This window comes from Carassius carassius, chromosome 16 (assembly GCF_963082965.1).
Source record: "Carassius carassius chromosome 16, fCarCar2.1, whole genome shotgun sequence".
NCBI classification, from domain to species: Eukaryota; Metazoa; Chordata; class Actinopteri; order Cypriniformes; family Cyprinidae; genus Carassius; species Carassius carassius.
Window position 1 is genome coordinate 3189997 of NC_081770.1, and position 144179 is coordinate 3334175.

The 144179-nt window shown below is 39.4% G+C and overlaps 5 protein-coding genes, 1 long non-coding RNA gene and 1 pseudogene across 8 annotated transcripts; 5 read left to right on the forward strand and 2 right to left on the reverse strand.

The window, feature by feature from the left end:
• Positions 1 to 40613: 40613 nt before the first annotated feature.
• LOC132159036 (uncharacterized) lies at positions 40614 to 56284 on the forward strand. The gene is made up of 4 exons (XM_059568656.1): positions 40614 to 40723; positions 41056 to 41388; positions 55327 to 55659; positions 56017 to 56284. The coding sequence occupies exons 1-4, from the start codon at positions 40663 to 40665 to the stop codon at positions 56151 to 56153; spliced, it is 864 nt and encodes a 287-aa protein (XP_059424639.1). The 5' UTR covers positions 40614 to 40662; the 3' UTR covers positions 56154 to 56284.
• Positions 56285 to 63384: 7100 nt separating this feature from the next.
• On the forward strand, positions 63385 to 66570 carry LOC132159442 (gastrula zinc finger protein XlCGF8.2DB-like). Of its 3 annotated transcripts, none has more exons than XM_059568931.1 (2): positions 63385 to 63488; positions 65349 to 66570. In XM_059568931.1, the coding sequence occupies exons 1-2, from the start codon at positions 63392 to 63394 to the stop codon at positions 66338 to 66340; spliced, it is 1089 nt and encodes a 362-aa protein (XP_059424914.1). In that variant the 5' UTR covers positions 63385 to 63391; the 3' UTR covers positions 66341 to 66570. The 3 variants fall into 3 exon arrangements, with proteins under 3 accessions (XP_059424914.1, XP_059424916.1, XP_059424915.1); XM_059568933.1 differs by having other exon boundaries at positions 63437 to 63689; XM_059568932.1 differs by lacking the exon at positions 63385 to 63488 and adding an exon at positions 64443 to 64740.
• Positions 66571 to 68250: 1680 nt separating this feature from the next.
• On the forward strand, positions 68251 to 69692 carry LOC132159300 (gastrula zinc finger protein XlCGF8.2DB-like; annotated as a pseudogene).
• Positions 69693 to 73457: 3765 nt separating this feature from the next.
• LOC132159447 (gastrula zinc finger protein xLCGF3.1-like) lies at positions 73458 to 74555 on the forward strand. The gene has a single exon (XM_059568942.1). The coding sequence runs from the start codon at positions 73497 to 73499 to the stop codon at positions 74361 to 74363; it is 867 nt and encodes a 288-aa protein (XP_059424925.1). The 5' UTR covers positions 73458 to 73496; the 3' UTR covers positions 74364 to 74555.
• A 15873-nt stretch (positions 74556 to 90428) lies between these two features.
• On the forward strand, positions 90429 to 105741 carry LOC132159301 (gastrula zinc finger protein XlCGF7.1-like). Its single transcript, XM_059568823.1, has 2 exons — positions 90429 to 90688; positions 105173 to 105741. Exons 1-2 carry the CDS (start codon positions 90640 to 90642, stop codon positions 105739 to 105741), a joined length of 618 nt encoding a protein of 205 aa, XP_059424806.1. The 5' UTR covers positions 90429 to 90639.
• On the reverse strand, positions 91103 to 92715 carry LOC132159439 (uncharacterized). The gene has a single exon (XM_059568929.1). The coding sequence runs from the start codon at positions 92680 to 92682 to the stop codon at positions 91402 to 91404; it is 1281 nt and encodes a 426-aa protein (XP_059424912.1). The 5' UTR covers positions 92683 to 92715; the 3' UTR covers positions 91103 to 91401.
• Positions 94267 to 104256, reverse strand: LOC132159449 (uncharacterized). Its single transcript, XR_009437850.1, has 2 exons — positions 104211 to 104256; positions 94267 to 94381 (listed from the first exon to the last, which is right to left on the reverse strand). It is a non-coding gene; the product is annotated as an uncharacterized LOC132159449 (long non-coding RNA).
• Positions 105742 to 144179: the final 38438 nt, after the last annotated feature.

Here is a 144179-nt window from a genome sequence, read left to right on the forward strand (position 1 = left end):
TTTTATGGAAAAGTTGCACATCAATCTCTTCATTGGACCCTGGTGCATCATCCTATAAATTGCAACCAAGTGGCAAGCCTTTTTGTTTCGATTTTTTCCCCCTCCAAACCAAGATGGCCAAGGGTCAGTCAGACATGCCAAGTTGCTCCAGAATATCCACCCATTCCTTCTATCCTAGGAGACTCTTGTAGGTAAAAAATTATTGCAGCATAAAGCAATATCTAATGAGTCATATCACAGTAAAATTTTCCAAGTTTTGATTTTAGATTGAGAGAAAACTCTGATTTATCACATGTCCATGTAGTGGACGTCATGCATGCAATGGCTATATTTCAGCTACAATTCATCTTATAATGTGAATATTGTTTTTGAAATTTAAAACTTAAAAACTTAATATGCATTGACTTTTTCCTACTGTAAAAACATGTATTTGTATTATTAGAATGTAATTTTCATTGACATCAACAAAAGTCATGTGATTACATAATGTATGACACTTGTAATGCATTACTTTACTTGTTAGATCAAAAGGTAATCTGATTTTATAATGCATGTTATTGTAATGCGTTTTTTTACTAATAACATCAAAAAGTAATCTGATTACGTAATGCATGTTACTTGTAATGCGTTTCCTTTCTCATAACATCAAAAAGTAATCTGATTATGTAATGTGCGTTATTGTAATGCGTTTTTTTACTCATAACATCAAAAAGTAATCTGATTACGTAATGCATGTTACTTGTAATGCGTTTCTTTACTTGTTACATCAAAAAGTAATCTGACTAGGTAATGCATGTTACTTGTAACACATTACTTTACTTGTAACATCAAAAAAGTAATCTGAATGGGTTATGCATGTTACTTGTAATGCGTTACCCCCAATGCTGATCATTTCAGATGAGATTGAAAAAACGTATCGCTAGGTTTTCTCAGAGGAGGTCTATGATAGAAATGTGCATGTCCATCTTGAACATAATCATAATTATCAGCTAATAAGGGTAAATCTCCATACTCTGGTGCACTGGAGGGAGCATCTGAGTGGTTTCCACAGTTGTACCTTGACAGGCTGTAGAAAATTCTGATGGAATCACGTCCTCATGTTCTGATATCATAGATACGCGAAGTGCAACTTGTATGACGTTGTATGAAGCCATTGCAATATTTTGCATTTATATTTTTTGCATATATTTTATGGTTTTCACATTATTTGTCTTATATTTAATACAGTATATCTTCAGTTTAAACCAACCGCATGCTGTCCACTCAAGTGGACATCTGAAAATCTCTTTGAAAAATTTGTAAAAAGAAATAAAATAAAATAAAAATCAATTCTTGTTTTTCATGCCCTAAGAGCAATAAAAACACATAGGAAAAAAATCCTGACTGAGGTTACCATAATTCATGCATGAAAGGGTTAACCTTTGTTACTGTAGTGAACTGAGACAATTGTTGTATAAATCCACCATAATGTTACTTGAATTTCAGGTATCATTGATGTAGACCTCTACAATTCTCTTTCCAGGAGAAAAAGACTAAAGTAACCTCACATGTGCTTCAAATAGAGTTTCAAATGAGTTATTTTGCTCAGATTTGAAGGACCTCTTGAGGTCTAATCAGTTCACTGCTGTGTCCAGTGGTTAATGTGGGTCAGGTGTCTCTCTCCTGGTATAAAGGAAACAGTTTATTGTCCAGCATCAGTGTGTCTGATCTCAGCATCAGTCTCTCTCTACCTCTGGAGGTGGAATATCAGGATAAAAACAGCTACAGCTGTGTGATCAACAATCCCATCAGCAACCAGACTCAACATCTGGACATCAGTGAATTTACATTTACATTTATTCATTTAGCAGACACTTTTATCCAAAGCGACTTACAGATGAAGACAGTGGAAGCAATCAAAAACAACAAAAAGAGCAATGATATATAAGTGCTATAACAAGTCTCAGTTAGGTTAACACAGTACACGTAGCATGGGATTTTAAATAATATAATAAATAAAAAGAAAACAGAATAAAAAAATAAAAATAAAAAAGAATAGAGCAAGCTAGTTAGAGGTCTTTGCACACACACACACACACACATACATATAAAATTGCATAATGAATGAAAAGAAAATAGAATATAAAAAGATTAGAAAGGTAGTTAGATTTTTTTAAGAACAGAATTAGAATAGTGAGTGTTAAAGTTTACATTTAACTTAAAAGTCCGTAAAAGTGACTTTGTGCTTCTTTGGGATGGCACAATCAAGCGACGTTCACTTGCAGAACGCAAGCTTCTAGAGGGCACATAAGTCTGAAGTAACAAATTTAGGTAAATAGGTGCAGAGCCAGTGGTAGTTTTGTAGGCAAACATCAATGCCTTGAATTTTATGCGAGCAGCTATTGGAAGCCAGTGCAAATTGATAAACAGAGGTGTGACGTGTATTATTTTTGGCTCATTAAAAATTAATCTTGCTGCCGCATTCTGGTTTAATTGTAAAGGTTTGATAGAACTGGCTGGAAGACCTGTCAAGAGGGCATTGCAATAGTCCAGCCTGGACAGAACAAGAGCTTGAACAAGGAGTTGTGCAGCATGATCCGAAAGAAAGGGCTTGATCTTCTTGATGTTGAATATAGCAAATCTGCAGGATCGGACAGTTTTAGCAATGTGGTCTGAGAAAGTCAGCTGATCATCAATCATAACTCCAAGGCTTCTAGCTGTTTTTGAAGGAGTTATGGTTTATGTGCCTAACTTGATGGTGAAATTGTGATGGAACGATGGGTTTGCTGGAACCACAAGCAGTTCTGTCTTGGCAAGGTTGAGTTGAAGGTGATGGTCCATCATCCAGCAAGAAATGTCTGTTAGACAAGCTGAGATGCGAATAGCTACCGTCGGATCATCAGGATGGAATGAGAGGTAGAGTTGAGTGTCATTAACATAGCAGTGGTATGAAAAGCCATGTTTCTGAATGACAGAACCTAATGATGCCATGTAGACAGAGAAGAGAAGTGGTCCAAGAACTGAGCTCTGAGGCACCCCAGTAGTTAGATGTTGTGACTTGGACACCTCACCTCTCCAAGATACTTTGAAGGACCTATCTGATAGGTAAGACTCAAACCATTGAAGTGTGGTTCCTAAGATGCCATTTGCCAGTAGGGTTGATAGGAGGATCTGGTGGTTAACCATGTCAAAAGTAGCAGACAGATCAAGCAGGATAAGTACTGAAGATTTGGATTCTGCTCTTGCCAGTCTTAGTGCTTCAACAACTGAGAGCAAGGCCGTCTCAGTTGAATGTCCACTTCTGAAGCCAGATTGGTTGCTGTCAAGGAGATTGTTGTGTGTGAGAAATGTAGAGACTTGTTTGAACACAGCTCGTTCAAGTGTTTTTGCAATAAAAGGAAGAAGGGAAACTGGTCTGTAGTTCTCTAAAAGAGATGAGATAAAAGGGTTGAGTTTGGGTTTCTTAAGTAGTGGAGTTATACGTGCCTGTCTATATGATGAGGGAAAAACACCAATGTGGAGGGATGTGTTGATGATGTGAGTGAGTGCAGGTACAACTGCAGGAGAAATGGCTTGAAGGAGATGAGATGGAATAGGATCAAGCGGGCAAGTTGTAGGGTGATTAGAAAGTTGAATGTGTGAATTATGTCACACATGTTCAGGTTCATCAGCTGATATTAGAGCTGATATTAGTGTTTACTGACTGAGCTGACCTCAGTTTGATCTTTTTATTCCTCAGGCTCTGTCCACTGCTGTGGTTCTACTGAAGCTGTGATCCGATTGGTCCTCTCTGCTCTGGTGGGCGTGGCTACTGTCATTTTTCTGGTTTATGACATCAGATCCAGAAGAGCTGAACAGGCTCGAGCACAGATTCTCTCATCAGGTACACAATTTATGTAATTTCTTACAACCCCTTTCTGCATGTATAAATATTTGTGAGATTTGTTAATTAATGGCTTTATTAATATGTTCATCTTTTTCAGAAACAACTGAAATCTAAAGCAGAATCCAGAACTTTAAAGGTTCTTCAAAAGTCAGCTTTGTTCTTTTAATGTTTTTGTCATAATAAATATTGATGATTGCTTGAGCTTGTGCCTATATATATATATATATATATATATATATATATATATATATATATATATATATATATATATATATATAAATATATATATTAAAAGGTCTTATTTTTATATTTTCCTCACATAGGACACGAAGATCTCACTTTACTATTACAGCTATCTACATGCCTAATGTATCTGCCAGCAATTATCAATAAAGATTTCTCTAAGGTTCAAGAGTCTCACTATGATTTATTACATTAATGTCACGCGCCCCCTGGAGGAATACAAATAAAGTAGGCCTATATTTTAAAAAGTTCAGCAGAGCACCAAATATGAAGCTTTACTTTATTTGAACGTTATTTGTAAATCAAGCTAATTCTTTCTATGCTAAAACTGTTATTTATTATTATTATTATTATTATTATTATTAAATTGTTATTTCTGTATGTCTGCAAGCTAAAAATATGTTAATGAATATGCTGAATAATGTGAATTAATGTAATGAAAGCGGAAGTCGTTACAGTTAAATGAATGGGATCAAGAGTGCAGCAAATATGATTAACTATAAAAGAAACAAAAAGTTACTAAGAGAGTGATTGCCGTAACTAAAATTTTAGGGTGGAAAAAAATAGTCCTTTACACTTCTTCAGAAGAAAAGACAGGTAACCTCATGTTTGCTTCAAAGTTATTTTGAGTTATTTTGCTAAGATTCACCAAAAATCTCTAAGTCTGGTTAGAGAAGCAACACTACTAAATGCAATACACGCCATTTACTAAATGTAGTGTGATGAAAGCAGAACATGTTGTGTTCTGCTATTTATATCTAATGTGGTTTGATCCCGTTTTCAACATCAGCATGTTTCTCTCCAGTTTAAATAAATTAAACATTCTGACTTCCACTCAGTACAAAACATCATATGAAGATATAAGAGAACACTTTTTTTTACATAATTATAACAGGTTCCTGTTTAAAAAACCATCAGAGAAACTGTAAAATAAGTGGAGAAACAATTGAGACATATGAAAAATAACAAACAAGCTGAAAAAAGTTACAGGAGAAACCAGAGCCAAACACTATCAGGATCTCAGGATCAAACACTGCTTTAAGACACATTTATCATGTTATGGTCAGTTTATTTCCGTTGAAAATGACACCATTGATCTCCAGGAAGCTGTGGTCTACTCTAGCTCAAAAGAGCTGGACGGTCACGCACGACAACCCTAAATAAATAGAGGGTTATTTAGCTGACGGTGGAGTTTCACATCACTTTACTACAGACCAGCCTCACATCAGCTCATCTGTCCTTTCATTACTAAACCAGTTTGTCTCTTTATATTGTGGACTGAAACCATTGGAGATGTTTGACAGAATTTGGTTCTGTTTGTGTTTGTGGCATATGGTTGGTGAGTTTGAAATGTTTGAAATAATGTTTTTCTAATTCAATTCAATTCAATTCAAGTTTATTTGTATAGCGCTTTTTACAATACAAATAGTTACAAAGCAACTTTACAGAAAATTATGTTTTTACAATATTTAGTAATAGCTTGTAAGTGGTGACTGTCAGTTTGTGCACGTATGACAGGATTTGTAGAACAATTAAGACGTAGTCAGCCAGATGATGAACATTATTAATATTATTAATAATTAATAATTATTATATGATGCAGTCACACTTGTAGCAATATTTGTTAGTTCTGTTGTTGATTCAGGGTTAGCATCATCTGGGGTCCTCTGAGGGTCAGCATCATCTCTTCTCAGGTGTTCTGGATGCAGACTGGAGCTTGTGTAAATCCTAGTTAGCAAAACATTGAAACAAATAAAGACATCATTAGCATAGCTTGCTGATCCAACAATGTAAAATTAATTCGTTTAACCCAAGCTAAAGAATAAGAATGCACTTTTGATCAGATACAACTATACTCAATATTTAAGATACATTATTCAAATGCTTGGCGAAAGAGATGTGTTTTTAATCTAGATTTAAACAGAGAGAGTGTGTCTGAACCCCGAACATTATCAGGAAGGCTATTCCAGAGTTTGGGAGCCAAATGTGAAAAAGCTCTACCTCCTTTAGTGGACTTTGCTATCCTAGGAACTACCAAAAGTCCAGCGTTTTGTGACCTTAGGGAGCGTGATGGGTTGTAGCGTGGTAGAAGGCTAGTTAGGTACGCAGGAGCTAAACCATTTAGGGCCTTATAGGTAAGTAATGATAATTTGTAACTGATACAGAACTTAAAGGCAGGGTAGGTAAAAAAAATTATAAAAAACTTTTTTTCCAAATTTGTTTAAACTTTATTTATATATCAATACATAATTAAAATGTAAGTACTCTGAAAAAGAAAGTATAAAAATCGAGTGTCTGTAGACCTCTCACGACTGTTTTAAAGACAGCTCATTATTTCCATTCACTCCACCCCCTCCCTTCTGGGCTCCTTCCAAAGCCTCTACTACGGCTCGCTAAGTAATGTTATGTTAGCTATATTACGCAGCTACGTGTGCTAATGACACATGCTACATGAAAAAAATATGTATGATCAAAATACAAAAAGAAAGATTTACCTGTCCAGCAGAAATAAAGCCATCAAGGAGTCACTTTTCAGCCCCTTGAGCTCCCTCAGTTCTCACCATCGCTGGAAAGCCACGCCGATATTAACTCGTGTTTTATTTCTTTGTTTATCCAAAGACTTTTTGTTCATTGCCTTTTCTTGTACTGTTACTGTCTTCCTTTTTTTTGCCTGGTTTGCCTTCACTAACTGCATAGGCCGGTACTGTGAATTTTGCTTGCTGTTTCTCTGCCATTGTTTTTGTATTCCTAGGATCCGTGCCTCTTGAATTTCACAAATCAAACGTGCTCGCGCAAGTGGGCAGGTCATGAGTGGCAAAAGGGTGGTTGCCATGGTTGCGAGAGAGTGACAGTCGCCTAAGCCAATCCTATGTTTGTCCCGAAATGGAAATAATGAGCTGTGTTTAATACAGATTAAACGGTCTAGAGACACTCGATTTTTATACTCTTTTTATCAGAGTACTTACATTTTAATTATGCATTGATATATATAGAAAGTTTAAACAAATTTTGAAGAAAGTTGTTTATACATTTATTACCTACCCTACCTTTAATAGGTAGCCAGTGCAGAGACTGTAAAATTGGGGTAATATGATCATATTTTCTTGACCAGGTAAGGACTCTAGCTGCTGCATTTTGGACTACCTGTAGCTTGTTTATTGAAGAAGCAGGACAACCACCTAGAAGTGCATTACAATAGTCCAGTCTAGAGGTCATGAATCCATCAACTAGCTTTTCTGCATCAGAAACAGATAACATGTTTCGTAGCTTGGCAATGTTTCTAAGATGGAAGAATGCAGTTTTTGTAACATGGGAAATATGATTTTCAAAAAATAAATTTGCTGTCTAATATAACACCCAGATTTTTGACTGTATAAGAAGTAACAGTACATCCGTCTAGTTGCAGATTGTAATCTACCAGATTCTGTGTAGTGTTTTTTGGTCCAATAATTAATATCTCTGTCTTATCCGAATTTAATTGTAGAAAATGATTGGTCGTCCAATCTTTTACATTTTTAGCACACTCTGTTAGCTTAGATAATTTAGAGGTTTCATCTGGTCTCGTGAGATATATAGCTGAGTATCAGCAGCATAACAGTGGAAGCTAATTCCGTTAGCTCTTCCTGTCCTATATTTGTAAAGCACTGCAGTTTATCTTTTGGTGCGATGGATGAAACTGAAGTGTTGGACGCTGTAGAATCTACATTCTCTATTGTATTTCTAATGTTATCTATTTTATCAGTGAAAAAATTCATAAAGTCATAACTATTTAACGTTGGTGGAATATTTGAATCAGGTGGCGTCTGGTAATTTGTTAATTTAGCCACTGTGCTAAATAAAAACCTTGGATTGTTTTGGTTATTTTCAATGAGTTTGTGGATATGCTCTGCCCTAGCAGTTTTTAGAGCCTGTCTATACCTGGACATACTGTTTTTCCATGCAATTCTAAAAACTTCCAAATTATTTTTTCTCCATTTGCGTTCAAGACTATGAGTTACTTTCTTGAGAGAGTGAGTATTACTGTTATACCATGGCACAGTACGTTTTTCTCTAACCTTTTTCAATTTGATGGGGGCAACAGCTTCTAATGTATTAGAGAAAATAGTGCCCATGTTGTCAGTCATTTCGTCTAATTCATGTGTATTTTTGGGTACAAATAGCAGTTGAGATAGATCAGGCAGGTTATTTGCGAATCTTTCTTTGGTGGCTGGAATAATAGTTCTGCCCAGACGGTAACGCTGAGACATATAGTTAATATCAGTTATACGCAGCATGCACGATACAAGGAAATGGTCTGTAACATCATCACTTTGAGGTATAATATCTATAGCAGTAAGATCGATTCCATGCAATATAATTAAATCTAGTGTATGATTAAAACGATGAGTGGGCCTGGTGACATTTTGCTATCCCATGATTAGCACCTTATCAACTGTAACCAGAATGTCTGAGAGGAAATCTGCAAATTCTTTTAGAAATTCTGTATATGGCCCTGGTGGTCTATACACAGTAGCCAGAGCAAGAGATACATTAGATTTCTTTTGCATGTCTGACAGTGTAACATTAAGCAGAAGTATTTCAAATGAGTTAAACCTGTATCCTGTTTTCTGGGTAACATTGAGAATATCACTATATATTGTTGCAACACCTCCGCCACGACCAGTCTGACAGGGCTCATGCTTATAACAGTAGTTTGGTGGAGTAGACTCATTTAGACCAAAATAATCATTCGGTTTTAGCCAGGTTTCAGTCAAGCAGAGTACATCAAAACTATTTTCTGTGATCATTTCATTTACAATAACTGCTTTGGGTGTGAGTGATCTAATATTTATGAGCCCAAACTTTAAAGATTGTTTTTGTTCATTTACTTTACATGTTTCTGGTTTAATCACGATAAGATTTTTTTCTAGATCCTACATTAAATTTATATTTTGACCTCACTATTTGGGGAACAGACACAGTCTTAATAGATTTTCCAGCGCAAGTACTTTTATCATTTAAGCGGGTAGAACAAAACTCATCATAATAGTTATTAGAGAATTGTCTAACTAGTCACATGGAGCGAAGTGTCCTGGAGATGTTGTCAGAAAGCAGCTCCGCTCCGATTTTGCTGGGGTGTAATCCATCAGCGCGAAACAGCCTAGGATGCTCCCAGAAAAGATTCCAGTTATTAACAAATAGCAGTTGCTGTTCTTTACACCATGACAACAACCATTCATTTAAAGCAACAAGTCTACTGAACTTTTTGTGTCCTCGTCGATATGTGGGCAGTGGTCCTGACACGATGATCATCGCTGCGGGCGTCGTGCTGCGAACCTCTCGATCAGGCTGCTGAAGTCCCTCTTCAGCATCTCCGTCTGCCGCAGCGTAGTGTCGTTAACCCCGGCGTGAAGCACAACCGCTCTGGGGCTCTCGTCGGCCTTCAGGATCACGGGTATCTGCGCAGAAACATCGAGAACACGAGAAACGTAGCACGTCGTGTCCCGTCTCGCGGAGGGGAGGGAAGCGGTTCCGGGTGGAGATCTTGAAGACAGGAGGGGGAGAAGTCGTCGCCCGGGGCCTGGCTCGCATCCTTCGTTGTGGATGCATCCAGGGTCCGTGGTGTCCCGGGGCTGGAGTGAAGGACATCTGGGAAGATCACGTCCTGGGTGCACCGGGCCTGTGCAGAGAAACGGAGTAGACGTGGTGGGACTGTTAACAGCACGCTGTATACTTACCCCAGACTTGTGAGCAGTATTAGCAATGTAATCGCAGTTAGCAGCAACCACGCCACTGATGCTAACGGGCTATAAGCTAATAGCGGACCTAGGAGATCAAATAAAACTAGTGATAACGAGGCGCTCTGATTGTTTTTGTTGAAGAATACAATAGAGTATATATTCACACGTTATATAAACGGAAACGACGGTGTATAAAATGTATTTTTAAGATAAAAATAGTCGATAAAAAGAATATAGTGATGGAGCTCAAATGCAATACAGGCGCCAACAACAAACAGGATACAGTATGTTTGTTTGATTTTCTACATAAATGTATTTTATATAAAAACACTGAAGCTCAAACAGCAGCAGCTTTAGTTTCATCTGAAGTGTTGTCTGTGCATGATGTTGTGGAGCTTAAGTCAACTTTAGTTCCTGCATCAGCAAATAATAGTTTTTTTTTTTTTTTTTTTAGAAAACCATAATAAAGTTATTTAAAGTCTTAATCTGCAACAAACTCTGTTTGTGCTTGTTTTTCAGGTGTGTTTGCTGATTTAGTTGCAGTGAAGTCAGTGTCTGTGATGGAGGGAGATTCAGTCTCTCTACAGACTAACACTGAACTACAGACAAATGATGAGATAATGTGGACATTTGGACATCCAGAGACTCTTATAGCTGAAATCATTAAACTTTTTGAAAGATTCTCCACATATGATGTTCTTGATGGAAAATTCAGAGACAGACTGAAGCTGGATTATCAGACTGGATCTCTGACCATCACAAACACCAGAAACACAGACTCTGGACTTTATGGAGTGAAGATCATCAGGAACAGGACAGTGATATCATACAGATTCAATGTTACTCTCTCTGGTGAGTCACATTTGAAGTGTCATTTATGCTGCCAGTTTTCATTAAAAAAAACAGAAAAAATATTTTCATGAACCAAAATATTTTATTATATGAAATCAAAACAGCAGAAAAGCCTGCACACAATGTACTTTGTTGAGAATCTTTAAAAACATTTATTCAGAGACCATGAAAATGTCAAAAGTGCTCAGTGCAGAAGCAAAATTATTTTGATACTTCATTTGAGTCTGTATGAAAGCCCAATGGCTTTGGCAGCTTGACACCCTAACCTACATTTACAAAACAGAGAATCGCCGAAGACCCGAACCTCTCTGAAGCGCACTGCACTGACATAGACAAACTAGAGAAGGCTGGCTTCAAGGCAGAAATCTCCCCTTTAGGAAACTGAGAAGTCAGCTGAATCCTGGTACATTCCACACCATATGGTGAGACACAATGGCAAAACAGGATTGTGTTTAACTGTTCTTTCCAATTTCAACTTCAGTCTTTAAATGAGCAACTCATTCCTGGTCCCATACTTGGTCCATCTTTGCTTGGAGTTTTGCTTCAGTTCAGGCAGCACACCATGGCCATGAATGCAGATGTGAAAGGTATGTTTCACCAAGTTCACCTATTGCCAGATGACAAGGCGATCAAACGCTTCCTGTGGAGAAGTATGCAAAGAACTGTGCATCCAAATATCTATGAGGGCCCTTTGGCACAATGTGCAGTCCTTGTTGTGCTATATAATCACTGTAATGTGTTGCCCATGACAATTGTGAAACTGATCCCACTCTAGCCCAATCAGACATCCAATCATTCTATGTAGATAACTGTCTTTAAAATATAAAATTAACCATAAAAGGCCAGAGCTCTTGTAGATTGGCCATGGCAATTGTTGCTTACTGGAGGATTCAATATTTGCCAATGGGCCAACAAACCTGAAGCAATTGAACACCTTCTGGCAAGGTCACAAAGCAGTGAGCTATGGTTATCCCAAAAGAGCCCCGATCTTTTGGACAGCACAGCTGGATTGCGATTGAACTGTCTCTGTGAATCCCTAGGATACAGACCGTGCCAAGTGGAATGTCTCAAGCCAACTTTGAGAAATATCTACAAGGTATTAGCATCACAGTATGACCCTCTCAGGTACTTAATTCCATTCACCATCCAGGCTAAGATACTCATTCAGGACCTGCGGAAAGTTCACCTGGGATGGGATGGCCTCATAGAGTCTGACAGCCTACAAAACAGATGGCAAACTTCGGTACAGGTACTGCCCAATTTGGAACTGCTAGAGATTCCCAGATGCTACAATCAATTCCAAGTTCATGAGGAAACATTCACCAGAGACCTGCACATCGTCTGTAATGTTTCTGAAAGAACATATGGCTCAGTATCATATCTACACACAGAAGACAAGAATGGCCATATACACATTTAATTTGTGTTGGCTTATTCACGTGTGAACCTGAACTAAGTGCAGCACTTACTGGAGCTTACAGTTGACCAAAGTCCTCCAAAAGGAGCTCACAGTCACCATCAGGTAAGTCATTCTCTGGTCAGATTCTACTGTCTCCTGTATATAGTCTGACTCCTGCAGGTATAAGAAACTCGAGTTACTGAAATTTAGTCCCCCACATGTCAATTCCTGGAGGTATGTGGATTCAGTAAAGAATGGAAAAGCAAGAAAAGGAAAATCAGATGACATAACCCGTGGAAAACCCTTAAAGGAGTTGACACAGTCATGTTGTGGGCTAATGGACCAGACTTCTGGCATTAATCAGAAGCCTCCTGGCCAACCATGCCAGCTGCTGACCCTGAACCGGATACTGAATTACAGAAATCTGCACTCTGCCTGCACCTATGTACTAATCCAACCCCCAGATGCATGTCAGTATAACACATGAAAGGACTTGGTAAAGGCCACAGTGGCATGCCTACACAGGGCGGCTCAGCCTTCCACCCAGACAGATGAAGCCAAGCATTATTCTGAAGCTCCAAGCTGCTCCTCCTTCAACAAGCTCAAAGGGATTGATTTCCGGAGGAGGACAAGGCTCTCTCATTTAGTGTCAGTTAGTGTCCCTGTCTCCTGAATATGATGAAGTTGCTGGGATAATTAGGGTTGGAGGGAGACTATGTCATGCTGAACACATACCTTAATCCTCTACATTGATAGTTTTCAATCCCCATCAACAAATAACCAAACTCTTTTAAATCTTATTAACCACTTCAGCTGTTATTTTGATTTTTTGAGAATTAGGCATATGCAATATTGGACCCACCGGTGGGTCCCCAGAGTTGATGTGGTTAAGGAATGATGCCAATCTCATTCATCCTGGGCAAGAACGAGTCCTTCCAGAGCTATTCTGTCACTATTGGATCTGGACACGATGCCTTCTTGATGTCTTTACGGAGATTTATCTCTAGAAAAAAGCAAGCCCTTTGAGCTCTTCTCGGATAATGGCACCAACTTTACTGAAGGGAACAGAGAGATTAAAGAGGCATATAAAGCTATGTCACCCCAACTCAAAGAGCAATTTGCTCAACAGGAAATCTCCTTCAGATTTATTCCTCCCAGCTCTCTACATTTTGGTGGTATTTGGTAGAGGGAAGTCAAATCAGTTAAACAAGCTATGTAAGTCATACTAAAGGAACAGACAGTCACTGAAACTGTCCTCTGAACTGACCTCATTGATTTACAGAACATCATGAATGCCAAGCCTTTAGGCCATCTGCAAGAATGCGGACTACTGCATGTTTGTTTCTTCTGTGAGTGATTGATTGAAAAAGTTATCCGTTTTACATTCTATGCTGGTCAAACTGAAATATTATTATTATTATTATTATTATTATGTTTATTCTGTCATTTATCAATCCAACATGGAAACGAGCGGAGATCCGCCTGCACAAATCGACTTATGACAGAGTTCACGTGTGATTCATGAAACAATTGTATGCCCCCAATCTCATCGTACGAATGATCGCATGTTGATAAATCAACTGAGAAAACAATCGTCAGTTGAATAACAGGCCCCTAAAAACCCCCTGGTTTAGAAGCCTCACCGCTAGAGTTTATGGCACAGATAAATGAGACCCAACCCCCCCAAAAAACAAAGTAATCTCATGAAAGCGAAATTTATCTTTCTCCAAAAACACCCATTAACCTTGATATTTCAAACAATTAGGCTACATTAATTTATGTAATCTACATGTACTGTTTATTAAAATACTGGTAAATATAAACAGCCAATTTAGTTCCCCTCACTCATGGTTTTATACTTCACTCATGTTCTAATATCCGTGTAAAATTCATCACATGCCCAAAAATGCCTGAAATGTCAGGCAGTGGTAGAACTAATCTGATTTGTGTGTGCGTGAGGCACCTGTGGATTAAATCAAATAGCCTAAAGATATAAAGATATTTTGGCTTTTGTTAATCTGTTAATTAATCTGTTAATTATTCAACCTATTATATATTTTGTGCAATCCTATTTATGTTATACCTTTTATAGACTTAATTTATGTTTTCCTTCTTGTACAGAAGTGCTGCAGGTGCATAATGTGATGATTGAATCCTCATTGTCTTGTTTACGCTGCTATTTGGGCATTTATAAAGCTAAAGCCCTGTATATATAAACCTTTCTATTCTTTAACCATTGACTAATGAGCTTATTAAAAATAAAATAAAATGCTAAATAAAAATGAACAAAATGCTTTCATTCTACCATTCTCCACCGTATTTACTATTCTGTGTGCAAGTTCAGGTAACTCAAAAACATCTCGGTTACATACGTAACCCTCGTTCCCTGATGGAGGGAATGGAGGCATTATGTCGAGTGACCTATGGAGACCTCACTTGGGAGGCCAATCATCTCTGAGTTCAAGAGGAACCGGCAATGAAAATTGGATAGTGGATTTAACATACCAGAGCCACTCGCTGTGCCTACGGGTATAAATAGGCTACAGGTGCATCCACTCATTCAGGTTTGACGCTGAGGAGCCAATAACGAGTCCTGGCAACAGCGAATGGTTCAAGTTTGTGGCATGGGGACTTAGTGTCTCCATTCCCTCCATCGGGGGATGGGTAAGAGATCCTTAGGAAAAGGTCACTACGGAGACCACATCCTACCCGTAGTGTTACGTGCAGCCTGTGCCGGGCTAAGCAACAGAGAGGGAAGACCATGCGGATATTTGCTTTAAAGAAAATATATTTATTAATTATAAAGAATGAGCAACATAAAATAAATAAAGTCAGTATAAGTGTTAGACTAGAGAACTGAAAACATATGCAATCAGGGTATATGAAGAGTCATGTAAAAGGAAACAAAATCAGCAAAACGGTGCGGGAGAGAAGTAGAAGCGGTGGCCCTCCTTCAACCAGGTCTGGAGAGCTTTTAAACATCCAGGATACTAGAAGCAATCCCACAGTCCCGGAAGCAATTATAGGCAACACGCCACATCTGTGCTCTGCTCACCTTGTAGGGGAGATGCAAAGGCAAAACGAGGAGGAGGAACCGGCAGGTCCGTAACAGTAGGGAGGTGACATGTGGAGATAGTGATATGGACCGACCCAGGGGGCAGTACTACATATGGAATGGGTCTCTGAGGCAGGTCCCAACTTATAGTAGGGATGGAATAGCTGCCAGAAGAGACTGACAGAGCGGGTCTGTCAAGGGAAGACACGGGTTTACCAATAGGGGAAACCTTACCGTGGAATAACACAGCTATGGGATTACCCATAGGGAATCAAGCCATATGGACACCTAGCCAAGTACAGGGACTGACCGGGACTCTGGGCATGCTAACACCAGGACTGGGCCTGGCAACAAACTGCTCTGCCAAGTCTGACCGCCGAGGGTGCTGGAGGATGCTCGACCAGGGTACGCCAACCAGGAAAATGGGAGAAGAAAGGCGCTCGAATCAAGTGTGACACAGAGTCAGCCCTTCCCGCCAATTACCTGTTACCCAACACACAGGAAGAAACTGGTTCTACACAAAGGTTGTAAAACCTTGCTAAGGTATTAGGTGTCACCCAGGCCACAGCTCAACAGATGTCTGCCTGAGAGGCAGGGGGCACAACTCGCCTTGGGATTGGTACACCAAGGCGATGGCATCCACTATCCAGTGGGTCAACGCAGCAATGCCAAGGCTGGATCTGCCTCCTCCAGGGGCAGTGCTTGCAGGTTCACCACCTGGTATCGGAAGGGAGTGGTGGGAACCTTGGGCACGTATCCAGGCCGGGGTCTCAGGACAATGTGAGAATAGGCTGCCCCGAACACAAGGCACTCTTCACTTACCGAAAATGCTTGGAGGTCCCCGACCCTCTTGATGGAAGTGAGCATGACAAAGAGCACTATCTTGAGATACAGGAACTTAAGCTCGACTGAATCAAGCGACTCAAAGGGACCCCTCTGAAGTCCAGCCAGAACAATAGAGAGGTCCCAGAAGGGAATCAGTGATGTGACATTCAGCCAAGTTTTGTGACCCATACTTAGAATGCTTGGAGGTCCCCGACCCTCTTGATGGAAGTGAGCACGATCTGGAGCACTGAGGATTGATGTATGAAACAGCCGCAGTGTTGCCTGTTCAGACCAACACATGCTTTTCTTGCAACAGCGGCCAGAATGCCATAAAGCTAGACAGTTCCAGCAACTCCAGACAGTTGATGTGCCATAGCAGTCAAGGTCCTGTCCAGGACTCTGAAGCTGCCTGCCTGTTGCATGTCTCTCCCCAGCCTATGTTGGAGGCATCTGTCATGACAACAACATGTCGGGACATTTGCTCTAAGGGCACGGCGGCTCATAGAAATAGGTGGCGACACATCGGTGTGATGGTGACACTATGTGTACCATGGCATCGCTGGGTGGGGTTTGGCGCAGTGGATAAAGCGCATGCCTTTGGTGTAGAGACCCGGGTTCGAATCCACTGTGAGACACCAATGTGTCCCTGAGCAAGACACTTAACCCCTAGTTGCTCCAGAGGCGTGCGACCTCTGACATATATAGCAATTGTAAGTTGCTTTGGATAAAAGCGTCAGCTAAATGAATAAATGTAAATGTAAATAAATGAGTGCAACCAGTGCTGAAGTGGCCTCATATGAAGCAATCCGAGCTGTGTAAATGGTAAATGGACTGCATTTATATAGCTCTTTCAACAGACCCATGGCCATCCAAAGCGCTTTACAAGTTGCCCCACTTTCACCCATTCTCTCACTCATTCATACACAGACGGTATTGGTGTCAGCCATGCAACGTCATCCAGCTTGTTGGGAGCAGCTGGGGTTAGCTGTCTTGCTCAAGGACACCTCGACACTTGGTCAGTATGTACTTGGTCACTGTATGTCCCTGTGGAGTTTGGGAGTGTGGCCTGCGCTGCCCAACCCGTCACGCTGGCTCATTCAGACGGTCCAACTCGGTTACTTGATTCAAGTAATCCGGCGATTTTGTGGGAGATTGCACTCCTGGACCACGAACCTGGACATCATCTTCCGGCGGGACCACGGCGTGACTTTCGTTGCCCATAAGGCGAAGTCAGTCGCCGTGCGCAGCTCCTGCATTAGCCTCGGGTCGCTACCACCCTTGTGCATTGGTTTTAGTGCCTTGGACTGATGTACCTGCAGGATAGCCATGGCATGCAGGGCAGAGGCAGCTTGGCCCACAGCACTGTAAGCCATGGCAGCAAGAGCTGCCGACATCTTAAAGGCCTTGGACAGGAGACGTGGATGATTACTCCAAGTGGTGGTGTTTTTCGGGCACAGGTGCACCGCAACTGCTCTCTCCACCTGGGAAATGTCCACGTACCCCCTGGCTACCCCACCATCGAGGGTGGTGAGGATGGAAGAAGGAGACGAGTGGCTTCTGGCCGTAAAAGGGGCCTGTCCACTGTTGTGACTTTGTCACCTCTTCATGCACCTCCGGGAAGAAAGGAACCAGAGAAACCAATCATACAGGGATGGGGGCTCAGGGTTGGGCTGTGTAGTCACCTCCAGCCCAATGCTCACGGCTTCCCGGGCAAGCATGGCTGAAAACTCCAAGTCTGATTCGGCAGCAGCAACAACACCCGAGGTGGGCAGCCCCGCCAAATCCTCATCCTCAGAGGTCGATAGCCCATCCCCTGATGCAGCAATCAACATCTGATCCTCGGGCCGAACAGCAAAAGACACGCTGGGGCCGCCTTGAGACGGCTCAGCAGAATCTGTCAGCAGCTGCACAGAACATGCGCTGCGGGAAGAGTGAGAGGTCCGTGGGGCGTGGCCCGGCAGAGAAGCTCTCACTGTCACCCTGGTGGCGACAGAGGGGTCTGCTACACTCCCCTTGAGGAGTGAGAGACGCAAATTTCAGCATTGTCATGCTCATACACCCACAATAGACGCATGAATCATCCACGAGCGCTGCCTCAGCATGTTGGAGACAACTGCAGACAACTCTCGTGACCGTCAACTGAGGACACGAAACGACCGCATCCAGAAGGACACAGACGAAACGGCATCTTGAAAAAGACACGAATCATCTGTGATATGCTCTTTAAGAAACTGCTCTTTTAGCCGAAGCGCCCAGGGGAATCACTGCAGCAGGGACACCACTATACTGAGCCGTCACGGTGACCAGGAACAGCTCACCAGAAACACAAAGATGAATGGCTCTGTAGTGACTATATATCATCAACTACTCGGCTCTGAAGCAAAAATCTGAATGAGTGGATGCGCCTATTTATACCCGTAGGCACAGGGAGTGGTTCAGGTATTTTATCACTAGAAATGCCAGAATTCCAAAAGTACTAGAACAGTCGTGTGCGGTCATTTTGACCGCTATGTTATAAACTCTATAATCTCTAAATAAATTGCCCAACTTAGAGATTAATGTATTAATTGTGTTAGGATATCTTTTTAAAAAAACAAATAATACCAACATGTACATTTTTTATTTAGTTAAAAATGATCATTATAAATTCAGAAATATTCACATCATTATTGCATATTCAGCATCGCATTATTGCATATTCAGTATTTCTCTGTATTTATTTTACATAACTCAGAACAACAAAATAACATTTAAAATGATCTATTTGATTATGAATTTTTTTTTACAACATTTATGATACTTTATAAGACAGAACATAAGCTGGAAACAAGCAGCTCTAAAGTTAAAAAGAGTCACGAACGAAGTTTGGAAAACAATTACGCTACAAATTGTATATTAAATAAATATGTCTATAACATGCTCGACTATTTAAGTTTCACAGTCAACACAAGTTAACCAACTTCTGTTCTTCTCGCACAATTTCCACACATGGTTTGTGGCATTTGCGGCAGGTGTCATGCATTTTATTTTGTTTGCAGATTCTCCGCACCTGGCACTGTCTCCGTTTTGGTGTCAGTTGGTGTCGTGCCATATGTCGTTCGACATAACTCGTAGTGACCGACAGATAGGTAACTTGCATTCACCAGCTGAGACCAAACGTGAGATTTGATCGTAGCCACCACTAACGTCCATATTGATACATGCAACAAGTTTCGAGTTGAGGCGACAGTACGCTCAATTATCTGTCATATTTTCATTTCGTAAATGAGGCCCATAGTCACCTGTAAAATTTACCAGTTCCAATAAGGACTTGAATAGAGTGTATAAATCGCATGAGTTGCATGCTGAGTAAGTCTATGCTGTCAAATGTTGACACTCGTTTAATACTGTTTAACTGCGCATGTTCAACTGCATAATTAAGATATATAAGCTAAAATTTTACACCTATTTACGTTACATATTTTAATGAAAAACACTACAAAATTTAGAAAAACACTTTGCCAAAAATTTACTGTCCCTGCTGCTGAGTATAATGATAATTTCCTTATGCTAGCCATATTATTGTTTATATTACTAATTTTATATTGTATTCAGTTCCTCTTCAGGAACTCGAGCTGCGTCGAGAACGTTTGGGGAACGCATCCAGCGTGACGTCTCTGAATAATGTGTATAATCAGTCCAAAGGAAGGGCGAGACGTCATTGGCGGGTGACGTCAGAGACCAGGAAGCATAAAGCATGAGCGGCAAAGCCGGAAATCAGCCTTGTGTCTTCAGCAAGCGCTCTGTGTGTGTGTGTCAGTCACTATCTGTTTGTGAGTCTTATATAGTGTCGTTTGTCCACTGATAAACTCCATTGTCAAAGCTTCAATCAAGAGAGCTTTTGGGCGAGAGCAGGCAGCGTTCAGGCTGTGTGTTTTCCCTGCCAAAAAAAAAAAAGGTTGGGACACACACAGCTCGTGTGTTGTCTGCTTGAGAGTGAAGCGCGCAGTGTCAGCTCTCGAGGGAGTTGACGGCTGCGATGCGAGCTGCGATGCGAGCCTTTGCTTCACTCTCAGAAGGCTCTCTTTGAGGAGAGAGCTTTCACTGGCATTTCTCACGGTGCCAGCCCTGCTTTTGTCAAGGAAAAAACGGAGCGGTGGTTGTGCTCGCGAGATTTGCTTTCGGATCTGCTGGAAGGAATGTAAGACAGGTCTTTTCAAGTCCCTATCTTCTTTCTTAGCCACCAGATCTGGCGCCCGCTCTCGGGGGTTTGGAAGCCCGCGTTTGCGGTTCTTTCTCCCCGATGAGAGGGCGCGACACACTGCCTGTCTTTCTCAGAGGAGATTCATATGGAAAGGCGTCGATTAGCTCGCCAGTTGTTCAAGCACCAGTCACACAAGCACCAGTTACACATGCATATTATGCCTAATATTATAATAAGCAGCATTAATGAGGAGTGGAGCTCGCGCAGTCGGCTCTCGGGGGGCTGATTGTGCTTTTCTCACTGTTAAGCGCTCCGCTCTCGCCGGGCACGCTCCAAGGAGTGTGTCCGTGCATGCGATCTTGTAGTTGCGGTCACGCTGGGGCTGATGCACGGCGGCGACCGCGATGGCGGGAATCGCACATGATCTGGTGAACGTGTTGGAGACGGCTCGTCCTATCTCCACCTGTGTTTACTAGATCTAGAGCTGGTTCTCGAGGCTTGGAAACCAGCGAAGCTTGGAAACCAGCGCTGCGGTTTTTTCGCCCTCTGAGACAGCTCGCTGCTGCTGCTGCATGCTCTCTCGTCGGGCACGCTATGAGGAGTGTATCCGTGCATGCGATCTTGTGGTTGCGGTCGCGCTGGGGCTGATGCACGGCGGGAATCGCACATGATCTAACGAACGGGTTGGAGACGGCTTCGTCTTTCTCTGAGGAGATTGATGCTGTCTGTGTGACTGAGTAGAATATAAATATATATATATATAAAAAATAAAAAAAATAGAACATGCACGCTGCCAAGGCAACACGTGTATTAAATTGTTTCATCTTTATGTGAGTTTTTTTTTTTTCTACACCAGACAGTGTTGACTCGTCTGGTTTTTGACTACTATATATTAATAAGGCCTAGGACGTTTTGAGGGCCAGCTCCCTCTGGGGAAGAGTGGTGTACACCGCATTACACGGTGCCCGTCTCTCCTCAGTGCCCTCAGGAGATCGATCTGCCAACCCTGCCAGTGTTCCAGGGCGCAGCGGTCTCCAGCGAGCGCTTCTCTCAGTTACCGCCCGGAAACGTAGCGGGACCTCTACGGAGGTCTCTAGAGCAGCTAGTATGGTCGTCCCCTGCTGTTCCGCCACTTCAGGACACCGAGCTAGTGACTCCAGGCACACCAGAGGCCAGTCTCGCGAGACTGGTTCCCTTAGGAGGTCACATGGCAGTGTGGGAGCCCCTGCCAAGTGTTCTTCACGGGGTCCTGCCCCGAGCAGGCTCTGGTCTAGTCTTCTTAGCAGACGACGTGGGTCTGAGGCATGTCGTTTTTAGGAAACTTCAGCTACGAGAGTCCTGAGGCTGCGGCTCAGGACCTTGGAGGGCAGGCCCCTCTGGGGAAGAGCGGTATAAACCGCATTACCGGTGCCCGTCTCTCCTCAGTGCCCTCAGGATATCGATCTGCCAACCCTGACGGTGTTCCAGGGCGCAGCGGTCTCCAGCGAGTGCTTCTCTCAGTTACCGCCCGGAAACGTAGCGGTGCTAAGAGGCTCGTGACCTCCTGGGAGGTTTCCAGAGCATCTAGTTTGGCTGTCTCAGTGGGTCCTGCACACTGTAGTGAGAGGCCACAGAATCCAGTTCTGGTGGGCCCCAAGCAGGCTCTGGTAATGGAACAGAAGTAGACTCTCTCTGAGGACGGAGACCATCGATGTGGTCCCTCCTTGGGTTGCAGAGTCCGGTCCTACAGCCGGTACTTCACTGTTCCAAGGAAGGATGAGGTGTTGTGTCCTTTTCTAGATCTGTGCTTTTTGAACCTCTCAGTCAGGGGACTGAAGTTTAGCACGTCTGCACAGGCCAAGTCCAAGGACTGGTGTGCCACGATCTATCAAAAGATGCACTTATCTCCATCCTTCTTCATCGGAAGTTCCTGAGGTTTGCTTTTGGGGGCAAAAGCCTACCAATATGGATCTTCATCTGGCCTTGCACTCTCACCCCACACTTTCATGACTCAACCACATTGACGATTGGTTGATATCAGCTCAATCTGAGCAGATGACGGTTCTCCACCGAGATGTCGTTCTCGCTCACATGAAAGAGCTGGGGTTAAGACTTAACGCCAAGAAAAGTGTGCTTTCTCCAGTTCAGAGAACCACTTATCTCGGCATGGTGTGGGATTCGACCACGATGCAGGCACCTATGTCACCTGCTCGGATCGAGTCGATCCTCACTGCAGTCGCGAGAGTGGGAGAAGGCCGGTCACTCACTGTCAAGCAGTCACGGAGATTGCTGGGTCTGATGGCAACTGCGTCCAACGTGAATACTATTGGCCTGCTGGACATGAGACCCCTACAGTGGTGGCTCAAGACCAAGGGGTTCTCCCTGGAGGGAAACCCACTTCGCATGCTAAAGGTCACGCGGCGCTGCCTACGTGCCTTGGATATGCGGAGGAAGCCTTGGTTCTTGTCTCAGGGCCCGGTGCTGGGAGCTCTTTGTCACCACGGGATGCTAGCGACAGTTCCTTCGAGGAACCAGGGTTACATACGTAACCTTAGCTGTTTTCTCTGTTCATTGTAGACCACACATGCACCCCTATGGGCAAGTGTCTGTAACACTTCAAACACGCAAGGATAATTCAAATACAATCTTTTAACAGAGACCTGCTCTCTTGCTCCTGTTTCTTTAACCAGAAACTCCCACCACCATTTCTACTAGAGCCTTTCATTTCCTTGTTACTTCCCCTACCGAAACCTAGACACTTAGAGGAAAATAACAACTTACATGAAGTATTTCCAGTATTTGGCCCAAGTGTTAGAGCAGGCTTGAGGACTATTAGAGTATGAAAAACTTTTTTATTAACCAATGGGACACACTTACAATATAGTGTTTTACAGAGCATTATCTTTAGGTTTTAGTGCATTTAGTACTTCACTTTAAAATAAGTTTATACATTTCTTTATCTGTGTGACAATTTAATTGTGGTGTTTCTAATTAAGTGATAATTAAGTTTCTAATTAAGTGGTTCAATCCCCGGCTCCACCTGACCAAGTGTCGAGGTGTCCTTGAGCAAGACACCTAACCCCAGCTGCTCCCGACGAGCTGGATGGCGCCTTGAATGGCAGATACCGCAGTCGGTGTGTGAATGTGTGTGTGAATGGGTGAATGTGAGGCAAATTGTAAAGCGCTTTGGATGGCCATGTGGTCTGTTGAAAGCGCTATATAAATGCAGTCCATTTACCATTTACCATAAAAAGCAGATGCAAATGTTTTAAAATGTGCATGCTCATCTCTGTACCATTAAAATGTGCAACACAAATTATATATGATACAATTAAAGTAACTTACACTGCAGCAGTTTTCTTTGCACATGGGTTTCCTGAACATGATGCTTTACCACAAATGCATAAAATTAAATCATTACTTGATGTGACACATTTATAGTGTATTTTATTTTATTTATATTTATTTTTTATATTTTAAACTCGACTTCTAAATGTCTGTTCAGTATTACCTGTAACATGACCCAATTACATTTTTGGAGCAGTTGAAAAGCAGTTACAAAGTTACAAAACCAATAAAATGATTGAATAGCACTCATTTGGCACTAGAGGGCAAAATGTTACATGATGTAGCTTCAATAATCTTTAACTCGTTAAACAACACATTTTAATCACAGAAATTAACATACTCACCCCCCCCAATCCATATAAACACAACTGTGACGTGATTCTCATCTGAACTAAAAGTGTTTCTGTGCATGACTTCAGTTCAGTTCTAAAACCATCAGAATTTTTATTTGATACTGTTTGTGAAAGATATTTGAATATATAACTATTTACTGAAATAAAAAGGATTTTTTTATGTTTGTTTTTCAGGTGTGTTTGCTGATTCAGATGCAGTGAAGTCAGTGTCTGTGAAGAAGGGAGATTCAGTCTCTCTATACACTAACACTAAACTACAGGCAGATGATGTGATAATGTGGACATTTGAGCTTCCACAGACTCTTATAGCTGACATCGATACAAAGCATATAACTTTCTCCACATTTGATGTTCTTGATGGGAAATTCAGAGACAGACTGGATCTCTGATCATCACAAACACCAGAACCACAGACTCTGGACTTTATGGAGTAACCATCCGGAGCAGGACAGATATCACATACAGATTCAATCTTATTGTCTCTGGTGAGTCACAGTTACAGTTTCATTCATGATTAGTGCTGCTGGTCTGGTAAATTCAAAGATTTATTTAATTGCTGTCAAATGATTAATCGCATCCAAAATAAAAGTTGTGGTTTACATAATATAATAATATATGTGTTTGTACTGTTTATATCTATTATGTATATATAAATACATACAATGTATATTTAGAAAATATTTAAATGTATTTAATATGATTTAAAATGTACATAATAGATATACACAGCACACACACATATAATATATAAACAAAAAAAAAATTATTTTGGATGTGACTAATCATGATTAATTGCTTGACACCACTAATATACATGTATTTGTGTGTGTGTGTGTGTGTGTGTGTGTGTGTATATATATCCTCAAGATGTGATTCAAACTCAGGTCCACAAGTCTAATGGCACTGACCATTCATACCAATTTTACAATATACATAAAATAATCCACTTAGTCATTTAAGATCACATACACATAATTGCATGTACTTTTTTCTCACCTTTTTACTTAATCTACTTTAAACCAATTACATATAAATCAGCTATTACGTTATTGACTGAGCTGATCTCCTGTTTGATGTTTTTCTTTCTCAGACTCTGTTCGATGTTGTGATTCTGCTGAAGCTGTGATCCGATTGGTCGTCTCTGCTCTGGTGGGAGTGGCTGCAGCTGCTGCTATTGCTGTTCTAGTTTATGATATCAGATCAAGGAGAGCTGAACAAGTTGTTTGATTAGTTTTTTTTTTTTTTTTAATCTTTCTGTATTCCTCTTGATTTAAATACTGAAATCTGAACTTTGATTGTTAGTTTGAATCTTAGTTTGAATCTCTGTATAAAAGGGATAGTAATAAAACAAAAAACAAAAAACAATGACTTTATTCAACAATCACCTCCTCCGTGTCACCCTGTAGTACCATTTTGGAGAGTATCATGACGCATGCATGTGCATTCAGAGCAAAGCACGTGCATGTGCCCTGAGAAGATGGATTTTGATGCTACTGAATTTCTTTGATTAATAACAGTCAAGTCAAGTCAAGTCACCTTTATTTATATAGCGCTTTAAACAAAATACATTGCGTCAAAGCAACTGAACAACATTCATTAGGAAAACAGTGTGTCAATAATGCAAAATGATAGTTAAAGGCAGTTCATCATTGAATTCAGTGATGTCATATCTGTTCAGTTAAATAGTGTCTGTGCATTTATTTGCAATCAAGTCAACGATATCGCTGTAGATGAAGTGACCCCAACTAAGCAAGCCAGAGGCGACAGCGGCAAAGAACAGAAACTCCATCGGTGACAGAATGGAGAAAAAAAACTTGGGAGAAACCAGGCTCAGTTGGGGGGCCAGTTCTCCTCTGACCAGACGAAACCAGTAGTTCAATTCCAGGCTGCAGCAAAGTCAGATTGTGCAGAAGAATCATCTGTTTCCTGTGGTCTTGTCCTGGTGCACCTCTGAGACAAGGTCTTTACAGGGGATCTGTATCTGGGGCTCTAGTTGTCCTGGTCTCCGCTGTCTTTCAGGGCACTAGAGGTCCTTTCTAGGTGCTGATCCACCATCTGGTCTGGATACGTACTGGATCCGGGTGACTGCAGTGACCCTCTGATCTGGATACAGACTGGATCTGGTAGCTACGGTGACCTTTGAATAAGAGAGAAACAGACAAATATTAGCATAGATGCCATTCTTCTAATGATGTAGCAAGTACATTAGGTGTTATGGGAAGTGTTCCCGATTCCGGTTTACCTAATTAATGCAGCCTAAAAATCCTTTAACGGATTTGGATATTAAAAGCATATTAGTATGTTATGTGTAAGCCAGGTTAAAGAGATGGGTCTTTAATCTAGATTTAAACTGCAAGGGTGTGTCTGCCTCCCGAACAATGTTAGGTAGGTTATACCAGAGTTTAGGCGCCAAATAAGAAAAGGATCTGCCGCCCGCAGTTGATTTTGATATTCTAGGTATTATCAAATAGTTTTGAGAACGTAGCGGACGTAGAGGATTATAATGTAAAAGGAGCTCATTCAAATACTGAGGTGCTAAACCATTCAGGGCTTTATAAGTAATAAGCAATATTTTAAAAATCTATACGATGTTTGATAGGGAGCCAGTGCAGTGTTGACAGGACCGGGCTAATATGGTCATACTTCCTGGTTCTAGTAAGAACTCTTGCTGCTGCGTTTTGGACTAGCTGTAGTTTGTTAACTAAGCGTGAAAACAACCACCCAATAAAGCATTACAATAATCTAACCTTGAGGTCATAAATGCATGGATTAACATTTCTGCATTTGACATTGAGAGCATAGGCCGTAATTTAGATATATTTTTGAGATGGAAAAATGCAGTTTTACAAATGCTAGAAACGTGGCTTTCTAAGGAAAGATTGCGATCAAATAGCACACATAGGTTCCTAACTGATGACGAAGAATTGACAGAGCAACCATCAAGTCTTAGACAGTGTTCTAGGTTATTACAAGCAGAGTTTTTAGGTCCTATAATTAACACCTCTGTTTTTTTCAGAATTTAGCAGTAAGAAATTACTCGTCATCCAGTTTTTTATATCGACTATGCATTCCATTAGTTTTTCAAATTGGTGTGTTTCACCAGGCCTCGAAGAAATATAGAGCTGAGTATCATCAGCATAACAGTGAAAGCTAACACCATGTTTCCTGATGAGATCTCCCAAGGGTAACATATAAAGCGTGAAGAGTAGCGGCCCTAGTACTGAGCCTTGAGGTACTCCATACTGCACTTCTGATCGATATGATACATCTTCATTCACTGCTACGAACTGATGGCGGTCATATAAGTACGTTTTAAACCATGCTAATGCACTTCCATTAATGCCAACAAAGTGTTCAAGTCTATGCAAAAGAATGTTGTGGTCAATTGTGTCAAACGCAGCACTAAGATCCAATAAAACTAATAGAGAGATACACCCACGATCAGATGATAAGAGCAGATTATTTGTAACTCTGAGGAGAGCAGTCTCAGTACTATGATACGGTCTAAATCCTGACTAGAAATCCTCACATATACCATTTTTCTCTAAGAAGGAATATAATTGTGAGGATACCACCTTTTCTAGTATCTTGGACAGAAAAGGGAGATTCGAGATTGGTCTATAATTAACTAGTTCTTTGGGGTCAAGTTGTGGTTTTTTGATGAGAGGCTTAATAACAGCCAGTTTGAAGGTTTTGGGGACATATCCTAATGACAATGAGGAATTTATACTAGTCAGAAGAGGATCTATGACTTCTGGAAGCACCTCTTTTAGAAGCTTAGATGGTATAGGGTCTAACATATATGTTGTTGGTTTAGATTATTTAACAAGTTTATACAATTCTTCCTCTCCTATAGTAGAGAATGAGTGGAACTGTTCCTCAGGGGGTCTATAGTGCACGGTCTGATGCGATATTGTAGCTGACGGCTGAATGGTTGCAATTTTATCTCTAATAGTATCGATTTTAGAAGTAAAGTAGTTCATAAAGTCATTACTGCTGTGGTGTTGGGAAATGTCAACACTTGTTGAGGCTTTATTTTTCGTTAATTTAGCCACTGTATTGAATAAATACCTGGGGTTATGTTTGTTTTCTTCTAAAAGAGAAGAAAAGTAATCGGATCTAGCAGTTTTTAATGCTTTTTTGTAGGATAGGTTACTTTCCCACCAAGTAATACGAAATACCTCTAGTTTTGTTTTCCTCCATCTGCGCTCCATTTTTTGGGCTGCTCTCTTTAGGGTGCAAGTTCGCTCATTATACCATGGTGTCAAACTGTTTTCCTTAACTTTCCTTAAGCGTAAAGGAGCAACTTTATTTAAAGTGCTAGAAAAGAGAGAGTCCATAGTTTTTGTTACATCATCAAGTTGTTCTGAGGTTTTGGATATGCTAAGGAATTTGGATACATCAGGAAGATAACTTAAATAGCAGTCTTTTGTGGTAGAAGTGATGGTTCTACCATACTTGTAACAAGAAGTAGAATTTACAATTTTGGCTATATGAAGTTTGCACAAAACTAAATAAAATCTGAGATATCATCACTTGGCTGCATAATTTCAACACTATCAACATCAATTCCATGTGACAGTATTAAATCTAGAGTATGATTTCGACAATGAGTAGGTCCTGAAATGTGTTGTCTAAACCCAATAGAGTTCAGAATGTCTATAAATGCTGATCCCAGTGCATTTTTTTCATTATCAACATGGATATTAAAATCACTAACTATTAAAACTTTATCTGCAGCCAGAACTAACTCGGATGTAAAATCACCAAACCCTTTAATAAAGTCTGTATGGTGCCCTGGTGGCCTGTATACAGTAGCCAGTACAAACATAACAGGGGATTTATCATTAACATTTGTTTCTCTGGATAATATTATATGAAGCACCATTACTTCATACGAGTTATACTTGAAGCCTGCCCTCTGAGAAATCCTGTCTCTATATTTACGTTCCGTACAATAGAATCACCAATAACTAGAGCACTTTCATCAGGTTTCTCAGTGGGTGCATCATTGAGTGGGGAGAACCGGTTTAATGTTTTGATCGGAACAGAAGAGCGGTGTTTTGACCCACGACTATGCTGCCTCACTGTCACCCAGTTGCCCTGCTGCAGGGGCTCTGTTGCCGGAACCAGATAATGTACAGGAATCCCTGAGCTAGACGAATCCAAAGCCGTATCTAGAGCCCTAACATTCTTACTGTCCGCAATTAAAGTTTGGATGCGTGTTTCAAATTCTCTCAAATTTCTGCTATTAGTTTTTGCAGAGAGCCAGAATTCATTTGAGAATATAAGGGCAGCAAAATCTTGTTCATTTTCATGACTTCCTCTGAAAAATCACACTATGATGCAGGTCAATATCAACATCAATATCTTGAACCGATGAAGAAAATGTTCCTCATATTAGTATTGTTCTGTTTGTAAAATATGTAAATAATGCAATTGCATATAACAGATTATGTAATATAGACAGAAAAAGAAAACAAATGGGACAAATACACAATACTATTTAGTGAAAGTGTTGATGAATCAAATATTTTATTTAAATTCACTAACAGAGGAAAGAGGAACCTAGGCACACAAAGAAGTTCTGAACTAGAAGACCGGAGTGAGCGAGAAGGAATATAAAAGAGTAAGTCTGAAAGATAGGAAGTAGCAAGACCTTTGAGTGTCTTAATTGCACACAAACTGATAGTGTAAAGTGAAGATTAAATCAATCAATGAGAAAAACAATGAGAAACATTGATATAAATATGAATATGAAATATGAAAACTAAGTTTATTCAAGTGTGCTATTAGTGTACTTCTTTTAAACAAAAAAAAATAGGAATGTATGCTTTTAGTTTAATTTTTATGTACTTCTCAGAAATGAGCTTTATGTACTCCTCATACATATACTTAAAATGACATTTAAGTATGCTTGACTTATACTTACAAAAAAAGTCTAAATAAATTTGAGCTATACTCCTAGAATCTGTGTTTTCATTATTATACTGTAGAGGGCACTAGTACACATCTTCTGTACAGAATCTCCAAAAAACACAAGTGAAGAAGAAAAAATAAACACCAGATACTAACACATGTAATCTAACACACGATCATCTGATATGAAACAGCATCAAAACTGTAAATTATGGAATAAAATGACAGATGAAGAGGTAATAATTACAGTCAAGCTTTAAGGTGTTGATCGACTCCATCTACGTTTTGATTATCATTCTGAATCCAGTTCATAGTCTTTTTTATTTTTTGTTTATTTTTCATTTAAAGTGTTTAAATAATGCATGAAGCTAGAATAAAAAAATTTAGTTTACAAGCAGATACCCCATTATTTCTTTGGATGTTTTGTATGTTCAGATATATTTATACAACAAAATATATACACATTAAAACCTAAATAGGGACATAGTAATCAGTGTTGGGGAGTAACTAGTTACATGTAACGGCGTTACGTAATTTAATTACAAAATAAATGTAACAGTAATTCGTTACAGTTACTGAGAAAAAATGTGTAATTAAATTACAGTTACTTATGAAAATTTTAAAGATTACAAAAAGGGTTACATCTGAATGTTTTCTTTAAAAGCCTAGGATATGTTGAAGAATATTAATTTGTGGCTAGAATTTGTTAACGCGGCTATTCTGATGCTTTTGATTGGTTCTCTGGTTTGAATTTGTGACGCACCACGTCTACCAATTACGTTAATCCATATCGCCCCTAAAAGCTTTACAAACTGTCTGAGAGTTGCCACCATGGCGAGTGAGAAGAATGCATTTCATTGCTGGAAATGTAAAAATAATTTCATCCTGAAGTCCGATAAGTGCGCAAATATGACAGTTCAGTGCAAAATTTGTTTGCCAGCTGTTAAAATGCTTTCGACATCAAAGGCTTCAATGTCAAACCTGAGGAAGCATCTGCAGGTATGTAACAGCCTTTCTTTATTTTATAAAATAATGTAGTTTTTTATCATTACTGTGAGTGTACAGAAATAAGAACAGAGCCTTTACTTTTACTCGTTTATTACTCGTATTATTACTCGTTTCTGTATAATTAAAAGTGATGGAGTAGTCAGATGATTTACTGTAGCTGCAACGTGGAAAAAAAAAAACCTGCTCGCGCCCATATTCACAGTGGTTTCCGAAAAAAATGTGCACGTTCGAAGTGTAGTGTGACCACCCCTTAAGTCATTATAATCAGTAATTATGTCCCCACTGGATGCAACAAATGCATAATTTTTAATGGGTTTTATTGGTTTTTAGTGATGTCCGTACCGCGAACGAATCTTTCTATTTAGCCGGATCTTTTTTTTTCCACTTTGCAGCTATGGCTGACTACTCGGTCACTTTTTTAATTAGTGTATAGTGTATTCAAGACCTGTATTCAAAACATTTATAACAAATTAGTTAGTTTGCTAGCTATACCTTTACCAGACACTAATAAACCCTTTGACAGAAAATATATATCTCACATTTTTTTCCCCTTGACAATGTGTTGGTAATGTCAAATCTAATATAACTGACTCACAAAGTCATCGAGTTCTGAAATTCAGGACACCAACAGACTCGACTGGTCAAAGATATTTTACCACTAAGTTAACCTATTTTAATTTTGAGTGTAGTTTGTTAAATCAGTACTTAGACTACTGCGTGATTTTCACCTGAAAAGTGACTCATTTGAATGATGACAACTAGCTGCTGTTTCATTTAGAAAAATATAACCTATTTTTCTCGAGGGTTTGAAACTTTTTTTCTTAGAATGTAAACCTAACGTGCCACCTAGTGGAAAAATCTCTCAATCCGTTTGTTCCATTTTGTCTTTCAAAATAGAGCTATTATCTAGTAAAACAACCCAATTGGTCATTGAGTCTAAACAATGTATAAGATGGAATGTAACATAAAAAAATGCCATGGATTTTATGACAGCTACACTGGGGAAGTCTGTTTGGATTTTGCAGTATGAAACTAGAATCTACCCTTGCTTCTGTTAGTGAGAAATAAATATTAGGCCTTATGTGTGTAATGTTTTCCCTTCACACACAAATAGTGGTAAAAAATTGTGTGCAGATTTTAACATTTTTTTATTATATAAAAAAAACATGTTTTACTACAGTGTAATGATCTAGAATTGTGTTTTCTCTTACATATAACTACGATTAACCATCTCGTCAGTCTGATGTGATGGAATCCGCAAACCGCAATGCATCCACAAACTCCTCTACCCCTGTGGCTTCACAACCCCCTTTGAAGCAAGCAAGGATAGAATCAGGGCTTAGCGTGTCACAGCAACGTGTGAACCAGCTGGTGTTCAACTTTCTGGTTGATGATGTACAGTGCTTTTCATTGGTGGAGCAGCCATCCTTCAAAAAAATGATTAAGGGGATCAGTGGTGGGAAGAAGGTAATGTGCAGAAAAACTCTGATGCAGCGCATTGACAGAGAGTTTGCTGTAATGAAGGAATCTGTCATCTCCAAACTAATTAATGTGGACACTGTCTGCACAACAGCCGACATTTGGTCAGCACAAAACCGCAGTTTCTTCGGGGTCACATGCCACTGGATTGACAAAGACACGCTGGAGAGACATTCTGCAGCATTGGCGTGTACACGTCTCAAAGGTCGGCACACCTATGATGCAGTTGCAGCAAAACTAAACGAAATCCATGCTGAATACAGGATTCAAAACAAAGTCAAATCCACTTTGACTGACAATGGAAGTAATTTTGTAAAGGCATTCCGTGAGTTTGGTGTAAGAGAAGATGAGTCAGATGAGTCAGATGATTGCAGTGATGAAGTGAGATTTTTGGATGTGAGTTGTCTTCTTCAGGAAGATGGAGATGGAGAGCAGTTTTTTCTTCCACAGCATCAGCGCTGTGCTGCTCATACATTAAATCTAATTGCTACCAATGAGATACACAAAGCAGCATCAAACGGGCCATCACGTAAGATATACAGAAGTGCCATGGCTAAATGCTCATCTATCTGGAATAAAGCACATAGATCTTCATTGGCCTTGTGATTGACCATCACAAACATCACAATGAAACACACTGGAGATTTTACAGTAACAACCAGCCGACCAGTGATGATAAGATTCACAAGTCTCACTGTCATCGGTGAGTTTCATTTATTTCACCTGCTTACATTTTAGAGTGAAATTTATCTCAAGCTATTACTTTTGTAAACAAAGTTATTTAAAAGTTTCAATCTGTGACAAACCCTGTTTCAGAGTATGTTTGTGATGCAGAAGAAATATCAGTAACAGAGGGAGATTCAGTTACTCTAAACACTGGTCTTACTGAAATAAGTGAAAATGACAGACTGTCTTGGGATTATCACATTGACATTGCTGCAAAACCTATATTTGAAAGAGATTTAAGTGGAATTATCCGCTATACGTTTGGGTTTGAGTTATTTGACGACGGAATGAAACTGGACAATCAAACTGGATCTCTGACCATCATAAACATTACAACTAAACGTGCTGGTATTTATACATTCAATTACCAGATAAGTGGAGGAAATTGGTCATCAAAAGCATTCAGAGTTTCTGTCTATGGTGAGTAGAGGTCATGTGTCTTGTCCTTCAAATAAAATCATTTTACAGTTTGAGATTACAGACTGTTGAACACATTGAACTGAAAATAAGACTGTTGATTAGATTTGGTCATACTGTATTTCTCATGTTTTCAGCGCGTGAAACTGTTTTTTTAATGTGTATATAATCAATTAATCTTCATTTAGCCTATTTCTAATGGATTTAAATATTCATATGTTGGTGTTTGTTTGTTTTACAGTTGGCTCATTTCCTCCACAGAAGATCATTTGAGAACAAACCATGACAAATTCTCACATAAATGCTCAAAATGCAAGTGTTTGTCATGAAAAATGCTTAAAATAACCAAATATTGCTTTGCTAATGCTAGATTATGAAACATATCATGCTAATAATAATCTAATCTTCTCATTCAATTTAAAAAGGCTTTTTTTAAGGATTTATATTTTCTTCAGATAAGAAAAACCGATCACACTCTACTGCTGATTATTTACCGTATGTATTTGCATTAATTAATAAAGTTTTCTCACTCTCAAGTTCAAGAGTCTCTCCATGTTTTACTATATTTATCATGCTGGGATGGTGTTCGTCGTTTACTAGGTTTCCTCACCTATCTGTCAAAATTCCTGCCAAACCTCAGCGAAGTCGACGCACCTCTAAGACAGCTCCTGAAAGCGGATGTTGAAATTGCATGGCAACCAGCACAACAGCAAGCGTTTGTCAAACTCAAAGACTTATGCACAAATTCACATTCATTTATGATCCATCCAAGCCTGTTGAGATCTTCTGTGATGCCAGCAGCAATGGCCTTGGTGCTGTCTTACTACAGGACAGTCATCCAGTGGCTTTCTCATCCAGGTCTCTGACAGATACAGAAACGTGCTACATGCAAATTGAGAAGGAGATGCTCTCAATAGTTCATGCATGTCTCAAGTTTCACAATTACATATTTGGAAACTGTTAGATTATTTCATGATCTCTGTCAAATATTACTGTGAGGTTGCAATCCCTCCTCCCTTCTTACTCGCTCCTCTTCCACAGATGTTTCCTGTTTTTGCTATATATACGTGTTTTTGTCTTCTCTTTATCTCCTGCCCTGCCTTTCCTTTTCCTATGTTTTTCTCCCTCCTCCCATCTGAATCTGCCTGTCCTGGTTAGGTTCACACCTTAAAGATATCCGGTTGGGGATAAAGAGGTATTTTTAGAAACTGATGTGAACAGTGTAATGAAAAGCATTTAATTTTTTTTTTACAGTTTAACATATTAAGTTTTGATAGAGAATTAGGTGAAGGAAAGTAGAACTTGTAAGAATAATACTAAAATCATCAGGCCATGGCTGCTAAACTGGTAATATGCCTGGTTGTGTTGAATACCTTGTCACCTGTACATATTTCTGTCACGCTGTCTAGTCTCTGTTTCCCTGGGTGTCCACTAGTGGGCTCACTTCCCCTTAGGCACTTCACCGTAGGCACTAGAATTCCTCTAGTTTGGTCCTGTCTTCACAGTAATTGCACTCCTGTTAATTGCACCAGGTGCAGTCACTTTATTGTCATTAGCCTCCTTATAAATACCTGTCTTTCCCTGTTGTTTGTATGGAGTCCTTTCCGTTCGTATGTTCAGCCTTCTCGTCTTCCGAGATTCCTTCTTGTCTTCTCGTCCTCCGAGTTCCCGTTCCTTTCCCTTTCCAGTTCCCTCTTTTGTTTATTTGTTCATTTGTTTTTGGACTGATATTTGGTTTGACCTTTGGATTGTTGTTTGACCACGATTTGGATTTTCCCTTTAATAAAATACCTGCTATTGGATCTCTCGCTCTCCCTGTGTCTCTCTGGGCAACGAACGTCACAGAAGGACTCCATCAAAACAGAGATCCAGCGGTATGTCTATTCATATTTCCTCCCCAGTCACCGAGCGGGTGAGGAATGGGTTTGAGGGTACTCGCCTGGTCGTGTTTCGTGGGACCAGGGGAGGTCGCTCAGGAGTGATTGGTCGAGAGGAGGTCCGGCATCACTCTCCAATATGGCCCCCCGTTGACCCTGAGTTCCGAGGGAAGCCGCCGTCTCTCCATTGTGGACGGAGAGGGGAAAGGAGGCGCAAGACTGCCGAGCCAGCGCCGCTGCACAAGATGGCCGCCAGCCCAGCACCGCTGCGCTGAATGACCGCCGACCCAGCACCATTACACAGGATGGCCGCCAAACCCAGCACCACGAGGCAAGATGGAAGCCAGCCCAACACCACAGCACAAGATGGCCGCCAGCTCAGCGCCACGAGGCAAGATGGACGCCAGCCCAGCGCCACAGCACAAGATTACCGCCAGCCCAGAGCCGCTGCGCAGAATGGCCGCCGGCCCAGCACCACTGCCCATGATGGCCGCAGGTCCAGCGACACTGCACGAGATGGCCGTCAGATTCCTGTTGACCCTCCTAAGTCGAGTCAGGTGCCCGTTGACTTTCCAGAGTTGAGTCAGGTTCTGGTTGACCCTCCAGAATCGAGTCAGGTGCTCGTGGACCCTCCTGAGTCAGGGTTAATCACGTCGACCTTCCAGAGTCAGGGTTAGTCACCGTTGACCTTCCAGAGTCAGGGCTAGTTCCTATTGACCTTCCAGAGTCGAGTCAGGTGCCCGTTGAATTTCCAGAGTTGAGTCAGGTTCCGGTTGACCCTCCTAAGTCGAGTCAGATGCTCGTGGACCTTCCAGAGTCGAGTCAGGTGCTTGTGGACCCTCCAGAGTCAGGGTTAGTCACCGTCCACCTTCCAGAGTCAGGGCTAGTCACCATCGACTTTCCAGAGTCAGGGTCAGTCACCGTTGACCTTTCAGAGTCAGGGTTAGTTCCTGTTGACCTTCCAGACTTGAGTCAGGTGCTCGGGGACCCTCCAGAGTCAGGGTTAGTCAACGTTGACCTTCCAGAGTCAGGGTTAGGGTTAGTCACCTTTGACCTTCCAGAGTCAGGGCTAGTTACCGTGGACTTTCCAGAGTCAAGGCTAGTCACCGTTGACCTTCCAGAGTTAAGTCAAGTCACTGGTGATCTTCAAGGAAAGAGCCAAGTCACTGGTGATCCTCAAGGACAGAGTCAAGTCACTGGTGATCTTCAAGGACAGAGTCAAGTCACCAGGGTTCATCATGGGAGAATTCAAGTCACCAGTGATCTTCATGAACAAAGGCAAGTCACCATTGATCTTCATGAACAAAGGCAAGTCACCATTGATCTTCATGAACAAATACAAGTCACCAATGATATTCATGAACAAATGCAAGTCACCAATAATCTTCATGAGCAGAGTCAAGTCAGCATTGATCTTCTGGAATCCAGTATAAACACCATGGGATTACCAGAGTCTCGTCACTTCTCTGTGGAACTGCCAGAGCCTCCCACGTCTCTGCTGAACTGCCGGAGCCGTTCCACGTTTCTGCTGAACTTTCAGAGCCTCTCCATGTCTCTGATGAACTACCAGAACCGTACCACGTCTCTGCTGAACTACCAGAGTCTCTCCTCGCCTCTGCGGAACTTCCAGAGTCTCGTCACGTCTCAGTTGAACTCTCTGAGCACCCGACTGATCCTGTTGTGGCCACGGAGGCTACCCATAACATGTTCATGTTCTATGTTTCAGACTTGTCCAACCAGACTTGTCCTCCTGTTGGTCCGGCCGCACGGATGTGGTGGTCTTCTGCTCCGCCCTGGGGGCCTTCTGCCTTGACCACACAGACGTGGTGGTCTTCTGCTCCACTCTGGGGGGCTTCCGCCAAGACCACACGGTTGTGGTGGTCTTCTGCTCCGCCCTGGGGGGCGTCCGTCCCGACCACACGGTTGTGGTGGTCTTCTGCTCCGCCCTGGGGTCCTTCTGCCTCGACCACAAGGATGTGGTGTTCTTCTGCTCCGCCCTGGGGGGCGTCCGTCCCGACCACACGGTTGTGGTGTTCTTCAGCTCCGCCCTGGGGGCTTTCTGCCTCGACCACAAGGATGTGGTGGTCTTCTGCTCCGCCCTGGTGGGCGTCACGTGATGTCCCTCTTGGACTTCTGTTTTTGTGTTTATTTTTTTTTTGTTCTTCTGTCTGTGTCTTTCTTTCTGTTTCCTCCTATGGACCTGGCCCTCCGTCCCTCCCCCTGATCCTCCGCCGGTCCACCACCCTCCTGGACTCCTTGTTTTGTGTTGCACTTCTCTTGTCTCTGTTTTCCCATTTTACCTGGTCGTCTTGTCTCTGTTTCCCCATTCTACCTGGTCCTCTTGTCTCTGTTTTCCCCATTTTACCTGGCCCTCCTTCCCTCCCCCTAGTCATCCACCACTCCACCTCCCTCCTGGTCTCTTTGTGTTTTTGGTTTTCCCTTGGGTCCGGGTGGAGCATCTGGCAGCTGCTCCGTGGAGGAGGGGGTAATGTCACGCTGTATAGTCTCTGTTTCCCTTGGTGTCCACTAGTGGGCTCCCTTCCCCTTAGGCACTTCTCCGTAGGCACTAGAATTCCTCTAGTCTGGTCCTGTCTTCACAGTAATTGCACTCCTGTTAATTGCACCAGGTGCAGTCACTTTATTGTCATTAGCCCCCTTATAAATACCTGTCTTTCCCTGTTGTTTGTATGGAGTCCTTTCCGTTCGTATGTTCAGCCTTCTCATCTTCCGAGATTCCTTCTTGTCTTCTCGTCCTCCGAGTTCCCGTTCCTTTCCCTTTCCAGTACCCTCTTTTGTTTATTTGTTCATTTGTTTTTGGACTGATATTTGGTTTGACCTTTGGATTGTTGTTTGACCACGATTTGGATTTTCCTTTTAATAAAATACCTGCTATTGGATCTCTCGCTCTCCCTGTGTCTCTCTGGGCAACGAACGTCACAATTTCCTTATAAATATGGGTGAGGAAAACTGGTAATGTAGATACACCATAAATTTGGTATGAACATGTGGTAGTAACTAGCCAACCATATTGTTAATACTGAGGCCAAGGAAAAGGTACAAGGCTTACAGTTATCTGCACTGCAAAATTAACAGATTATGTTTAAAGGGAAAATATGTTGTAGTGGGAATTTCATGTTGCACAGATAACCCTCATAATGAGGTGGATGGTAAATGATTGATAAAGGTTTACTGAATATGTCTAGGAATGCTTAGGAATTATAAGGCAAGGGAAGTAGGGAATACTCAGAATGATTTTTGCCTTGGTTTGCAAGTTAGTAAAGGATGCTCGTAAGTGCCTTGATGAATAGATTTGTTGAATGTGCTGATCTTAAATGGAATGGGAAAAATGCTGAGTTAATGTTAAGAGAAGGGGAATTGGGCAGATAGATCCTTTATGTTGTTATTATATAAACAAATGGGGGAACTGTTAGATTATTTCATGCTCTCTGTCAGATACTACTGTGAGGTTGCAATCCCTCCTCCCTTCTTACTCGCTCCTCTTCCACAGATGTTTCCTGTTTTTGTCTTCTCTTTATCTCCTGCCCTCCCTTTCCTTGTCCTGTGTTTTTCTCCCTCCTCCCATCTGTGTTTTCTCTCTCTATGCTTTAGTTTTAGGTCTCTTTACCCAAATGTATATGCTCATACCAGCAGTGTACGCCCCCTTCAAAGTTAAACGGCAACTAGACAAAAGCAAAAGTGTACAGAAGTTTTACTACGACCGCAAGAGGGCAAGCAGCCCTTGTGCTGTGCTGAAGCCAGGAGATGAAGTAAGGATGCAACCACATCCTGGCAGTCACAAATGGTCTCCTGGAGTTGTTGTGAGATCACACTGTGCCCCAAGATCTTCTGTTGTTGACTGTGGAAGTAGAGAGTATCGTCGCAACATTCACCTTTTTGAAAGAGCACAGCAGCTGCTAACGAGTCCTGTCATGGGCTTAACGATGATCAATGGACAGAGACATCAGAGCCAGTGAGTGTCAAGGAGCCAAAGTCTGTGGATCATCCTAGATCATCCCAAGCATCACCTCCAGAACTCAGGACTGCTAAGCAGACATTGTCAGCTGGGCAGTATACTACCAGACGAGGCAGAGTGGTGAAGCTCTGACAGGCTCTGCTTGTAGCCAGGGAAAGGCGTGGTAAAGACACCTTGTGCAAGTGATGTGCTAGCAACCTCTCCTTCCTAGTTACACCTGTTTATGTTCAACAGTTCATTGTTTGATATATTGTGTTTTTGACTGTGTTGCATACATGATGTGTTAACATATCTTTGATATGTGAACATGCAAGTTTTATGCAAATTACAGAGTTAAAGTATAAACATCAATGTTTAATACTTGTAATGACTTTATGTATACAAAGTGTTTATTTTAGTATGGTTTCTGTTTCATGCTTAGGAGGGGAGATGTAATTTATTGTCATTTTGACAATGTTTCTTTAAGTGGCACTCCAGCCACCATAATTGATGCTATGTTAAAGAGGGGCCTGCTATTCTCTCCCTCCTATTTGAGGGGATAATACCCCTCTGCTAGCCAGTAGGCTGTATTAAGAATATCTCAATAACATTGTCTTTACTCTTTTGCAGGAATGGATCCAGGTTGGTTTTGGGGGTTCTTCTTCAGGCAGTAATACCTCTCATAATGTTTGGGGGGTTAATGTTTAAGCTCTTGTATGTTTAATTAATTTGGGAGCAAGAACCCCCATAAGGAACCATACTGCCAAAGATAAATTGTGTTCAAGAAACTCAAGCAACTTGCCAAAGTGGTTCCTGTCTGAACTGAATGTAGTGTGATCAAAGCTGAACATGTTGTGTTCTGCTATTTATATCTAATGCGGTTTGATCCCTTTTCTTGAGAAACATCTTCAACATCAGCATGTTTATTATTAGATGAATGTGGTCAGTGTATCTGACAGTAGTTTGTAGGCCTAGTTTTCTCTCCTGTTTAAATGGATTAAACATTCTGACTTCCACTCAATACAAAACATCATATGAATATTTACATAAGAGAACACTTTTTTTACACAGTTATAACAGTATAACAGTATAGTTATAACAGGTTCCTGTTTTAAAAAGCCATCAGAGAGTGGAGAAACAATTGAGACATATGAAAAATAACAAACAAGCTGAAGACAGTTACAGGAGAGAGCAGAGCCAAACACTCTCAGGATCAAATGCTGCTTTAAGATACTTTTAACATGTGATGTGTCAGTTTATTTCCATTGAAAATGACACCATTGATCTCCAGGAAGCTGTGGTCTACTCTAGCTCAAAAGAGCTGGACGGTCACACACAACAACACTGAATAAATAGATGTCTATTTAGCTGACAGGAGAGTTTCACTTCACTTTACTACGGAGCAGCCTCACATCAGCTCATCTGTCCTTTCTAAACCAGTGTGTCTCTTCATATTTGTGGAATGAAACATTTGAATATTTTTGACAGAATTTGGTTCTGTTTGTGTATGTTGGATCTGATTGGTGAGTTTGAAATGTTTATTTGTTTTTTTTAAATGTTTGTTTTTCTAGGTAAATGTCTTTTATATAAAAACACTGAAGCTCAAACAGCAGCAGCTTTAGTTTCAGTCATGACATTGTTCTCATCTGAAGTGTTTTCTGTGTATGATGCTGTGGAGATTTAATCAACTTTTGTTTCTGCCTCTATAAGAGTTTTATTCAAAATCACCACAGAAATGCAGATATAATCAGTTTTGTTGTTTGGATATTATTGGTTTCTGTTTATTTTAGAAAACCATCATAAAGTTATGTAAAGTCTTCAACCAGAACAAACTCTGTTTGTGCTTGTTTTTCAGGTGTGTTTGCTGATTCAGTTGCAGTGAAGTCAGTGTCTGTGAAGGAAGGAGATTCAGTCTCTCTACAGACTAACACTGAACTACAGACAAATGATGAGATAATGTGGACATTTGGCCATGCAGAGACTCGTATAGCTGAAATCATAAAAAGTTTCGGAAGATTCTCTGCATATGATGTTCTTGATGGGAGATTCAGAGACAGACTGAATCTGGATCATCAGACTGGATCTCTGACCATCACAAACACCAGAAACACAGACTCTGGACTTTATGGAGTGGAGATCATCAGGAACAGGACATTGATATCATACAGATTCAATGTTAGTGTCTATGGTGAGTCACAATTGCAGTGTCATTTGTGCTGCTAGATTTCATAAAAAAATATTTAAAATATTTTCATTAACCAAAATATTTCATTTTATAAAATCACAAATCAGAAAAGCCTGCACACAATGCACTTTGTTTAGAACATCTTTAAAAACGTTTATTCAGAGACCATGAAAATGTCAAAAGTGCTCAATGAAAATTTGATACACTTTTGAAGTATCAAATGATTTTGATACTTCATCCCAACGGTGCAACCCAGAGGTATCTTTATGTCTATAACTTTTTTAAATCTTGGACAAGGCTGAACAAATCAAGACATGCTAGGACAAGTATCAAGAGCCAGTCTATATGTATGTGGAGAGACTGACTTGTTTATTGTGCAAAAAAATGGACTACTGCATATTAGTTTCTTCTGTGAGTGATAGATTAAAAAGCATCTGTTATCCGTTTTACATTCTATGCTGGTCAAACTTAAATATATATAAATTTTTTGATTCTGTTATCATCACCTGTAAACTTGACTAGTTCAAATAATGACTTGAATGGAGTGTATAATTCGCACGCTGACTACTGTAAGTCTATGCTAAGTCAAATGTTGACACTTGTTCAATACTGCTTAACTGTGCATGGCCCTGTTGGGTACAGCCTAACTACCCCTTATGACCAAAAATGTCTGAACATCACTGTAGACGGACGGAATGCTTAGCTACTCAAGTACGTTGAGCGTCTTTGGCAGCTTGACACCCTACCCTACATTAACAAAACAGAGAATTGCCAAAGACCCAAACCTGTCAGAAGCATACTGTGCTGAGATGGAAAAACTAGAGAAAAATTGAGTATTGCGTTAGTTCAGTCAGGCCAAGTTAGTCATGCTTGCATCAGCCGACAGTCATCTGTTCCTGACATGTACCAATCCAAGTCTTGACACCTATCACATGCGCTGATCAAACGCTTCAGAACGCGCAAACGGGGAAAGAGAGCGGGAGTGCTCGTCAGACTCAGGAAGTGCGGATTTCGAACGCCGTTTGCTTAGCATCCATTTGACAAATCTCTGCTTTCTACCCAACAAAACGGACAAACTCTGTCTGCTCTCTCGGACAAATAAGGATTTCTCACACTCTGCTGCTCTGTGTTTCACGGAAACCTGGCTGAATGATGCCATACCGGACAGCGCGCTCCATCTGCCGGACTTTCAGATGCTCAGAGTGTGGATGGCGACGCAGAATCAACAGGGAAATTGCTCGGCGGTGGGACATGCTTTTACATCAATGAACGCTGGTGTACAGATGTAACTGTGTTAAAGAAGTTGTGCTGTCCTGATCTAGAAATGCTGTTTGTCAACTGCAAGCCGTTCTACATGTCCCACCAGAGACAGTAATATATTGGATCACTGTTACACCACAGTAAAGGATGCATATCACTCTGTTCCACGAGCAGCTTTAGGACGTTCTGATCACCTTCTGGTTCATCTTATACCGACCTACAAGCAGAAACTAAAATCAGCTAAACCTGTATTAAGGACTGTAAAAAGATGGACTAATGAAGCAGAGCAGGATTTACAATCTTGTTTTGACCTCACTGATTGGAGTGTTTTTGAAGCTGCTGCCACCGATCTGGATGAACTCACAGAGAATGTAACATCATATATCAGTTTCTGTGAGGAAATTTTATTCTTACCAGGACTCATCTAACTTACAACAATGACATACCATGGTTCACTGCAAAACTCAGACAGCTACGTCAGGCCAAAGAAGATGCTTACAGGAAGGGGGACAATGTCTTGTATAAACAGGCTAAATACACACTGGAAAAGGAGATCAGAGTGGCAAAGAGGACTTATTCTGAAAAAATAAGGACTCCGTTCACTTCGAACGACTCAGCATCAGTGTGGAAAAGATCAGTGTGGAAAAGTCTAAAGAAGATCACCAATTACTAGACACCACCCCCCCAGCACTGTGGAGCATCAACGACTGGCAGACGATCTGAACGAGTTTTACTGCAGGTTTGAAAGAACACCGATCACCTGCCCTGAACCCCTCTCCACATAACCATTCACACCACTAACAACTCCTGCAACCCATCCTGAACACCTCTCCAATCAATGGCTCTCCCCATTCATACCTCCTGCATCCCCCCTGTCCCCCAAACCTGCAATTCAGATAAGTGAGGATGCAGTGCGCCAGGTCTTCCGGAAGCAGAAAAGGAAAAAAGCACCAGGCCCAGATTGTGTTACACCAGCCTGTCTGAAATCCTGCGCTGACCAGCTGGCCCCCATCTTCACACAGATCTTCAACAGATCACTGGAGCTGTGTGAAGTCTCTGCATGCTTCAGTTGCTCCACCATCATCCCCATCCCAAAGAAATCTAAAATTACAGGACTATATGAAGTCTGTAGTCATGAAGTAATTTGAAAAACTGGTGCTGGCCCACCTGAAGGACATTACTGGACCCTTACTGGATCCTCTTCAGTTTGCCTACAGAGTGAACAGGTCTGTGGACGATGCAGTAAACATTGGAATACATTATGTTCTGCAACACCTAGACAGACCAGGGACTTATGTGAGGATCCTGTTTGTGGACTTCAGCTCTGCCTTTAACACTATCATCCCAAACCTCCTCCTGCCCAAACTAACGCAGCTCTCCGTGCCCACCTCCATCGGTCAGTGGATCAACAGCTTCCTGACAGACAGGCAGCAGCTAGTTAGGCTGGGAAAATACACATCCAGCACCCGTACAATCAGCACCGCAACACTGCATTTTCTCCCCACTGCTCTTCTCCCTGTACACTAACGATTGCACGTCTAAGGACCCATCTGTCAAGCTCCTGAAGTTTGCAGACGACACCACACTCATCGGCCTAATTCAGGATGGTGACGAGTCTGCGTACAGACAGGAGGTTAAAGAGCTGGCTGTCTGGTGCACTCTCAACCTGGAGCTTAACACGCTCAAAACAGTGGAGATGATAGTGGACTTCAGGAGAAACCCCCCTGCTCTCCTCCCCTCACCATCATGAACAGCACTGTGACTGCAGTGGAGTCATTCAGGTTCCTGGGCACCACTATCTCTCAGAACCTGAAGTGGGACATTCACATTGACTCCATTGTGAAAAAGGCCGAGCAGAGGTTGTACTTCCTTCGCCAGCTGAGGAAGTTTAACCTGCCACAGGAGCTGCTGAAACAGTTCTACCCCACAATCATTGAATTCATCCTCTGCACTTCAGTAACTCTCTGGTTCAGCTCAGCTTCTAAATCTGACCTCAGAAGACTACAGAGGGTAGTCCGGACTGCTGAGCGAATCATCGGTACAACCCTCCCTTCTATTCAAGAACTGTACTTATCCAGAGTGAGCAAAAAGACTGGCAAAATCACTCTGGACCCCTCACATCCAGCACACTTCCTCTTTGAACTGTTGCCATCTGGTCGACGCTACAGAGTACTGAGCACCAGAACGACCAGACACAAGAACAGTTTCTTCCCTCAGGCAATCCATCTAATGAACAACTTTATATCACTACACTTTATATTTATATAAACATACACCTATTTATCTAACACGCATACTTAGTGTACACTTAAATCTTTGCACATAATATACCTGTACATACATACTGCTTTTTGTAATATACCTGCCTACAATTTTCGATTTGTATATTGTCATTTCTACCTACTTATTTGTATTTTTTGTATTTTTTATTCTTTTATTATGTGTTTTTTTTGTTCTGTCGCTGTCATTCTGTTTCACTGCAGAGCTTCTAACATGAAAACAAATTCCTCGTATGTGTAAACGTACCTGGCAATAAAGCTCATTCTGATTCTGATTCTGGTGGTCTTCTTAGACAAGGTCTTTACAGGGGATCTGTATCTGGGGCTCTATTTGTCCTGGTCTCGGCTGTCTTTCAGTGCTGTAGAGGTCCTCTCTATATGCTGATCCACCATCTGATCTGGATACGTACTGGATCCGGATAACTGCAGTGACCCTCTGATCTGGATACAGACTGGATCTGGTGGCTACGGTAACCTCAGAATAAGAGAGAAACAGACAAATATTAGCGTAGATGCCATTCTTCTAATGATGCAGCAAGTACATCAGGTGTTATGGGAAGTGTTCCCATTTCCGGTTTACCTAATTAATGCAGCCTAAAAATCCTTTAACAGATTAGGATATTAGAAGCTTATAAGTGTGTTATGTGTAAACCAGGTTAAAGAGATGGGTCTTTAATCTAGATTTAAACTGCAAGAGTGTGTCTGCCTCCCAAACAATGTTAGGTAGGTTATTCCAGAGTTTATGTGCTAAATAGGAAAATGATCTGCCGCCAGCAGTTGATTTTAATATTCTAGGTATTATCAAATTTCCTGAGTTTTGAGAATGCAGCCGATGTGGAGGACTATAATGAAACAAGAGCTTGTTTAAATAAAGAGGTGCTAAACCATTCAGGGCTTTATAAGTAATAAAAAATATTTTTAAATCTATACGATGTTTGATAGGGAGCCAGTGCAGTGCTGACAGGACCGGGCTAATATGATCATACTTCCTGGTTCTAGTAAGAGCTCTATCTGCTACATTTTGGACTAACTAGAGTTTGTTTATTAAGCGTGCAGAACAACTATGGTGGCAGATCTCCCACCAGCTCGTCTTAGGCTTTACAAGCCCCCCTTCCGTTCCACTGGATTGACTGTTTTGGACCATTCACAGTAAAAATAGGATGACAAACTGAAAAGAGATGGGGAATAGTCTTCAAAGGTATGACCACCCAATGCTTCAATCTGTATCTACTCAAGAGTCTGGCCACAATGCCTTCTTGGTGCCTCTACAGAGATTTATTGCTAGATGAGGCAAGCCCTTTGAGCTCTTCTCGGATAATGGCACCAACTTTACTGGAGGGAAAAGAGAGATTAAAGAGACATATGAAACTATTAGTGATGTCCGATTCGTGAACGAATCGTTCAATTTAACCGGCTCTTCTTAGTGAACCGGTTGAACCAGTTCACCAAATCGAACTGAATCGTTTGAAACGGTTCACGTCTCCAATTAGCATTAATCCACAAATTACTTAAGATGTTAACTTTTTTAACTTGACTGTCTGAGTCAGAATAAACCAATATCCCGGAGTAATTCATTTACTGAAACAGTACACTGACTGAACTGCTGTGTAGACCGAACTGAAGATGAACACAGAGCCGAGCCAGATGACGAACGAACACGCCCACTGCTGGAGCAGTTCTCGTTCTCGAGTCAAGAGCCGGTTGCATCGGTTTTCGAAACACCAGTACACTGAACTGAGAATCGTTTCTGTCGGACATGTCAGATTTGAGAACCGATGAGCTGATTCTCGTTCTCGAGTCAAGAACCGGTTGCATCGGTTTTCGGATCACCAGTACACTGAACCGAAAACCGTTTCTTTCGGACGCGTCCGATTTGAGAACCGATGAACTGATGCTATAGCGCATGCGTGTAAAGTATTTCAGAAAGTGTGATAAAAGATCTATATACATTTTTATTATTATTTTTTTTTTTTTAAGATGAATGTTTCTAATCTGTATATTGTAGATTATGTATAGGCCAGAGGGGGTTTCAGGGAAGTTGGACAATAATTGAGAACTCTAAAGACTTTATGTTTAATAGGAATAAGGGATGATTTATGAAATATGTGTACTGTATTTATAGTTAATGATGACACATTCACAAATTGAGTTTGTAGTAAACAGAACATGAACACGAGTAAAGCAGCTGATTATACTGAACTGCAGCACGTGCCGGTTAGAGTGATTCTCGTTCTCGAGTCAAGAACCGGTTGCATCGGTTTTCGGATCATCAGTACACTGAACCAAAACTGTTTCTTTCGGACGTGTCCGTTTTGAGAACAGAGGAGCTGATGATACTGCGCATGCGTGATTCAGCGTGAAGCCGACTGACTCACAGCACGACTGAACTGAACTGATTCTTTTGGTATTTGATTCTGAACTGATTCTGTGCTAATGTTATGAGCGCGGGTTAACCGAGGGCTTGAATGAAGGGGCAATCTGGCGAAACGTAAGTTCATTTAATAACAAATACATCGCAATGGTTTATGTATAGTGGTTTCTGCGCTGATGACATCTAATTTATTTACTTTATATCTTAAAGACTTAAATCCTCATATGCACATTATTGCTGTTACTGTATTTGGGTGCATTGTTGCAAAACTTAATTGTAAACTTTTCATGATTATGAGGTTTTTAACTGACTAAAGTTATGATTACTGACTTTATATATTTGAATGTTTGATAGACGTGACGCCATTACGTCATCGCCAATGACGTCATTACGTCGAGCGTAAAAGAACCGGTGAACCGTTTTTTTCAACCGGTTTATTGAATCGAACCGTCCGAAAGAACCGGTTTGCGGAAAAGAATCGAACTTCCCATCACTAGAAACTATGGCACCCCAACTAGCTGAACAGAAAATCTATTTTTTATTCCTCCCAGCGCTCCACATTTTGGTGGTATTTGGGATAGGGAAGAAAGTTATTCTAAAGGAACAGAAAGTCCCTGAAACTGTCCTCCGCATCATTCTCATTGAAGTGGAGATCATCATGAATGCCAAGCCTTTTGGCCAAGTGGAAGAAAGTTTACTACTGCATGTTTGTTTCTTCTGTAAGTAATTGATTCAAAAAGTTATCTGTTTTACATTTATGCTGGTCAAGCTGAAAGATTTTATCACAGACTTCACATGTGATTCATGAAACATTCGTATGCCCCAAATCTCATCATACGAATAATCACACGTTGATAAATGTGGCGGCATAAAACAATCTTAATTTAAATATCATGCCCCTAAAATCACCCTGGTTTAGAAGCCTCACCACTAGAGTTTAATGTCAGACAAAACTGAAATGGCATTGGGCTCACACACCTGTCTCATAGGCCTGCAAGAATCCAAATCCATTTTTGCCATATTTGTAACATTTGTTTGCATAACTATTATTCATTATGTAACCTAAACATGGCTTTATACTTCTCCCATGTTCTAATATCCATGTAAAATTCATCACATGCCCAAAAATGTCTGTTTGGATGCTGCACGCAGATTTTACAGCAGACCTTTTAAAATAAACAGTGAAACTTTTATGTTTGGTTGACTGCATTTTAGTTTGATGAGGAATGTCTGAAATGTCAGGCAATGGTAGAACTTATGTGATTTGTGTGTGTGTGAGGCACCTGTGGATTAAATCAAATAGCCTAAAGATATAAAGATATTTTGCCTTTTGTTAATCTGTTAATTATATTATAGCCTATTATATATTTTGTGTGATCTTATTTATTTTATTCTTTTTATAACTTAATTTATGGCAAAGATGGCACGGTGTGGATCAGGCAAACAATATCGGGGCCGATTGTTGGTGGGAGGAGTGTGGCACAGATCAGTCTAGTGATATGTGGCCCAAATCGGCATGGATATTTTTTCAAAAACACTTTAAATATTGTTTGAAAAACACTTTAAATGAAAAACATTTACTGTCACTTCTGCTGTATATAATGATAATTTTCTTATGCTAGCCATATTATTGTTTAAATTACAAATTTTATATTGTATTCTGTTTTCTCTGTTCATTGTAGACCACACACGCCCACATGCACCCCCTATGGGAAATTGCCTGTTACACTTCAAACATGCAAGGATAATTCAAATACAATCTTTCAACTGGGACCTGCTCTCTTGCTCCTGTTTCTTTAATTGGAAACTCCCACCATACAGTCAGTATTTTTTTGCGATGTGCAAATAGTATGAGTATGTGACACTAGATGTAAAAATAACAGATGCTGGGTTAATTGTGTTAATGTAAGTTTTTCTGAATTAAATGACATTAATTAAAATATTCAGGGCCGTCTTCAGGGGGGTGCAAACCAGAGCACAATCGCAAATGGAACGGGAATGGAACAAGTGGGGTTCCTCTCTCTACCTCGCACCAGACCCCACATCAGCCTAAGGACAGCCCTGAACATATTATTAATAAATGAGTTAGTTTTTAGTTTTTTTGCCTGTCCCAAAGATTCCTTGCCGCTGTGGTGAATCTGCAGTACCCTCGAGCAAGGCAAAGCAGTCTGGAGTGAGTTGCCGGGTGGATGGAGGAGCTTGCTGCTGGCCACCTGAGATGTGGAGGGATGGCTGCCGTCCTTGAGGTAACGGAAGAGTCGCTACCGCTTGCAGCAGAGAATCAATGTCGGTATAAACAATCCAAAGTCAGACACGGGAGGAACAAACACAGGGAAATTGCTCGGAAATGCCAGACAGAACTAAACAAGACTTTGCCCTTAATGAGAGTCCAAACACAGTTTATGTAGGGGAGTGGTAATGGGAAACACCTGGTTGTGATTAGTCCTAAGCATGGGATTCTGGGGAATGTTGTTGGAAATGGAAATACAAAATGCCAGAGTCCTGAGTGGAGTGCCCTCTATAGGAGTTCATGAGCACTCCAGCTGATGATCGTGACATAACCCCCACCACCCCCCCCACACACACACACAAGGAGTGGCTTCCAGATGCACTAAACAATCTAGGACGGCGGTGGAGCAGAGGCGGAACAGGAGGAGGGACGGAGGGCCAGGTCTGTGTGGAAGTGGAGTGGCCAGGGACCAGAGCAGGGCAGGAAGCCAGGGTGGAGCAGTCGGAACTGGAACCCTTGCTGGGCTTAACTGGGGAAAAGGAGCCCTTCCTGGGCCTAACATGGGAAACAGGAGCCCTTCCTATGCCTAACCTGGGGAACAGGAGCCCTTCCTGGACCTAACATGGTGAACAGGAGCCCTTCCTGGGCCTAACCTGGAAAACAGGAGCCTTCCTGGACCTAACCTGGGGAACAGGAGCCCTTCCCGGGCCTAACAGGGGGAACAGGAGTCTGCCGTGGGCTTAAAGGGGTGGTTCGGGATTTTTGACATCGGACCTCATTTTTAGGTCAGCCTGGTTGTTATTCATCAGTGGAGACATTTTTTTTTAAAATTATCCAGTCCTTATATTTGGATAGTTGGCCGATGCTAGGCTAGCGCGTGTCAATGGGTATATGTTAGCCAGCCATTAAAAACCGTTTTACCCACTCCACAGTGCACCAAACGCAAATCACTAGATTATAACACTAGACTATCGATGCAAATGTCCGTTGAGAGAATAATGTTAGAAATCAAACTTACCTTTCATCTCAATGATCCTAAAGGAACTAGTTTCTCAGCCGCTGCGGAATTTTACTTTGCTCCGGGTTAGTAATGCGGCAAAAAGTAAACACAGAACAGAAGCGCACTACAGTCGTTACATCCAGCTAACCGGCTCACTCGGTTGCCTAGGTAATCAATATCACTCCGCTGCTGCTGTCGACAAGGCTTATGATTACAGGGAACAAATTATAACTAATGCAATGTGATGAAAGGTAAGTTTGATTTCTAACATTATTCTATCAACGGACATTTGCATCGATAGTCTAGTGTTATAATTGATTTGCGTTTGGTGCACTGTGGAGCGGGTAAAACGGTTTTTAATGGCTGGCTAACATATACCAATTGACTCGCGCTAGCCTAGCATCGGTTATCTATCCAAATATAAAGACTGGATAATTTAAAAAAAAAATGTCTCCACTGATGAATAACAACCAGGCTGACTTAAAAATGAGGTCCGATGTCAAAAATCCCGAACCACCCCTTTAACTTGGGAACAGGAGCCCGCCGTGGTGGAGCAGAGGACCACCATAGCCGAGCCAAGTCAAAGTCAATGGGGACCTGACTTGACTCTGGACGATCAACGGGAACCTGACTTGACCCTGGAAGATCAATGGGGACCTGACTTGACTCTGGGAGGTCAACGGGGACCCGACTTGACTCTGGAAGATCAACGGGGACCCGACTTGACCCTGGAAGATCAACTGCGGCTGCCATCTTGTGAAGTAACCATGATATAATTGGTTCACGGAGTCCAAAACGGAACAAGTCCTTAAACAAAACTTCATCATAAAGCAGTACTTGATATGATAACTCACAGAATTGATGAACATAATCCTCAATAGATAAATCTCTTTGCAGAAGATGCAATAGCTGGTCTACTGGGTCCATGGTTAAGCTGAATCGGTGAAACGATTTTGGGAAATGGAGTTGGAAATGGAAATACAAAATGCCAGAGTCTTGAGTGGAGTGCCCTCTATAGGAGTACATGGGCACTCCAGCTGATGATCGTGACATTATCTCTTTAACATTAAAATGTGCAACACAAATTATATGTGATATAATTAAAGTAACTTACACTGCAGCAGTTTTCTGTGCACATGAGTTCTTGAACATGATACAAGATGCTATACCACAAGTGTGTCAAATTTTTCATTACTTGATGTGACAAATTTAAAGTGTATTTTATTTGTTGTTTTTTTATACTTTGCATTTTAAAATCAACTTCTAAATGTCTGTTCAGTATTTCCTATAACATGACACAATTACATTTTTGGAGCAGTTGAAAAGCGGGTGCAAATGTTGTACAGAATAAATATCACCACCACTCATTTTTGCACCAATAAAATGTGCAACACTTTATTTTTTCTTCCAAATTATATAATATCTAATTAGCCTACTATATTAATATTTAACTTACATTGGAAAGGTTGCAAAGTCTCTGCAAAAAGTCTTTCCATTTATTACAAATCATGATGCATGATATTAGACCCGGACCCTGACCTCATTCTAATGTTAGTGGATTCAGAATATTCTAACATAGTGTCTGTGTGCTCAAGGCATAAAACACACCTAAACGATTTACATAAGAGCTTTATGAACAAATCATTTGTAAACATTCATACACAGATATCATGCACAATGTTTTTTTCTGCAAGATGCATGTATGTTTACTTATAACTGATAGAGGACCAAATATTACATGATCAGTAACGTGCGGTGAAATCTTGTCATGGGTAGGCTGTGACCTATCAATGTGTGGAATATATGTTCATATATTCATTCAGTTAATTTAGCAACCCAAGTTCATATCAGGCATCATCAGATCGCTGCCTGCATTCACCAAAGTCAGTCATGTGAGGCTAATGCACAATCAAATATAATAATCAAATTAATGGACACATCTATCTTCAGTGTTGGGGAGTAACTAGTTACATGTAACGGCGTTACGTAATTTAATTACAAAATAAATGTAACAGTAATCAGTTACAGTTACTAAGAAAAAATGAGTAATTAAATTACAGTTACTTATGAAAATTGTAACGATTACAAAGAGGATTACATTTGAATATTTACAAACATCCACATACAGCTTATTTCTTTCCCAAATTGCACTAAGACATATGACCCATAATATCCGAGATGCGGAAAACACATTAGTAGAATCCAGTCATAAAAATGGAATTCAGCCTATAACGCGGACGCAATATGCCACATTTTGGACGAATAAATCAAAAGTAGGTCAGTACACTTGAATCAAAACCCGATATGGACTGATGTCTGTGAATATTAAGCCGCAAAAAGACTGAATATGAATCCTGCACGTTCTGCGTGTCTGTGGAAATCAGGCGCTGACTGGACATCGGGAGAACCGGGACTATTCCCGGTGGCCTGGCAGACGATTTGGACTTCTACTTTAATATTGTTATTGTATAATTGCAGGCCGAATATACTAAAGCGATTATTTCCGAATCCGCCATTCGATAATTAAATCTCTAATAAATCATGAATCGGTTAGTCGTGACTGGCAATGGTTGGGCTCGCGCGCTCTCCGCGCCTCCGCCGAGCGGTTTGGATCAGACTCTGAGTAATCAATGCGAGAGAGAGAGAGAGACCGGAGTGAACTGTGTAAGCGCACAGCTGGAGCAGAGAAGCGACACTTCTGTTCAGGGTTTCAGGTGCAGGTCAGTTTCATCTGTAAATATGCTAATGTAGTTTTGTCTTTGTTTACTTAGTCAAGCAGCAGCAGCACATTGCTCGCAATCACTCAAAATACTGTATAGCTAAACGACGTCATTATTATCTATTGTAATGTTACAGTAGAAATTTAGCAGACAAATCATCATATTTTATCATAGGTTTAGGGGGAGCTAGTGGATACAAAAACACAACCCTTAGGAAAATTAATGTAGCCTATGGTATGGCACTAACCGTGGTTTAACTATGGAATTTGTAGTAAAAATAAATACAAGTGGTAATTCATTTGCCAAAAAAAAACAAAATTGCACTTACAAAACATGGTAAAAGTCAAATAAAAATCTTCAGTATTAAAGTCATGAGAGAGATGGGTGGATAATGGGAGTGAAGGTGCAGTTCAGGAGAGAACTCAAATCTTTTTTCAGGTCCAAAAAAAAAAATAGGGTTTTCCATGTTTCAGAATGGGTTGTGGGTGTATGAGTGTGAGATTTCCCAGCCTATTTTTTTCCCAGTCCGCCCCTCATGGAAATTAATCTCTAGAACAGTCACTTCATGAACATTTTTTACTTATTTTGAGAAACTATCATCATATCATATACAAAGAGACAGCAGTGTTTCAAAAAGACACCAATGTTTCAGGAGTTTAGTACACAAAATAGGACACATGCTTATTAGATAACCGTATTTGAGTTGATGTATATGCTTTTATTTTTTTATTAACTATTTTTCCCCAAACCATTGTTAGATGCAGTTAGATGCCTGTAGTTATGCAAAGATTTGGTTTCAAAAACAATATCTATAAACTGTTTCTTTTGATTTTAAATCTGCTTTGAACTTCAGATCAATCTCAAAGTAAAAGGCAGTACTAAAGTCTGATTGTGTGGTGGATGTGTTCAAATGTGATCATCTTAATTCAGGTGATGAAGGATGGTGAAAGTCTGACAGTATTGAGCAATACTGTAAGGTTAAACCTGCATGGTGTAAAATGGTTGAAGATGATTAACAGTTGCAAATTAACATTCATTAGAAATTTATAAAAGTAATCAAAATGTACTCAAAAGTAATTAGTTACATTACTTTATTAAAGTAATTAAAAAAGTTACACTACTATTACATTTTAAATAGGGTAACTTGTAATCTGTAACCTATTACATTTCCAAAGTAACCTTCCCAACACTGTCTATCTTATGACTTATACAACAAACAAATGTTTTGTGCGGGACACAGAGAAGGAGGCGGCGCGGCAGCCTAGTCACTCCATCAAAATGCGCAAACGCGCACAGACAGCCACGGCGCACACACACACACACACACACACACACACACTTTTGCTCTGGTGACGGCGCACCAGGCTACATTTAGAAAACATTGCGTCAGCAGTACAGCTTTAAAGTACAAAAACAGCTTATTCGCTCCTACAAACTGCTAGGCGCACACACCGACACGCAAGTATACTAGATGCTAGTATTCGGGAAGCGCGCGGATTGAGTGAGAGCGAGTAGATCACGTGACATGAAGCAAGCTCGGTCTCTGCCTCAATGTTGATAATTCAAGACAGCATGAGAACTGACTGCGCATGCGCAAATCTACATAAACTACGTTCTATGGACCAAAGAGGCACCGCTCACCTCTGCCTCAATGGCCATGGCTTTTGAATTTCCTGCATGAAACAACGGTTTTTAGGAGTAAACAATGGCAAAATGAGTATATTATGTGTATTCCTGAAAATTTTTGTTACAAAAAATAATATTTGGAATAAAATTAATGCAATAATAATGTGGTGAATTAATAAAGCTCTTGGAATTAATAAATGTAATGTCAACATTTCCTTTGGTGAGGCACTGCCTACCCTGCCTACCCTGACCGCATGTCCCTGTACATGATGTAGCTCAATAATTTTTAACTTTTTAAACAACACATTTCACAGAAATTAACACGTGTTTTCTGTGCATGGATTCAGTTCAGTTATAAAACCATCAGAATTTTATTTTAATTTGATCCTGTTTGTGAATTATATTTGAACATATAACTATTAACTTCAATAAAAAAGTTTGTGTTTGTTCTTCAGGTGTGTTTGCTGATTCAGATGCAGTGAAGGCAGTGTCTGTGATGGAGGGAGATTCAGTCATTCTACAGACTAACACTGAAACACAGACAGAAGATGAGATTATTTGGACATATGGACATCCAGAGACTCGTATAGCTGACATTGATACAAAGCATATAATTTTCTCCACATTTGATGTTCTTGATGGGAAATTCAGAGACAGACTGAAGGTGGATCATCAGACTGGATCTCTGACCATCACAAACACCAGATCCACAGACTCTGGACTTTATCAAGTAACCATCAGGAGCAGCATGAGACAGCTCACATACAGATTCAATCTTACTGTCTCTGGTGAGTCACAATTACAGTTTCATTTGTGATGTGTGCTGCAGGTCTTTTTGTTTTTTTAAAGATTTATTTAAGTGCTGTCAAATGATTAATCACATCCATTGGGAAAGGTTCTCAAGCTGGGATTCAAACTCGGGCCCACAAGGCTAATGGCACTGACTACTCATACCAATTTTACACAAATAATTAATATACATAAAACAAACCACTTAGTCTTTTAAAATCACATACACATTATTTTATGCACTTTTTTTCTCTCGCCTTTTTACTAAATTTTATCTACTTTTAACCTATTACAAATAAAACATCTATTACGTTATTGATTGAGATGATCTCATTTTCAATGTTTTTGTTTCTCAGACTCTGTTTATTGCTGTGATTCTGCTCAAGCTGTGATCCGATTGGTCGTCACTGCTCTGGTGGGCGTGGCTGCCGCCGCTGCTGTTGCTGTTCTGGTTTATGACATCAGATCCAGAAGGGCTGAACAGGATGTTTAATTACTGTTTTTTAAATCTTTCTGTATTCATCTTCCCGTAAATACTGAAATCTGAACTTTGTTTGTTAGTTTGAATCTTAACTTGAATCTTAGTTTGAATCTCATTATTAAAGGTATAGTTCACACAAAAAATTTAATTCTGTCAATTATTATTCACCCTCATGTTATTCCAAACCTGTTCATCTTCGGAATTTTTAATGGAATCCAAGAGCTTTTTAGACACTCCATATACAGCAAGGATACTATCAGGTAGCAAGGACATTGTTATAATAATCCACGTGGCATCAGTGGTTCAACTATAAATTTATGAAGCTACGAGAATACTTTTTGTGCAAAAAAAACGAAACAAATAAAAAAAAGAACGACTTTACTCAACAATTCGTCTCCTCCGTGTCACCCTGTAGTGGAATTTTGGAGAGTATGACGACACATGCGCGTGCTTTAATCTGAACATAATCAACGCATGCTGCCTGTGTAGTACACGCATGTGCTGTGACTTGTTCACATTCAGAGCAAAGCACGTGCATGTGTCCTGAGGAGATGGATTTTGTTGCTACTGAATTTATCTGAGTAATGATGATGTTCTTGATGGGAGATTCAGAAACAGACTGAAGGTGGACAAACTAACCATATCTCTGACCATCACAAACATCACAATGAAACATGCTGGATATTATGAATAACAGAACAACAGACCAATAATAATAATAATAATATGTTTAATTTATATTGCACTTTTACCAGGCTCAATGATACTTTACAAGGTACACCAATACAAAAAATATTTATTACAAAATAACAGTTTAAGTGGACATTGGACATTTTCCCAATTCAGTAACAAATAATGCAGTTGCATAAAACAGATTATGTAATAAAGACATAGAAAAAAAACGAATTGGACAAATACACAAAGCTGTTTAGTGATATTGTTGATGAAAAAAATATTTGATTTAAATAAACTAAAAGAGGAAAGAGGAACCTAGGCCCAAACAGAAGATCTGAATTAGTAGACTGGAGTGAGCGACAAGGAATATAAGAAGAGAGTAGTTCAGAAAGATAGGATGGAGCAAGACTTCTGAGTGGAATAATTTTGTATTGCACACAAAAAGTTAAACGTTTGGCAGAAGAAATTTGAGGATGAGTGAGAATGAGGATAAGTTTCATTCTCACTGTCAAAAGTGAGTTTTAATGGTTTACATTTTAAAGTGCCACAGCCATATCACCCTGCACCCCAAGCAAGAATGGTCACCCACTGAAGCTAAGCAGGGTTGAGCCTGGTCAGTACCTGGATGGGAGACTCCTGGGAAAACTAGGTTGCTGTTGGAAGACGTGTTAGTGAGGCAGGAGGTGCTAATCCTGTGGTCTGTGACGTGAAATGTTATCATTTCATATAGTAAACAATTTAATCATGCAATGAGAAACATTGATATGACAACTAAAGTCAACAATAATATTAAAATTAATGCTGCAATTTCAATATTCATAAGTATTCATTTTTATACGTATATCTTCAATATGTAATTTTTGTACCTTTAAATACTGAAAATATGTTAAGATTTGTACATTAGATGCTGTAAATACAACAGTGTTGTATGTTTTAGTGTCTGTAAAAACATAAGTAAATGTAAGTTTTGTAGAACAACATATTATGTACAATATACATTGAAATTAACATGAGCTCACGTTGTCTTAACACAAGGCTGCCATCTTAGAGTCTTTTTTTTATCTTTTGATACGTTGTTTTCATTAATCATTTAACATTAAAAAAATTCTAATCTATTAGAAACAAAACCAGAATTCTGTGACCATTAAGTGATCACATTAGTCATCAAATCTTCTTTCTTGTATGACCCAATCTTCCTGTTGTAGGTGTTTCAGTCTCTGTAACTCTTGCTTAATAAGGCAGAGGTCCTTCCTTTGTCACTTACATTTCTGTTTGCTTTCTCTTCTTCATCGTAGTCTTCATCTGGCTCACCTCCGCTTGATGTTGCATCATACTCATAAGCCTGTCTTTCACAACTGTTGCCTTACACATCCTAACTAAGCTAGTATTTTAAGTGCAAGCATCTTTATCAAAGCATATATTTACATTAACTTTAAAACAAACAAATAAAGTCACATTGAAACATGTAAATAGCAATACCAATATCCATCTCCAAAACAGACTAACACTTAACTACAGACAGAGGATCCGATATTCTGGAGATTTGAACATCCAGAGATTTGTATAGCTGTAATCAAGAAACATGCTGGAAGATTTGCCACATTTTATGTCCTTGTTGGGAAATTCAGAGACAGACTGAAGCTGGATCACCTTAGAACTTTTTAAGTTCCCAACTAATGCTAATCTAACTTTTCTCCCCTGAATGACAAAAAAACCTTTCATGTTTCTTATCTTTTTCTGGCTTATGCTTCCTTCAGTGGGAGGCTTTTTTTTGGTTTGTTTTAAACCACACCTCTGCATGATGACAAGTATTTAACTGACCCTTTTCATCTCATGTGCATCTGATTGACAGATAAAATTGTCTGCTTTTATTTCAGACTTTATATTGTTACTGATGTAGTTAATTTAACAAAGATTTGGTTAATAGGTTACATCAAATATTGAATATTGAACCATTGAAAAAAATGAACCCAGCAGCTTCTTGCCTCTTTTACCTACATCAAGGTGACTGGGGCATAGGGGATTATGTTGAGGACTTTTAAGGACTGTGCTATTTCGTTGATTTTAATGACTTGGAAATGATGTTAGGGTTTAAATGAACCCATTCGTTTCCAGCTACCTTGAGCGAATATACACTGGTCTCTGGAACAATACATTGATCATGCTCTGCTGTTTTGTGGCTCATCATACATTGTGAGTTTGGTGGATGAGGAGCCCTGCAATTTTGCAGTACCCTCCGAACCAGAGCATTTTCACACCCCAACTCATGTCAGGAATTGTTCATGTCATGCCTTCCAAGCCAAACCAAGATGGCCATCGCATCTGAGCCACCTAAGACACCAGAGCCTTGACACAACATGGCCACCTGCCAGAAACCCCTCATTCCATGGATGGTTTAGTTAGTTTCCCCTAAGGATTTTTTGGTGGGGGCTATAGTACCCAAGCACTTGCAGATGCTTGGACTGAAAAGACTGTTTGCAAGTGTGAGTGGCTGGCATCCCAGGGATCTTCACCCTCTTAAGCTTCACACCCTTAACACTCTCAAGCCCAACAGGCATCCCTCTGTTTACTGCATTGCCTGAGTGAGATTCGAGTGTTTGGGCTGCACACTGCATCCCAGAGGCATCTCCTATCCAGGAGTCTGCCCCAGAGGCCACTCCTGTCCTTGTGTTTGCCCCATTGGCCTCTCCTGTCCATGTGTCTACCCCAGAGGCCGCTCCTGTCCTTGAATCTACCCTAGAGGCCTATCCTGTCCATGAGCCCACTCCAGAGGCATCTTCTGTCCATGTGTCCACCTCAGAGGCCTCTCCTGTCCAATTGTCCACTCTGAGGCCTCTCCTTTCCTTGAATCTACCCTAGAGGCCTCTCCTGTCCATCAGTCCACCCCAGAGGCCTTTCCTGTACATCAGTCAAACCCAAAGGCCTCTCCTGTCCATAAGTCTGTCCCAGATGCCTCTCCTGTCCATGAATCTGCTCTGGAGGTGGCGGTGTTTGCTGCAGAACCCCCTGCTGCAGAAGTGATGATGTCTGCTTCTGAACCCTTTGTCTGTCCCGTGATGGCCATGGAGGTCATTCATGAACTGACAGTCTTCCCGGTCACATCCAAGGAGTTCATTTATTAACTCTCTACTTGTCCTGTTACACCCGCAGAGTCCTCCATTAACCTCTCTGTCCCAGTCCCACCTGATCCATCTTGGTGGTCATCTACGTTGGTGGATATCTTCTCTGCCAGAAAATCTAATGCTCTGCCAGCTCTGCCCTGTCCTCCTGCTCTGCTGGCTCTGAACTGGTGGTCACCTGCTTTATTGTTCCACTTTATGCCACTGCTCCACGGCCTAGGCCCACCATTGTTTCACATTTCAGGTCTACCTCTGCTCCATGGCCCAGGTCCTCCATTCATCCCCTTTATGCCACTGCTTTACGGTCTAGACCTGGCCATGCTCCAGGGTCCAGGTCCAACACTGCACCATGTCCCATGGTCTAGCCCTCTGTTCCATAGCCCAGGCCCACCACTGTTCTACGCTACTGATCCAGTTCCCCTGCATGAGCCTGGCCCTCCATCCCTCCCTCTTGTTCCGCTTCTGCTCCACCACCCTTCTGGACTTTTTGTTTTTTTGTTTTAGGTGGTTTAATAGGGCGACTGGAGCCACCATTAGAGGCAGATATGACACACTGGTTTTGAGTTTTGTTTCTTATAAAGTAGGAAGTTGCAGTTTAGGGTCAGCCATTACTTTATCTTATGTAATTTCCAAAATCACCGGCATTCGTCTGGCAGTAATCAGAAAAGACAACAGCAATTTACACTAAGTGCAAACAACTATAGATTCTATTTATATTATATTATTATATATTCTATTTACAGGATTTTCTGCTATTTATACTACTTATTGCAAATAGTGGCAATTATCAGCACCTCAATATTGTAGTACAGTATAAAACAGTATGCAGAAAAAACTTATTGAGTGTAATTAAATGGATGCCACCTTATTGGGACAATAATGGGTTATTATAGCACAGTTCTATAATAAGGGGCTTGTTATAGAAACCCCCTGGACCTCACTAATTTTCAAAGCCTGGCTATGGCCATGGTGAGGAGGTCGGGCAGCGTGAAGGAGCAGAGATTGCCAGTGGCTGCCCGAGGCGGTGGTGCTGGAGTGATGGAAGTTAGTTTATTTGATTTAGTTTATTTTTTTTGTCTGAATTTTTGTCAGAACTTTTCTAGACACTGATCGTGTTATGTGTCAGGTTTTTGATCTATAGAAAAGGACACAACTGAAGAACAGGAAGCTGTGGCTGATGTCAACATGTTGTGAAATGTGCAAAGAAACAGCTAAATGGTCACGTACATCAATACTACTGACTTTCCTGAAAGCAGTTTCATATCAGAGCATCTGTCATTTCATTACAGAACAGTTCTAAAGAGTTTGTCTCTTTATATTAGTGGATATATATATATTTCTAAGTGTCCTTTATGTAAAAACACTGAAGCTGAAAAAGCCTGTGTTTCAGTCATGACTTATCTGAAGCAAAAGTGTTTTCTGTGTATGATGTTGTGGAGCCCAAAGTTCCTGCATCATAAAAAAAGAAAGTTCTTTCAAGGTCTTAATCTGTTTGTGTTTGTTCTTCAGGTGTGTTTGCTGATTCAGATGCAGTGAAGTCAGTATCTGTGATGCAGGGAGATTCAGTCACTCTTGAATCTGGTGTCACTGAAATACAGAAAGATAATCGGATGTACTGGACTTTTGGACTTTCAAAGCTTCGTATAGCTATAATCATATATGATGGGATCTTCTCCACATTTGATGTTCTTGATGGGAAATTCAGAGACAGACTAAAGACAGATCTTCAGACTGGATCTCTGACCATCACAAACACCAGAAACACAGACTCTGGACTTTATCAAGTGACCATCATCAGGAACAGCAGCAATGTCACATACAGATTCAACATTACTGTCTCTGGTGAGTCTCAGTTACAGTGTTGTTTGTGCTGATGGTCTTCATAATCACAAAGCAGAAAAGCTTGCTCGCAATTTGCTGTATTTAAAACTGACCTTTAAAAGAATTAAACAGAACCCATAAAACCGTCAGCAAAGGGTTACAAGTCCAACTCTCTAACCATTAGGCCACAACTTCCTCTCCAACAGTGAAATGAAATGAAATGTGGATGATGTTAACTGAGACAAGATAACTGACAGGGCGCTGTAGAATAAGTAGGCGAATTGTGACACAGTAACCAATATTTCCATTATTGCATCACATCTCAAAAGCACATCTCAAAACCTTCGCACAGACGTGTTCTTTACATCAGTATGACATTTACCTCTGCAACAGTGCAAGCCTGCAGCTTCCTACGGCGGACCACGTGTTTATTTTTAGATGAATGTGGTCAGTGTATCAGTCAGCAGTTTCTAAGCCTAATTTTCTTTTCTGTTAACATGAACCGATATGAACTAAACATTCTGACTTCCACTCCATACAAAACATCTCCTGAAAATATCAGGCAGTACTCTTATACACAGTTATAACAGATTATCTGTTCCTGCTCCATAAAGGCTGTTAGTGAAACTCTGAAATCAGTCTGATTGGAAAAAAACAATTGAGATATTTGATAAAGAACAAACGAGCTGAAGACCACAAGAAACCAGAGCCAAACACTCGCTGGATACTTAAGACTCTTTTAACATGTGATGTGAAAATGACACCATTGATCTCCAGGAAGCTGTGGTCTACTCTAGCTCAAAAGAGCTGGACGGTCACGCACAACAACACTGAATAAATAGACGGTTATTTAGCTGACGGTGGAGTTTCACATCACTTTACTACAGAGCAGCCATACTAGAGCTGTCATAATTCTATTTATCTATTCTTTTCTTTGTTTTAATAATAATAATGATAATAATAATAATAATTGCCCCTCTAACACTTGCACTCTCTATTTGTTTTCTAACTGCTTGTTCTCTTTTTAAAAAAAGGCCTTTAGCTTTTATTTTTCTATTCTGTCTACACATTTTCTTTTTATTATATGTATATCTATGTGTGTGTGTGTGTGTGTGTGTGTGTGTGTGTGTCTCTCTCTCTCTTTTCTCTCTCTCTCTCTCTCTCTCTCTCTGTATATATATATATATTCTGCGGCTTTAGGCTAACCGAGACTTGTCATAGCACTTGTATATTATTGCTCTTTTGTTAGTTTTGATTGTTTCTAATGTCGCTTCGGATAAAAGCTTCTGTTAAATGACCTAATGTAAATGTTAATTTGCCCATTTACATTAGGTTTCTTAGTTTTACGGCGTTTGATATACATATCGACTCTAGATGTTCTATTCTATTCTACAATAAACATTTGATATGATTATAGCAGCGTTTCATATCCCTGGCACAGATGTTTATTAATACGTTTATATGAAGACATCAGATTTTACATTTTAATGCACACACTCATATCAGGAGAACTGTTCCTGAAACATAACGCTTTTAGACAACTCTAAAGTGAGTCGGAGATGAGAAACCATTCAGATACTTGATAAATGAGCAACAAGCGAGCTGAAGACAGTCCAGAACAGACCAGAAAGGCGAATGGAACACAGCGCTTCTACGTCAGAATGGGCGTGGCCATATAAAGCGCTTGTTCTTCCGGGCCGGTCAGCTTCTGCTCTTAGTCGTGCAGAAATAGGTAACTATGTTTGTTTGACGGTAGCATTTGTTATAATCACGTTACGCATTCGGAACGCATCATATTTGACGCTATATCTCGGCCGCGAGAACCGGGACGGATTTATCGCGCAAACTGACAGTTCGCAAAACGTAAACAGCCCGACATTCGCAAACGAGCTGTTCGTTAAATGACTCCGCACGGGACTGTTTAGAAGTAACGGTGACAACATATCACTGTTACATATGTTACCGGTCATTAATTTGATACTTGACAGTAACATATTATCCGCGACTATTTGTAGGTATGTTGTTATCAGTGTTTTGAGAACAAAAGCAGCAGCGATGTCTATGGCCTGTCATAGATATCAACGGGCTAGGGACTGAAATATGCAAAAATAAAGAGTTTATTGAAAAGAACAGTGATCCAGAATCCTGCGGCATGACACCTAAGATACTGAAAGACAAATAGGTTGTTTGTTCTTGATTCTTTATTGAAAAGAAACTAAGGTCACAAAATAGACACTCCATCAAATAACATATGGACAGATACATGACAAAATGACCTTGTAGAGCAGTTATTTAGAAGATTTGAAGATATACTGTCATGATGCATGACTTAGCACGTCTATTTGATGGCTAGAAATATTATTTTTTGGACCTTTTACTCATTTACTCAATACATATATATATATATATATATATATATATACATATATATATATATATATATATATATATATATATAGAGAGAGAGAGAGAGAGAGAGAGGCTGTTTCCTATCAGATGTCAAATATACATTTATTAGACGTCTTTAAGATGTTTGTGATTTAGAATGTATGTAAAACTGACTTAGACGTCTATCAGATGTTTGTAGATAGCAGATGCTTTGCAGATCAAGCAATCTTTAACAGACATCTTGCAGACGTACGTGTGCTATCTGGGAAGATCCCTATTCTTCAGCTATAATTAAGTAGATGAGACTAAATTGTTACGTTTGGCATACATTTGGCAATTAGCATAAGTGTAAACATTATAAATATGTTTAACTACATTAACAGGCATTAATTTGATACTTAGCATGAATATTGTCTGCGACAAGCCATGCTAACAGTGTTTTGAGAACAAAAAGCAGCAACGATGTCTATGGGCTGTCATAGATATCCATGTGCTTGGGACTGAAATATGCAAAAGTATGAGTTTATTGAAGAGAACAGGGAGAACATGATCCAGAATCCTGCGGTATGAAACCTAAGATACTGAAAGACAAAGAGGTTGGTGTTTATTCTTGATTCTTCATTGAAAAGAAACTTAGGTTACAGCATACATTATCAAGTAATATATGGACAGATACATGACAAGTGACCTTGTACAGCAGTTATGCTACATGAATCAATGTTTGGAAGAGTAGAGGTGATGTAAAGTTTGATATTTATGACACTGGACTACAAAAACAGTCATAAGCAGCACGGGTGTATTTGTAGCAATCGCAAACATTATCGATTTGTCTTTTATGCCAAAAATCATGCCGATATTGAGTAAAGATCATGTTCCATGCAGATATTTTGTTAATTTCCTACTGTAAATATCTCAAAACTGAAATCTTTGATTAGTAATATGCATTGCTATGAACTTAATTTGGACTTTAAATGCGATTTTCTCAATATTTAGATTTCTTTGCACCCCAGATTTTTAAATAGTTGTATATCTTGTCATATCCTAACAAATCATACATCACTGGAAGGCTTTCAGATTATGTATAAATCTCAATTAATTGCTGATTTTGTGGTCTAGAGGTCACATATTAGTGTGGAGTTTTTTGGGTTTCACATATTTTATTTTCCCCTCCCAGATTTACCATCTTTTTATTATGTTCATCCAGGTGTGATGGAGGTGAAGGAGGAAAGTAAAAACCTAAATGAGGTGGAGGAGCAACATCCTCACTCCGTCACTGATGAAACATCTCTGATTCTCGCACAGAAAACGATCAAAATCAAGAAGTCTTACATCTGCCCTCAGTGCGGAAAAAGTTTTGCAGGTAAATCACGCCTCGAGCGCCACATAAGAATTCACACCGGAGAAAAACCGTTCACGTGTTTTGTGTGCGCGAAGAGTTTCGCGTGCAAAGAAAGACTCGACAGGCATGTGAAAATCCACTCCGGAGAGAAGCCTTTCACTTGTGAATGGTGCGGAAAGCGCTTGGCGTGTAAAACGAGACTCAAGAGGCACGTGATTACCCACACTGGAAAAAAGCCTTTCACGTGCTTGCATTGCGAAAGGAGCTTCACGACGAACACAAACCTGCAGCGCCATGTCAAACTCCACACTGGAGAAAGACCGCACACTTGCCAAGAGTGTGGAAAGAGCTTCATACGCAAGGAAAAGCTCAGGTTTCACATGACCATCCACACTGGAGAGCGGCCTTACAGTTGCGAACAATGCGGGAAGAGTTTCCGACACATCAACGGTCTCAAAGATCACCAACTCTCTCATGCCGCCGAAAGGTCTTTTAACTGTGATCAATGCGGTAAGGATTTTATTACCGCGTCTGCGCTGAAGAGACACCTCAGAGTTCATTCAGGTGAGAAGCCTTTCTTGTGTTCTCTGTGTGGGAAGAGTTTTGCACGGGTGGACTGCTTTAAAAGGCATCAGGAGGTCCATAGTGGTGTGAAGGATCACGTGTGCTCTGAGTGCGGGAAGGCTTTTATCACGTCCGACCAGCTCAAGCAGCACCAGAGGATTCACACTGGAGAGAAACCCTACAAGTGCTCACTTTGTGGGAAGAGTTTCGCTCAGTCGCCGCACCTGAAAGCACACGAGAGAAGTCACAGCACTGACGGCCATCTGGTAATAAGCGATCAAATCATCTACTGATTCAAGTGGACAATGCATGATCCAAAGGTATCCTGAGAATCTGAATCCCAAAAGGAGAAAGAGTGACTTTTTTTGTTTGAACCGAACCTTTTGTTTCAACATTGCATCTGAATACTGTAAATAAACCATTCTATCACTAGGTCTATACTAGTGTTTGTCTTCATTAAAAACACATGACCAGATGTCAACTCACTTTATTTAACCATTGTATTTGTAGTAAAACTGTGGTTGAACAACAAATAAAACAAATTGTAATCAATACGCCAAAAAAAAACAAAAAAAAAAACATGGTCACCACACTTTTACAACAATGAAACCAAGGTTAATTTTCCTAAGGGTTGTGAAAATTTGATGAATTATACATGTTTTGATTATTACTACTGAATTATGGATACAAATGGGAATCTCTTATAAACTTGCCACTGTTTTTTTATTATTATTCCGTTTTCTGACAAAAGTAAATGCATAAAAATAAAACGCCACTCAGTAATTGTTTTATATCGTGCTGACACCTGGCGACGCACATTAAGAAAGTAAAAACTGGTGAGAGTGGGGGAGAAACTTTACAAATGGAAACCAAAAATTTTAAACAGGCTCCATGTATTTTTTTATTTATTATTATTTAAAATCAATACACAATAATTTTCAGGTACACTTCTCTGACACTGCAGAAAGCGTTTTATCAAGTTTTCTGCATTGAGTTGTATTTTCTACTCCAGTAGGTGGCGGAAACGACTTTTGGTCTGTTTTGTGTCCCGCCATGAAGCGTAGAAGAAGATGATGCTGGAGGAGCTGCGAGGATGATGTAGGTTTCATTTCGATGTTTCTTTTATTGGTGGCGTCAGATTCCAGTGTAAACAAAGATGCGCGAAATGTTTATATTTATATAATTATGAAAAGTCGTATTTTATTTTTCTATATGGAAATCATGGAACATTTATTTTAACGTTTCGTACTAACAAACGGTTATTTCTTAGTTAAATGTATATAGTAAATTAATAAAAACCGTGTATATTTGAGTTAAAAAATGATGACTAGTGGAAGTAAATGATATTTATAATGATTACAGAAGTCTTATAGTGAGAGCTAGCACAAATATAGATTATTTTCAAATAATTATCAAAGGTGGTTTAGTTGAGGTAATTTCCAGAGTTTCGCGCGCTCTTTGTTTGAAAACGGCAGTAACGGTCGATCAGTTGAACGCAACGAGGTCAGTATTAAGCTATCAATTTCCCGAAGTACGCAAAGTATGACATAAATTAAAGTAAAAATAACATAATTTTGATAGATTCCACGAGTTCATTCAGTAAGGGTCAGACTGATTCCAAAGGACAATTCGTGAGTTGTAATGTTGTTTACATAAATTTCCTAATCTATATGTTGATCAGGGTGCAGATAAATTTAAGATTAAGATTGTATAAGAATTTATTGTATTATACACACACACACATATATATATCATAAAGGTTAATACATAATGTGAGTTAATAAAAAATGTTGAATGTATTATAATTTATTTTTATTTATGTTTGGCAGGTCTGCTCTGTTCAGTGATAAGAATCACATCCTCAGTGACGTTCCACTAAAAACAATTCAACAATTAATACTGGAACATTGAATATAAGCGTCCAGTCCACCAGGAAGAAGTGAAATCTGTAAAGCCAGAGTTTATTGAAGGACATAGAGAACACGAGAGATCTAGAACCCTGCAAAATGAAACTCACTGAAAAACAAACAGGTTGGTGTTTATTCTTGAACCTTCAGTGATGAGACTGAAGAACGTTCAGGTCACAAAAGCTGCATGTAGTTGGCTGCATTGGTTTTAGTTGGTGTAGTTAAAATCAAAAGAGCTTTGAAATAAAATAATAAAACCAGCACATAATACCAGATTTAGAAGTTAGAAAACCATAATGGCTGTGAGAATTTCCTAAATCTACAGCAAAGCTTTTGTTTTGCGACTTTTTTAATGATTTAATTTCCTATGTTCATGTAGACCTGATGGAAGTGAAAGAGGAAAGTCAAGAACTGCACGAAGAGAAACAATTTCATACCTGGAGAAAAATATTTCAGTTGAGAAATCACTGACTGATAATAACAATAAATCCCAAAAACGAGGAAGGGTAAAAAAAAATTCATCTGCCCTCAATGTGCGAAGAGTTTTACGCAAAAAATCGGCCTTGCACGCAACAGACTCATTCACACCGGCGAGAAACCCTTCACTTGCTCTCAATGTGGGAAGGGTTTCTGGTGTAAAAGGAACCACGTGGATCACATAAGAGTTCATACAGGAGAGAAACCATTCACGTGCGACCATTCCGGGAAGAGTTTTGCATACAAAACATGCCTAAACAAACACATAAGGATTCATACCAGAGAGAAACCATTCATCTGTCCTCAATGCGGAAAAGGTTTTGCGCACTCAGGAGCCATTAGGAGGCACATTCAAATTCACAGTGGAGAAAAGCCTCACACATGCAATCAGTGTGGAAAGCACACGAGGATCCACACTGGAGAGAGACTATACACTTGTGTCGAGTGTGGAAAGAGTTTCACACGTGTCAGCAGTCTTAAAGAACATCTTCACACTCACTTTGCTGTCCTTTTAACTGCGACCAATGTGGTAAAACGTTTCTTGTATCATCCATACTAAAGAGACACTTGCAAGTTCACAGCCAGGACAAGCCATACTTGTGTACTCTGTGTGGAAAGAGTTTCGCATGACTGGATGGTTTTAAAGAGCATCAGAAGATACACACAGGTATGAGAACTCACGTGTGTTTCGAGTGCGGGAATGGGTTTATTTCAGCCACACACTTGAACGTGCACCAGAGGATTCACACTGGAGAGAAACCGTACAAGTGTTCACACTGCGATAAGAGGTTCTCTCGCTCAGGAACCCTAAAAGCACATGAGAGGATTCACACCGGAGAGAAACCATATCATTGCACTCTGTGGGAAGAGTTTCAACCAATCAAACCAGCTGCTGAGTCATAAGAAGAAACATCACTCTGTGTTGCAGGAATAAGCTTTTAATCTTCAGAAACCTTGGCTTTCTAAGAGGTGTGTGTGTGTGTGTGTGTGTGTGTTTGTGTGTGTTTGTGTGTGTAGAACACAAAAGTTTGGGGTCAGAATTTTTTTCTTGTAAGAAAAAAAGATCTTGAGCAGTAAAACAGAATGATTTCAAAAGGATCATGTGACACTGAAGACTGGAGGAAAGATGCTGAAAATTCATCTTTGATCAGTAATAAATCACATTTTACAATATATTCAACAGCTATTTTAAATAGTAATAATATTGTAATAATATTAGTATTTTTACTGTAGTTTTCTCAAATAAATGCTGCCTTTGTAAGCAGAAGAAACTTCCTTTAAAACCAATAAACAATCTTAATTATTCCAGACATTTAAATGATAGTATTAGTATTTTAAATGCCTTACAAACTGGTATATACATGCCTCATTAAAATGTTTTTACATGAACAAATAAAAAGTAACAACGTGTGTGTGTGTGTGTTTATATATATATATATATATATATATATATATATATATATATATATATATATATATATATATATGGTTTTACTCTACATGAAACAGAAATGATAAGAACATACAAACAGCTGAATACTCCTCACTTTACAGAATTAATCATGGGTTATTAATATATGCTCAATAGCTCTTTCGGTCAGTTTTGCTATCTGGTAAATATGTAAGTATGTATTTTTCAATATTTAATAAAATTAAACGTCCTGGATGATTTTTTACAAAAAAATAAATGTATTAATATTTTAATTAACTATACTATATTAATACATATATAGCTTTACTATACATTAATATATGTTTTAAAGAGAGATTTTTAGAGTTTATTTACTATAGTGCTTTGTTTTCAAAGTCTAAGTCGATTCGCAAGTCTTTATTAATTATGTTCAGTCAAGTCGCAACTCCTCAAATTTGGGAATCAAGTCCAAGTCCACAACTCTGATTAATTGTTTATAGAAAAAAGTTTATAGTTTGGATATTAAAGGCAGGGTAGGTAAAAAAAATTTTTTTCCAAATTTGTTTAAACTTTATGTATATATCAATACATAATTAAAATGTAAGTACTCTGAAAAAGAAAGTATAAAAATCGAGTGACTGTAGACCTCTCACGACTGTTTTAAAGACAGCTCATTATTTCCATTCACTCCACCCCCTCCCTTCTGGGCTCCTTCCAAAGCCTCTACTACGGCTCGCTAAGTAATGTTATGTTAGCTATATTATGCAGCTACGTGTGCTAATGACACATGCTTCATGAAAAAAATATGTATGATCAAAATACAAAAAGAAAGATTTACCTGTCCAGCAGAAATAAAGCCATCAAGGAGTCACTTTTCAGCCCCTTGAGTTCCCTCAGTTCTCGCCATCGCTGGAAAGCCACGCCGATATTAACTCGCGTTTTATTTCTTTGTTTATCCAAAGACTTTTTGTTCATTGCCTTTTCTTGTACTGTTACTGTCTTCCTTTTTTTTGCCTGGTTTTCCTTCACTAACTGCATAGGCCGGTACTGTGAATTTTGCTTGCTGTTTCTCTGCCATTGTTTTGGTATTCCTAGGATCCGTGCCTGTTGAATTCCACAAATCAAACGTGCTCGCGCAAGTGGGCAGGTCATGTGTGGCAAAAGGGTGGTTGCCATGGTTGCGAGAGAGTGACAGTCGCCTAAGCCAATCCTATGTTTCCTCCCGAAATGGAAATAATGAGCTGTGTTTAATACAGATTAAACGGTCTAGAGTCACTTGATTTTTATACTCTTTTTATCAGAGTACTTACATTTTAATTATGCATTGATATATATAGAAAGTTTTAACAAATTTGGAAGAAAGTTATTTATAAATTTTTTACCTACCCTGCCTTTAAACTTTTTTTTAAAGTTACTCCAAATAAAGATCATATTACATCGTTACACCAGTAGATGGCGACAAGTGACTTAAAATATATTTGTCAATAAAGCATTAAAGTCATTAAGGCATTCATTCGTTCAAGATAATCATACAAAAATGGAGACTTATCCAGTAATGAAACAAGCTATGTTACAGAAATCACACAAAGGTTTTGCATGTTTTATTTCCATACAACAACTACATATTTTTCTTTTGATTTTCAAGGAACTAATTATTTCAGTAAAAGACGTTGAAAATAATGACTTGCTTGCATATTTCACAAGGAACTGTCTTTTTATTATTATTATTTAATATGGTACCTTAAACTTTTACCTGCATTTTACTTACATTTAAATTATTTTATTAAATTTTCGTTGTCTCATTTTATGGTGCTTGATCTTTTCTATTATAATCTGGTTCATCCCTGTGTGTGTACATTCTATTGTACAAACATATGGGGTCAGTACTTTTCTTAAAAAAAAAGTCATATTAAAATTGTTTATTGATCAGCATATTCAAATTATTTTGTGACGCTCTGATGGATGGATGGACGAACAGATAGAGAAAGACAGATAGATTGAATACATGTTACAATATATTCGCATAGAAATCTGTAATAGCATTTCAATAGTTTTTGATAGTTTTTTGGATCAGTTGAAGAATATCCGAGTATTTTGTTTCTGTCAGTTTGTCCTGTGTCAAATCGCAATGTTCTCCACGCTCCAGTCCAGCAGGAGGCGCAAATTAAACAAATCTGTTTGTCATCCACCACAAAAGTGAAAGAAGAAGGATGCGATGAATGCAACTCGTTTTTAGTCTGTTATTGTTTGGATTGGTGAGTGAAAAGCATTTTTTTTTCTGCTGCATAGCAATCTCAGTTTGAACGACCTCTATTCTAAAATCCCAAGATTGATCTGTGCGTTTTTCGTTTATGTGTGAATAAAACGACTGCCCAGCATCAGTAGAGCTCCTGCTCTCTTAACACTTGCATGAATTTATGTGATATTTTAAGAATATTAATACTTTTTTTTTTTTAAATGTGGCGTGGCAGATCGCATATTTTCTCTTGGTTCAAGTGTCATTTCTTTAGTTTTATTCTATACGCCTTTTTGTCTAACTAGTTTATTGCACTTCCGGTTTGTGGACGTTCAACTCAAAAACACATCTCAGGTCGGAATTTTGCTACAACAGGTTTGAGTTAATGAGATGTAAATTGTCCTCCATGTAGTTTAAGATGTTAGGGTAATAAAAGTAACAAGTTGTATTAAAATGTGACACGATATAACAAGATCCTCCTTTCAGTCTGCTGCATCCTTTCCTACTGATATTATTCTTTTTGGCATTGTATTTATTATCAAAATCTGAACCATATCGAGAACAAATCCTCAGTAACTGCTGAAGATCAGCACTACTATATGAAAAAAATCATAATAATTCACCAAATCATCTGCATACATCAAATGGTTTATAATAGTATGACCAACCATACAACCATTTACCAGCTTTGATATAAACATCCATCTAAATATTAAATAAAAACTAACTCCATTACATACACTGAATTGAGCAGACACACAATTACCCCATCTTTACATTAATTGATGAGCATACCAACAAAAAATACATATTGTAAACGTGTCATGTCACATTTACCTCAGAATAAAACTTATTCGGTGACCTCGTTAGTCAGTTAGAAATATGAACTTTAGAGAGAAGCATTTTGCTAAATATATGCATCATTTAAAAAATGTTCTTATAATTTTCTACTGTTCTTCAACATTGTCTGTTCAAATAAACAGTGATCATTTAAATGTTCATGTATATAAAAATGGAATTGGAGTAGAAATTTAATTATGCAATTTTGACTTAATTGAGTGTAGTTTAAGCGATTGTCCACAAATCAGTTAATTTTAATTTTCAATTTTATAGTAGTGTAGTACTACCTGACTCTCGAGTGTATTTTACAGAATTAGTTGATTTTCTTTTTCCATGAGTAAAATTTTGCATACACTCTACCTGATATCCAAAATAATTGATATTTCATAGAACTGTGAAATTTGTCAAAACCTAGCCCTATTGATTACTATCGGTTTTCTTTTACTACAAAAGCATGTTTATACTGTTTAGTGTTGCAAAACCATGGTTACTTTGTGGTTACCATGTTTTAACTTCAACAACCATTTGTGACAACTTTATTTTGTACTGAGACAAATTGTTCTTGAATTTCAGCCGTAATGGATGAAAACAATGAGGACGAAGAACTGAATGAAGCGGAGGAGAAACACCATCCTGTTGAAACTGGAGAACAACCGGAGCCAAGGCCAAAAAAAACTTTTGCCTGCCCTCAGTGTGGAAAGACTTTCAACTACAAACACAACCTTCAGGTTCACATGAGAGTTCACACTGGAGAGAAGCCATTCGTGTGTGATTATTGTGGAAAGAGTCTCAAATACGAGAGAAACTTTCAAGAACACCGGCGAACTCATACCGGAGAGAGACCCTATTCATGTGTTCACTGCGGAAAGAGTTTTGCTAACAGAAACACCTTTAAGATCCACACCCGGATCCACACTGGAGAGAAGCCTTTCGCATGCTGTCTGTGTGAAAAGAGATTCACACAAGCAAGAGCTCTCAAATCGCATCTGCTTTCTCACTCTGGAGAAAGACCGTTTCACTGCGATCAGTGCGACAAAACCTTTCTTACAGCGCTATCCCTGAGAAAGCACACGAAAGTCCACACGCGCGAGAAACCTCATGTGTGTTTGTTGTGTGGAAAAGCTTTCACAGAGCTTGGATCTTTAATCGTGCACCAGAAAAGACACGAGGGTCTGAAGAATCACATATGTGGTGAGTGTGGGAAGTCGTTTATTACAAATAGTGAACTGAAAGTGCACCAGAAAGTTCACTCTGGAGAAAAACCTTTCCAGTGTTCATACTGCGACAAGAGATTTAATCAATCCGGACATCTGAAGACACACGAGAGGATCCACACCGGAGAGAAACCGTATCCCTGCACGGCATGCGGGAAGAGCTTCAGTCAGTTTGCGTCTCTTCTCAGACATAAAGGCACTAATATCTGCAATAGTTTTGACAAAACCTGATGATTTGAAAATCATAAGTGGTGTCGGAAGTTATGTAAATAACTTCTATCAACTGTAAGGTGCAAAGTGACCCAGTAAATATGCTATTCCTCGATTTCTCAATTGGAAAGAGCAAAAAATGAACAAAGTAAACTAGAAATTCATTTTGATGATCTCCTTGTCCAAAGGATTCAAAAGGCCTCAAAGTAAAAAAAAAAACAAGTAGCCGGAACATCAGAAAATCATCTTTAAAACAAGGACAATGATCCAGTTACTTAGGAAATCATTTGGAGTTGCAATCGTTAGCAAATGTTCTAGAAATATTTTCAATGCATTTGAACATGTCCCCGTCTGGTGTTGCTCAACTTGTGGTTAGCAACAGTTAAAAGTGCCACGTGTGTATATATACACATCTTGTTTCAGTTGTACAACGGTTTTGCACGGCGATGCATTTTGCAGCATATACTGTTTCGAGATGGAACTTCTAGCTAACTGTTATGTTATCTTTTTATCTTATCTCAAGAAGTGTTGATATGTAGTTTAGAAACTGCGTTCTGCCTTTAAGGTGTCACATTTAAGGCGTCACAACTGTTTAAATTGAAGTAGAGATAGACTCGCTTGCTGCTTTGAGAGATGCTGCAATTATTCCATTTGAACTTCTGTTACTATGAACTTGTTAACTGTGACAAATCCTGGCTTGGGTAACTATAGCAGTCTAGGTTTGTGCTTGCAAAGAGGGTTAAGTGTGTGGGGGTTTGTGTTCACTATGTTTGACAAATATGGAAGTAAGAAAGGAGGAGCCTTACCGTATTAAGGCCATCCTTAAAAATATTCTTGTTTCCCGACCGACCCTGTCAATTTAGGACCGACTCAATTATTATTATTTTTTTTGCTTTTAGTCCGACCGACTTGCCGATTGGAAATGTGTGTTAAGACCGATTTTTTTTTACTCTTCAAACAACTGATACAAAAGCAATAAAATACTATTTATTTTATTTAAGTAAGTATTGTAAATATTTAAATTACCTAGGCCTACATACAAATGAAGGCTATCTTCTTTAATTAAAAAAAACCTGTGACGTCATCTGTGTTTACACTATTGGTTAACGGATGTCACACTGTGGCCTGTGCGTTTGCTTCGTCTCATTCACTGTCAGAGTCAACGGTTCGCGCTTGGTAATGATGGCTGCGGCTGTAGTAAACTAAATGTTCGCGGTCACTGTTCAAAGTCATACGGGTTCGGGCACCATAACACATCTATAAAATGCATTAAAACAGCTCGACAACGCTTTAACTTGGCACAAAGTTCTGGAACAACTGAGCCCAGATCTTTTCCCATCCCTTCTCCTTTCTAGTCTAAAACCGTCAACGTGTCGACTGTCACTTTATGTTCGAAAATCTATTGCACGGATCAAGCACGAATCAACCAACACAAGTTTCGAAAACGAATTTTTTTTTTTTTTTTTTTCATTTTTTCTTCCTTTTTTTGAACAGGCGTCACAGAGCAACTGCAGCTTGGGCACCCTTTAGTTTTCTATTGAGCCAGGACACACACGCATAACAGCAAATAATACTTCTGCTCAATGTTTCTCTTTTTACAACAGAAATGTGAAATCTGCCGGTATTCAGACAGTCTCATGCATACAGATACAGATTCAGGCTTGAATCGCCTAGGGCTGTCAAAATAGCTGAAAAACTAAATTCGAATTTTTTACTTAAATATTATCAAAATTTGAATTGTATTCGAATTTAAAATGCATAATTTCAGTTAGGGTGAAGAAAAGCTTTTTGCTTCTCTTCTGAGGCCTCAAGAAAAATATTACTGCATGTTTATTCAAAGCATTAGAATACATGACTGTGGAAAACATAATAAACCAATTATTAATTAAGTTGCTTAAAGAACTAAACAAAACAGCGTCATGTATGCATGCATTGTTAAATAAATAAAAAGGGCAGAAAACCAGTCACACAGAATACATTTTTTCATTAAAAAACATGAGATGCAGTGGGATGGGGAACAAAAACTCAACATAAAGTCTCGAGATATTTTTAGAAAATTAAATTAAATACATTAATTTTTCATGTGTTTCTAAACATGCGGCTCTCTTGTGCGAGACGCGAGTCCAACGGTGTCCCTCTAGAAAATGCGCGAAATATGTGTTCTGTGTGAACGGCTTGGTTTCAGTTTTGATGTAAACAAGATCTTCTACACATTGATGTTCTCTCTTTTTTGTAGTGGCTTCAACTGGATAGACTAACATAACCTTATAATGCAATGACACATACATCGTCATCGCATCTCGTGCGTCACTGATAAAGATCAAGTATACTTCGGCCGTCCGCACACTGTCTGCATTATGTCCTTTTTTTCATCATCCGCGTGCGGGCATTTTTTGAGACCGCGGACGGTGCGCGTACACGAGGTGAAAGATGAGACAGCAGCTACTGTGTGTCGAGCTTGTCCGCCTTTTGAAAGTTGTGTAGAAACAGATGTGCACGCGGCGAGATGGAACGGAACACGGACTGTGAAGTACCGGGGCTCATAAGGCAGCTTCCTTAATGCACACCTAAAATTCGAATGCAACGTTTTTGCATTCGAATGTGGATTTTTATTTTAAATTCGACGAATATTCGAAAAACTATTTTTTTGACAGCCCTAGAAAATTGTGATTTTTTTGTTGTTGAAATTTAATCGTAAACACAGCCATGTTGAAGCCTGCAGTAAATGTTTTGCATTATGGCAGTCCACTCTGCTTATTGTTTTTCGAAAATGTTGCACTCCTGTTTGTCATTGTGCACGTAACTTCACGCCAATAAATCATATTGGTCTTTACCAATATATTGAATCTTTACATTCCTCCCGCCTGTTGTCCGTGGATTTACCTATATTTGGTGTTATTTGCCGTATAAAACTTATTTAGACATGCAAAATCTATTTTACAATCGATTCAATGAACACTCGTCACTCAAATCAAACAGGATTTTTTCCACAAAAGTGACAACCCAAGAAAGCAAAGTAAACGTTCTCTCATTTGTAGGTTGCATTGATACGTAGCGGTGGATGCAAATAAAACAGTATAACAGTACCTCATTTTTTTTTCTTCTCACCTGAAATTCATACAATAAACATGTTTTTGACAAAGATTTAAAGGTCCCGTTTTTCATGCTTTTTTGAAGCTTTGATTGTGTTTACAGTGTGCAATATAACATGTGTTCATGTTTCGCGTGTAAAAAAAAAAAAACAGTATTTTTCACACAATTCACCTATCTGTATACTGCTGTTTTCACTGTCATAAAAACGGGCTGATGACTTCCTTGTTCCATGAAGTCCCTCCTTCAGAAATACGTAACGAGTTGTGATTGTGCCAGCGCTTCCTGTGTTGTGATTCGACACAAGCTGAGTGCGCACTGCCCTCCTGGAAATGCGATTGGGCTAGTTTTGAGAAGCAAGTGTGCAGGAGCATGTGCTAGAGATGTACTTATAATCACAGGAGCATTTTAATGACGAGATGCTCATGAAAATCGCATTTGTTTTTTTGCACAGCCCTAACATCTAGTTAACAAAGCTAAACAGCGTTGCCCTTTGTGTAAGAAGTTAGAGTAAAACTGTTAAACGCACCAAGTTAAATAATAAAATACACTTACCAGTTGTGGTCCATAAACAACGCCTTCTCCAGACAAAGGGAACTGCTCCATCTTTCAAGAATAATCTTTGTGCGAATCCGGCATTAAACTGATTGAGATTGAGAAAGCTGTCCTCAGCAAAATGTGCTGCACATAGTTTTACATGTGGATTATAATTTTCGGGAACCGGGTTAAACATAAATTGTAACCATTAATCTCCAAGTACAGCGTCCCTGGGAAGCCCAAACAAAGATAATTGGACTCCGAGATGAAAATAACAGCGTTTCAACAACATGGTGACAAACACAAACGCAACTCTTCCTCTTCTCCGTCGGAGCACAACAAGACCACGCCCCCTTTTGGTGTATTCATGTGGGCGGAGGTTAGTACAAAAACTGTTTTAGTGATGTCATTCCAGCAGGAACTAGAGGGATGTAGTCCAAACGGGTCGTTCGTTGTAGGCGAATTCTGTTGAATAAAATATCTCGCTTGGCATTGAACTTTGAGCTGTGTGATAATTACAGATATTATTTATACTCTAACAACAACATTACACACTAACTAAAGTTTAAAACATGGGATCACGTAGAAGGGGACCTTTAAATTTGTTTGTGGTCTATATAGCCTGCATCAAAATGAGGTTTGCAATTATGCGCCCGAAGGCACGGGTTGAAGACCCAGTCAATGACGTCACGATATACTAATTTGTTTAAATTCATATCTACGTCATCGCCATCACAAAAATTTACTTTTTTTTTTTTACATTTAAACTTGAAAAAAAATATATATATAAACCGACCTACCGACCCTTTTTTTTAAGAAAAAAAAATTACTGTTACTGCAAACAGAAACATTTTTAAGGATGACCTAATGAACATTTTATGCATGACTATGAAATGCTGTGTTTGGAGTAGATTCACACCACACCTCGAGGTGAAGACTTGGTTACTTTTGATTTCAATACTTATGAGTTATTGCTTTTAATAAAGAGAAACCATTTCCAGTGGTGGTGCATTAAACTTATTTTTAGACTTCAGTCAAAGCACCAAGTAGACCAGACCTTGTTGAGGGATCACTGGGAGGATTTCCTGAAACATCTGACTACAGCTTCCAGTACATGAGGGAAAGGCAAATCTATTGATTCCAACTGCTTGTGCAAAGCAAATATCTTAATTAGAGGATTTCTGGGTCCTTAAATCGGTATGAAAAAATGTAAAACTATGTATGATTAAAGTGACATTATTTTCTGAATGCATGTTACGGAACAAATCTTCGATGTCTGCTGGTAAACTACCAGTCAAAAGTCTCTTCTGCTCACCTAGCCTGCATTTATTTGATCCAAAGCAAAAGCAGTAAAAATGTGAAAAAAATAAATAAACATAATAATTAATACTGCTTTATATTTGAATACATTTTAAAATGTAATTTATTCCTGTGATCAAAGCTGATTTTTTCAGCATCATTACTCCAGTCTTCAGTGTCACATGATCTTCAGAAATCTTTCTAATTTTCTGATAAAAAAAACATTGTTATTATGTTGAAAAGAGTAGTATTTTTTCCCCGCACGTTTCTTTGATGAATAGAGAGTTCAGAAGAAAAGCATTTATCTGAAATATAAATCTTTTGAAGCATTAGAAATGTCTTTTCATCCTTGCTAAATAAAAGTATTAATTTCTATGATTTATTTCCAAAAATGTATTTCCCCAAGCTTTTGAGTGCCACAGTGTATAATGTTACAGAAGCGTTTTATTTCAGATAAATGCTGATCTTTAGATTAATCTATTCATCAAAGAATTCTGAAAAAAAAAAAAAACTTAACTGTTTTAAATATTGATAGTAATGATTATAATAAATGTTTCTTGAATGGCAAATTGCATATCAGAGTCATTTCTGAAGATCATGTGACACTGAAGACTGGAGTGATGATGCTGAAAATACAGCGCTGCATCACAGAAATAAAATACATTTTAAAATATATTCAAACAGAAAGTAGTTACTTTAAATAGTAACAACATTTCACAATTTTACAGTTTTTGCTGTGCTTTGGATCAAATAAATGCAGGCTTGGTGAAAAAAAGAAAACCAGTCAGTATCTGGTGTGAGCACCATTTGCCTCACGCAGTGCAACACATCTCCTTCACATAGAGTTGATCAGGTTGTTGATTGTGGCCTGTGGGATGTTGGTCCATTCCTCTTCAATGGCTGTGTGAAGTTGCTGGATATCGACAGGAACTGGAACACGCTGTCGTATACGCCGATCCAGAGCATCCCAAACATGCTCAATGGGTGACACGTCTGGTGAGTATGCTGGCCATGCAAAAACTGGGATATTTTCAGCTTCCAGGAATTGTGTTCAGATCCTTGCAACATGGGACCGTGCATTATCATGCTGCAACATGAGGTGATGGTCACAACACTGGGCCTCACGATTTCGTCACGGTGTCTCTGTGCATTCAAAATGCCATCAATAAAATGCACCTGTGTTCGTTGTCTATAACAAACGCCTGCCCATATCATAATCCCACCACCACCATGGGCCACTCGATCCACAACGCTGACTTTAGCAAACCACTCACACACACGATGCCATACACACTGTCTGCCATCTGCCCTGTACAGTGAAAACCAGGGTTCATCCGTGAAGAGAACTCCTCTCCAAAGTGCCAGACACCACTGAATGTGAGCATTTGCCCACTCAAGTTGGTTACGATGACGACATGCAGTCAGGTTGAGACCCTGATGAGGATAACGAGCATGTAGATGAGCTTCCCTAAGACGGTTTTTGACAGTTACTGCAGAAATTCTTTGGTTATGCAAACGATTGTTGCTGCAGCTGTCCGGGTGGCTGGTCTCAGATGATCTTAGAGGTGAAGATGCTGGATGTGGAGGTCCTGGGCTGGTGTGGTTACACGTGGACTGCGGTTGTGAGGCCGGTTGGATGTACTGCCAATTTCTCTGAAACACCTTTGGAGACGTCTTATGGTAGAGAAGTTAACATTCAATTTATGGGGAACAGCTCTGGTGGACATTCCTGCGGTCAGCATGCCAATTGTACGCTCCCTCAAAACTCGCGACATCTCTGGCATTGTGCGGTGTGATAAAACTGCACATTTTAGAGTGGCTTTTTATTGTGGCCAGCCTAAGGCACAACTGTGCAATAATCATGCTGTCTAATCAGCATCTTGAAATGTCACACCTGTGAGGTGGATGAATTATCTCAGCAAAGGAGAAGTGCTCACTAACACGGATTTAGACAGATTTGTGAACAACATTTGAGAGAAATAAGCCTTTTGTGTAGATAGAAAAAGTCCATTGATCTTTGAGTACAGCTCAAGAAAAATGGGGGCAAAACCAAAGTGTTGAGTTTATAATTTTGTTTATTAATTTTTACTATATTCCTAAAATAAGAAGTTAATCTTATTTCGTTATTTTTTCACCATGGTATTAAAATGCCTGCCGTAGGCTATATTTATACTGAATGCCAAACACACTTTTGGCACAGTGCTCAAAATAAACAAACAAACAACAACAAAATAAGTAAAACATTTAAATAATAAAAATAATTAGGGGATATTTGAACGATCTGGACTCATCTTCTCAACTGGACCTGCCTTTAGAGATAAATGCCTCTTTACAGATTACATTATGAATAAGTTTTAGATTTTAGTTTGAATTATTTAGTTTCAAAGTAGCTTAGTAATTCAATAGTAATTCAAAGCATTTTATAAAAATGTTTATCATGTCTATGAGGCAAGTAGTCACTGAGTTTCGGTTCATTTTTGTGAAGCCCTCCGCCTGAAGATGCAAAATGCGCATCCTGTCTGGTTTCCTGTTCCTTTTTTTTTATTTTTTTTTATTGCTAGTTAAAAAGAAAAGTAAAAGTAGACCCTTTGCAGCATATTTTTTGTAACCACTGTTATTGAGAGAGAGAGAGAGAGAGAGAGAGAGAGAGATTGTGCTGGTGTCTCAAGCATGCTCCAGCATCCACTTTCTGTTTCTTATCATTACCACACAGTAGTTACAGTGGCTCAGTGGTAGAGCATTGTGTTAGCAGAGCAAAAAGGTTATGGGTTTGATTCCCAGGAAACATACATACAGGTAAAAAAAAAAAAAAATGTATCCTAAATGCACACTAAGTCGCTTTTTTGTCGATTTGGATAAAAGTGTCTGCTAAATGTAAATGTACTCGAAGCTTTATAAAATTGTTTATGCTGTAGCCATCTAGTGGTTATAAAAATAAATAACACCTTCCAAAGTGGTATGCTCCATTGGTCGCTGTGATTTTGCCAAGACATGTTCCTGCATCAACATCTTTTGATGATCCTGGATCAACATTATTGTCCAAAAATATAAACTAAACCCAATCCCTGCCCCTAAACCTAACCCTACCCATAATTTATTCCTAAAATCAGTGGGAAATGATGGGTGGTTAACAAGAGTGTAGAAGCACCTAACCCTGATTTTAAACCTAAAACAGATATTTCTTGAGAAGTTATATCTCAATTCTGATTGGTTGATTGGAATGTTGTTCCCGGACCAACAAGGATATTGATCCAGGAACATGTTGTAGTTGGTGAAATCACACTCGTCATGTTCCATTACAGCCAGTTTATCACATATATCACATGTGGTGATATATTTTATATGAATAATGGTTATTGTCAAAGTCATTAATTTGTGTTGATGTACTGGCACTAAAATATTAAAACATAAATTTATAAATTAAATCTATGATCTGTTTATTTTAACTCTGCCTCAGACCTGAACAATGCTAACACTTTATAATATACTATAATGTAAAGGAAACGGTGCTGAGGTTCGCTTCGTTTGAACCAGAGAATGAAGCAGTCAGGTGGTTTTCAGGTGAATAATGCTTCGGACGTCTTCGATTAATGTGCTTTTCTCAAAACGAATCAAGCTCAGATACAGTGCTTCAATGTGAAATGTTTTGTTTAGTGTTTTTGATACAAGCTTCCAAGCTTCAGTGTCAAATGTAAATGTACCAGGTTCTCTGGTTTCCTCCCACAGCCCAAAGACATGCAGGTTAAGTGAACTGAACATTCTAAATTGTCCCCTGACTTGTGAGTATAATTGACTTGTGAATGGATTCAATGGTTCTCGCCATGAATATAGCCATAGATGCTGGAATGCTGTTAAAAAGTAAATTAACAAACAAAACAAACTTAAGGTGTCATGTTTGGCTGTGGATAACATTTATTTTAAGAGTAAACAACAGTAGGCTATGCTATACTTTCGTAACAAATGACTTACGCCGTTTATGACCTTAGTCCGATAAAAGAAAATTGGTTACCGCATTAACATGACCAAGTGCATTTTCGGTTTATTAAGCATAATCACCTTAAGAAAGTGCATGTAAACGTGTTCTACATGTCTACAGTAAACTAGTCTCATAAACTCTTTGATTTCGCTTAAGCAACTTAAAATGTAATATGCATGCACAATAATCTATACTGCCATGTAAAGGCAAAAAACTGTAACTTTGCTATTTTTCATTATGAGTTATTGAGATTTTTGTGACAATTTTTTGTTTTTCTGAGAAAATGATTGGTCTTAACCGTAACTTCGAAAAGCCCAGGAGAAACGAATGCAGAACACTGTAAAACATCAGTTACCGCTCTTTCACTTTGTTAGGAATGTTCAAATTGAGTTGCAGCATTCTGCCTTTGTTTAACTGCATGTCAAAATTAAGATATTGTGCCGATTTGGAGTTATACAGTGTTCTGCCTTTGTACATTATAAAAATGAAATAGATTGCGATCTACAAATCCACTCCATATAAAAAAGCACTGTAAAGACTAGATACCTTCGCAGCAATATGTAATCTTGAATAAACTTTAAAGAATTTTAATTCTTTTTATAATGCAGATTATTCACCAGACATCACTTGTTGGACTTTTGTGTACTTGAATGCCGTAGCTAGCATGATCAATCATAAAATCAGTAGCCTACTAACAGTTTGCAATGGGCTAGTTGCACAAGATGGCGCCGGTGAGCTTCAGCGACGCGAGTGTGTGCATACTTATTTCCGGTCTTGCGATGCTCGCATTGACTAAGGGAAACTTACATACGAAACTTGGCTAGATGTATATAATTAATGATATTCAAATTTAACAGCGGATAGTGGTATATCAAAAACACGGGGAAACATCCTCCCTACATTTTTCGTACATCTGTGTGGAAATTCATCAAGATACAACGCGGAGATTGCTTTATTCTTCTGTTGATTATGCGATCAGCGTCAGGTCAGGTCCACAGGGATTTCTTCTTTCAAACACAAACCACTCAAATATGCAATACTTTTCATTTTCGAAGAGCTGGTTTTGTTCTGGCTGTTATGTAAGATCAATGTTTCTGACTGGCAAACAAGACGCACAGAGATTTCTGATAAAGCATGTTTTATTAACTTTATTTGTTAATAATTTATAACTAACTGTACAATTAAACTTAATATAATTATGGTAGGTTTGCCTTAAATAAAAGATCGCTGTTTGCATTCATGTGTGTTTTTATCTATGTTTATTTGTTTTGTGAAAGATCTGCAGCATAAATCATTATCTGTCTATGAGCAGCCATGTATATTGTTATTCTTTTGCATTAATTATCAGATTAAACTGATATTAAAATTAGTCACGTATTTTTTACTGTGTAAAATAATAAAATATGTTGTGAAAATAACGAGGAAACAGACTGATGAACGTGTACAATTGAGAAATGGATACTTCTGAAGATAAATCACAGCCCAATATTTCATAAAAAAAAAAAAATAATGCAAACATTTTCGAGAAATAAGTAATTTGTACATTCACATATTTGGTAAGATAAAAATACATTATGTAGCTGTGTATACAAACCATGAGTTCAACTTTCATCTCGTGAACAGTAGGGAACATAGTGTATTTAATTCATTCACCAGACCCAAACATACACAAGTTTCAAATCCACTGGCTCAGTTAACATTTATAGTATAGTAATAATAGCAGTGTAGATCTTATTTGCATTTGAAGTGATATTATAAATCCTGTAAACATATAGAAGGTATAATTTTGACTTCTCCGGTTCTCTGCACTGATGTTTAGCACAACCGGAAATATCTATGCACACACTCGCAAGACCGGAAATCCAAGATGGCGGAGATATGCAACTAGCCCATTAAATCCATATCCTACCTTTTCTTGTAACCCGGTAAAATCAATCCATGGCCATAAACATTGTAAGCATTATTCCTGCTTCCTGCTTGCTAGTGTTATTTAATGCAACTGAGCATAGCAAATAAATTGGTATCCACGGTATAGACACAGGTTTAATTTTTAGTCAGCTTTTTACGGTCAATAAATAAATGAGAAATAAAACAGTCATAACTAATAGCCTATATGAAACAGCCCATGATCAATAGATTTTATACAGGTGTTACTAAGATGCCTTTGCTTTGGTGTGACAATTCAAAGGCAGAGTACATTAACTTCAAAATAGAGGTAAAATCAAGTTTGAGCTCACCATTTTTTCAATGTAGATAATTTTCATTACTAAAACATCTAATTGTTAAATTTATAGTGTGCTACCTATAATTAATTTGGCTGGAAAAGAAAAAAATTGAAATCATGTCATTTTTCCCAGTTTCACACTCTAGCTAATGTCCTTTGCCTTTGTAGGGCACTATAGTCCGTGTTCATTTAATCCGGTAATTCTGCAAACAGCAGCGTACTTGATAACATCAGTCAGCTTGCCTTGGCTACTGCAATTTTCCTCTTTGTATATTTACAATAAATGAAAAAGGATATCAAATACCACTGCCTCCTTTCGTTTTTCATTTGAAAATAATAATAGCCACAGAAATGTACTTAGTTCATGGAAATGTATAAATATACAGCCATTACAATGAAACAAAATTTTATATCAATTGCCTCTTTTTATATTCATTTTAACATAGATAAATTGAAGACAGACCAAAGATAACATGTTATATTTACCCAAAACGAATTATGTTTTATGTTTAACCACTAAAGAGACATCAAAGACCAGCGGCACACATCAGAAGGTCTAGCCGAGGAGAGGCTGCTCTCGGCGGATACATAATCACTGAGCTCCCGCTGATCACGTGGAGCTCACCATCTCCGAAATCGGTTTATAAACATTTCATGCCACAATAACAGTAATATTTTGAAAATGATCCTAATAAATGGTGTTGAAATCACAATGTTGCGTGAACCAATCAGCATGTTTAGCACCCAAGTACTCGACCCAAGTCCCGTCCCCAAAAGTTCCGGAACTTTGAAAAAGTACTACCTCGTCAGCAGGGACTTTTAGTTCCTGCAGTAAAAACACACCGAAGTAGCTAGTTCTTGGGTAAAGTTTCTGCGGTGGAGTTGCGGCTATCCTTACCCTCCTTGCTGTGTGGCTTGCTGGTAACAGCTGGAAGCAGCCATGTGCGGCACCATCGAGAAGGCTCACCAGAGGCTCAGTCAAACAAAAACATAAATTTCGGTGAGTCCCAAATTCCATCCAAATGGAAATAGTGCATCATGACCCGATGTGTTTGCACAACATGACTGTTGTGAGTGACAAATGCGCCAAGTAGTGATGCACGGGTCGAGGTTTTTTCCAACCCGCGGGTCCTGCTTTAATGAAATTATTTGGCCCGCCCCAGCCCGCCCCACAAATAAAGTAAAATTTCTTGACCTGCCCCGACCCGCGCATCGGGGCCATCACGGAAGTTACGTTGCTAATTAGACATTCGTATCGTAACCTTATTAATATAGGCTATAGGTAGATGCACTATGATGGTTCGTTCGATAACAAATCTTTTAGGTAAATGAATCGGTAAATGAGATTTTTATATTGCATTATAGATATACTGAAATAGTGATACAGCAAGGGTTTATGACTCCGACTTTAGACGGATTGCCAGGATCATCATCTTCATCTTCATGGTGGTAGGATGAACACTTAACACAAACAAAAAAAAAATGGGCCCCAACGGTGAAAACTGATCTCTTGTCAACAAAGGCAAGTGGAACCAAGAACGAACCGAGCTCCGGGAAACTGAAAAAAGGGTTTTGTTTATGTGCACACTTTATTATTTTAGTTTGGTATTTTTCATAAATGTGTTTTTATATGTATGTACCAGTCCTGTGTATTTAATACAGGCAAACTGTCATTTTGGTGTGGTATTTCTTTTATTGACATTCAATTCTCAGGCTCTTAACAATTTAGAGTTTTCTGATTCTGGTCCAAATTCCTATTGATGATAACCTCTCAGACTACGTTAGACTACTAAACTTATGTACATTATTACTACTACGCCGTAATTAGGGTTACACAATCTCTGATGTGCTGCCATATCTGGCTTTTATAGGCGGCTTGGCTTATCTTTTCTGCTTAATTTGACACTTTAGAAAGTGATTAAAGTGGGATGTTGCAGTTAGGGTTAGTGATATCTTCATCTTATCTAATTTACAAAATGGGAATGGAGCGAGGCCGGTGGAGTGATTGGAAATGAGCAACACCTGCGCCACTCACCGGTCTTGAGTCCCACGGAGGAGCTTCGGAAGGATAAAGAGGAGGAGTTAGGACCGTGAAGGACGAGAGAGGACCAGGCCTGGATTTTATTTTATGTATTTTGTCCGTGAAGGGCTGTCGCGCTGTTTTGTGTTTATTTTATCATTGAATTGAATTGAAATTTATTTGACAAGATTATATACAAGTGTTTCATACACTTTAGAAAAACTGTTGAGGATAAAATCACAAAGCTCTATGCTTATTTCCATTGCGGCCCTCGATGTTAATATAAAGGTTATGTGTACATGCAGACAAAGCAACAGTCATAATTAATCACATTTATAAAATCAAATTAATATCAATATAGTAGAGATAATTCACCAATTTGACATACAAATCACAACTGACAATAAACACACCACTAATTGACAAAATTTACAATGAAATCACCACAAAACACACTAACCACCCTCACCAAACAGCCATCTTTTTACCAATATTTTAAAACTCAAAAAATCTTTTACTTCCTTTATTAAAACTAATTTAATTTATGCTATAACACTAGTATATATATATAAAAAACGATTTTTCCCCACCAAACTCTTAAATTTACATGGACAGATATTAAAATCTCTACCCCTAGTTTTATAGTAATGCTGCTGACTCACCATATAAAGCTAATTTTCTAAATAACTTGGAACCACATTATTGCCAATTCTATGTGTTGTACCCATTTTTAAAAATATAACCCTTTTTTCCACAGTCAATAAACCCAACTGCTTAAAACTTTCAGTATGTACATGCAATCTAGAATGCACTTTTAAAATTATCCAAACTAATTTGTTTTGAGCCTTTTGCAATTTATTCTTGATAACTTGGGAACAACTGCCATAACAAAAGGAGGAAACATAATCAAATTAGGGTTGAATCAAAAAAAAAAAAAATTTATGTCTGCCGGTTCCCAGCCCCTTCTTCCCGACATACAAACTGCGTTACAATTAACAATTGTTATTGATTAAAACTAGAACAGTTATATGTTTAGTTTATTTCATTTATTTATACAGGGACAATACACAACAAAAGTGCCAGAGTTAGCTATAAAACTAATTTGCATCTGTAGTCCCTGGGCAGGATGTGGTTAGAAAATTACAATACATATATTATCACATAATATTTCAATAAACAGACAAAAAAAGTAAAGTCAATGAACTGTTAATTTTATTTACAAACAGGTATTAAATTCCATCTTTCTGCTGCTCTAACTGAAAAAGATTGAAATATCTGACTTTTTTTCAATGCAGCAGTAAGTTTAATAACCGCTTGTTTTTTAGTCTTAGCATAAGTACAAACAACTGTATCATCTGCAAACATCTGAACCTGGTCCTCTTGACAAACTGTAGATAATTAATGTATGAACAAAATGGGTCCAAGAATCGACCCCCGTGGGACTCCAATATTAAGGTCAAGAAATGGTGAACAAGCATCATTAATTCATTGTACATAGTTTCCTTAGAATTAAGAATGACTCCATACGTGTTAATGTATTTGTAGATTAAATTAAACCTTGATCATTTAGATAAAATAACATTGGTTATTGACAGCACCAACAAAACCTGTCAAGACTGGATTTAGTTTGTTCAACGAAATAACAATTTGATATCTCCATAGAGCGATGTGCCCTAAATCCAAACTTAATAGGATGTAATGGAAAATGACCAAGATATAAATGCTTAGATGAATTAAACCAATCGTTTCAATTACTTTAGAAACAACTGGTAGAATACTGACAGGTCTATAGTTACATTTGCTGGATAACAAGTGTTATACACTATGTTCAACAAGATGTGTTTTTTTTTCATCAACCGCTAAAATGTCAAAATGAACTTTTTTAAGTTTATGGTCTATTTTGTTCATGTTCTTCTGATGTTTGTTTTCTGCTAACCTTTTTAAAATTACAAAAACCGGTTACAGTGTAGTTTTTACAGTGTAGTGCTATTTGTGTGCCTGCTAACACTTATAAAGTTTTGTCTTGTTTCTCTCCACATACAAAAATGTTTAAGAGAAAACTATTTTGTTGTCATGAATGTAATCATTAGAAAATCAAAGTATATTTAGATTAAAATGGACAAATCATAATGTCTGAGAAAGATTCTTGTCAATGTCTTTATATTAGTCGTATTTTTTTCTGTAGCATTTGAGAAATAGTTGTAATACTTTTCATTAGAGCACTCAGCACTTAAATAGGCTTTCAACTTAAATTCTGATGCAAACAATCAGTTTCTACCAGCAAACTGCTGCTGATCCTGAATGGCTTGTTTAATGAGTGTTTATAGTCTGAGGCTCATCAGTATTAGCAGCTGATGAAAATCATCGTTATTTCACGTCAATAGATCCTGTTTTCACCTCATTATTATGCTAATGACTTCTGTTAATTGCCACATTAAGCTCATTTTATTGCTGTCAACAGACTTAAGCAAATTACATGATCAGCTATTGTGACATTACAAGATAAAGATAAGTATCATATTGGCATTTATTTAATGAATCTGTGATAAACTATATTAAAACTAAAACATACATAAACAAATTGTCCAGTTAAACAATTTTTAAATTTCTAAAATTATATTTCTATGTTTATTCTTTAATTTTTTCTTACATTGTTTGTATTTGGTAATTGTTGGGGTACCCCACCCCCCATATCTTTATATGCCTTTAAATTAAAAAAGAGGTCATATAAATATAGTGATTTAAAAAATATATGGATGGAATTCTTAGAAAACAAAAAGATATATAAATTGTTAGTATGTTAGTTAGTATGAAACACTTTGTGGTTAATTAACTTAAAAGTTACTTCATCTGGTGGATGAGTGAATATTACCATTTTAAATGTGTAAATTGTTACACATTAATGTGTAATAACTGATTTATCTTTAATTTTGGCAGATCTGCTCCTCCTTCAGTGAAGCTCCTCCCACAACTATCACACCTTCAGTGAAACTTCTCCCACAACAATCACACCTTCAGAGAAGCTCCTCCCACTGCAGTTAATCAATAAATGCTGGAATATTCCCATCAGTCTACAAGTGAAGACCAGCATCAAAGCATCAGGATGAAGTGAAATCTGCAGAGAGAGAGTTTATTGAAGAACAGAGAGAACATGAGAGATCTAGAACCCTGCAGAATGAAACACACTGAAGAACAAACAGGTTGGTGTTTATTATTCATCCTTCATCAATGAGGCCGAAGAACAATTAAAGTTATCAGCGGTTAATCAGATTTGATGTTTGTAGTAGAAACATAATCTAGGAGTTGTAAAAAAAAAAAAAAAAAAAAAAAATGAAGAAAAAATCCAATAAATAATATAGGGGAGACTTTCTGTAAGAATAAATTGTATATTCTTGCCTTCGAGATCACAAATATAATTTTGGTTCAGGTTGGGTTATCTGAGCAGAGAAGAGCAGGTACAGAGGACCTAAGAATGAGTCACACAAGTGGTGCAGTTCATTCTAAGATCAGCTTTATTGTACAGGGGTTGTCACTTTTATAGGGAAATTAAACAGTAGAATGTCTGGCAAATAATAGCTGAACAAGCATAACAGACTATATTGGGTAATCAGGTATCAAGAGTAAGGTTCAAATGAGCTCATCATACTTTCATCACACAATGTCCTTTAACACAGGATGGTCACGTACACGAGCAGAATCTCACAATGGCCACTTTAAGACAGTCGAAGACATGTCTTACACAACCTTGAACAATCCTGGGCATATCTTATGTTTCTTGATTATACTTCCATAAACAATAATCATATGTGATATATACCTTCAGTTAGTATTCATTTTGTTATACAATTTTTCAGAATAGGAATAAAAAATGGTTAGTACAACTCTTAATCAGGATTACACACGTATATCAGATTCAGTTTTCAGGCTCTAACTCATAAGTATGCACATAATCATCCGCAGTATAACTATCAGCATCTGTTGGAAAATCCTCAGCTTCAATCACATTCATCTCCAATCGCTCCGGGACCATAGCAAAGGTCTGTACTGGATTGGTTATGTGCAGCATTGCTTGATAGGTATATCTTGTGGTGAGCGCTGTAACAGAACGCATTATAGAAGTACTAATACATTGCATCACACAGGGTGATATTAGCAGAAGAATCACTATTAGAATAACAATAGGTACAACAGTATGTAGAATCCAAGTTCCCCATCCTCCCCATAGGCCACTGAGCCAGTTCAGCCAGGAATCATTTTTCTTTGGGTCTGGAATGGATTCTCTCATGTGGTCCACAATGTTGGTAATGTTGTCTGAATTATCTGGAATGTAAAAACAGCAAGATACTCCTAACCTTTTACAAACTACTCCCTGCTGCGATGTCAAAAGGTTGAGGACAAGTCTATTTTGATCTACTGCTTCTCTCATCTTTTTCAATTCCTCTGTTATTAAACCTAATGCATGAGTAGTATCATTTTCCAATGACAAGACTTGCCAAGCTAAACCATTGATTTTGTTTAAAGCAATGGAGGTTCCTACCCCTGGAAAGAAACTAGCTATGGACCATCCCACATTTTCCCATGGGGTTGTCCAGGGCGTAGCTGTTTTATACCCATTGTATCGATCAGGCATACTATGTACCTCTCTTTTCCATCTGCGTGGTGGTGTCTGACTATCACAGGTATCAATGTCTTTACGTGTCAATACGGTAGTTCCGGTGGAGAGTAGAGCTGGATAACAACATCCACGCCATTCTCCTTCATCCAAATGGTAATAAGCCATTCCCCCACAGGTCCAAATTATACCTGGGGAGCTATCAAGATAAGAAAATGGACAATGAAAATTCTCAACAGACTGGTTATCATACTTAATAGTACAATTAGGATGATCTCCAGCATTTTGAATCAGAGTTATTACATACTTACAATCTGACATCCCTACATAATGTTTTCCTTTGGTTGAACAGATACACAAATCTGCGAGATTTGACTGTACATGAAAGGCTGGTCCTTTGAAAGGCAGTCTTTTATATGAACAATTATAATCTTGGAGCGAAAACAATGCTCTGTTTGTTCTTAGATTATTTGTCATCTGTAGAATTTTAGACATCTGTGGCGGTATATCGCATCTGTTTCTTTCAAGACATACCATATCTGAAGTTACAGGGTGTGTTTTCAACGCTGAGTGGAGTTGCATACAAATCCAACATTCTCTATCTATTTCTTCCTTTAAAACTGCATGCACATGCATAATTTCCTTCATACCTAGCCTTAACTGTCCTCACTTCCTAAACATTATCGCTTAGATCAGAACTCATGATAAATTCTATATCTTTGGTGGATGTATCCTGTGGGAGATCAATCAGATTTGGAGACAGAACAGAAAGTATTCTTTCAATGCCTCTGTCTTGTTCAGGCATCACAACATTAATCTGAACTTCCTGATAATCATCTGTTCCTGTTTTAGACCATGCACAATAATATCTTCCAGCGTCAGAATACTGAACCTTGGATATTGAAATTTTTTGCAACCATGCATAGCCCTTACTCCCATCTCTCCATATCATTCCTGCCTGTTCCTTCTCCACTATTTCTTTCTTAAATCTTTCATCAATTCCCCATGCTCCTGTCCCATAATAAGCTTTGACATCAGACCAACTACAAAGTTCTGATCAAAAATAGATTTCAGTGCCATATAGACTTCTGATGGGTTTTAGATTCTCCAGGATCACAGGATCACACAGAAAACTTTAATCTCCTCCTTGTCTTAAAGTGATTCTTAGTGGATTGGTGTGAGGGGGGCTTACCCTTGCCTCAGCTAGTTCTCTTTTCTGTGGCCCTGTATCATTCTGTCTCACTTTCTCTACCTCCCTTAAAAAAATAAATTACACAACTATTATAGCTATTGTCATTAAGACACATGTGGTTCCTCTTAGTCCACACATTCCTGGCAATCGGAATGGGTGCCACGGTTTATGTCTCCCTTCTACTCTTCTTGAAATAAGAATTTGTAATGGGTTTCAACTAGTAATTTTGTGACGTTATCTATTTTATAGATGATTAATACTCCGTTCTGGTGTGTCTGTCTTGGACGAATTATGGCTACTTAAGCGTTAGGAGGTCTTCTGGCTATTCCGGTTTGTAACAGTGCCCATGCATCTATTGCATTTTCGGGTGGGTGTGCATATATTTATAACTGTGCCACGAGTTACGTCGCTAGCAGGTAATCCTAAATTCTCTAATGCTTTAAATGCTATTTCATACCACGTTTGTCCCTGCACTAATGTCCATTCTCTTAAAAACTCAAAGATTCCGTATTTTCGAGTAAACAACCAAAAGGTAGTTCGGTTTGGAAATAACCTTTGCAAGATTATGTTCTCTAGGTTAGGATGTGCTTCTAATGTAGCCTCAGCTAAGCATACAAGTTCTTCATTGAAATCAGTAGCTGCTTCAGCTAGTGTGCGCAGAGTAAAACTCTCTAACGGTGGTATGTCCATCAATAAAATTTAGCCCTTAATGGTAACAGGGTGGTGTAAGGAGTTAGCACTGTTCTGGCTCAATGGGCCAACTATCTTCTTGCTTTGGACAACCCCCACCTCACTATAAGAGGTAGTTCCTTCCTCCGCTTAACCAGTGCCTCTCCCTCCCTGCTAAGCAGTAAGGGGAATCCCCGTTCGAGATTTTATATGAAATTGGAGCTTGCCTGCTCTCCTGTAGAGTAATTCTTCAGGCGTGAGGCGTGTATCCACTGCGGTTGATGGTCTGTCAGCATTTCCCTGTCCTGGTTACTGCGATCACAGTGGCTGGTCCAAGATATCTTGGTTCTCCCACCTTCGTTGGCTTCAGGCTTTTGATAAGCACACTCTGCCCTGGAACAAAGGGGTGAGTAGGCTTTTCTGAGGGAAGATGAAGACACAAAGAAATATCAGCACATATGGAGTTAAGTTTCTCAATGAGGGAAGTGACATAGTCCACCTGTATCACCTCCAGATCACCTAAGGAAGTAAAGCCTGCGCGACCTTTAACCCATGGGGTCGGGAAAGGTCTACCCATTAGCATTTCAAATGGTGAAAACTTAGTGGTGGAAGATGGAGTCATTCTTATTTCTGTCAAGAAAGCAGTTAGCAAATCTACCCATTTCTTTCCCGTATCAATAGAGGCTTTAGTGAGCCTTCGTTTGACCCTCTGGTTAAGTCTTTCCACATTTGACGAAGACTGTGGATGGTAAGGTATGTTCAGGTGCCAATCAATCAATAATACTTTAGCGAGTAGCTGTGTTACCTTTGATGCGAATGGTGTTCCATTATCACTCTCAATAGTGTTAGGTATCCCAAATCTAGGAATTATTTCTTTTGTCAAAATCTTTACCACTGTTTTAGCATCTTCCTTTGCACATGGAAATGCTTCTGGCCACTATGAAAATCGATCCACGATATTTTTAAAAAGCTATTGGCAGCATGTGTGTGAAATCAATTTGTACATGTTGAAATGGTGCTTCTGGAAGCGGTAATGCGCCGTCTATAATAGATTTGTGCGGGTTTACCTGTGCACATGTGAGACACGAATCTAAAATCAGCTTTGCTGTCTTGTGCACATCTGCAATACAATAAAATTTATCAATAACTTGTACTACTTTTGCACAACTTGTATGTGACAATCCATGGTAGTGTCTGATAAGGACAACTAGTCCTAATTTTGGTAGGGCTATTCTTCCTTTCTCATCTCTTAAGAGTCCATCTTTGTCTGGAGCACAGTTATGTTTACTCCAGTGCTCTAAATCAACTTGGGTAGGTTGACTCTGCAAAATTTTAATTTCTATGTCAGGAACATTTGTCACATGCACCGTCATAGCTACCTGTGTTTTGTCACCCATATTAAATTGTGATTTTTATCTGGACTTTGGCTGCTTCTTTTGCAGCTTCATCAGCTCTTCTGTTTCGTACAGCCTGTTCTTCCTCACCTGTTGCGTGACCTTTTACCTTTACTATGGCCACTTCGGCGGGTAGCTGTACTGCTTTGGTTAACTGTCCTATTGGGTTTGAATGTGCTATGGGTTTCCCATCTGCAGTTTTGAAATCTCTTGCTTCCTAAGTTTTGGCGAAGTGGTGTACCACTCCCCATGCATATTTTGAATCAGTATAAATAGTTACTCTTTTTCCTTCCATCAGCTCACATGCTCTTATTAATGCTACTAATTCAGCAGCTTGGGCTGAGCTAAAATCTAAAGCAAATGCTTCAATTGTTTCCCCAGTCTCAGACACCACAGCATAGCCACAAAGGTAGACCCCATCAGCAGGTTTTGAACATGATCCATCAACATATAAGTGCTCCCCCCATCCAGGGGCGAATCCAAAAGATCGGCCCTGGAAGAACATGAGGAAGTTAGTTAAATTATGCAATCAAGTTCTGTGACATTATCTACAATGTCAGCCATTCCTAAAACACCTAACTGTGCCGGGTTAATGGATGCTGTAGGTTGGATCGTTAGAATTTTAGTTGCCAGCAGTGTTGCCTCGTAACCTGAGCGTCGTTTTGCTGTCATGTGTTGTGTTTGCATATTGTGTAAAATTGCGCCTGCCTGATGTGAAGTATACAATATCAAGGGGTGTGACAAAACCATTCTCTCAGCCATCTGTACAACCAGGGTGGCTGCAGCCACGGCACGAAGACATGCTGGCATACCTGTAACTATGTTGTACAATTTCTTAGAAAGGTATGCTAATGGTCTATGTGTGGAACCATGCTGTTGCAGTAGGACACCTATGGCCACCCCCTCAGATTCACGGACATGCAAGTGAAAGTCTTTGTTGTAGTTGTTGTAGTTTGTTGGTGATCTCATGCTTCAACGCAGTGAAGTTCAGTTCTGCTTCCTCAGTCCACTTCAGAAGCGTACTCGGTGGAGCTTTGTGATCTATCAGGCTTCTCAGGTGCCTGTCATGTACTGCACAGTCAGGTATCAAGGATCTGCAATAGTTAACCAGTCCCAGGAAACTTTGAAGCTGTTGTACAGATCGTGGAGACTTCATTTTCCTGATCAACTGGACCCTCTCTGTAGAAATCGCTCTTAGACCTGGCATGATGATGTGTCCCAAATAGGTCACTTTGGATTGAACCCATTGGAGCTTGTCTTTGGAGGCCTTGAATCCTGCTTGGGCGAGCACGTTGCAGACAGTGATAGAGGCTTTTTCACAATCACTTTGTGTTTCACCTGTTATCAAAATGTCATCTGCGTATTGGAGAACACAGACTGTGGAGGGTAAATCGGTCATTTTTGCCAATGTCCTCTGTACTGCCGCCGAGAAGACTGCGGGGCTGTCCACATAGCCCTATGCCAAGCGTGTCCAGGAAAATTGTTGACCTTGGAAGGTAAACGCTAATAGAGGCTGAGTGTCTGGATGTACAGGCACAGAGAAAAAGCCTGCACACAAATCAATGACTGTGAAATATTTATGCATACATGGAATAGAATTATACACAGTCGGTACATCAGGTACAATTGGAGCTAATGGTGTTATCAATTGATTTATAGCTCTTAAATCTGGAGTTAAACGCCATGTTTTGCCATCTGCCTTAACTATGGGGTTAATTGGCGTGTTGTAAGGTGAGTGTATTGGTACGAGGACACCCTGCTGGACAAAATTCTCAATCAATGGCTTTATGCCCAGTTCCTTATCTTTACACAAAGGATACTGCTTAATATAGACAGGTTTGTTCATTTTCAATTTTGCTTTATATGGTTCCATGTCTATAAATCCTGTGTCATCTTTATACTGTGACCATAATGATGGGTTTACAAGAGCTTCCACTGCTGGTGGTATGTCAGACCTGGGCTTACATATGGATGGTTCTGTTTCACTGTCTTCCCAGTGCGGCAATGGGTTCACGGAGACCTGTAAGACAGGAAAGAGAATGTGACCAAATCATCAGTGAATTTAATGTACATATTCAATTTGTGCATCAAATCTCGTCCTAATAAATTTAATGGAGCTCCTGGGATGATTGTGAATTTGTGAAAGAATGGAATTAGTCCAGGAGCTCTTACCTATAGAGAAGACGTTACAGGACATTGAAATTCAGTTCCTGAAATTCCTACAGAGTTTACTATTTGACTAGAAAGAGGACCCTCATAATGTGCAGCAGTCATTGACGTTGCATCAGCTCCAGAATCTAAGAGGAACGTCTGTGGTTGACCATGCACCAACAATGTAACATATGGCAAATCTTTATTATTATTATTAAATGTGAGGGTCGTCATAGAGACATTGGAACTGACATCACTCTGTAGGCATCCATATTGTTGTTAATGAGACCTTTGCCAAGTAGTAGGATAAGTGGAGTTCATTTTGCCTCTCTGCTGAGAATGATCGATTCTAGGCTTCCACTGCACTAAATCTCCCTGGGCATGATTCTGACTTCTCCTTTTTCTGCAGTCTCGTTGGACATTGTCACAGTGTCTGGGTTGTGTTCCCGGGGTTTCCACTAGATGTCTCCCTTTCCCACGGTGTCTGTCACTTTATGAACTACTGTTCCCTTATTTGGTCACCTTCCTCCTTGTTTGGGTTAATTGATTATTCCCCACCTGTCTCCAGTTCCCTCATTACCTTCTGTGTATTTATACCCGGTCTGTCTTAGTATGTGTCACGGATTCCGTAGTCTTGATCCTGCCTTGTGTTTTGTCCGTTCTTGTTTATTTGGATTCTCTGGTTTTGACACTGCCTGGACTATTTACCCTTTTGGATTGCCCCTTAATAAATATCTTACCTGCAATTGGATTTCTCGGTGCTTCTTGTATCACCGAATGTGACAGATGGACTCCGTCAACACGAGATCCAGCGGTATGTCGTTTTTCCATTCCCCAGTCAAGATGGCAGAGCGGCGAGCCAAATATCTTAGGTTGACCGCCCTCCTCCAAGAGGGAAATGAAGTGGGTGCCCTGGCTCAGGTGTTCTGGTCGAGGGCATGGGCTACAACGATGCGGCCCTCAAAGACTATTTCAATGGCGGGCTGGATGATCCAGTGTCTCAAGAGGAGATGGCGCAGTTAGAGACACTTGAATTCTGGGAATTTGTGCGCTACCTGCAGCATCAGCATCAGTGGGATGCCCCAGCCACTCCTGTCTCTTCCGGCGGGGTGGTCGTCAGCCCAGCACCACTGCCCAGGATGGCTACCAGCCAAGTGCCACAGCACAAGATGGCCGCTAACCCAGCGCCAATGCCCAAATTGGCCACCGTTCCAGTGCCACAGCCCAAGATGGCCGCCAACCCAGCGCCAATGCCCAAATTGGCCACCGGTCCAGTGACACAGTACAAGATGGCCGCCAGCCCAGCGCCAATGCCCACTTTGGCCACCGGTTCAGCTCCACAGCCCGAGATGGCCGTCAGCCTAGCGCCACAGCACAAGATGGCCGCTAACCCAGTGCCAATGCCCAAATTGGCCACCGGTCCAGCGCCACAGTACAAGATGGCCGCCAGTCCAGCGCCACAACCCCAGATGGCCGCAAGCCCAGCACCACAGTACAAGATGGCCGCCTGTCCAGAGTCATGGCCCAAGATGGCTGCTTGCCCAGCGCAGCTGCACAGGATGAGAGTCTCAGCTGACCCTCCGGAGTCGAGTCAGGTGCCAGTGGACCCTCCAGAGTCGAGTCGGGTGCCAGTGGACGCTCCAGAGTCGAGTCGGGTGCCAGTGGACGCTCCAGAGTCGAGTCGGGTGCCAGTGGACCCTCCAGAGTCGAGTCAGGTGCCAGTGGACCCTCCAGAGTCGAGTCAGGTGCCAGTGGACCCTCCAGAGTCGAGTCAGGTGCCAGTGGACCCTCCAGAGTCGAGTCAGGTGCCAGTGGACCCTCCAGAGTCGAGTCAGGTGCCAGTGGACCCTCCAGAGTCGAGTCAGGTGCCAGTGAACCCTCCAGAGTCAGGGCTAGTCACCGCTGATCCTCCAGAGTCAGGGCTAGTCACCGCTGATCCTCCAGAGTCAGGGCTAGTCACCGCTGATCCTCCAGAGTCAGGGCTAGTCACCGCGGATCCTCCAGAGTCAGGGCTAGTCACCGCGGATCCTCCAGAGTCAGGGCTAGTCACCGCAGATCCTCCAGAGTCAGGGCTAGTCACCGCGGATCCTCCTGAGTCAGGGCTAGTCACCGTTGACCTTTCGTCCCATTGATCCAGCCGCACGGAGGTCTGCTCTGCCTTGGGGGGCTCTGGTCCTGACCACATGGCTGTGGTGGTCTTCAGCTCCGCCCTGGGGGCCTTCTGCCCTGACCACACGGTTGTGGGGGTCTTCCGCTCCACCCTGGAGGACTCTGGCTTCAACCACAAGGACGTGGTGGTCTTTTGCTCTGCCTTGGGGGGCTCTGGTCCTGACCACAAGGACGTGGTGGTCTTTTGCTCCACCCTGGGGGGCTTCCGTCCTGACCTCACGGTTGTGGTGGTCTTCTGCTCCGCCCTGGGGGGCTTCTGCCCGGACCACACGGTTGTGGTGGTCTTCTGCTCCGCCCTGGGGGGCTTCATGTTGTTTTTTGCTTTTTGTTTTTGTGTTCAATCCTGTCCCTGTTCCTCTCTGTTAGCCTGGCCCTCCGTCCCTCCCCCTGAACCTCCTCAAGTCCACCTCCCTCCTGGTCTCCCAGGTTTGTGTTTACACTTCTGGTGTCTGTTCCCTGTGGTTTTTTTTTTTCCTGTCCCTCCGTCCCTCCCCCTGAGCCTCCACCTGTCCGCCTCCCTCCTGGTCTCTGTTTTTTGTTTGTCGTGGAGCGTCTGGAAGCCGCTCCGTAGAGGGGGGGTATTGTCACAGTGTCTGGGTTGTGTTCCCGGGGTTTCCACTAGATGTCTCCCTTTCCCACGGTGTCTGTCACTTTATGAACTTCTGTTCCCTTATTTGGTCACCTTCCTCCTTGTTTGGGTTAATTGATTATTCCCCACCTGTCTCCAGTTCCCTCATTACCTTCTGTGTATTTATACCCGGTCTGTCTTAGTATGTGTCACGGAGTCCTTGTCTAATTTCTTGTCATTCCGTAGTCTTGAACCTGCCTTGTGTTTTGTCCGTTCTTGTTTATTTGGATTCTCTGGTTTTGACCCTGCCTGGACTGTTTACCCTTTTGGATTGCCCCTTAATAAATATCTTACCTGCACTTGGATTTCTCCGTGTTTTTTGTATCACCGAATGTGACAGACATGACCTTCCTTTCCACAGAGATAACAGACTATTCTTGATCTTCTTGGCACACTCGATCTATGCTTTAGTTCAGCTTTTGGGTCATGTTCACCTCGCTGTGGCTTTTGCCCAGTGAACATAGCAGTTTCAGTTTTGACCACAAACCCTCCTGAAATATCTAGTTCCCTAACTCGCTTCCCTAATGCTTCTATAGTCATTTCTAACAAGTTAGTTGCTGTGATTCTAATCAGTTGTGCCTGTTTTCCATGCATATTATTCAGAAATGTGTTGATGAATAACGCCTTAAGGTTATCATCAAGTGGGAATTTAGACTCTTCAACCCATGCTTTCTTAAATCTCAGATAGAAATCGGAAGCAGTTTCTTTAGGCTTCTGCTTTGTGTTTGCAGCAAATTACAAATCTTGTTTATTTCCCAGATGCTTTTCTAGAAAAGCTCTCAACTCTTTAAAGAATGTAGTATGATTTTCCCGTTTTTCCCAGAAAAACACATGTGGCAATGCTGCCGTAGCTGAGCAAGATATATGATCATTATCATACTTCAGCGATTTGCATTCACTAATCAGCATTTCCTCAGTGACATTTCCTTCCATCGTCCTTGCCAGAACTGCTCTGTAATCTGCACCTGTAAAATGAGCATACTTTGTGTTTGATTGCAGAATAGTTACAAACTTGCTAGGATTCTGCGGAGAAGGCAAACTTTTACAGATTGCCTCCATTTCTGCTGTTTTTACTGGTTTCACCCCTATCGCATTTTCCGATCTCATCCACACCATTGCACCCTAAGTTTTGGGAGCTGCCTTTGTCTCTTTCAAAGTACCTGACTTTTCAGTGACTGGACTATTGTGCAGTGGCGCTGTGGGTAGGGCGAGGAGTGCAGTAGGGCGGTGGTTTGTCTTGTGGAAGGCTGTTTTGCTTAGCCACAAAGGCAAGTACCTTTTTCTTTTCTGGTCCTTGATCCAAGACCTTTTTTAGATCCTTCCAGAGATTATAACTTTTAATCATAAATTTATAATCCCAAGTGGGATCGCCCCATCCTTAAAAAAAATAGACTTTTAGCCAATTCCATGCCCTCATCTGTGAATGAACCCTCTCTAGGATATGGAGTTTCAATTTGTGGTTTCGTGCACTCTGACCATCCTGCCATATCACTTGCAAAAGGTTCCAATTTGCAATTTAAATTTCTCCTATGCTCTTTTGCCCAACCTCAACTGTGATTCCATGTATCGTATTGTTACCTTGGGTGATTTTTCTAGGTTTTGATTTACACAAAGCTTTCGCCCTGATCGTCACTAAATAACCTTCTTTTGTTTGGGTGTTCTCTAGTTTTGGGCTCTCGCCAAACCAAGTTCGGGTCGCCCACTAAACACCTTTTCTTTTGGTCACAATATTTCAACATGTAATAACAATTGTTAATAAATATCCACAATATGGATTTTGATTAAATTCGATCCCCAAACTAAATTAATTTCCGCAATGGTTAAAACACAGCGAAAGTTAGAATACGCAACCGTGATCAAAAGTCAGTGTTGGGGAGTAACTAGTTACATGTAACTGCGTTACGTAATTTAATTACAAAATTAATGTAAGTGTAATTAGTTACAGTTACTAAGAAAAAAATTGTAATTAATTTAGTTACTTATGAAATTTTTAACGATTACAAAGGGGATTACATTTGAATATTTACACACCTCCACATACAGATTTAACTGATTTCTTTCCCAAATTGCACTGACTATTCTGAGACATACCGCCCTAATAATTTCCGGGATGCGGAAACACAGTCGTAGAATCATAAAAACGGAATGCCTAACGCGGACGGAATATGCCACATTTTGGATGACTAAATCAAAAGTAGGTCAGTACACTTGAATCAAAACATGACATGGACTAGTGTCTGTGAATATTAAGCCCCAAAAATGCAACATATGACTCCTGCACGTTCTGTGTGTCTGTGGAAATCAGGCGCGGACTGGACACCGGGAGAACCGGGACAATTCCCAGTGGCCTGGCAGCCGATTTGGCCCGCTATTTTAATATCTTTATTGTATAATTGCCTGCTGAATGTAATAAAGCGATCATTTGCGAATCCGCCATTTGATAATTAAATCTCTAATAAGTCATGAAGTGTTAGTCATGACTTGCGCGCTCTCCGCGCCTCCGCCAAACGGTTTGGATCAGACTCAGAGTAATCAATGCGAGAGAGAGAGAAAAGAGTGCACTGTGGAAGCACACAGCTGGAGCCGAGAAGCTGAACTACTGTTCAGGGTTTCAGGTCAGTTTCATCTGTAAAGATGCTTTTTTTGTCTTTGTATTTTTTATTTATTTAATCAAGCAGCAGCATGTTGCTCATAAGTCATCACTCAAAATACTATATAAAAGACATCATTATTATCTGTTGTAATGTTACAGTAGTAATTTAGCTGAAAAATAATCTATTTTTTGTGGAAGCTACGACAGACAACAACACAACCCTTACGAAAATTAAAGTTTTGTTATTTTACTAATAATCCAGAGAACATGGTTACTATTGTTTAACTGTGGTAACCAAAAATTATTTTACAAATTTATTTATTTAAAAATAAATAGAAATCCATTTGCAAAACAAAAAACAAAACAAGGTTATTGTCTTTTTATATAGGCTTATAAAAGCATGGTCAATTTTTGTAACGGATAAACATGACTCGTATACAGTATTAGGATTTTTCTATAAATATATTGTAGTATTGTAGAGTATTGTTTGTAAAGTATAGTTTTGTTCAATCTTGAGTATTGAAGTCATGAGAGAGATGGATAATGGGGCAAAATAAAGAGACTGAAGAGAAAAATGGAAGTGAAGGTGCAGTTCAGGAGAGAACTTTTAATTATTTAGCATGTCCCCAAATTAAAGATTTAAACCTTTTTTTTTTATCTCAGGTCCATACAAAAAATAGTTTAGTCCATGAATTTGTTTGAATGAGTTTGAATTTTCCAGTCTGAATTTTTTTCCCAGGCCGCCCCTCCTGTAAATTAATGGCAAAGACATGGTTTCATTTACTACACATAGGCCTACTGAAGCTCGCAGTGTTTTCAACCTCTGCCGCCTCAATATAGGAGTACACGAGCACATAAACATAATTTCTAGAACTGCTCTGTGTCACTTCATGTGCATTTTACTTATTTTGAGAAAACTATCATCATATACAGAGACGGCAGTTTAAAAAAAAAAAAACAATGTTTCAGGAGTTTAGTACACAGAATTAGTCACATGCTTATTAGATAACTGTATTTGAGTTGATGTATATGATTTTATTTATTATTATTTAATTTTCACAAATTTAGAAAAGTAATCAAAAAGTACTCAAAAGTAATTAGTTACATTACTTTAATAAAGTAATTGAAAAAGTTACACTACTATTACATTTTAAACAGGGTAACTTGTAAACTTAATTCCACTAGCAATTAGTGATTACAACTCCTTCCCGTCTCTTTACGGGAAATGCGGGATACTTTTTACATTAATCCCTTACTAGGATCCTACAGGGGTAAGCGCTATATTTCCTTCAAGAAATATACAAAAACACTCACTCCTTTTTTTACGTAGGTCCGCCTGATTCTCCGGTGTGTCTTTTTCCCCACTTGATCTCGTGATTTTTCTCTCCCCAGTTCTGTAGGAGATTCCCCCCTTTTCGTGGACGAGCCCCCAGCTGTAAGAATAAATTGTATATTCTTGCCTTCGAGATCGCAAATATAAATTTGGTTCAGGTTGGGTTATCTGAGCAGAGAAGAGCAGGTACAGAGGACCTAAGAATGAGTCACACAAGTGGTGCAGTTCATTCTAAGCTCGGCTTTATTGTACAGGGGTTGTCACTTTTATAGGGAAATTAAACCGTAGAATGTCTGGCAAATAATAGTTGAACAAGCATAACAGACTATATTGGGTAATCAGGTATCAAGAGTAAGGTTCAAATGAGCTCATCATACTTTCATCACACAATGTCCTTTAACACAGGATGGTCACGTACACGAGCAGAATCTAACACTTTCTATCCCCGGGGGAAAAAATATGGACTTAACCTCAAACGTTGAAATGATGTCACTTCCTGGGTGTTTTTTTTTTTGTCTCTCATGTTCATGAGACATGTTTATAAAAAATGTTTTCCAAATATGTGTGTGTAAATGAAAACAAATCATAAATGGTTTCATAAATGGGTGCTTTAGTTTTAAAAAGGAAGAAATGGAATGGAAATTGTGTTTAGTGAAGAATATTTGTCAGTTATTAATAGAAAAATAGTTAAGTTGATAATAATATTTTAGTATATTATATTAAAGAAATACATTTAAAATATATCAAATTGATCAAACATAGAACGGTTATAATAAAAACATTGGATTGGTGTCTGTATTTTTAAGAAAGATCATTGTATCTTATTTTTTTAAGATTTCTCTAAATTATCTTAATTTCGTGAAGCCTTTGTCTGCTTTTACTTCACTGCTCAGATTTTTTTCATGGTTTATTTATATTGTAATTTTTAAACCTTTAATTTCAGATCTAATGGAGAAACTACATCATGTCAAAACTAGAGTAAAAACTCTCTCACAGACTGAAAGAGTTTCTTTACGTAAAAGAAAAGTCAAGAAAAGTTTCACCTGCACTCAGTGTGGAAAGAGTTTCACATACAAAGATAGTCTTGAGATTCACACGAGGATCCACACTGGAGAGAAACCATACAGATGTGATCAGTGCGGGAAGAGTTTCACATCATCATCAAACTTTAAGATGCACATGATCATCCACACTGGAGAGAAACTTTATGTATGTGATCAATGCGTAAAAACCTTTTCATGTGCTTCAAACCTGAAGGAGCACCTGAGAGTTCATTCAAAGGAGAAACCACATTCATGTTCTTTGTGTGGAAAGTGTTTTTCACAACTGCAGAATTTAAAAGTTCATCAGAAGATACACACTGGTGTGAGAGAATATATGTGCTTTGAGTGTGAGAAGACTTTTATTACATCTCAACAATTGAAAATGCACCAGAGGATCCACACTGGAGAGAAACCTTACAAGTGTTTCTGTGAGATTCAGATCAACTCAAAGATAGAGCTCATCCACTAAGAACAACATCGAAAGTTTTATTTTCGTATACAATTTTGCTTCATGATATAAATTATATTGTTATGCTTTATTACGAGTTTAATTATGTTCAAAGAAGGTTTTTCATATTCATTTGGAGGTTTTTTTTCTGTTGCTGTATTTTACAAAATGCATGTGTAATATATTGTCATGTAGGTTTAGTGCCAGTGTCTGATCCATCTTCACTTTTATTCACTTAAGATGCTTTGCTGTCTTGTTAGTCAATAAAGAGAGAAGATCGGTCTCATTCCTTTACACTTTTACTTTATATTTTGCTTCAAGTATTAATCTCTTTTTGTTCATTTTTGTTGTCTGTTGATTTTTCTAGCATCACAAATGAATAATTTCATAATTTTAGTTACTTCTAAAAGCATCTTACAATAAAATGATAATAGCTTTGGGAGCTTATATTTGCTTAAGGTATTAAATTGTAATTGTCCATTATTGTTTTCTGTTGATTCTTCTTGCATCACTAATGAACAATTTTAATTTAAAATAATTTTAATTACATCTAAAAGCCATGAAATATTAATTACTTTTGGGGCTTTCCATTTATTAAATTTCTCATAAAGCTTTTAAATAATAAACTATATTCAATTACACACCTGATTGTCTGCCTATCTACATCTATAACTGTTTTAACACTCTTTTGTTTGATACATTGTTTTATATATATTTTGACGTTTAAAACAGAATTTGAACATTTTTGATTATGTACCTCTGGTTTCGACTCGCGGTGAAGATGTCACTTGCACGCGCTTGAGTTCGGAGCAGTAGCGTTATTTCAAGTAGCTGTAAAATACACATTACATAGTTTGTTAACTTCAAGTTCTAATCGCCACATTAAGCTCATTTTATTGCTGTCAACAGACTTCAGCAAACAACACGATCAGTTATTGTGGAATTACAAGATATAGACAAGTATTATAATTAGGGCATGTGATTTTCATGTGCATCTCATCAGTAAAGGTGCTCCTGTAATTAGTAGTATATCTTCAGCACGTGCGTTCAGATCAGGATTGCCAGGTTTTCAAAACAAAGCCTGCACAGTTGCTTCTCAAAACTAGTCCGAAACTAGCCCAATCGCGTTTCCAGAGGGTTCCAGAGAGTTTTTTGGCAGGGTTGCCTTGGTAAAACTCACATTTTAGGGGCTAAATATCATAGATATAAACACTAGATGTCGCCTTGGCTACAGCAGTTCATTGGAACGAATGCATCAAAAGAGCCGCCATCTTGGAACAGGGGAGCCCCTCCTCTTTAATGCATAAGCGTCAATGTAGAAAAAGCTCAGAACTTGTAAAATTTGCACGACCTACAAACTTTTTACTTTATTAAATGTTTAGATTTCCTTTCATTTAAGTAATGCCCTCTTTCTTTATCCTTTTCTTTTTTGTTAATGTAACACTACTTTTTTGTGTGTTATGAAGTTGTTGAAGTGTTCTATGTCTCTATTCTTTTTATTTTATTATTCTTAAAATTATTGTTGTTTTCTAACTCTGTTTCATATTGTAAATGGAATTTTCAAATAAAGCATTTGAAATAATAATAATAGTAGCCCTCCCGCCGGCTAGAATCTTATGGGTTACAAGTTAGAAATCTATCTAGGGGATCTTGAATTTACCCACTACCCCGGTAAAGGCATATTCTCTTAAGTCACAGTACAACTATAACCCAGATTGTCAGATTTATGTTTTTTTTTCTGAAAATAATAAATGAATAAACCACTACTGTGTTTCCCTTTAAATAAAAAAAAAACTATTAACAAATCAATTCTTTCCAAAGGAAATCACACTAAATTATGGCAGATCAATAAACATTTATTTATTCTTCTCCGGAATTCTTTTTTTCCCCCTTTTTGTTTCTCTTTGAATTTCCAAATAAATCAATTTACGGAGTCACAACAATGAATCAACATATCCTAAAAAAAAAAAAAAATGTCAATGCAATAATCAAAATTTACCCAACTGGGATTTCCAGTATACAGATGGCGCGCTAGTTGGAGCTCTTTGATGCAAAACCAGAGTACTCACAAATCAGGACAACAAGAATTCCAGTTGTAGAATAGGAACCTCTAATCCTTACTCCTCGCCGAGATGATAACCAGCATCCATGATGACACAACCCACGACGACGCCTGAGTGGATTTCCATGAACTCCTCCCTCCTCAAACTGGTTAGATGCAGCCGCGAAAATCAATATAGATCTCCCGATTTTGACCATCTCTCAGTGTTAAAGAAAAATAAACACACACTTAACGTGCACTCTCAACTAGATAGACCACTGCAAAGCTTATTCCCACAATAAACCAAAAAAAACCACGGGTATTTTCTTCCGGATTTCACACGACTTACACAACTTACTTAACTTAAGCTGCCACTCTGCACTCAAGAAATTAAACTCGGGAATATTCTTCCGGGTGATTTCACAATCTAAAGCTAATAAAACAAATCAAAGTAAAGATATAAATATAAAACACGGAATCTCTCACGTGTGATCCTCTGGCTAGATTTCCTCCTCATGCGAAACGGAAAAAAAACACATTCTCTCGCGGAACTCTCTCGAAATGTTTGTTTTTCATGCTGCAAACTGACTCGTGACAATTTCCCAGTTCACACCAATCTCTCGCGCAAACGTTCATCACCAAAAAAATGTCCATGAACATTGATTTCTCTCAGCTTTCAGCCGAACTGCAACTCATCCGCCAGAGAGAGAGAAGGAAGGCCAACCAAAAATCCCTGAGTTTTCTCTCTCAACCCCTGCACCTCGAACTTTCTCAGAGGTCAAAGTACACAGTTCTCATCGTTAGACTGACGCTCTCAGAAAACACAATTAAATGAAACCATTTATGATTTGTTTTCATTTACACACAAATATCTGGAAAAAAAATTCATGAACATGAGAAAAAAAAAAAAACATGATGGATAAAGGATAAAGTCCATCAACACTTTGTTTGCGTATGAATACCATTTCAAGCCCAAATACAAATAATTAAATTATCTTATTTATAAACAAAATAAATGGCAGGTATACATTTAGAAAACCCAAAACATTTTTCCTAGGTCTCTACATTCTCCCCCCACCAAAAATCGTTATGTCCTCATAACGAGGGAAAACTGAGAATCACACAATTGACATGTCAATATCTTAGCTCTTTTCACAAATGTAGACACATACACTTTTCAAATGAATGAGCAGAATAATATCACAATAGACTCATGTCTAATAAACAAATCACTCAAATTAGTGTCTAGTACTTAAGTCAACTGAATAGGTACTTAACCTTCTTGCAGGCACATTCATCCACAAAAAGACACTAGAACAGTATCTAACAGGACTTACAGCTTTAGTTTGAGCAATGACCGGCTCAAATTTTGGCTGCCCAAGAGTATCATAGGGAAACCTCTTAGGCACAGTTCTCTCTCTTTGAGACCTCCTCTCCTTTTCAATTTCCTCAGTAGAGATATCTTGATTTATATCACTCTCATTCACATTTGAAAGGTCACTTTCAACATCACCGATGTCTGACAATTGGCTCACACTGTGCAAGTTGTCAGGATCACTTTCTGGTAGCAGTCTTGAAACAGACTCTACAGATTCATCGGTCTCAACTCTCTGAGAAACCTCAACTTGGGCTCCAGATTGCTCAACATTTTCAGAAACTTCAGAATCTGTTTAACAGTCTCTGAAACAGCATTATCAAAAACCTCTGCATTATTCTGAGAAGTGTCTCTTCTTCTATGAGTCAAAGGATGATTTTCAGGTACGTGATACCACACTCCATACATTTCATCCTCACTCTCTGAACTCAAGTCAGGATTCTGATCACCTCTGCCTTCTTTTTCTTGTCTTACAGATGCATTCTCACCTTCCTCTTACAAACTCTGTGTCTGTCCAGCATTCTTCCTTTTTCTCAGAACTCTCTTTCTGGGTTCAGGGACACTGTCAGGAACTTGTCGCTGTCTCAAACCTTGTCCAATAGGAAGAATGTGATCCCTATGCAGAATCTTGACATGTCCAGTTCCACTCTCTGGCTTAAGACGAAACACAGGTAAGTGAGGCATCTGACTCTGGACAATGTAGGGCTCAGTACTCCATCTGTCTGCCAGCTTGTGCTTTCCTTGCAACCCAAGATTCCTGATCAGTACTCTATCTCCAGGAACAAGGTAGGAGTAATGCAGCTTCTGATCATATCTTCTCTTATTTCCTGCATTCTTCTTTCCCGCTTTTCCCTCCGCCAGCTCGTACGCAGACCTAAACTCTTGCTGCATGGTTTTGATGTAACGTTGGTAAGACTTAGTGGAAGTACCATCACTAGACACACCAAAACTGAGGTCTATGGGAAATCTGGCTTCCATTCCGAACATAAGGAAGTAAGGCGAGTATCCTGTGGTTTCATTCAGACAGCTGTTGTACACGTAAACAAGATGTCCAATGTGACGGCTCCACTGGGGTTTCTGCTTTGGATCCAGGGTTCCTAACATATCCAACAGGGTCCGGTTAAACCGTTCAGGTTGAGGATCACCCTGTGGATGGTATGGCGTTGTACGGGATTTCTCCACTCCCAACAGGTCAAACAACTCCTGAATGAGTCTGCTCTCGAAATTCCGTCCCTGGTCTGAGTGCATCCGTCTAGGCAGTCCGTAATGAATAAAATACTTCTCCCACAATACTTTTGCAACTGTGGACGCCTTCTGGTCCTTAGTTGGAAATGCTTGTGCATAACTCGTGTAGTGGTCAGTTTTGACTAAGACATTGCCAATGTTCTTGGAGCCTGGCTAAATAGACAAAAAATCCATACACACAAGATCCAAAGGTCCCTCACTGGATAAGTGTGACAATGACTCTTTGGCAGGGCCTTCCTCTGGACACATCTGGCACATGTTTGGCAGTACTTCTCAACCTCCATCTTCATTCGTGGCCAGTAAAATCTCTCTCTTACAAAGCCATAAGTCTTGTCAAACCTCAGGTGTTCAGAATCATCATGAAGTGACCGGAGAACTACATCATGGAACTGCCGGGGCACAATTGCTTGCGACTGTGCTGAAGTCGTAGGCAGAAAGAGCCGCCAGCCACCTATGTCCCGCAGCATCCAGTTTGGCTGTGGTCAAAACGTAAGTTAGCGGATTGTTGTCCGTCTGCACTTCAAACTTTGCTCCGTACAGGTAATCATGTAGCTTGTCAATAACAGCCCACTTTAACGCCAAGAACTCAAGTTTGTAGACTGGATAGTTTCTTTCAGAAGGCGTCAAGCTTCTGCTGACAAAGGCTACAGGCCTCAACCCCTGTCCTTGGTCCTGATACAGCACCCCGCCCAACCCTTCACAGCAGGCATCAACACGTAGGACGTACGGGAGCTGAGAATTAGCAAAGACCAACACAGGAGCCTGGGTAAGTCTCAGTTTCAACTCAGTGAAAGCAGCTTCACAAGCATCAGTCCATCTACTTCCAAATGGATCCAAGGCTTTATATACGACTCTGTCTGGGTTGTCTCCAGCCTTGATTTTCTTCAAACTCTTGTTAGGAAGACACCCTTGTAGTAACTGGTTGAGTGGGTAAGATATTTTAGAGTAGTCTTTTACGAATCTTCTTTAGTACCCACAGAAACCTAAGAAAGAAAATAACTCTGTCACGTTCTGGGGTCTGGGCCAAGACTTGACAGCTTCAATTTTGGAGGGATCAGTCGAGACACCGTCTTGAGACACGAAGTGACCAACATAGCTGACAGAAGGCTGACAAAAGGTGCACTTGTCCAGGGACAACTTTAACCCTTCACCTTGCAAGCGGTCCAACACCTTAAGCAGTCTCTCCTCATGCTCCTCCAAAGTCCGTCCAAAGATAATGAGGTCATAAACAGATTCATGTCTCCCACCGTCTTTTCCATCACTCGCTGGAAAGTTGAGGGAGCTCCACATATCCCTTGTGGCATCCCCTGGAATTGGTAAAACCCCACTGGGCAAATGAAAGCTGTCTTTTTTTGGTCGTCTTCACTCAGGGGGATCTGGTAGTATCCACTCCTAAGATCCAATACGTTGAACCACTGACTTCCATTCAAGCAGGCCAGAGCATCTTCAATGCGTGGAATGGTGTATTGGTCAGGGATTGTGCGACGATTCAACGTTCTGTAGTCCACACACATCCTTATCTGCCCATTTTTTTTCGGACTACAACGATCGGTGAAGCGTGGGGCTTCTGGAGTCTGCAATAATTCCAGCCTCTTTCAGCTTCCCCAAGTGCTGTCTAACATCCTCGATGTCAGCTGGTACAAGCCGCCGTGACCTCTCACGAAAAGGCTTATCCTCTGTCAGTCTAATGTGGTGTTGGGTATTCTTCGAACATCCAACATCAAATTCGTCACAGGAGAAGACATCTTTTCTCTCCAACATCTTTTTGGCCAGCCGCAGTTTCCATTTCTTCAGAGACTGGTGTATCGCCAAAATGAAATGAATCCTTGGTCAGTTGGATTTGACAACTACTCTCCCTGGGCTTAGAGACGGTAGGCACAACATCAACCGGAAACACATGGGCGATAGGCATTCCTCTCTTTATCGTCACTGGGCAAGAAGACACATTTCTAATAGTGACTCCAATTCTTTTTGAATGTACAGCAGTAGCAGACTGCACCTCAGCTCTCACTAGCAGTTCCTCGGGAAAACGGGACTCCTCAGGCTGATCCACTAGCAGGGGTTTAGCAGATGTTGGTGCTGGGTATTTCAGGATTCCAGAAACCCCCACACTCTCTCCTGGAGTCAACTTCAACGGCTTAAGGCGGGGAAACCAGACGGTCCCTCTACAATCGTCAACATCACATTTACTAACAGCAATGACCTGTTCATAGGCAGTTCTGATTTCAGGATGGACAGTCAGGGTATGAAGGAAATCACTTCCAATCTTCGTCTCACAAATTTCTACCAGCTTCTTTACCAAAGCCGTGTTTGTTCCCACCAGAATGTTGACATCTCCTTTCATGATGGGATCGGGACAGACCAACACTAGTGCATCTATGGATTCTGCCACTACTGCAACAGATCCAGGAAACTCGAGCTTTATAAACAAACAGCCATCGTAGGGGTATCTCTGTGAGCTCAATCCCCATATCTCCAAATTTTCAATTGGTGTCAGTGGCAGATGCTTCAAGTGTTTCACATAAAAGGATCTGTACAAAAGCGTGACCTGCGATCCAATATCCAGCAAAGCCTTAGTGTAGATACCTTCCACCTGGATGGGAAGGATAGAGCTAGGTCCCACTAACCCGCTAAGAAGATCTTAACTGCTTAGCTCTTGCTCTTTTGCACTTTGTGGAACGTGTCTTCCCCGGAGCTTCAGGCCGTTCCTCTACTGAGCCCCGGAGGCGTTTCCCGATGGCGGTCTCATTTTAATGAGTCGCTGGTTTACTCTCCTGAGATCCTTTCCGTTGGTGCAATCACGTTTCAGATGCCCATCTTCTCCACATCTGTAACAGAAGATGTTAGTGTTGTTCACTGGTCTGGTTGGTGTTTTACTCTCTGCAACCACAGCTAGACTGTGAGTAACGGAATGATCATAGGTCACTGGTTCCTTCGCCATAGCTGACAAGCGAGACACCTCATTCTTCAACCCCCTAATCTCCCACTTCAGCATTTCTAATTCTGAATTGGCCAGATTGGTGTTACTGGATGACTCATTCTTTGCAGGGGGTACCCCAGCCACAGCTACATTTGCATGCACTGAGCTCCTTTGCTTCAACATACTCTCTTCTTCTCGCACCTCTTTCATTAACTCGGAAGGAAGGAGGAGCACACAGCTTATGGATCATCCTCAAACGCATTGCCACCAGGTCACTTGAAAGAGCACCTCTAACTATTTGCAGCATTCGAAGACGATTCTTTGCAGGGAACTCAATGCCTATTTTCCTCAGCATACTGTGTAGCATCCTATCCAACCTTTTGTAGGCTGAGAGCTTCTCTCCCTCACTCTGGTAAGTGCTCCGAAATTTTAACATCAAGTCTGCAGCATCCTCAGTGGTGCCAAACGCTGACTCTAGCGCACTCATGTAATCACTGAAAGTAGTAGATGGGTTACCGGTCTTCTCGAATCTTACAATGTCCGCTGCAGGACCTCTGAGACACTCTACTAGTCTCTGTTTCTTGACATTGTCTGAACACTGCCACTCTTCCAGAATGTGAGTAGTCTGCTCCACCCAAACCTCATACTCATCCTCTCCATGAGGAGTGGGAATGAACCCGGAGAAGGGACACAGCTTTCTATATACCACTCTCTCCTCAGCCGAAGCCACATGACATGTTTGGACAAGGGAGTTTATCGCATCAACAAGCTTAGTGTCAAGCACAGGTGTAGAGGAAGCCACACTTGGAATGTCATAAAGCGACTTTCCCTCAGCATGCAGAAAAGACATCAGTTTTGTCTGAAACTCGTCTTCCTTTCTGTGTTTAGGTGCTTCAGCTGCGACAGGTACAACCTACGTGTAACAAGTACCCACTTCAGATCCTCCCAGCTCCGCCGGTATAGACATCTCAGAAACCTTGCTGACTGTCTCAATCAGAAGAAACTGCTGTTGTTTAGTCTTATCAAAGAGGCGATCAATCACTTTGCATTTCCTCATTCCCAGAGCAGCATCCAGCACTTCATAAACTACTCTGTCCTCACAATCTGCAGGTACGTTGCTCAGAATGATAACTCTATCCAGCTCTACACCTTTCTCTCTGCACCAATCAATAATCTCAATAACCTCCATTTTGTTCACTTGTGTCATCAACAATATGTGCTCAGAAAAACAGGTTACAACTGGTAAGCATCAAAGCTCCATTCACAGAAATCTTAGAGAAACACAATATACAAAGCACACACACAAAAATAAATATATATATAAAATTTTTCAGGGTCAGAGTCAGAGTCAGAACACAAGCTGAATAATCTGATTTAGATCCCAGACGAGCCCCCACAAAATGTAGCCCTCCCGCCAGGTAGAATCTTATGGCTCACAAGTTAGAAATCTATCTAGGGGATCTTGAATTTACACACTTCCCCGGTAAAGGCACATTATCTTCAGTCAAAGTCAAAGTCACCTTTATTTATATAGCGCTTTAAACAAAATACATTGCGTCAAAGCAACTGAACAACATTCATTAGGAAAACAGTGTCAATAATGCAAAAATGATAGTTAAAGGCAGTTCATCATTGGATTCAGTTATGTCATCTCTGTTCAGTTAAATAGGGTCTGTGCATTTATTTGCAATCAAGTCAACGATATCGCTGTAGATGAAGTGTCCCCAACTAAGCAAGCCAGAGGCGACTGCGGCAAGAAACCGAAACTCCATCGGTGACAGAATGGAGAAAAAAACCTTGGGAGAAACCAGGCTCAGTTGAGGGGCCAGTTCTCCTCTCTCCTTTATTTTAAAATCTATACGATGTTTGATAGGGAGCCAGTGCAGTGTTGACAGGACTGGGCTAATATGGTCATACTTCCTGGTTCTAGTAAGAACTCTTGCTGCTGCATTATTGGCTAGCTGTAGTTTGTTTACTAAGCGTGCAGAACAACCACCCAATAAAGCATTACAATAATCTAACCTTGAGGTCATAAATGCATGGATTAAAATTTCTGCATTTGACATTGAGAGCATAGGCCGTAGTTTAGAAATATTTTTGAGATGGAAAAATGCAGTTTTACAAATGCTAGAAACGTGGCTTTCTAAGGAAAGATTGCGAACACACCTAGGTTCCTAACTGATGACGAAGAATTGACAGAGCAACCATCAAGTCTTAGACAGTGTTCTAGGTTATTACAAGCGGAGTTTTTAGGTCCTATAATTAACACCTCGGCAATCCCCGAACCCGGTGGTGGACACCGGAAGTAAGGGATGCCGTCAAGCTGAAGAAGGAGTCCTATCGGGCCTGGTTGGCTTGTGGGACTCCTGAGGCAGCTGACAGGTACCGGCAGGCCAAGCGGACTGCAGCCCGGGTGGTTGTGGAGGCAAAAACTCGGGCCTGGGAGGAGTTCGGTGAGGCCATGGAGAAGGACTATCGGTCGGCCTCGAAGAGATTCTGGCAAACCGTCCGGCGCCTCAGGAGAAAGAAGCAGTGCCCTACCAACGCTGTTTACAGTAGAGGTGGGGAGCTGTTGACCTCAACTGGGGATGTCGTTGGACGGTGGAAGGAATACTTCAAGGATCTCCTCAATCCCGCTGTCACGTCTTCCATTGAGGAAGCAGAGGCTGAGGACTCAGATGTGGACTCGTCCATCACCCAAGCTGAAGTCACCGAGGTAGTCAAGAAACTCCTCGGTGGCAAGGCACCGGGGGTGGATGAGATCCGCCCTGAGTACCTCAAGTCTCTGGATGTTGTGGGGCTGTTTTGGCTGACACGCCTCTGCAGCATCGCGTGGCAGTCGGGGACGGTGCCTCTGGGATGGCAGACCGGGGTGGTGGTCCCTCTTTTTAAGAAGGGGGACCGGAGGGTGTGTTCCAACTACAGGGGGATCACACTTCTCAGCCTCCCTGGGAAAGTCTATGCCAGGGTACTGGAGAGGAGAATCCGGCCGATAGTAGAACCTCGGATTCAGGAGGAACAGTGTGGTTTTCGTCCAGGCCGTGGAACACTGGACCAGCTCTATACCCTCTACAGGGTGCTGGAGGGTTCATGGGAGTTTGCCCAACCAGTCCACATGTGCTTTGTGGATTTGGAGAAGGCATTCGACTGTGTCCCTCGCGGCGGCCTGTGGAGGGTGCTCCGGGAGTATGGGGTCCGGGGCCCTTTGCTAAGGGCTATCCGGTCCCTGTACGACCGGAGCAGGAGCTTGCTTCGTATTGCCAGCAGTAAGTCAGACTTGTTCCCGGTGCGTGTTGGACTACGGCAGGGCTGCCCTTTGTTGCCGGTTCTGTTCATGATTTTTATGGACAGAATTTCTAGGTGCAGCCAGGGGCCGGAGGGGGTCAGGTTTGGTGACAACACGATTTCGTCTCTGCTCTTTGCGGATGATGTTGTCGTGTTGGCCTCATAATGCATAATGCATAATGACCTTCAGCATGCACTGGGACGGTTTGCAGCCGAGTGTGAAGCGGCTGGGATGAGAATCAGCACCTCCAAATCCGAGGCCATGGTCCTCAGTCGGAAAAGGGTGGCTTGCCCACTTAAGGTTGGTGGAGAGTTCCTGCCTCAAGTGGAGGAGTTTAAGTATCTTGGGGTCTTGTTCACGAGTGAGGGAAGGATGGAACGGGAGATTGACAGACGGATCGGTGCAGCTTCTGCAGTAATGCGGTCGATGTACCGGTCTGTCGTGGTGAAGAAAGAGCTGAGCCGCAAGGCGAAGCTCTCGATTTACCGGTCAATCTACGTTCCTACTCTCACCTATGGTCATGAGCTTTGGGTCATGACCGAAAGGACAAGATCCCGGATACAGGCGGCCGAAATGAGCTTTCTCCGCAGGGTGGCTGGGCGATCCCTTAGAGATAGGGTGAGAAGCTCAGTCACCCGGGAGGAGCTCAGAGTAGAGCCGCTGCTCCTCCACATCGAGAGGGGTCAGCTGAGGTGGCTCGGGCATCTGTTCCGGATGCCTCCTGGTCGCCTTCCCGGGAAGGTGTTCCGGGCACGTCCCACTGGGAGGAGACCCCGGGGAAGACCTAGGACACGCTGGAGAGACTATGTCTCCCGGCTGGCCTGGGAACGCCTCGGTGTCCCCCCAGAAGAGCTGGAGGAAGTGTCTAGGGAGAGGGAAGTCTGGGGTTCTCTGCTTAGACTGCTGCCCCCGCGACCCGGCCCCGGATAAGCGGAAGAAGATGGATGGATGGATGGATAATTAACACCTCTGTTTTTTCAGAATTTAGCAGTAAGAAATTACTCGTCATCCAGTTTTTTATATCAACTATGCAATCCATTAGTTTTTTAAATTGGTGTGTTTCACGGAGCTGCGAAGAAATATAGAGCTGAGTATCATCAGCATAACAGTAAAAGCTAACACCATGTTTCCTGTTGATATCTCCCAAGGGTAACATATAAGCGTGAAGAGTAGCGGCCCTAGTACTGAGCCTTGAGATACTCAATATTGCACTTGTGATCGAGAGGATACATCTTCATTCACTGCTACAAACGGATGGCGGTCATATAAGTACGATTTAAACCATGCTAATGCACTTCCACTGATGCCAACAAAGTGTTCAAGTCTATGCAAAAGAATGTTGTGGTCAATTGTGTCAAACGCAGCATTAAGATCCAATAAAACTAATAGAGAGATACACCTACGATCAGATGATAAGACCAGATAATTTGTAACTCTAAGGAGAGCAGTCTCAGTACTATGATATGGTCTAAATCCTGACTGGAAATCCTCACATATACCATTTTTCTCTAAGAAGGAATATAATTGTGAGGATACCACCTTTTCTAGTATCTTAGACAGAAAAGGGAGATTCGAGATTGGTCTATAATTAACTAGTTCTTTGGGGTCAAGTTGTGTTTTTTTGATGAGAGGCTTAATAACAGCCAGTTTGAAGGTTTGGGGACATATTCTAATGACAATGAGGAATTAATAATAGTCAGAAGAGGATCTATGACTTCTGGAAGCACCTCTTTTAGGAGCTTAGATGGTATAGGGTCACACATACATGTTGTTGGTTTAGATGATTTAACAAGTTTATACAATTCTTCCTCTCCTATGGTAGAGAATGAGTGGAACTGTTCCTCAGGGGGTCTATAGTGCACTGTCTGATGCGATACTGTAGCTGACGGCTGAATGGTTGCAATTTTATCTCTAATAGTATCGATTTTAGAAGTAAAGTAGTTCATAAAGTCATTACTGCTGTGGTGTTGGGAAATGTCAACACTTGTTGAGGCTTTATTTTTCGTTAATTTAGCCACTGTATTGAATAAATACCTGGGGTTATGTTTGTTTTCTTCTAAAAGAGAAGAAAAGTAATCGAATCTAGCAGTTTTTAATGCTTTTCTGTAGGATATGTTACTTTCCCGCCAAGCAATACGAAATTCCTCTAGTTTTGTTTTCCTCCAGCTGCGCTCCATTTTTCGGGCTGCTCTCTTTAGGGTGCGAGTATGCTCATTATACCATGGTGTCAAACTGTTTTCCTTAACCTTCCTTAAGCGTAAAGGAGCAACTGTATTTTGTGTACTTCAGTCACAGTACAACTATAAACCAGATTGTCAGATTTATGTTTTTTTTTTTTCTGAAAATAATAAATGAATAAACCACTACTGTGTTTCCCTTTAAAAAAAAAAAATCTTTTAACAAATCAATTCTATCCACAGGAAATCACACAAAATTATGGCAGATCAATAAATATGTATTTATTCTTCTCCGGAACTCTTTTTTTCCCCCTTTTTGTTTCTCTTTGAATTTCCAAATAATTCAATTTACAGAGTCACAACAATGAATCAACATATCCTAAAAAAAAAATGTCAATGCAATAATCAAAATTTACCCAACTTGGATTTTCAGTATACAGATGGCGCGCTAGTTGGAGCTCTTTGATGCAAAACCAGAGTACTCACGAATCAGGACAACAAGAATTCCGGTTGTAGAATAGGAACCTCAAATCCTTACTCATCGCCGAGATGATAACCAGCATCCATGATGACACATCCCTTGAACTGGTAAGATGCAGCCGCGAAAATCAATTTAGATCTCCCGATTTCGACGATCTCTCAGTGTTAAAGAAAAATAAACACACACTTAATGGCACTCTCAACTAGATAGACCACTGCAAAGCTTATTCCCAAAATAAACCAAAAAAGGTTTGCGCCGAGGCCACGGGACCGCCCGCGGTTCCTACTCATTTACCCTTCCACAAGATGGGACCGCAAGACGACCCAGAAGTATTCCTAGAACTGTTCCAGAAATCCGCGGAAGCGTGCGGCTGGCCCCACGACCAATGGCCAGTCTGACTCATCCCCCTGCTCTCGGCCGAGTCCCAGGTGGACGCACAACAGCTACCGGTGGCGAACCTCCTAGTCTTCGACGACCTAAAGAGAGCCATCATTCAGCGGGTCGGCCAGACCCCAGAGCAGCACCGCCAGCGCTTCCGTTCCCTGGACCTGGGGGAATCCAGTCGGCCCTTCGCGATGGCCCAGCAGCTCCGGGACTCCTGCCGCAAGTGGCTACTGGCCGAGGGAAGTGACGTGGAGCATGTCATCGACCTCGTGGTGCTGGAGCAATTCATCGCTCGGCTTCCGAAGAAGACCGCCGAGTGGGTCCAGTGCCACCTTCCCACGTCGCTGGACTCGGCCATCCATCTAGCAGAGGACCACATGGTGGCGTGCCCAGGGGTCGGCGAACCACTAACATCTCTCCCTCTCTCTCCTCCCTGTCTCTCTCTCGACCTGTCCCCCTCCCTAGGCCCCGTCCACCCGGCCCTCCTCGTGTCCGATTGGATTGACCAAGGGCACTTTGTGAGAAGCCCTTTGTGAGAAGCCACACGGGTGTTTGTCAGCGAGAGGATTTTCTCCAGAGCTCAAAACAGTGCCTCAAAGCGAGACGTGCAGAAAAATGAAGCGCAAAGGAAAAAAATTAAATCGCAAGCTCAAACTAAACTGACACGCGAAATAATAGCAGTGTTGCAAATAAATTAATAGATATGACCATGGAAAATATGTATTGCAAAATCATTGCTTTTGCACTATTTCATTTATGTTTTGCAATTCTTTATTTTTGTTTGCAACACCTCATTTTTATTCTCCCAATACTTTATTTTCTCTTGCAATTATTTATTTTTGTTTGCAAAAAGCAAAATTATTTCCTCAATACTTTAATTTTCATTTGTTAAACTTTATTTTCTTTTGCAAAACTTTTTTTTTTTTGTGTAAATATAAGGCATTATTTTGACTCCATAGTCTGGCTGCAGACATGCACTCTCAGACTCACGCATGCACTGTTTTAAATGCACGCACACAGGCCAACCAACTTGATACACAGGATTTAACGGTCGCACAGATAGGCTATTATTGCAAGTATATTTATTTAATTCGTTCAAGATAAAGTTTAAGTAAAAGTGTTGTTTTAGATAAATGTTTTTGAAAATCATACAAATGTTTGTGATGTTTTATGTTGTATTATTAACTGAAGTCAGCGATCAGCAACTGCTGCGTGTTAAGTTATTTTATTGTGTGTCAGTTTTGGAAAAATATTAACATTGAATGTGACTATCATAAATTGACTTGTTAATTGATGATTTAATAATTAATTATAAAATGGTTTATACATAAATTTTTCATTCTGCAAAGAAGGGATATAAACAGGTGCTTGGTAATCAATTTATTATCAATTTTACACAGACATAATATATAATTTGTTAATCTTACAATGATTTTCAGGCCTGAAGAATCAGTAGAAGGAAAAAAAACTAAGTTGTTAATAATGTATTACTATACATTAATAACGTGTTTTGCCTATATGCGGAGCATCTACATAGGTACATATGCAAAGTAATTGAACAATATTAGTACTGATGTTCAACAATGTCTTTGAGCTATAATTTTATGTAAATCCGAGTCGTGACCTAAACCACCTGTACCACTAAATAAGAAATGTTTTGAGGGCAAAGCTAATCAGGCCAATGAGAGACAATTAATAATCAATCTAATTTTTTATTAAATCAATCTTTCATTTCACTAATTAATCTTTTTTTTCTTTTTTTATTAAACACAAAGGGGCCATTAATGATGCTTACATTATAGCATGTGCAAATTCACAAACAAAGTATATATCATTTGGCCAAAATTACAGGTACCTATATTAATAATCAAGAATGATTAAATGTACTGTTATTATAGATTACAAAGGTATTTATAATTAAATACATCCAAAAGGTCAGGACGTGCCATACATTTTCTTATTTATTTAACCATTGTAATAATTTCCAAATTTGGACTTATTTGTGTCATTCGATAACTATATTCCCTATATCTATATTTGTAATTGCTTTATTGTAAAATAAATCAGGTATCTACTTTTGAGTATGATTTCAGTTTATCATATGTTATTATGTTTTTAAAAAGGAAGTAAAAGTACCCTCGGAAGATATTTTAGAGCCTAATTGTGATAAATGTGAAAAAGCTAACAAAATGTAGCTTTAAATATTCATATTTAATTTAGAATTACACATGCTATACTTTTGTTTCAGAAGCTGCATCTGAATCATTGGGTTGAATAAATGTAAATAAACAGAATTTCTATTTTTGTGAAACTATCGCCAACTATTTATTAAATTGAAATGATAGCCTACTCAAAATATAATATAATAATAAAATAATAATATTACTTTCTTATTAATTTAACTGTTGAATAAAATCATTTCCAAATTTGCACTCATTAGTGCCTGGGGTGATAACTTTATGAGACAAAAGCTATATGTATAATTGTAAGCGCTATCCTTGCCATCTTGGCGCTCTTGCAAACTGGATGCTCTGACTTGCCTAGAGTCCTTGTAGCCATGAGAGGTGTGTCCATGTAGATGAATAAATAAATATGCATCTTAAGTGGCGTGTAGCGTTAATTTAACGTCTGTCGGCGTGTGGCGTTATTTTAACGCGTGGTGGCGTCTGGCATCAACTTATCGCGTAACGGCACTTATTTAACTCCTGGCGTATGGCAAGCCAAAAGGGTCAGAATTACGCTATAGATGAATCGCGTTTACATTCAAAACACCGTTTTTTTACGGCGTTTAAAACGGTATTAGCGCCGTCAAATACGCCGTCCTGATGGCAAACGCCGTAAAAAATGCGCGTTAACCATAAAAAACGCCGTATTTAATAATAATTTAACGCCGTTTGGCCTGCCACTGGACGCCGTGAAAAACGCCATTCTGATTGCACAAAAGCGCGCGTTATTTACAGCGTTTTGCTAATAGTCTAATGAGCTAAGCCCACTGATTTCTGTAACCAATAATTTTGAACTGTTCTCATCCAATCAATGATGACCTGACTAAGACCAGACTAGTTTATCTCAGAGTTCGAAGCATTCGGTTGATTGACATCAAGGTGACCAGGACAAAATTTATTTTGCGTTGTTAACAGAAGCTGAACAATTGTACTCGACAGCTGACAGAAGATTCTGGTGTATTACAGTCAACTTTAGTGAGGTAAAGATTGCTTTGTTTCAGGTTATGTAAAACATGGGCGCTGTCCTGAGACCTTTTTGCTCTAACCCCAATTAAACACACCTGATTCAGATAATCAAGCACTCAACAGCATCCTGGAAACTTCCAGGAAGGTTTATTGCAAGTTGAGCTAAACTCTGCTGGATAGTGACTTTCTAGGACTGAGTTTACACACCCTTGTTTCTGAACCTTAGATTTGTGTGCTTTCTTTAGCCCTTTAAGTTGAATGTTCTTATTATATTCTAAATTATTATATTGATGAACCTTTTTGCATCCTGAAAAATCACTACATAAAATTGGCTTTTTTTTTAAAGGCTAGAAACAATGCAAAGAAGCATTGCATGGGTGAGAAGGAGGCTGATCACTGCACCAGAAGCAGACAAGTTACTTGATGATCTCAATGAATATATAGCAGAGGTACAAGACCATAGGGAGCATGGACAACAAGGTAAGTCATTTCTAAACCGTATCTGTAATATCTTGAACTTTAAAATTCTGGCTTTCTAGTGTCTACCTTTTTTGTCTTTTCTAAAATCTCTCTCTGTCTTCTATACTACATTTTAACTATCCATCTATAATTTCTAATGTCAATTTATCTATTTGCTAAACTGTCTGTTTATCTGTTGTTTCTAAATTATTCCTTTTATCACATCTAAATTATCGTCTATCTTTTCTAAACCATCATCTGTATTTCTTAATTGGCCACTTCTTTTCTAAAATATCCATCTACCACTTCTATCTATTGTTAAACTATCCAAATAGATATTGTAGAAAACTATTTTCTAAACTATCCATCTATTCTTTCTAAACTCTTCTGAAATATCTTTTCTAAACTATTTGTCTTTTCTGTCTAAACCCTCTAGCTATAGCTTTCAAACTGTCTGTCTAGCAAGTTCTAAGTATTAATGAGCCCATATTAATTATCTTAACTTTTAGAGAAGATTAAACAAGATAGTGAGTGCAATTTATTACATTAGCCATTTAGCCATTAGCCACTTTAAACTTCAAACGATGCGAAGTAAGATTTGGTTTTAAAATTAGCTTTTTATTACTTGTAATGCATGAAAAGTGCAGTTAGTTAATTGTTTAAAATTATTTTTGAGAAGCAATAATACTTTTGTTTGCGTGTTTGTTCCAGGAGGTTCAATTTAAATCACTCTCTGATGTATTCTGAAATAACTGATGTTGACCTCGATGTGATTCCCGACGTTGTGGATGGAAATGACAAGCTGGGATCGGAGGCTGTCAGGGTACAGGCTGTTACGGGCAGATGGAATTCGTGTACAAAGACAAGAGTACGCAGGAGCTTGGTTCGAATTAACCCAAGGGTAGCGGCACTACGGGCCATGTCACAAAGACCACACAGAAGGCTGTACTGTGTTACTGGTCCAAACTCCCTGTGGCACCTAGATGGCAACCACAGATTGATAAGGTAGATGTCCGTTTCCTCTGCATTGCAAACTTTTTTTTTTTCTTCTTTACTTTATTTCACTTGGTAACAACACTATTGTGTCAAATTGAATTTGATTAAAGAGAAATATGGAAAAAAAGTCAAGGTACCAGCACAATAACACACTCACTAAGATTTCATCTAATTATCATTAAAGATAAAACCACAGAAAATATTGATGTAATATTGCACACCCATAGTTTTTATCCATTCAAAGAGATTAACTAAACAAGATTTGTGTATGATGAACCTGTCATAGTTTGTCCCTGGCAAAAAGAAACATCAACCTCATAATTCTGCCCTTTCTAAGGCTAAAGAAAAGTATTGCAGTGGCAGTGTTTTGTGAGTACTGTGTAAACTAAAGAGTTTCTGGAAAAACTCATGCTTTGATTTTGGCTGGTTTTGCAGCAAAAGACAATCAGATGTTAAAGGGATGGTTGACTGAAATGAAATTAGTCACATGTACTCATTCTTAACTTATTTAACAGCTGTATGAGTTTTTCTTTGAACACAAGAATGAATTAAAAAATGCTGGTAGCTTTCATGGTATCCAAAAAAAAAAAATACTGTGAACTTTTTGAAAGTAAGGCAATTCAATAACTTGCCGCTTGTCTTTTAATGTCATATTTATTTGTTTTTCTCATGTTTTAGATGGAGAATTGTCATTCACGGTGGTATAGATGGCTACAGTCGTCTTACAGTTTTTCTTTGTGCCTTGAACAACAACAACAACCGCAGCAGCACAGTAATGAATAACTTTTTGAATGCTGTGGCCAGGTATGGAGCAGAACACTGACTACATTTTATGATTCATGATGTTAAAGAACATTTCATAACGTCTCAGACAACTGTACATTTGTGGCTACTGTGGCTTAATTATAAACACTTTCGTTAACTCATATTTACCCTAGTAAAAACATGGTACATTTTAGTACGATCGTCACTTCCCAATGCAAACACGCCCAATAAAATGGCCCCACCCCTGTCACTTGATTGACAGGTTTCCGTGTAGACGTTGGAAATTCAAATGCAAAAGGTATTGCGATTCCATTTGAGTTTTGGCAGTTTACATGCACAGTGCAGAGAGAGTGAAAAGGCAAATGTGGTAAATAATATTGCTATTTAAATATGACAGGCTCATAGCTCGTAAGATATGGGAAACACAATTGCAAACGGACTTTGCATTTCCATTTTAAATTTGGCAGACACTGTGCGCTCACTTAATCGAAAATGAAATTGGTAATGCGCGATTTGCATTTGCGTTTGGATTATGTCACATTTTATGCGTCCACAAATTGAAAACGCAATTGCAAATACAATTTGCAATGCCTTTTGAATAAAGTCTGCAATATCATTCCATATTTCAGGAGGCTCACGCACAAATGCCTAAGATCATTTTTGATCCACATACAAAAAATACGAAAAATATAGCTTAATTTTCGTTCTTCCATTCTTCAGACAGAACGAAATAATAATAATAATAGTGATAATACTACAATCAAATTATAATTGATCTTTATTTCTTTTTGTTCGTATTTAGATTTGTCGTTAAATCAAACTTGAGCCACTCAAATAAATAAACATTTCTAGCCCAGAGTCGGTATTGTGAAAAATATTACAATACATTTAAAATAGTGTATTCTTATAATTTCAGCAGAGTGCAGATGCTCTTTTATGTCAGGACCGCGGCGACAGCAGCATTAGCTTGCTCACATTATGGTAAAGTGGGACACAATTCAGGTAAAGATACCAATCTATAGTCAATAATATATCATAATCAGACTAAAATGGACCTAATGCTGCCCACGCATGTAAAATAATTATTAATGCATAGTCTAAGTTTATTTGTTTTTACCCACGAAAAAAACCTAGCTTAATTTCATTTTTCTGTTTCTCAAACAAAACGAAATAACAACAACAACAGGCAAATAATTATGAAATCAAACTGTTTATCATTTCTCTTTACTACTTTTTTGTAGTCACTTAAATAAATAAAATATTAAAAAAAACATTTTTTTTTAAACAGCAGAGAGAAGTGCATGTGGGTGACGTAATACAACTGCATGGCAGTGCTGGTATTTTTAGCTAAAACTTTTTAAAGGCTAAAATAAAATAAAATGTAATATACATTATTTAAATAACTAAATTAAATAAGTTCTAAACAAAAAAAAGAAAAAAAAAGAGAGCATTTGCAGTATTTGCGACGCAAAATACGCTGTTGTGATTACAAACTCAGTAAAAAACGTGCGAAAATGCGTCAATGAGTTTTGGTGTCCATGAAGAACGCCGTTTTTTACGCCGTTAATGTTGCCATATGACGGCGTAAAAAACGCCGTTTTGGTTGTACAGAGCGCGCGTCATTCACGGCATTTTGCTAATAATATAATGAGCCAAGCCCGATTCCCACAGATACAGTTTTCACTGTATGGGCTGGTGCCGAATGATTTTATATTTAGCTGTTAATGTTTTATTTTTAGAATGGAATGTAAGCACATGGGTCAGATGTGATCTGCGAGGTCCTGCAAACAAATGGGCAAATCAGGTAAGAAAATCGCTATCTTTACCTTTCAAAAATAGTTAATTTGTAAATGGCTAAAGGACATGTAACCTGCAGAAGATAAATATGTCCGTGTGTATATTTATATTGTTTCACAGAAGCTAAAGTTAGAAGCTCATCTGATGTGTGATGCTGCTAATTTGTTAATGTCTGTCCTTTAGAGACTTTGCATATTTTTCTGATGTGAATGCCATGCATTAGGCCCATTATATTGTTTATCGTTCAATAGTCTCAAAGATAACATACTCTGTTCGTGTTTTTCTTAGTAATCGTAAATGTCACTTAAATGTATAGACCCCTTAATCGCCTACGTCACTGTGACGTCACCGCTCTAGCTGGAGGCAAAACATAAGGCAGAGCTCATAGCAGGTGCGCTAAAAGCTTGAGGTTTTGACTTTAAAATGTCTTTTTGTTGGGTTTTTGGCTGCCAGAATAGAAGGAACAGAACTTTTGTTTCAAAACTAAAATTTTACCGGATCCCGATAGACATTCCTTCACAGAAATCAAGAAGACAATTGTGGTTGAATGCAATACGACGTACAGACTGGACGGAGATGATCATAAATAATGCTCGTGTTTGAAGTGCACACTTCATATCAGGTAAAAAAATCTATGCATATGAAATGGTGTGTTGGTTTTATCTAGTAAATCAGCAAGTTTCTGTTTTATAGGTGAAAGTCGCCAACCTTCAGTACACTAACGTCATCAAGTTTAAATGTTAAACAAACATACAGCGATAGATGTGTGCGCCATCCTTTGAATGGTCTCTTAAAATAATACACATTGCTAATCCTAGTTAGCCCAGCGATAGGTTACATTAGAAAATAAGCCTTGACAAAATTCCCCATACCACCAAGATTGTTTAAAGCAGTGGTTCACAAAGTGTGGTACGAGTAGCACTAACGTTAGTTAGTTAGCTCCTTCTAGTGGTATGCAGAGGAATCACTAAACAAATTAATGTAAATACATTTTAATTTGGTCTTTTGAGTAAAGTTGTTTTTTGGTGTTTCTATTTTAAATACAGTACAGTTTTTGTTTCACTTTTGGTACAACACATTTGAATTTATAATTTTTAATTATTTAACAGTATGTAAACAGTACAGTGTTAATGTTAAAACTGAGTATTTACAATGTTGAAGTGGCTGACAACAATAAATATTCTTATGAGGAATAAAACTGGCTCGTATAAAACTGTGCAGAGCTGTAGCTGAATAGTTAGGCCAACTATGCTGCTGAAATTTTAATGTTGGTCGTTATGGTAGTACTTGGAGAGCCAAATATTTTCTAAAGTTGGTATAAAAAGTTTGAGAACCACTGGTTTAAAGAAATGGTATAAAATGAAATCCTACTTTTTAAGAACTTTTTCAGTAAACATTTCTTTCCCCTTGTAGAGTCATCAAAGATCTAGCTTATTCTTGGCAAATTGGTAAGGAGTTGTTCATCTGCTACATTGCACTGTAACTTCTGGTAGAGATGCATTGACCAATTGTTATAGGTTTTCATTTCACTTGGTTTAATAAAAATTAGATTTTACTTGATTTACAAAATACACTATATAGTTAGGATTCTGGGGCTCTAAAACACTGCTTGTGAATAATTTAATATTGCAAACTTTCATCTGAATACATTAAGTGTTTAATGAATAGCCTTGTGCACTTTTTCCAACCCCACTGTTACTGAACTGTAAAGTGAAAATATTGTATGTGATTTGTTTTGCTTTCAGTTAAAGATATTTAACAAGCTGATATTGAGTATTTAGTAAAGGACCATATGGAAAGCGCACACATGGGAGAGAGGAGAGGACTGCATCAGAAAGGACCTAGAGCTGGGACTCTTTCAAGGATCACCCAAAGCACAACCACAAAAAAAAAACGAGGCTGTTGGTTGTAACACTTTATCACAATTTGAAGAAACCGTTTTAATTAAAATATTAAATGCATTTCATTAAAGGTAGGGTTCTTCCGTACAGAATTAAGGTGACTGTCAAATTTAGGGCCACCTCTGGCTGTCGACAAAAATCAAGACTGGTCTTGGACCACGGATTCTGTAGCAGGTTCCATTCTCAAACAGTTTAGTATTTTCACTGCACAAATGTACGCATCTCTTGTAATGAGACCCATTAGTATAACATGTTTTCACATAAACCATATTTTTTCACCAAAATAAAAGACCAACTTATTTATATTTTTTCTTAAACTTTTATGAATGTACAGGGTTGATCTAAATGCAAATTAGGTCTAATTGAACGTACAGTTGTGTATTCACCCATGTTGAAAAGGTATACGATGGTGAAACTATTTCAAAATATTAACCTTGATCCAATTTGTAAAATCTAAACATAATTCAATGTTGACTGGCTTATGGACATGATGGAACCCGACGTCTATTCACTGTTTAATCAACGCTAAAATGCTGGCTAGACCTGCTAAGAGCTGAACACGAACCAGCGCTCGGTGAGGTGGGAGTCTGGCACTTTAACAAGCAGGTTATCAACAGGCTCCATAATATGATGTGCAACTATTAAACACTATCTCACTTTAATAGGGGCTTTTTCTCATTTGGAAACATTACTCAAAGCTGTGTCCATTTATTTTCTAACGCAGTAGTAAAAGGTATCTCTGTGTTAAGTTGAATACATAAAATGGGGAAGGTAGGATAGTTGTTGAACATAATCTTAGCAATAAGCCTACATTACACTATGATGAAGAGGTGCAATTTTTTATGTTTAATGTTAGTAGAGATTAAATATCCAAAAAGGAATGGGGTATTGTACTTAAATATCCTATTAATTCATTTGGCTAGAATGATCTGTGATCAATTAGTCTGGTCTGTTTTAAGTTACCGCATTTTTGCACGTTTTTTACGGCGTTTGTAATCACAACGCCGTATTTTACGGCGTTTGGCTGTAAACGCGATTCATCTATAGCGTAATTCTGACCCTTTTGCCTTGCCATACTGGCGGCTTTATGAAAACGCCGTTTTAAAATTAATACGGCGTTGAAAAGCACGCGTTTTCTGGCCCACTTGGCTTTCCATACATGCAGTGAATGTGCCCAGTGCGCATGCGCGGCTGAGAGCGCATCGTGTCTGCCGCAAGGAGATTGGGTACGAGATTATTTCATCGGATTCTCGTATGACTGTGGTGTTATTTGTTAAGGAACAGGCTCAAGTAAACCGCCTGATAACTAATGGAATTGTGGTAAGTGGAGAATTTATTGTTGTTTCACCACTTGTTGCGCCAACAACTAAAGTTACTGTATCTAACGTGCCTCCGTTTATTTCGAATGAGAAAATTGAGCGAGGACTTTTACGTTATTATAAATTTGATTGCGCAATAAAAATGCTACCACTCGGCTGTAAAAACAAAGCGTTAAAACAATGTCCTTCAGAAGATAAAGGTGTTCATGTTTCTGGAAGAACCAAATTTAGATGTGTCTTTTTTAGAGTGGTACACGAGAAAGGCATATATGATTTATGGCAGCACTGGAAGCATGAAATGTTATGATTGTGGGCAGGGGCGAAAATCTCATCTAAATGTTGGGGTTGGGGTTGGGGGGGACAATAAACATAACATTTCTCACGAGCAAGTTTTGAAGGGGACACCAATAAAACAGGCAAAATTGTACTTAAGGATATGTGTACAGAGAGGAGAGCCTTACTATTAAATGGAGACCGTTCCATTATCCTTCTTCTCAAAGTTTCTTTCTGGTTCAATGAAAAAGCTATAAATACTTGGTAAATTATCAGCTCAACCGCTCCGGGAGACGTTCAACCATAGACTGTATAAAAACAGGTTCAAACTAATAGAATCTAATTTATGTCTCTGTGATGGTTGGTTGATATTCCAGAAGAGAGGCTAGCCTCCTCTATTATGTTACTTTTCTCAGCACTCCTCAGCGCTGAAAGTGAACACTCGATGCTGATTGGTTCCCCTGGCCTCCCCTTCCCCTTCTCTTTTACTTAGCGGTGTAATTACATCAGCAGATTCGCCACATTCGCGATAGAAAAGCGGAGCTTTTGTAGTGTATTTTTGTCTGCCATGTATCTGAGGAATCACACAGTCTCGGGGTTTTGTTTCCAGAAGATAGACTTTATTTCAGAGAGAAACAAAGCCGAGATATTCTCTGTGAGAAGATCTCCCAAATGCTAGGTAGCATCTCATTATATACCGTATACAGGGCGTTCCAAATAGTCAGACTTTTCCTTATGCTTACAATTTTGATAACTCCCTAGGGAGAAGGGGCCCCCTACTTGTTTTGGAATAGAGAAAGGCCCTTTCTGTATGTCTGACCAGATGTTTCTCATCTAGCCTCTACAATCTGGCCACGTAGGCAAATTCCTTTCTATACTTAACCTATGGGATTATAATGGAATAAGAACTAGCAACGAAAAAAATGGCTAGATTCACATTGATTATACTTGATTGTTTAAAATCTTATTGATAAAAATCTTCCACACTTTCATGTAATGGTATTACAACTGTGAAATTACAAACAAAATTATATACATTCTGAGACATGAACTGAAATGAATAGTGAATTTTATTAACATTAAATCTAAATCATTTTCACCTCAAAAACTGTGCCTCCCCTTACGAAAAATAACCATGGTTTTATTATAGTAAAACTGTAGTAACCCATGGTTTTTTGGCATGTTGACTACCATTTGTAGAACTACAGATTTACTACAAATACCATGGTTAAACCATGGTTAATATAGCAAAACCATGGTTAATTTGTGGTTACCATGGTTTAACTATAGTAACCATGGTTTTTTGGTTTTATTTGTAGTAAAACCATGGTTAATTTTGCCTGCCATGGTTAATTTTCCCTGCCTCACCCGACGAGCCGCCACTGAAACCGACTAAATCATAGTGAACGCGGGAAAATCTAAACGCGCACCCGCACTATATGCATACACTAACGGTGTGTGTAAGATGTTATTAAACAAGCGAGGTAAACGCCTCTATATAACAAGGGTAAACGTTATAATCGCTAACAGGGCAGACTACATTGGTGACAAAAGTAAATTGGTACACAATAATATTTTTGGACACGATTTATTAATGACTCAGCATCATCTATATTAAAGAGAAAATAATCACGTCATCCGATGTTTAATGTGAATAAAGTAATCTAGATTTATGGAGTTCCACAACTACTGAAACACGTTGTTTTCTTGCACCGGACTGTGTGTGTGTGTGTCCGCTAACAACATTACGTAACTGTTACGTAACTACAACGTAATCTGGTGACCAAAGTTTCGTCATGGCGACGTAACGGCAACCGGAAAAGTGAAAGGTGCGTATACGTCGCCACAACGTAACTTTGTGACGTTGCCAGTATGTAACTGTATGTAACGGTAGTCGTGTGCTGGTAATCAGTTGGCCATTTTTTAGAATCATTTATTATTTTACGGGCAGACATGCAGTAGTTAAACCTAATTTATGTCCTCATATGCCCAAACTTACTTAAAGGCTGTTTTAGCAGCTGAATGATGAATACAGACTCGAAATGAATTCAGTTAATTTATTAACAAACAAATATGAACAGTAATACACCCAAATTATTAATAAAAACATAGGACATAGCGAAATATGAAATGAAATATAGCGTATGTAAGCATTCAGCCCATACAGAAGCACATAGATTGAAATATATTAATAATAAATACATTTAACATATATTTAAATATCTATATCAGTCTGTAAGCATCCAGGGTCAAAACATTATGCACAAATATGCAAGTCTTAGTAGGCTCTCAGCACATTGCATTTAAATATTTAAAAAGCCCTCTTTAACCATGCACACAATTCATCAACTAATCAAATGCGAATATATCAGCTAATCACACCCTTAATCAAACCACTACAAATAATTAATTGAATATCATATGCAATAGCTTATGAGCAGATGTATTATAGCAAATAAAGTTTAATGAATCTAACACCTATCATACAGCATTATGGCCAGTTCACACTGCCACAAAAACTATTTAAAAAAACATGCTTGTTTTGTTTGAGCTGTGTTTAGCCTGTTGGAGTATGGCAGTGTGAAATGGCTTTTAGGTGCTTTGGAAACCAAAACAAAAAACCCCAATATATAGAAAATGTTTAAGCAATTAACATTCAATTCTTAAATCTTAAGTAATTCTTACTTTCTGTATTCTTGCAATATTCAAGTGTTCATGTCCCTGAGTAATATCTGTATCCGCAGAAGTCTGAAGAGAACACAATATGCTAGTAGACAGCAATTTTCGTGAGAGAGAGGTCTGGTGTGGAGGGTAGATCTGGAACTGACTTCTCTTGATTATCTGTCTTCACAAACTACCCTGAAATACAATTCAAACATTAACAATGATTGTTATAAATGTAACGTAAGGCTATTACATTCATAAAGCTCATTTTGGATTCTACAGCTCATTTTGGAAATATAGTTACATCAGTAATATGCACCATGCACAATACAAGGAAGTGGTCAGTAACATCATCACTTTGAGATCTTACTTAGATCTATATAAGTAAGGCTACTTTATGAAAAAATAAAATGAATAAAAGTTGTGTTGTGCATTCAAATAGTTAGACATGCTAAAACAGAATTTGGTAACAATAATAATAAAAAAAAAAACATTTCATAGGGCCCTAAACATGTATTCTTTATTTATTTTTTTACTTTGAATAAATTGACGTGAAAATGTATGTACTATTAAAAAGGAGTTGAGAAAAATTAAATGGGGAAAAAAAAAAACTTTTTTCTAATTAAAGTGTAAATCAGTTTACTAAATAAAAAAACTTGACTGACTGCTACTTTAAAGGGATATTATTTGTGTTGTTTATTATTTATTTTTATGTATACTATATAATTTTTTACTTCCCTGTCAGTTGAGTTTGTGGCAAAACCTTTTGCAGTATTAACATGTTGTTTATACCTACATAAAATGTATTCAAATAGATGTTTAATTTCATAAAGTTTTCTTCACCGAGAGATACATTAGGTTTCTTTTGCATGTCTGACAGTGTAACATTTAGCAGAAGTATTTGGAATGAGTTAAACCTGTATCCTGTTTTCTGGGTAACATTGAGAATATCACTATATATTGTTGCAACACCTCTGCCACGACCAGTCTGACGGGGCTCATGCTTATAACAGTAGTTTGGTGGAGTAGACTTATTTAGACCAAAATAATCATTCGGTTTTAGCCAGGTTTCAGTCAAGCAGAGTACATCAAAACTAGTATCTGTGATCATTTCATTTACAATAACAATAACTGCTTTGGGTGCGAGTGATCGAATGATTTTTTGTTTATTAATCTAGCATTTTTCTGGTTTAATCACAATCAGATTTTTTTCTAGAGCATTAAATTTATATTTTGACCTCACTATTTGGGGAATAGACCAGTGTGAATTTTTTCAACAAAGATGATGACAAAAATTATTCGTTAACAAACATTTTTCTGTAACTAAGATGAGACGTTGATAAGCTAAAACTAATATCTGATGATAAAAACTTTGTGCTCCGTCTTCGTCAATAAGAATAGATGGGACTATAATATTATTTCAGGTCTACCGGATATTCAAAATACAGTCGGACTCGTAACCCAAAAAGGCTACAGGTTCGAGTCTCATACTGGCAGGGATTGTAGGAGGGGGGAGTGAATGTACAGCGCTCCCTCCCACCTTCTATACTACGACTGAGGTGCCCTTGAACAAGGCACCGAACTGTGTTCACTGCTGTGTATGTGCACTTTGGATTGTATAAATGCAGAGCACGAATTCCGATTATAGGTCAAAATACTTGTCACATCACTTTTTATCACTTTCCTAATAAAGTATCTATTAATGTTAACCAACAAAAGATGTTAAATAAATATGTAAAGTGAACCTACTGTATCTGAAAAATTGGTTTAATTTGTTTCTTTGTCGTATTTGTCTTATTGTCTAATTCTGCTTCTTTCAAAAATTATAAATTATATATATTATATAATAAGTTGCTCCCTTTTCACTACTGTTAAAGCGATAGTTCACCCAAAAATGAAAATTGTCATTTATTCAAGTTTTTCCAAATTCAAATTCAGATTCAAATTTCTCATAAGCTTAATTGATTTGGTCTAAAGAGAGAAGAATTAATTACTATTTTTGTTTGAAGACTACATATAAAATAGCTATCAAAATAAATATTGGTAACTGCAGTTTGACTAAAAGTAATGACTAAAAGTTGAAAAAAAAATACAATGACTTTTCATCGACTAAAACTAGGCCAAAACTATGAAAGACTCAAATGACTAAAATGTGACTAAGACTATTAAGCATTTTCTTCTCAAGGTAAAGACTAATGCTAAATAAAAAATGGCTGTCAAAATGAACACTGGAACAGACACAGTCTTTATTGATTGGATAGCACAAGTACTTCTATTTAAGTGGGTAGAACAAAAGTCATCATAGCAGTTATTTGAGAATTGGCTTACTAGTCATATGGAGCGAAGTGTCCTGGAGATCTAAAAAGCCTAGGATGCTCCCAGAAAAGATTCCAATTATTAACAAAAAGCAGTTTCTGTTCTTTACACCATGACAATAAGCATTCGTTTAAAGCAAAAAGTCTACTGAACCTTTCATGTCCTCATCTATATGTGGGAAGTGGTCCTGACACGATGATCATCAGGTGATATGCTGCGCATCGTCTTGATCCGGCTCCTGAAGTCCCTCTTCAGCATCTCCGTCTGCCGCAGCATGGTGTCGTTAACCCCGGCGTGAAGCACGTCCGCTCCGATGCTTCCCTCACCCTTCAGGATCACGGGAATCTGTGAAGAAATATCAAGAACATGAGCACCAGGGAAACAGTGAGTGTGGACTTTACCTTCAGCTAACATGTGGCGATGGAGTCTCCGATGATCACAGCGTCATGTTCAACTTTCATTAATAAGAGCTCAAATCTTTATCTTTGTCAAATCTTAGCTATTATGCTATAACGTTAATTATGTTTCTACGCTAGCGTAATACTTGCTAGCAGACATTTCAGGAAAAATACCATAATCACAGAGGTATAAATATTAACCAAAAGTACTTAAAGTAGACTGTGAATAATATTAACATGTTACTTAACCAATCTGTCGCAGTTGTTGACCTTTTCTTTGGTATAACTGAAGAGAAACAGAGAAAATGTCAGACGAGTCCTTTCCTCTCCAGCAGCTGATGTGTACGTGGTTGCCATGGTAACTCAACGCTTTTATTCTTTTATTAGAAGGCTAATAAAAAGAATAAAAAAAAGGTTTTTAGCGACGTCAGACTTTTGTTTTTACTTTGTTTTATACATTTTATCAACCTACTTATTTATTATAAATTGTAAGACTCACCTCAGAAAAGCTAATTCTACTGTCAGACACAGTTGAAGTGAAAAGTGCCTCAAACAAACGCGCTGTCCTCCTGATACTGTATCTGCGGCAGATGAGATGGTGTAGCCAGTCTGTGTCATTATTTCACGTTCATAACTCCTTACGAGATAGAAAGCTTCACAACTCTTTTCTTGTCAATACTGTGCGCGCGGTGCGTCAGTTGTGGAAGTGCGCGCCTCTATGTCACGCACTATATATTAAAAGCATGTCCATATTCTGACTTGGTGAAAAGAAACTTATTTTATCTTCACGGAACGTTTAATCTTGAGTCTGAAGTTTAATTACACTTTTTAAATAGCACTATACTCAGAGAGCATATAAAGAACGTACAAAAAATATGGTAATAAAATTACGTGCATACGACGTCGTAGTTACGTTGCCAGTAAGTCATGAAGTTACCAATATATTACCAATAGAGGACCTATCTGGGACGTTCTTGGTTATCTGGTCACATTGGAAGGACGTACTGACGACGTTGTGAGTTGGTAGTGATGGTAATAAAATTACGGGCATGCGACGTCGTAGTTACGTTGTCAATTGGTAAGTCATGGAATTACCAAGAATTACGTTACGTAACGGTTACATCGTGTGTTAGCAGGGGTGTCGGTGGTGGTGAGGTAAAAGGGGAGCAGGCAGTGGACCAAAGCACTGTGAGGCAAAGCAGGGGGAACTCGAGATGTTTAAAACTTTTTTTGTTGTTGCTCCGTTTGCATTTGTATTGTTTTACTACTTACACAATTAGTTTAACTATATATCATTATGTTATTAACAATACACATATTTCAATTATATTTTAGGGGGGGACAACCCTCAGATGAGGGACCCCCCTGCGATTTCCGCCTATGACTGTGGGGATAGGTCACAAGTGGCTAGCCATGCCACATAAAGTTGGGACTAGTGGGGAGAACACCGGGCCGAGTACTGCGGCCGTCGCAGCGAATGCATCAGAGGCCGGTTTGGCCCCAGCTGTGGAGGAGCGTGACGCTCAAATTGTTGAACAGGCTGAAAGTGTTATAGATAACGGTCAAAATGGGAAAGTTGTTGCTGAAGCAGAAGAAGGTGAAAATGGTGTAATGAATGACTATGTGAGTGATCAGGTAGTCATATATGGTGAAGTGGCTAGTGTTAATATAGATGCATCAAAAGGTGATACACTATTATACAGTATTAAAAGTTATGCAAGAATTTAAAGTATTGGACGTGTGGAGAACAAGAAATATAGGTATAAGGCAATATACATGGTTAAAAAATTGTGACAGTAGAGTTTGTAGTGCAAGACTGGATCGTTTTTATATGAAAGAGATATAATAGAAATAGAATAACTGATGCATGTATTTCACCAAATGTTTTTTCTGACCATCACATGATTATTTTTGGATGTAAATCTAAATAAGACATTAAGATCTAATTATTACTGGTATTTAAATGTTAAATTATTACATGATGCTTTTTAAAGTTATTGGAAGATGAAGAAACTTTTATTTGAGAATGCTTGTCAACGGTGGGATGTTGGAAAGGCGAATATGTTTTTTTTTTGTCAGAATTATGCTTTTCATACATCAACAATGGTTAAAACAACAGTAAATGTTTGGCAAAAGGACACTGAGTTGTTGGAGAAAAAAAATCTTGTAACTGAAAATGGAGATGTACATGGTGATGTGTTGAAGAAAAAAACAAGAACTGAACACTCTTTTACAAGAGCAGACAAAAGGAGCATTGATAAGGGCAAGATTTTGCTCTTTCAAAGACAAGTGCTTTCTTTTTTAATCTTGAATGAAAATGTGTTAATCAAGGATGTCGTCAGGATGGATCAGTGACATCAAATCCAGTTGAAATGAGAAAATGAACAACAGACTTCTACCAACATTTATATAGTGCTGAGAGCTGTGACGCTGAAATTGTTGATGATTTGCTTAAAGAACTACCTCAGCTTGAGGATGAACAAAAAAAAGGAACGAAACGCTTTAATTACTTTTATGGAACTTAAAGAAGCAATTACATATTGGCCGTTCTCCAGGAATTGATGGACTACCTGTAGATTATTATCAACAATTCTGGGATGAAATAGGACAAGATTTTTATGAAGTGTTGCTAGACTGCATTAGATGTGAAACTCTTCCCATGAGCTGTCGTCGAGCTGTCTTGTCTCTGCTTCCAAAGAAAGAGGACTTGGGACTTCTTAAAGGTCCCATGACATGGATTATTACCTTTTCTTTAAATGCTTTTTAATGTTTCCTTAGGTGTACTTATGTTGTTAGTATGATTTTTACATTTAAAATTTAGAAATAAAAAGCATTTTTATATCCTGATATTAGCCCTCTGGCTTGAATGCTCTGTTTGAAGGGGCATGTCTGCTGTGAGACTCCGAGTAAACGACAACTGTTGTGATTGGCTGACATCTTTGCATTCGAAATGCACATGTTGTGGCAAAAACAATTACTAACAAATAGCTTCTCAGTGTAAGAGACAAGGAATCAAATTATATTTAAGGAAAGAAGTTTATTTTCCTTAAAGAGGTACGTTCACTGTTTCAGCAGCTACCCTGAAACACAACAAATCTGAATCACACTGAAAACAGACAGCCCTATTATACTGTTATCACCCCCACTTCTTACAAGGCTCCTTCTCTGTAAATTTCCACTTAGCCCCGTAAACCAAAACTAGCTGTTTTCAGAAAACACAATGGTCCTCCTAACCCCCTGGGCTTTTATTATCTTCACACTCGTGAGGTCAAAGGTCTTTATTTATGGCTAACCCCTCTGATCTTTCCTGAGTAAATTACCCGCACGAAATACTTCAAAGGCTCTTTGTTTTAATGTGTGATGTCTTTGTTGCATTTCAGGTGACAAACATACATACTGAGAGAGAAACACAAGTTAAATCAAAAGGAAAAAATAAAAATACATGAAAACCCACTAAATGTCTAAAAAAAGTAAATAAGAGGGTAAAATATACATTTTTCTATGTATCTATAATATCATAAAAGTCTGTTTGAAACGCCTGTGCTGACATTGCGACTGAATTATATGTAAAAATTTGGGCGGGCAAAGCAGAGAAAGGGGAGGTAACATTTCTCCTTACAACGTCACAAGGAGGAGATTCAAGATCAGCCCGTTTGAGCTTCCATTTTCTCAAAGGCAGAGAAAGATAGCAAAATCTCGATTTACACCAATTACAATTTCTAGAAACTTGGGGACCATATACAGTCTAGGGGAACTCATATTGATGTAAAAAAAAAACTCAGAAAGTGACATTTTTATGTCATAGGAGCTTTAAGAACTGGAGACCAGTGTCTTTGCTGTGCTCTGATTGTAAAATATTTTCCAAATGTTTAACATACGGAATACCTGAAAAATCTACAATCTTTTTTTTTTTACAGGTTATAATCAACATTAATCATTTTTATCATGTTAATTTTGGAGTTCTGTCACTTGATCAAGAAAAAGCTTTTGATCGAGTTGATCAGGAATATCTTTTTAATGTGTTAAGTATTTTGGGTTTGGTGACAGATTATATCTTATATTCAGTTGTTGTACTGTGATGTTTATGTTATGGTTAAAGCGGGCGGTGGATTGAGTGAACCAATACCTGTGTCGAGTGATTTTAGACAAGGATGTCAGCACTGGATCCGTGCAGCTGCAAGTTATTTACCAGTTCAAGAGGGTGGTCAAGGCTTGGTGGATGTGAGGAGTAGGATTCGGGCTTTTCGGATGCATGCTGTGCAGAGATAAAATGACAAGCGCAATTTTGAAGAGGACAGGTGGATTTGGACTTGATAAACACCATTTTTTAATGAAATTGAAAATTTCAGGAAGAAATTACAGGAATTGAGCTTCCACTTTTTTATAAGTCTGTGCTCAGGGTTGGGGAGTAAAGGAATACGTGTAACTGCGTTACGTAATCAGGATACAAAAATCCAGTAACTGTAATCCTTTACAGTTACGTCAAAAAACGTAGTAATCAGATTATAGTTACATTTTGAAAAAAGGGAATACTTTCAGGATTACAATGGTTTCATTTAAAACTAAATAAATCAGTATTTTGGCATAATAACACTATATTAAGCGCAGCTTGATTACTGATTCACACGAGTGTGCCACCCGCTTTCTTGAAACTCCTCAGACGCAGATTGAATCACTGCTGCTAAACGATATGCTGCCCGCGGGCAAAAACGCGTTCATTTCATGGAAATTCCGCTGCTATTTTGTTTTCAAAGAAGAAAATGCTAACAACATGGTTGTACAGTGCAAACTGTGCCTTCCAGAAACGATATTCTTATCCCTTGGTCAAGCAGCTCTTCATGAAGTACAATACCACATTGCCTTCTAATGCTCCCGTTGAACGTTTACTTAGTTATGGGGAAATGTACTTACATCATCTCATAGCTACGGAGCCTGGGAAGTCACCTCTAGGAGAAAAAAATAATTTTTTTGCAATCCGTCCTCTCAGTTTAAAAACCGTACTTTCAAATTCATAAACTGTTCCCCTTGGATTATCAAAACGTGCCCACGAATTTTCAATCCGTGCACTCAGATTTTGTAAACCATACCCTCGGTTTTTGAATCCGTACCCACACATTTATAATCCGTGCACACGCTTTCGCAATCCGTTCCGGAATTTGTAAGTAAGGTTTACAAACTGAAGGGACGGATTGCAAAACCGTCGCCACGGATTGATTTTTTTTTTCTCCTACAGGTGACGTGCGGGGCTGAATGTCCGATGACCACATGGAGCAAGTCCTTCTCCTTCGTTACAACAGAAAATTTTGCCAAAACTGAATGAACAGTTTGAATGCAAATTCTGTCTTCATTACCTATGCCAAATGCTGCCAAAAGACTAACTGCAATTTTTAACAGGATTAATTTACACTTTTTAACATGTTTAATCCTACACTTTTTAAAATTAGTTTTATATTTGCAAAGAGGAAAAAAAACTTATTTGTATTCTCAATTTAACTTTTGAAGAAACATTTTCCATTGTCTAAAAATTGTTCTTATTATATTTTCATTGAAAAAAAAAATATTTTATTCTCTATTTTCCTGCTGAAGAAACATTTTCATTGTCTAAAAATTCAGTTCTTACTATATTTGCTTGGGAAAAAAATGAATTTGTATTCTCTATTTTCCTGTTGAAGAAACATTTTTTTTATGAAGTAATTAGTAACTGTAACAGAATACATTTTTAAAGTAGCCTGTCTATGCTACAGATATGGAGAACTGTTTTTAGAGTGGAGCAAGACATGGATGACTATGGACATTGGACGCTAGAGGAACCATTGTTCTTCAGCCCAGTGACTGAAACAAGACTGCTTTCCTCTGTGGGTGTGAGGAGATGTTTACTGAGGAATGGTGTTACAAAACTTGGACATCTCTTGGATGAGAGGGGCTGGAAGTCCATTGAGGCACTTCAAGTAATGACAGGTTTAAAGTCCTTACACCTTGTTTCAAAGTTGAAAGAAGACATTTGACATTTTTTATGTATAACCAAGTGGTTGCAGAACTTGGATAGGATTAAGACAAACACAGAACATGAGCGATGGTCAAGTCCTTCCAGAAATAAAAATTTCACCTGTCATGGATGAGGAAGATGGCGGTGAAGTTGTGGACTCGATTTTATCTTTTAAGACCCCTCAGTTAGGCAATTTCAAGGACGTGTCTAAGAAAGCAATATATTGCACTTCAGTTAAAATCACACACCGAGATAATTTGAAGAAACAAAACGTTTCTCGATGCCCCGAACTGTTACAGCCAGACTTTCTCGTGCAGGACAGGTGGCAGACCCTGTATAAACTCCCTGTAGAGAAGCGTACTGCTGTTTTTCAGTGGAGGATCATTCACGGGGGCCATAGCTACAGACCGACATGTAGCTCACCTGAACCCGGCAGTAGTTGGGGAATGTCGTTTTTGTGGGAATCAGGAAGATCTAGAACATTTGTTTTTAAGGTGTAGCAGATTGCAAGACCTTTTTAAATTTGCTTAAGGATTGGTTTAGAAGATTTAATGAGGAATTTTCTGATAAAGTTTTTATTGGGGGAATGAAATATATTTTCTCAATGAGGAGGAAAATCTGTTTATTGAATTATCTTATTGGAACAGCTAAACTAGCCGTTTGGAAAACAAGGAAGAACAAAGGTCTACAGTTTGCTACAATAGATTCTGAAATGATGTTGTCGATTGGTAGAGGGTAAAAATTGACTGAAAAATTAATTTGCTTATTATAGACTTACAAACAATGTGGTGTTTTTTTGTGACGTGAGTATTAATGAGGTACTATGTACAGTTGAAGATGATCAGCTTTGTGAATTTTTAAAGCAATATAATTAAATTCATTTTAATTCCTGTTATTTTGAGGATTTTTTTTGTCAGTAATATAATGTGATGTAGCTTTATAGAGTAATAAAGTGCTTGTTAAACCTCTCTCTCTTTCTCTCTCACAATGGCCATATTTGAGAGAGAAAAAAATTAAGTATTTTGCATCACTGGATATAGCTGTCTGTCATTTAACATTTCTGTCGTTAAAAGTTGACTAATATTAATAAATATAAGTGATTGCAGCTTCGTTTTCGCTCTTTTTAGTGTTAAACTGAAGATTCGCGCTCTGCTTCTTTGAACAGTAAACCCCAAGCAAATTAAGGTCACGACTGTTGTCCCAAATATAGCAGGCTTCATTCAGTGATTGAAACAAATATTATTAATATAAATTGAAGTTTTACAGCATATAGAACTGACATTGAATGCTCCGAGCGAGCTGTGCTGTGGTAAACATGGAACTTTTCCTTGACATAAAACGATAAATAATCAAACCTCGGATGCAATGCTTGACAGAACTCCCCGAAGCGTGCCCCATCCGCGATACTGATCGGTCTCATGTCCTTAAAAATGAACGAAATTATTTTATCCGTTATGGCCTCTTGTCATATTGCAGACAAAGTGCTTGCGGTGGGAGATGCAAAGTAACGTTAAGTGTCAAGACGTGACTGTTTAGCTGGAGTTCCACACATTATGCCATGCTCATTTGGGTGCACATTTTTGAGATGTGACCTCATGTTGCTAGCTTTCGAATGGTATGCTAACTGTATATTAAATAGCTTGCATACAACAATCTCGCGGGTCAACAATTTTACCTCATTTTCTCTGCTGCGGTCGAGTTGGGCTCTGCACTTGCTGGCATCTTCCATGAAGACTCGTCAACTTTCAGCAGTGAAGCTGTGCCAGACAGTGCGACTCCTGTGAGGCTGTGACCTGTCCCTGAACCCTCAGGCGCGCCCACTCGCAAAGCAGACAACCACGCCTCTACTACCGCGGGCCTTTTTTCCACATTTTTTTTATTCGAATATTAATTTTCACCTTCGAAATTCGTTTTTTAAAAACTATTCGAATACATATTCGAATTTAGAATATTCGTTGACAGCCCTACCGCCTACTTTGATTTGATTGGCCATCTCAGTCATTATGACATTGACTAGTGCTGTTAGACCGCTGAGGCTTTGATCTGCAGCACCTAGTATGTGCAGTGGGCACGCAAGTCTGTTGATAGTTTAATAATATTTATAGCTCCTAACAAGCTGTGTGACCATGAGAAGTTATTACCTCAAAATGTACTTCAGGGGGGGATCACGTGACCCTTCGACGGCGATGCAGGCTTAGTCTTTGCCATATTTTGTATGATCCTGTCAGTAAAATTTGAACCACTCTGCATTGGACCCGTCATGAGTGCTAAGGCAGACAAAGGAGATCGGAAAAGAGAGATTGAGCAATCGCCAATGAAGAAAAATTCAGAGATTCCGCCATCTCCAGAGAAGACTTCGACGAAGCTATTGCTAGCGGCATCGAACTAGCATTTAAAGAGCAGCAAAACACGTTGAATTCGGTTGTGAACTCGGCAGTAAGAGAAGCGATGGACTCTGTTTTGATTCCAGCATTACGCGAATTGC

Bases quoted from the DNA above. Each gene is read 5' to 3' on its own strand.
- LOC132159439 (XM_059568929.1), bottom strand. From the start codon at position 92,682: ATGCAACTCCACTCAGCGTTGAAAACACACCCTGTAACTTCAGATATG.
- LOC132159442 (XM_059568931.1), top strand. From the start codon at position 63,392: ATGGAACACAGCGCTTCTACGTCAGAATGGGCGTGGCCATATAAAGCG. The intron at 63,489-65,348 runs GTAACTATGTTT...ATGTTCATCCAG, and splicing joins TCTTAGTCGTGCAGAAATAG to GTGTGATGGAGGTGAAGGAG.
- LOC132159447 (XM_059568942.1), top strand. From the start codon at position 73,497: ATGGATGAAAACAATGAGGACGAAGAACTGAATGAAGCGGAGGAGAAA.
- LOC132159036 (XM_059568656.1), top strand. From the start codon at position 40,663: ATGAAACATTTGAATATTTTTGACAGAATTTGGTTCTGTTTGTGTATG. The intron at 40,724-41,055 runs GTGAGTTTGAAA...CTTGTTTTTCAG, and splicing joins GTGTATGTTGGATCTGATTG to GTGTGTTTGCTGATTCAGTT. The intron at 55,660-56,016 runs GTGAGTCACAAT...TTTGTTTCTCAG, and splicing joins ATTCAATCTTACTGTCTCTG to ACTCTGTTTATTGCTGTGAT.
- LOC132159301 (XM_059568823.1), top strand. From the start codon at position 90,640: ATGAGAGATCTAGAACCCTGCAGAATGAAACACACTGAAGAACAAACA. The intron at 90,689-105,172 runs GTTGGTGTTTAT...CTTTAATTTCAG, and splicing joins ACACACTGAAGAACAAACAG to ATCTAATGGAGAAACTACAT.